We start from the raw sequence: 144,179 nt of genomic DNA, 5'->3' as shown, positions 1-144,179 counted from the left end.
GCGTGATGCAATATACCGTTATGCGTTATAACGTAATAGTTCATAACGTTATACGTCATATAGTGATGCAATATAACGTTATACCCTATTACGTAATGGTACAAAACGTTATACGTCACATGGTGATGCAATATAACGTTATGCGTTATAACGTAGTAGCATATAACGTTATACGTCATATAGTATGGCAATATAATGTTATACGTCCTATGGTGATGCAATATAACGTTTTACGTTACTACGTAATAGTACAAAACGTTATACGTCACATGGTGATGCAATATAACGTTATGCGTTATAACGTAGTACCATATAACGTTATACGTCATATAGTGATGCAATATAACGTTATACATTATAACGCAATAGTATTAGACGCTATACGTCATATAGTTTTGCAATATAACGTTATACGTCCTATAGTGATGCAATATAACGTTATACGTTACTACGTAATAGTACAAAACGTTATACGTCACATGGAGATGCATTATAACGTTATACGGTATACTGTAATAGTTCATAACGGTATACTTCATGAAGTGATGCAATATAACGTTATACGTCCTATTGTGATGCCATATAGCGTTATACGATATCACGTAATAGTACAAAACTTTATACGTCACATGGTGATGCAATATAACGTTATAGGTTATAATGTAGTAGTTCATAACGGTATACGTCATATAGTGATGCAATATAACGTTATATGTCCTATAGTGATGCAATATAACGTTATACTTCCTATGCGTGATGCAATATACCGTTATGCGTTATAACGTAATAGTTCATAACGTTATACGTCATATAGTGATGCAATATACCGTTATACATTATAACGCAATAGTATTAGACGCTATACGTCCTATAGTGATGCAATATAACGTTATACGTCCTATAGTGATGCAATATAACGTTATGCGTTACAACGTAATAGTTCATAACGTTGTACGTCATATAGTGATGCAATATACCGTTATACATTATAGCGCAATAGTATTAGACGCTATACGTCAAATAGTGATGCAATATAACATTATACGTCCTATAGTGATGCAATATAACGTTATGCGTTATAACGTAATGGTTCATAACGTTATGCGTCATATAGTGATGGAATATACCGTTATACATTATAACGCAATAGAATATGACGCTATACGTCCTATAGTGTTGCAACATAACGTTATGCGTTATAACGTAATAGTTCATAACGTTATACGTCATATAGTGATGCAATATAATGTTATACGTCCTATAGTGATGCAATATAACGTTATAGGTTATAATGTAATAGTTCATAACGTTATACGTCATATACTGATGCAATTAAAGTTCAAAACGCTAAGCATCATATAGTGAAGCAATATAACGTTATTCGTTATTACGTAATAGTACAAAACGTTATACGTCATATAGTGACGCAATATACCGTTATACATCATATAGTGGTGCAATATACCGTTATACATTATAACACAATAGTTTATAACGTTTACGTCCTATAGTAATGTAATATAACGTTATGCATCATATAGTGATGCAATATAAAGTTATTCCTTCATAGCGCAATAATATATAACGTTATACGTCATAAAGTGATGCAATATGACGTTAAACGTCCTATAGTGATGCAATATAACGTTAGGTGTTATAACGTCATAGGTCATAACGTTATACGTCATATGGTGGGGCAATATAACGTTATGCGTTATAACGTAATAGTTCATAACGTTATACGTCATATAGTAATGCAATATAACGTTATACGTTATAACGTATAGCATATAACGTTATACGTCATATAGTGATGCAATATGACGTTATACGTCCTATAGTGATGCAATATAACTTTATACGTCCTATAGTGATGCAATATAACGTTAAACGTCCTATAATGATGCAATGTAACGTTATACGTCCTATGCGTGATGCAATATACCGTTATGCGTTATAACGTAATAGTTCATAACGTTATGCGTCATATAGTGATGCAATATACCGTTATACATTATAACGCAATAGTATTAGACGCTATACGTCCTATAGTGATGCAATATAACGTTATACGTCCTATAGTCATGCAGTATAACGTTATGCGTTACAACGTAATATTTCATAACGTTGTACGTCATATAGTGATGCAATATACCGTTATACATTATAGCGCAATAGTATATGACGCTATACGTCCTATAGTGATGCAATATAACGTTATACGTCCTATGCGTGATGCAATATACCGTTATGCGTTATAACGTAATAGTTCATAACGTTATGCGTCATATGGTGATGGAATATTCCGTTATACGTTATAACGCAATAGAATATGACGCTATACGTCCTATAGTGTTGCAACATAACGTTATGCGTTATAACGTAATAGTTCATAACGTTATACGTCATATAGTAATGCAATATAACGTTATACGTCCTATAGTGATGCAATATAACGTTATACCTTATTACGTAATGGTAGAAAACGTTATACGTCACATGGTGATGCAATATAACTTTATACGTTATAATGTAGTAGTTCATAACGCTATACTTGATATAGTGATGCAATATAACGTTATACGTCCTATAGTGATGCACTATAACGTTATACGTTATTACGTAATAGAACAACACGTTATACGTCATATAGTGAGGCAATATAACGTTATGCGTTATAACGTAATAGTTCATAACGTTATACGTCATATAGTAATACAATATAACGTTATGCGTTATAACGTAGTAGCATATAACGTTATACGTCATATAGTATGGCAATATAATGTTATACGTCCTATAGTGATGCAATATAACGTTTTACGTTACTACGTAATGGTACAAAACGTTATACGTCACATGGTGATGCAATATAACGTTATGCGTTATAACGTAGTACCATATAACGTTATACGTCATATAGTGATGCAATATACCGTTATACATTATAACGCAATAGTATTAGACGCTATACGTCCTATAGTGATGCAATATAACGTTACACGTCCTATAGTGATGCAATATAACGTCACGCGTTACAACGTAATAGTTCATAACGTTGTACGTCATATAGTGATGCAATATACCGTTATACATTATAGCGCAATAGTATATGACGCTATACGTCCTATAGTGATGCAATATAACGTTATAAGACCTTTAGTGATGCAATATAACTTTAAACGTCCTATAATGATGCAATGTAACGTTATACGTCCTATGCGTGATGCAATATACCGTTATGCGTTATAACGTAATAGTTCATAACGTTATGCGTCATATAGTAATGCAATATAACGTTATGCGTTACAACGTAATAGTTCATAACGTTATACGTCATATAGTAATGCAATATAACGTTATGCGTTATAACGTAATAGTTCATAACGTTATACGTCATATAGTAATGCAATATAACGTTATGCGTTACAACGTAATAGTTCATAACGTTATACGTCATATAGTAATGCAATATAACGTTATGCGTTACAGCGTAATAGTTCATAACGTTGTACGTCATATAGTGGTGCAATATACCGTTATACATCATAACACAATAGTTTATAACGTTATACGTCATATAGTAATGCAATATAACGTTATGCGTTATAACGTAATAGTTCATAACGTTATACGTCATATAGTAATGCAATATAACGTTATGCGTTACAACGTAATAGTTCATAACGTTATACGTCATATAGTAATGCAATATAACGTTATGCGTTACAGCGTAATAGTTCATAACGTTGTACGTCATATAGTGGTGCAATATACCGTTATACATCATAACACAATAGTTTATAACGTTATACGTCATATAGTAATGCAATATAACGTTATGCGTTATAACGTAATAGTTCATAACGTTATACGTCATATAGTAATGCAATATAACGTTATGCGTTACAACGTAATAGTTCATAACGTTATACGTCATATAGTAATGCAATATAACGTTATGCATTACAGCGTAATAGTTCATAACGTTGTACGTCATATAGTGGTGCAATATACCGTTATACATCATAACACAATAGTTTATAACGTTTACGTCCTATAGTAATGTAATATACCGTTATACATCATAGAGTGGTGCAATATAAAGTTATTCCTTCATAGCGCAATAATATATAACGTTATACGTCATATAGTGATGCAATATGACGTTATACGTTCTATAGTGATGCAATATAACGTTAGGTGTTACAACGTCATAGATCATAACGTTATACGTCATATAGTGGTGCAATAAGACGTTATCCGTCCTATTGTGATGCAATATAACGTTATACGTTACTATGTAATAGTACAAAACGTTATACGTCACATGGTGATGCAATATAACGTTATACGGTATAATGTAATAGTTCATAACGGTATACTTCATGTAGTGATGCAATATAACGTTATACGTCCTATAGTGATGCAATATAACGTTATACGATATTACGTAATAGTACAAAACTTTATACGTCACATGGTGATGCAATATAACGTTATACGTTATAATGTAATAGTTCATAACGGTATACTTCATATAGTGATGCAATATAACGTTATACGTTATTACGTAATAGTACAAAACGTTATACGTCAAATAGTAATGCAATATAACATTACACGTCCTATAGTGATGCAATATAGCGTTATACGTCCTATAGTGATGCAGTATAACGTTATACGTCCTATAGTGATGCAATGTAACGTTATACGTCCTATGCGTGATGCAATATACCGTTATGCGTTATAACGTAATAGTTCATAACGTTATACGTCATATAGTGATGCAATATACCGTTATACATTATAACGCAATAGTATTAGACTCTATACGTCCTATAGTGATGCAATATAACGTTATACGTCCTATAGTGATGCAGTATAACGTTATGCGTTACAACGTAATATTTCATAATGTTGTACGTCATATAGTGATGCAATATACCGTTATACATTATAGCGCAATAGTATATGACGCTATACGTCCTATAGTGACGCAATATAACGTTATATGTCCTATGCGTGATGCAATATACCGTTATGCGTTATAACGTAATATTTCATAACGTTATGCGTCATATGGTAATGCAATATACCGTTATACGTTATAACGCAATAGAATATGACGCTATACGTCCTATAGTGTCGCAACATAACGTTATGCGTTATAACGTAATAGTTCATAACGTTATACGTCATATAGTAATGCAATATAACGTTATACGTCCTATAGTGATGCAATATAACGTTATACCCTATTACGTAATGGTACAAAACGTTATACGTCACATGGTGATGCAATATAACGTTATGCGTTATAACGTAGTAGCATATAACGTTATACGTCATATAGTATGGCAATATAATGTTATACGTCCTATAGTGATGCAATATAACTTTATACGTCCTATAGTGATGCAATATAACGTTAAACGTCCTATAATGATGCAATGTAACGTTATACGTCCTAAGCGTGATGCAATATACCGTTATGCGTTATAACGTAATAGTTCATAACGTTATGCGTCATATAGTGATGCAATATACCGTTATACATTATAACGCAATAGTATTAGACGCTATACGTCCTATAGTGATGCAATATAACGTTATACGTCCTATAGTCATGCAGTATAACGTTATGCGTTACAACGTAATATTTCATAACGTTGTACGTCATATAGTGATGCAATATACCGTTATACATTATAGCGCAATAGTATATGACGCTATACGTCCTATAGTGATGCAATATAACGTTATACGTCCTATGCGTGATGCAATATACCGTTATGCGTTATAACGTAATAGTTCATAACGTTATGCGTCATATGGTGATGGAATATTCCGTTATACGTTATAACGCAATAGAATATGACGCTATACGTCCTATAGTGTTGCAACATAACGTTATGCGTTATAACGTAATAGTTCATAACGTTATACGTCATATAGTAATGCAATATAACGTTATACGTCCTATAGTGATGCAATATAACGTTATACCTTATTACGTAATGGTAGAAAACGTTATACGTCACATGGTGATGCAATATAACTTTATACGTTATAATGTAGTAGTTCATAACGCTATACTTGATATAGTGATGCAATATAACGTTATACGTCCTATAGTGATGCACTATAACGTTATACGTTATTACGTAATAGAACAACACGTTATACGTCATATAGTGAGGCAATATAACGTTATGCGTTATAACGTAATAGTTCATAACGTTATACGTCATATAGTAATACAATATAACGTTATGCGTTATAACGTAGTAGCATATAACGTTATACGTCATATAGTATGGCAATATAATGTTATACGTCCTATAGTGATGCAATATAACGTTTTACGTTACTACGTAATGGTACAAAACGTTATACGTCACATGGTGATGCAATATAACGTTATGCGTTATAACGTAGTACCATATAACGTTATACGTCATATAGTGATGCAATATACCGTTATACATTATAACGCAATAGTATTAGACGCTATACGTCCTATAGTGATGCAATATAACGTTACACGTCCTATAGTGATGCAATATAACGTCACGCGTTACAACGTAATAGTTCATAACGTTGTACGTCATATAGTGATGCAATATACCGTTATACATTATAGCGCAATAGTATATGACGCTATACGTCCTATAGTGATGCAATATAACGTTATAAGACCTTTAGTGATGCAATATAACTTTAAACGTCCTATAATGATGCAATGTAACGTTATACGTCCTATGCGTGATGCAATATACCGTTATGCGTTATAACGTAATAGTTCATAACGTTATGCGTCATATAGTAATGCAATATAACGTTATGCGTTACAACGTAATAGTTCATAACGTTATACGTCATATAGTAATGCAATATAACGTTATGCGTTATAACGTAATAGTTCATAACGTTATACGTCATATAGTAATGCAATATAACGTTATGCGTTACAACGTAATAGTTCATAACGTTATACGTCATATAGTAATGCAATATAACGTTATGCGTTACAGCGTAATAGTTCATAACGTTGTACGTCATATAGTGGTGCAATATACCGTTATACATCATAACACAATAGTTTATAACGTTATACGTCATATAGTAATGCAATATAACGTTATGCGTTATAACGTAATAGTTCATAACGTTATACGTCATATAGTAATGCAATATAACGTTATGCGTTACAACGTAATAGTTCATAACGTTATACGTCATATAGTAATGCAATATAACGTTATGCGTTACAGCGTAATAGTTCATAACGTTGTACGTCATATAGTGGTGCAATATACCGTTATACATCATAACACAATAGTTTATAACGTTATACGTCATATAGTAATGCAATATAACGTTATGCGTTATAACGTAATAGTTCATAACGTTATACGTCATATAGTAATGCAATATAACGTTATGCGTTACAACGTAATAGTTCATAACGTTATACGTCATATAGTAATGCAATATAACGTTATGCATTACAGCGTAATAGTTCATAACGTTGTACGTCATATAGTGGTGCAATATACCGTTATACATCATAACACAATAGTTTATAACGTTTACGTCCTATAGTAATGTAATATACCGTTATACATCATAGAGTGGTGCAATATAAAGTTATTCCTTCATAGCGCAATAATATATAACGTTATACGTCATATAGTGATGCAATATGACGTTATACGTTCTATAGTGATGCAATATAACGTTAGGTGTTACAACGTCATAGATCATAACGTTATACGTCATATAGTGGTGCAATAAGACGTTATCCGTCCTATTGTGATGCAATATAACGTTATACGTTACTATGTAATAGTACAAAACGTTATACGTCACATGGTGATGCAATATAACGTTATACGGTATAATGTAATAGTTCATAACGGTATACTTCATGTAGTGATGCAATATAACGTTATACGTCCTATAGTGATGCAATATAACGTTATACGATATTACGTAATAGTACAAAACTTTATACGTCACATGGTGATGCAATATAACGTTATACGTTATAATGTAATAGTTCATAACGGTATACTTCATATAGTGATGCAATATAACGTTATACGTTATTACGTAATAGTACAAAACGTTATACGTCAAATAGTAATGCAATATAACATTACACGTCCTATAGTGATGCAATATAGCGTTATACGTCCTATAGTGATGCAGTATAACGTTATACGTCCTATAGTGATGCAATGTAACGTTATACGTCCTATGCGTGATGCAATATACCGTTATGCGTTATAACGTAATAGTTCATAACGTTATACGTCATATAGTGATGCAATATACCGTTATACATTATAACGCAATAGTATTAGACTCTATACGTCCTATAGTGATGCAATATAACGTTATACGTCCTATAGTGATGCAGTATAACGTTATGCGTTACAACGTAATATTTCATAATGTTGTACGTCATATAGTGATGCAATATACCGTTATACATTATAGCGCAATAGTATATGACGCTATACGTCCTATAGTGACGCAATATAACGTTATATGTCCTATGCGTGATGCAATATACCGTTATGCGTTATAACGTAATATTTCATAACGTTATGCGTCATATGGTAATGCAATATACCGTTATACGTTATAACGCAATAGAATATGACGCTATACGTCCTATAGTGTCGCAACATAACGTTATGCGTTATAACGTAATAGTTCATAACGTTATACGTCATATAGTAATGCAATATAACGTTATACGTCCTATAGTGATGCAATATAACGTTATACCCTATTACGTAATGGTACAAAACGTTATACGTCACATGGTGATGCAATATAACGTTATGCGTTATAACGTAGTAGCATATAACGTTATACGTCATATAGTATGGCAATATAATGTTATACGTCCTATAGTGATGCAATATAACGTTTTACGTTACTACGTAATAGTACAAAACGTTATACGTCACATGGTGATGCAATATAACGTTATGCGTTATAACGTAGTACCATATAACGTTATACGTCATATAGTGATGCAATATAACGTTATACATTATAACGCAATAGTATTAGACGCTATACGTCATATAGTTTTGCAATATAACGTTATACGTCCTATAGTGATGCAATATAACGTTATACGTTACTACGTAATAGTACAAAACGTTATACGTCACATGGAGATGCATTATAACGTTATACGGTATACTGTAATAGTTCATAACGGTATACTTCATGAAGTGATGCAATATAACGTTATACGTCCTATTGTGATGCCATAAAGCGTTATACGATATCACGTAATAGTACAAAACTTTATACGTCACATGGTGATGCAATATAACGTTATAGGTTATAATATAGTAGTTCATAACGGTATACGTCATATAGTGATGCAATATAACGCTATATGTCCTATAGTGATGCAATATAACGTTATACTTCCTATGCGTGATGCAATATACCGTTATGCGTTATAACGTAATAGTTCATAACGTTATACGTCATATAGTGATGCAATATACCGTTATACATTATAACGCAATAGTATTAGACGCTATACGTCCTATAGTGATGCAATATAACGTTATACGTCCTATAGTGATGCAATATAACGTTATGCGTTACAACGTAATAGTTCATAACGTTGTACGTCATATAGTGATGCAATATACCGTTATACATTATAGCGCAATAGTATTAGACGCTATACGTCAAATAGTGATGCAATATAACATTATACGTCCTATAGTGATGCAATATAACGTTATGCGTTATAACGTAATGGTTCATAACGTTATGCGTCATATAGTGATGGAATATACCGTTATACATTATAACGCAATAGAATATGACGCTATACGTCCTATAGTGTTGCAACATAACGTTATGCGTTATAACGTAATAGTTCATAACGTTATACGTCATATAGTGATGCAATATAATGTTATACGTCCTATAGTGATGCAATATAACGTTATAGGTTATAATGTAATAGTTCATAACGTTATACGTCATATACTGATGCAATTAAAGTTCAAAACGCTAAACATCATATAGTGAAGCAATATAACGTTATTCGTTATTACGTAATAGTACAAAACGTTATACGTCATATAGTGACGCAATATACCGTTATACATCATATAGTGGTGCAATATACCGTTATACATTATAACACAATAGTTTATAACGTTTACGTCCTATAGTAATGTAATATAACGTTATGCATCATATAGTGATGCAATATAAAGTTATTCCTTCATAGCGCAATAATATATAACGTTATACGTCATAAAGTGATGCAATATGACGTTAAACGTCCTATAGTGATGCAATATAACGTTAGGTGTTATAACGTCATAGGTCATAACGTTATACGTCATATGGTGAGGCAATATAACGTTATGCGTTATAACGTAATAGTTCATAACGTTATACGTCATATAGTAATGCAATATAACGTTATACGTTATAACGTATAGCATATAACGTTATACGTCATATAGTGATGCAATATGACGTTATACGTCCTATAGTGATGCAATATAACTTTATACGTCCTATAGTGATGCAATATAACGTTAAACGTCCTATAATGATGCAATGTAACGTTATACGTCCTAAGCGTGATGCAATATACCGTTATGCGTTATAACGTAATAGTTCATAACGTTATGCGTCATATAGTGATGCAATATACCGTTATACATTATAACGCAATAGTATTAGACGCTATACGTCCTATAGTGATGCAATATAACGTTATACGTCCTATAGTCATGCAGTATAACGTTATGCGTTACAACGTAATATTTCATAACGTTGTACGTCATATAGTGATGCAATATACCGTTATACATTATAGCGCAATAGTATATGACGCTATACGTCCTATAGTGATGCAATATAACGTTATACGTCCTATGCGTGATGCAATATACCGTTATGCGTTATAACGTAATAGTTCATAACGTTATGCGTCATATGGTGATGGAATATTCCGTTATACGTTATAACGCAATAGAATATGACGCTATACGTCCTATAGTGTTGCAACATAACGTTATGCGTTATAACGTAATAGTTCATAACGTTATACGTCATATAGTAATGCAATATAACGTTATACGTCCTATAGTGATGCACTATAACGTTATACGTTATTACGTAATAGAACAACACGTTATACGTCATATAGTGAGGCAATATAACGTTATGCGTTATAACGTAATAGTTCATAACGTTATACGTCATATAGTAATACAATATAACGTTATGCGTTATAACGTAGTAGCATATAACGTTATACGTCATATAGTATGGCAATATAATGTTATACGTAATATAGTGATGCAATATAACGTTTTACGTTACTACGTAATGGTACAAAACGTTATACGTCACATGGTGATGCAATATAACGTTATGCGTTATAACGTAGTACCATATAACGTTATACGTCATATAGTGATGCATTATACCGTTATACATTATAACGCAATAGTATTAGACGCTATACGTCCTATAGTGATGCAATATAACGTTACACGTCCTATAGTGATGCAATATAACGTCACGCGTTACAACGTAATAGTTCATAAGGTTGTACGTCATATAGTGATGCAATATACCGTTATACATTATAGCGCAATAGTATATGACGCTATACGTCCTATAGTGATGCAATATAACGTTATAAGTCCTTTAGTGATGCAATATAACTTTAAACGTCCTATAATGATGCAATGTAACGTTATACGTCCTATGCGTGATGCAATATACCGTTATGCGTTATAACGTAATAGTTCATAACGTTATGCGTCATATAGTAATGCAATATAACGTTATGCGTTACAACGTAATAGTTCATAACGTTATACGTCATATAGTAATGCAATATAACGTTATGCGTTATAACGTAATAGTTCATAACGTTATACGTCATATAGTAATGCAATATAACGTTATGCGTTACAACGTAATAGTTCATAACGTTATACGTCATATAGTAATGCAATATAACGTTATGCGTTACAGCGTAATAGTTCATAACGTTGTACGGCATATAGTGGTGCAATATACCGTTATACATCATAACACAATAGTTTATAACGTTATACGTCATATAGTAATGCAATATAACGTTATGCGTTATAACGTAATAGTTCATAACGTTATACGTCATATAGTAATGCAATATAACGTTATGCGTTACAACGTAATAGTTCATAACGTTATACGTCATATAGTAATGCAATATAACGTTATGCGTTACAGCGTAATAGTTCATAACGTTGTACGTCATATAGTGGTGCAATATACCGTTATACATCATAACACAATAGTTTATAACGTTTACGTCCTATAGTAATGTAATATACCGTTATACATCATAGAGTGGTGCAATATAAAGTTATTCCTTCGTAGCGCAATAATATATAACGTTATACGTCATATAGTGATGCAATATGACGTTATACGTTCTATAGTGATGCAATATAACGTTAGGTGTTACAACGTCATAGATCATAACGTTATACGTCATATAGTGATGCAATAAGACGTTATACGTCCTATTGTGATGCAATATAACGTTATACGTTACTATGTAATAGTACAAAACGTTATACGTCACATGGTGATGCAATATAACGTTATACGGTATAATGTAATAGTTCATAACGGTATACTTCATATAGTGATGCAATATAACGTTATACGTCCTATAGTGATGCAATGTAACGCTATACGTTATTACGTAATAGTACAAAACGTTATACGTCAAATAGTGATGCAATATAACATTATACGTCCTATAGTGATGCAATGTAACGTTATACGTCCTATGCGTGATGCAATATACCGTTATGCGTTATAACGTAATAGTTCATAACGTTATACGTCATATAGTGATGCAATATACCGTTATACATTATAACGCAATAGTATTAGACTCTATACGTCCTATAGTGATGCAATATAACGTTATACATCCTATAGTGATGCAGTATAACGTTATGCGTTACAACGTAATATTTCATAACGTTGTACGTCATATAGTGATGCAATATACCGTTATACATTATAGCGCAATAGTATATGACGCTATACGTCCTATAGTGACGCAATATAACGTTATATGTCCTATGCGTGATGCAATATACCGTTATGCGTTATAACGTAATATTTCATAACGTTATGCGTCATATGGTAATGCAATATACCGTTATACGATATAACGCAATAGAATATGACGCTATACGTCCTATAGTGTCGCAACATAACGTTATGCGTTATAACGTAATAGTTCATAACGTTATACGTCATATAGTAATGCAATATAACGTTATACGTCCTATAGTGATGCAATATAACGTTATACCCTATTACGTAATGGTACAAAACGTTATACGTCACATGGTGATGCAATATAACGTTATGCGTTATAACGTAGTAGCATATAACGTTATACGTCATATAGTATGGCAATATAATGTTATACGTCCTATAGTGATGCAGTATAACGTTTTACGTTACTACGTAATAGTACAAAACGTTATACGTCACATGGTGATGCAATATAACGTTATGCGTTATAACGTAGTACCATATAACGTTATACGTCATATAGTGATGCAATATAACGTTATACATTATAACGCAATAGTATTAGACGCTATACGTCATATAGTTTTGCAATATAACGTTATACGTCCTATAGTGATGCAATATAACGTTATACGTTACTACGTAATAGTACAAAACGTTATACGTCACATGGTGATGCATTATAACGTTATACGGTATACTGTAATAGTTCATAACTGTATACTTCATGAAGTGATGCAATATAACGTTATACGTCCTATTGTGATGCCATATAGCGTTATACGATATCACGTAATAGTACAAAACTTTATACGTCACATGGTGATGCAATATAACGTTATAGGTTATAATGTAGTAGTTCATAACGGTATACGTCATATAGTGATGCAATATAACGTTATATGTCCTATAGTGATGCAATATAACGTTATACTTCCTATGCGTGATGCAATATACCGTTATGAGTTATAACGTAATAGTTCATAACGTTATACGTCATATAGTGATGCAATATAACGTTATACGTCCTATAGTGATGCAATATAACGTTATGCGTTACAACGTAATAGTTCATAACGTTGTACGTCATATAGTGATGCAATATACCGTTATACATTATAGCGCAATAGTATGTGACGCTATACGTCCTATAGTGATGCAATATAACGTTATACGTCCTATAGTGATGCAATATAACGTTAATCGTCCTATAATGATGCAATGTAACGTTATACGTCCTATGCGTGATGCAATATACCGTTATGCGTTATAACGTAACAGTTCATAACGTTATGCGTCATATAGTGATGCAATATACCGTTATACATTATAACGCAATAGAATATGACGCTATACGTCCTATAGTGTTGCAACATAACGTTATGCGTTATAACGTAATAGTTCATAACGTTATACGTCATATAGTGATGCAATATACCGCTATACGTCCTATAGTGATGCAATATAACGTTATGCGTTATAACGTAATAGTTCATAACGTTATACGTCATATAGTAATGCAATATGACGCTATACGTCCTTTAGTGTTGCAATATAACGTTATGCGTTATAACGTAATAGATCATAACGTTATACGTCATATAGTAATGCAATATAACGTTATGCGTTACAACGTAATAGTTCATAACGTTGTACGTCATATAGTGGTGCAATATACCGTTATACATTATAACACAATAGTTTATAACGTTATACGTCATATAGTAATGCAATATAACGTTATACGTCCTATAGTGATGCAACATAACGTTATGCGTTATAACGTAATGGTTCATAACGTTATACGTCATATACTGATGCAATTAAAGTTCAAAACGCTAAACATCATATAGTGAAGCAATATAACGTTATTCGTTATTACGTAATAGTACAAAACGTTATACGTCATATAGTGACGCAATATACCGTTATACATCATATAGTGGTGCAATATACCGTTATACATTATAACACAATAGTTTATAACGTTTACGTCCTATAGTAATGTAATATAACGTTATGCATCATATAGTGATGCAATATAAAGTTATTCCTTCATAGCGCAATAATATATAACGTTATACGTCATAAAGTGATGCAATATGACGTTAAACGTCCTATAGTGATGCAATATAACGTTAGGTGTTATAACGTCATAGGTCATAACGTTATACGTCATATGGTGAGGCAATATAACGTTATGCGTTATAACGTAATAGTTCATAACGTTATACGTCATATAGTAATGCAATATAACGTTATACGTTATAACGTATAGCATATAACGTTATACGTCATATAGTGTTGCAATATAACGTTATACGTCCTATAGTGATGCAATGTAACGCTATACGTTATTACGTAATAGTACAAAACGTTATACGTCACATGCTGATGCAATATAACGTTATACGGTATACTGTAATAGTTCATAACGGTATAGTTCATGAAGTGATGCAATATAACGTTATACGTCCTATAGTGATGCCGTATAGCGTTATACGATATCACGTAATAGTACAAAACTTTATACGTCACATGGTGATGCAATATAACGTTATACGTAATAATGTAGTAGTTCATAACGGTATACTTGATATAGTGACGCAATATAACGAGATACGTCCTATAGTGATGCAATATAACGTTATACGATATTACGTAATAGTACAAAACTTTATACGTCAAATAGTGATGCAATATAACGTTATACGTTATAATGTAATAGTTCATAACGGTATACTTCATATAATGATGCAATATAACGTTATACGTCCTATAGTGATGCAATGTAACGCTATACGTTATTACGTAATAGTACAAAACGTTATACGTCAAATAGTGATGCAATATAACATTACACGTCCTATAGTGATGCAATATAACGTTATACGTCCTATAGTGATGCAATATAACGTTATACGTCCTATAGTGATGCAATGTAACGTTATACGTCCTATGCGTGATGCAATATACCGTTATGCGTTATAACGTAATAGTTCATAACGTTATACGTCATATAGTGATGCAATATACCGTTATACATTATAACGCAATAGTATTAGACGCTATACGTCCTATAGTGATGCAATATAACGTTAAACGTCCTATAGTGATGCAATGTAGCGTTATACGTCCTATACGTGACGCAATATACCGTTACGCGCTATAACGTAATAGTTCATAACGTTATGCGTCATATAGTGATGGAATATACCGTTATACATTATAACGAAATAGAATATGACGCTATACGTCCTATAGTGTTGCAACATAACGTTATGCGTTATAACGTAATAGTTCATAACGTTATACGTCATATAGTAATGCAATATAACGTTATACGTCCTATAGTGATGCAATATAACGTTATACCTTATTACGTAATGGTACAAAACGTTATACGTCACATGCTGATGCAATATAACGTTATACGTTATAATGTAGTAGTTCATAACGGTATACTTGATATAGTGATGCAATATAACGTTATATGTCGATAGTGATGCAATATAACGTTATACGTTATTACGTAATAGAACAACACGTTATACGTCATATAGTGAGGCAATATAACGTTATGCGTTATAACGTAATAGTTCATAACGTTATACGTCATATAGTAATGCAATATAACGTTATGCGTTATAACGTAGTAGCATATAACGTTATACGTCATATAGTGTTGCAATATAACGTTATACGTCCTATAGTGATGCAATATAACGTTATACGTTACTACGTAATAGTACAAAACGTTATACGTCACATGGTGGTGCAATATAACGTTATACGGTATACTGTAATAGTTCATAACGGTATAGTTCATGAAGTGATGCAATATAACGTTATACGTCCTATAGTGATGCCATATAGCGTTATACGATATCACGTAATAGTACAAAACTTTATACGTCACATGGTGATGCAATATAACGTTATAGGTTATAATGTAGTAGTTCATAACGGTATACGTCATATAGTGATGCAATATAACGTTATACGTCCTATAGTGATGCAATATAACGTTATACCCTATTACGTAATGGTACAAAACGTTATACGTCACATTGTGATGCAATATAACGTTATGCGTTATAACGTAGTAGCATATAACGTTATACGTCATATAGTATGGCAATATAATGTTATACGTCCTATAGTGATGCAATATAACGTTTTACGTTACTACGTAATAGTACAAAACGTTATACGTCACATGGTGATGCAATATAACGTTATGCGTTATAACGTAGTACCATATAACGTTATACGTCATATAGTGATGCAATATAACGTTATACATTATAACGCAATAGTATTAGACGCTATACGTCATATAGTTTTGCAATATAACGTTATACGTCCTATAGTGATGCAATATAACGTTATACGTTACTACGTAATAGTACAAAACGTTATACGTCACATGGAGATGCATTATAACGTTATACGGTATACTGTAATAGTTCATAACGGTATACTTCATGAAGTGATGCAATATAACGTTATACGTCCTATTGTGATGCCATATAGCGTTATACGATATCACGTAATAGTACAAAACTTTATACGTCACATGGTGATGCAATATAACGTTATAGGTTATAATGTAGTAGTTCATAACGGTATACGTCATATAGTGATGCAATATAACGTTATATGTCCTATAGTGATGCAATATAACGTTATACTTCCTATGCGTGATGCAATATACCGTTATGCGTTATAACGTAATAGTTCATAACGTTATACGTCATATAGTGATGCAATATACCGTTATAGATTATAACGCAATAGTATTAGACGCTATACGTCCTATAGTGATGCAATATAACGTTATACGTCCTATAGTGATGCAATATAACGTTATGCGTTACAACGTAATAGTTCATAACGTTGTACGTCATATAGTGATGCAATATACCGTTATACATTATAGCGCAATAGTATTAGACGCTATACGTCAAATAGTGATGCAATATAACATTATACGTCCTATAGTGATGCAATATAACGTTATGCGTTATAACGTAATGGTTCATAACGTTATGCGTCATATAGTGATGGAATATACCGTTATACATTATAACGCAATAGAATATGACGCTATAGGTCCTATAGTGTTGCAACATAACGTTATGCGTTATAACGTAATAGTTCATAACGTTATACGTCATATAGTGATGCAATATAATGTTATACGTCCTATAGTGATGCAATATAACGTTATAGGTTATAATGTAACAGTTCATAACGTTATACGTCATATACTGATGCAATTAAAGTTCAAAACGCTAAACATCATATAGTGAAGCAATATAACGTTATTCGTTATTACGTAATAGTACAAAACGTTATACGTCATATAGTGACGCAATATACCGTTATACATCATATAGTGGTGCAAAATACCGTTATACATTATAACACAATAGTTTATAACGTTTACGTCCTATAGTAATGTAATATAACGTTATGCATCATATAGTGATGCAATATAAAGTTATTCCTTCATAGCGCAATAATATATAACGTTATACGTCATAAAGTGATGCAATATGACGTTAAACGTCCTATAGTGATGCAATATAACGTTAGGTGTTATAACGTCATAGGTCATAACGTTATACGTCATATGGTGAGGCAATATAACGTTATGCGTTATAACGTAATAGTTCATAACGTTATACGTCATATAGTAATGCAATATAACGTTATACGTTATAACGTATAGCATATAACGTTATACGTCATATAGTGATGCAATATGACGTTATACGTCCTATAGTGATGCAATATAACTTTATACGTCCTATAGTGATGCAATATAACGTTAAACGTCCTATAATGATGCAATGTAACGTTATACGTCCTATGCGTGATGCAATATACCGTTATGCGTTATAACGTAATAGTTCATAACGTTATGCGTCATATAGTGATGCAATATACCGTTATACATTATAACGCAATAGTATTAGACGCTATACGTCCTATAGTGATGCAATATAACGTTATACGTCCTATAGTCATGCAGTATAACGTTATGCGTTACAACGTAATATTTCATAACGTTGTACGTCATATAGTGATGCAATATACCGTTATACATTATAGCGCAATAGTATATGACGCTATACGTCCTATAGTGATGCAATATAACGTTATACGTCCTATGCGTGATGCAATATACCGTTATGCGTTATAACGTAATAGTTCATAACGTTATGCGTCATATGGTGATGGATATTCCGTTATACGTTATAACGCAATAGAATATGACGCTATACGTCCTATAGTGTTGCAACATAACGTTATGCGTTATAACGTAATAGTTCATAACGTTATACGTCATATAGTAATGCAATATAACGTTATACGTCCTATAGTGATGCAATATAACGTTATACCTTATTACGTAATGGTAGAAAACGTTATACGTCACATGGTGATGCAATATAACTTTATACGTTATAATGTAGTAGTTCATAACGCTATACTTGATATAGTGATGCAATATAACGTTATACGTCCTATAGTGATGCACTATAACGTTATACGTTATTACGTAATAGAACAACACGTTATACGTCATATAGTGATGCAATATAACGTTATACCTTATTACGTAATGGAACAAAACGTTATACGTCACATGGTGATGCAATATAACGTTATGCGTTATAACGTAGTACCATATAACGTTATACGTCATATAGTGATGCAATATACCGTTATACATTATAACGCAATAGTATTAGACGCTATACGTCCTATAGTGATGCAATATAACGTTACACGTCCTATAGTGATGCAATATAACGTCACGCGTTACAACGTAATAGTTCATAACGTTGTACGTCATATAGTGATGCAATATACCGTTATACATTATAGCGCAATAGTATATGACGCTATACGTCCTATAGTGATGCAATATAACGTTATAAGTCCTTTAGTGATGCAATATAACTTTAAACGTCCTATAATGATGCAATGTAACGTTATACGTCCTATGCGTGATGCAATATACCGTTATGCGTTATAACGTAATAGTTCATAACGTTATGCGTCATATAGTAATGCAATATAACGTTATGCGTTACAACGTAATAGTTCATAACGTTATACGTCATATAGTAATGCAATATAACGTTATGCGTTATAACGTAATAGTTCATAACGTTATACGTCATATAGTAATGCAATACAACGTTATGCGTTACAACGTAATAGTTCATAACGTTATACGTCATATAGTAATGCAATATAACTTTATGCGTTACAGCGTAATAGTTCATAACGTTGTACGTCATATAGTGGTGCAATATACCGTTATACATCATAACACAATAGTTTATAACGTTATACGTCATATAGTAATGCAATATAACGTTATGCGTTATAACGTAATAGTTCATAACGTTATACGTCATATAGTAATGCAATATAACGTTATGCGTTACAACGTAATAGTTCATAACGTTATACGTCATATAGTAATGCAATATAACGTTATGCGTTACAGCGTAATAGTTCATAACGTTGTACGTCATATAGTGGTGCAATATACCGTTATACATCATAATACAATAGTTTATAACGTTATACGTCATATAGTAATGCAATATAACGTTATGCGTTATAACGTAATAGTTCATAACGTTATACGTCATATAGTAATGCAATATAACGTTATGCGTTACAACGTAATAGTTCATAACGTTATACGTCATATAGTAATGCAATATAACGTTATGCGTTACAGCGTAATAGTTCATAACGTTGTACGTCATATAGTGGTGTAATATACCGTTATACATCATAACACAATAGTTTATAACGTTTACGTCCTATAGTAATGTAATATACCGTTATACATCATAGAGTGGTGCAATATAAAGTTATTCCTTCATAGCGCAATAATATATAACGTTATACGTCATATAGTGATGCAATATGACGTTATACGTTCTATAGTGATGCAATATAACGTTAGGTGTTACAACGTCATAGATCATAACGTTATACGTCATATAGTGATGCAATAAGACGTTATACGTCCTATTGTGATGCAATATAACGTTATACGTTACTATGTAATAGTACAAAACGTTATACGTCACATGGTGATGCAATATAACGTTATACGTTATAATGTAATAGTTCATAACGGTATACTTCATATAGTGATGCAATATAACGTTATACGTTATTACGTAATAGTACAAAACGTTATACGTCAAATAGTAATGCAATATAACATTACACGTCCTATAGTGATGCAATATAGCGTTATACGTCCTATAGTGATGCAGTATAACGTTATACGTCCTATAGTGATGCAATGTAACGTTATACGTCCTATGCGTGATGCAATATGCCGTTATGCGTTATAACGTAATAGTTCAAAACGTTATACGTCACATGGTGATGCAATATAACGTTATACGTTATAATGTAGTAGTTCATAACGGTATACTTGATATAGTGATGCAATATAACGTTATACGTTATAACGTAATAGAACAACACGTTATACGTCATATAGTGAGGCAATGTAACGTTATACGTCCTATGCGTGATGCAATATGCCGTTATGCGTTATAACGTAATAGTTCAAAACGTTATACGTCACATGGTGATGCAATATACCGTTATACATTATAACGCAATAGTATTAGACGCTATACGTCCTATAGTGATGCAATATAACATTATACGTCCTATAGTGATGCGATATAACGTTATGCGTTACAATGTAATAGTTCATAACGTTGTACGTCATATAGTGATGCAATATACCGTTATACATTATAGCGCAATAGTATATGACGCTATACGTCCTATAGTGATGCAATATAACGTTATACGTCCTATAGTGATGCAATATAACGTTAAACGTCCTATAGTGATGCAATGTAACGTTATACGTCCTATGCGTGATGCAATATACCGTTATGCGTTATAACGTAATAGTTCATAACGTTATGCGTCATATAGTGATGGAATATCCCGTTATACATTATAACGCAATAGAATATGACGCTATACGTCCTATAGTGTTGCAACATAACGTTATGCGTTATAACGTAGTAGCATAGAACGTTATACGTCATATAGTGTTGCAATATAACCTTATACGTCCTATAGTGATGCAATATAACGTTATACGTTACTACGTAATAGTACAAAACGTTATACGTCACATGGTGGTGCAATATAACGTTATACGGTATACTGTAATAGTTCATAACGGTATAGTTCATGAAGTGATGCAATATAACGTTATACGTCCTATAGTGATGCCATATAGCGTCATAGGATATCACGTAATAGTACAAAACTTTATACGTCACATGGTGATGCAATATAACGTTATACGTTATAATGTAATAGTTCATAACGGTATACTTCATATAGTGATGCAATATAACGTTATACGTCCTATAGTGATGCAATGTAACGCTATACGTTATTACGTAATAGTACAAAACGTTATACGTCAAATAGTGATGCAATATAACATTATACGTCCTATAGTGATGCAATGTAACGTTATACGTCCTATGCGTGATGCAATATACGGTTATGCCTTATAACGTAATAGTTCATAACGTTATACGTCATATAGTGATGCAATATACCGTTATACATTATAACGCAATAGTATTAGACTCTATACGTCCTATAGTGACGCAATATAACGTTATACGTCCTATAGTGATGCAGTATAACGTTATGCGTTACAACGTAATATTTCATAACGTTGTACGTCATATAGTGATGCAATATACCGTTATACATTATAGCGCAATAGTATATGACGCTATACGTCCTATAGTGACGCAATATAACGTTATATGTCCTATGCGTGATGCAATATACCGTTATGCGTTATAACGTAATATTTCATAACGTTATGCGTCATATGGTAATGCAATATACCGTTATACGTTATAACGCAATAGAATATGACGCTATACGTCCTATAGTGTCGCAACATAACGTTATGCGTTATAACGTAATAGTTCATAACGTTATACGTCATATAGTAATGCAATATAACGTTATACGTCCTATAGTGATGCAATATAACGTTATACCCTATTACGTAATGGTACAAAACGTTATACGTCACATGGTGATGCAATATAACGTTATGCGTTATAACGTAGTAGCATATAACGTTATACGTCATATAGTATGGCAATATAATGTTATACGTCCTATAGTGATGCAGTATAACGTTTTACGTTACTACGTAATAGTACAAAACGTTATACGTCACATGGTGATGCAATATAACGTTATGCGTTATAACGTAGTACCATATAACGTTATACGTCATATAGTGATGCAATATAACGTTATACATTATAACGCAGTAGTATTAGACGCTATACGTCATATAGTTTTGCAATATAACGTTATACGTCCTATAGTGATGCAATATAACGTTATACGTTACTACGTAATAGTACAAAACGTTATACGTCACATGGTGATGCATTATAACATTATACGGTATACTGTAATAGTTCATAACGGTATACTTCATGAAGTGATGCAATATAACGTTATACGTCCTATTGTGATGCCATATAGCGTTATACGATATCACGTAATAGTACAAAACTTTATACGTCACATGGTGATGCAATATAACGTTATAGGTTATAATGTAGTAGTTCATAACGGTATACGTCATATAGTGATGCAATATAACGTTATATGTCCTATAGTGATGCAATATAACGTTATACTTCCTATGCGTGATGCAATATACCGTTATGCGTTATAACGTAATAGTTCATAACGTTATACGTCATATAGTGATGCAATATACCGTTATACATTATAACGCAATAGTATTAGACGCTATACGTCCTATAGTGATGCAATATAACGTTATACGTCCTATAGTGATGCAATATAACGTTATGCGTTACAACGTAATAGTTCATAACGTTGTATGTCATATAGTGATGCAATATACCGTTATACATTATAGCGCAATAGTATATGACGCTATACGTCCTATAGTGATGCAATATAACGTTATACGTCCTATAGTGATGCAATATAACGTTAATCGTCCTATAATGATGCAATGTAACGTTATACGTCCTATGCGTGATGCAATATACCGTTATGCGTTATAACGTAACAGTTCATAACGTTATGCGTCATATAGTGATGCAATATACCGTTATACATTATAACGCAATAGAATATGACGCTATACGTCCTATAGTGTTGCAACATAACGTTATGCGTTATAACGTAATAGTTCATAACGTTATACGTCATATAGTGATGCAATATACCGCTATACGTCCTATAGTGATGCAATATAACGTTATGCGTTATAACGTAATAGTTCATAACGTTATACGTCATATAGTAATGCAATATGACGCTATACGTCCTTTAGTGTTGCAATATAACGTTATACGTTATAACGTAATAGATCATAACGTTATACGTCATATAGTAATGCAATATAACGTTATGCGTTACAACGTAATAGTTCATAACGTTGTACGTCATATAGTGGTGCAATATACCGTTATACATTATAACACAATAGTTTATAACGTTATACGTCATATAGTAATGCAATATAACGTTATACGTCCTATAGTGATGCAACATAACGTTATGCGTTATAACGTAATGGTTCATAACGTTATACGTCATATACTGATGCAATTAAAGTTCAAAACGCTAAACATCATATAGTGAAGCAATATAACGTTATTCGTTATTACGTAATAGTACAAAACGTTATACGTCATATAGTGACGCAATATACCGTTATACATCATATAGTGGTGCAATATACCGTTATACATTATAACACAATAGTTTATAACGTTTACGTCCTATCGTAATGTAATATAACGTTATGCATCATATAGTGATGCAATATAAAGTTATTCCTTCATAGCGCAATAATATATAACGTTATACGTCATAAAGTGATGCAATATGACGTTAAACGTCCTATAGTGATGCAATATAACGTTAGGTGTTATAACGTCATAGGTCATAACGTTATACGTCATATGGTGAGGCAATATAACGTTATGCGTTATAACGTAATAGTTCATAACGTTATACGTCATATAGTAATGCAATATAACGTTATACGTTATAACGTATAGCATATAACGTTATACGTCATATAGTGTTGCAATATAACGTTATACGTCCTATAGTGATGCAATGTAACGCTATACGTTATTACGTAATAGTACAAAACGTTATACGTCACATGCTGATGCAATATAACGTTATACGGTATACTGTAATAGTTCATAACGGTATAGTTCATGAAGTGATGCAATATAACGTTATACGTCCTATAGTGATGCCATATAGCGTTATACGATATCACGTAATAGTACAAAACTTTATACGTCACATGGTGATGCAATATAACGTTGTACGTAATAATGTAGTAGTTCATAACGGTATACTTGATATAGTGACGCAATATAACGTTATACGTCCTATAGTGATGCAATATAACGTTATACGATATTACGTAATAGTACAAAACTTTATACGTCAAATAGTGATGCAATATAACGTTATACGTTATAATGTAATAGTTCATAACGGTATACTTCATATAGTGATGCAATATAACGTTATACGTCCTATAGTGATGCAATGTAACGCTATACGTTATTACGTAATAGTACAAAACGTTATACGTCAAATAGTGATGCAATATAACATTACACGTCCTATAGTGATGCAATATAACGTTATACGTCCTATAGTGATGCAATATAACGTTATACGTCCTATAGTGATGCAATGTAACGTTATACGTCCTATGCGTGATGCAATATACCGTTATGCGTTATAACGTAATATTTCATAACGTTGTACGTCATATAGTGATGCAATATACCGTTATACATTATAGCGCAATAGTATATGACGCTATACGTCCTATAGTGACGCAATATAACGTTATATGTCCTATGCGTGATGCAATATACCGTTATGCGTTATAACGTAATATTTCATAACGTTATGCGTCATATGGTAATGCAATATACCGTTATACGTTATAACGCAATAGAATATGACGCTATACGTCCTATAGTGTCGCAACATAACGTTATGCGTTATAACGTAATAGTTCATAACGTTATACGTCATATAGTAATGCAATATAACGTTATACGTCCTATAGTGATGCAATATAACGTTATACCCTATTACGTAATGGTACAAAACGTTATACGTCACATGGTGATGCAATATAACGTTATGCGTTATAACGTAGTAGCATATAACGTTATACGTCATATAGTATGGCAATATAATGTTATACGTCCTATAGTGATGCAGTATAAGGTTTTACGTTACTACGTAATAGTACAAAACGTTATACGTCACATGGTGATGCAATATAACGTTATGCGTTATAACGTAGTACCATATAACGTTATACGTCATATAGTGATTCAATATAACGTTATACATTATAACGCAATAGTATTAGACGCTATACGTCATATAGTTTTGCAATATAACGTTATACGTCCTATAGTGATGCAATATAACGTTATACGTTACTACGTAATAGTACAAGACGTTATACGTCACATGGTGATGCATTATAACGTTATACGGTATACTATAATAGTTCATAACGGTATACTTCATGAAGTGATGCAATATAACGTTATACGTCCTATTGTGATGCCATATAGCGTTATACGATATCACGTAATAGTACAAAACTTTATACGTCACATGGTGATGCAATATAACGTTATAGGTTATAATGTAGTAGTTCATAACGGTATACGTCATATAGTGATGCAATATAACGTTATATGTCCTATAGTGATGCAATATAACGTTATACTTCCTATGCGTGATGCAATATACCGTTATGCGTTATAACGTAATAGTTCATAACGTTATACGTCATATAGTGATGCAATATACCGTTATACATTATAACGCAATAGTATTAGACGCTATACGTCCTATAGTGATGCAATATAACGTTATACGTCCTATAGTGATGCAATATAACGTTATGCGTTGCAACGTAATAGTTCATAACGTTGTACGTCATATAGTGATGCAATATACCGTTATACATTATAGCGCAATAGTATATGACGCTATACGTCCTATAGTGATGCAATATAACGTTATGCGTCCTATAGTGATGCAATATAACGTTAATCGTCCTATAATGATGCAATGTAACGTTATACGTCCTATGCGTGATGCAATATACCGTTATGCGTTATAACGTAACAGTTCATAACGTTATGCGTCATATAGTGATGCAATATACCGTTATACATTATAACGCAATAGAATATGACGCTATACGCCCTATAGTGTTGCAACATAACGTTATGCGTTATAACGTAATAGTTCATAACGTTATACGTCATATAGTAATGCAATATAACGTTGTACGTCCTATAGTGATGCAATATAACGTTATGCGTTATAATTGTAATAGTTCATAACGGAATACTTCATATAGTGGTGCAATATAACGTTATACGTTATAACGTAAAAGTTCATAACGGTATACTTCATATAGTGATGCAATATACCGCTATACGTCCTATAGTGATGCAATATAACGTTATGCGTTATAACGTAATAGTTCATAACGTTATACGTCATATAGTAATGCAATATGACGCTATACGTCCTTTAGTGTTGCAATATAACGTTATGCGTTATAACGTAATAGATCATAACGTTATACGTCATATAGTAATGCAATATAACGTTATGCGTTAGAACGTAATAATTCATAACGTTGTACGTCATATAGTGGTGCAATATACCGTTATACATTATAACACAATAGTTTATAACGTTATACGTCATATAGTAATGCAATATAACGTTATACGTCCTATAGTGATGCAACATAACGTTATGCGTTATAACGTAATGGTTCATAACGTTATACGTCATATACTGATGCAATTAAAGTTCAAAACGCTAAACATCATATAGTGAAGCAATATAACGTTATTCGTTATTACGTAATAGTACAAAACGTTATACGTCATATAGTGACGCAATATACCGTTATACATCATATAGTGGTGCAATATACCGTTATACATTATAACACAATAGTTTATAACGGTTACGTCCTATAGTAATGTAATATAACGTTATGCATCATATAGTGATGCAATATAAAGTTATTCCTTCATAGCGCAATAATATATAACGTTATACGTCATAAAGTGATGCAATATGACGTTAAACGTCCTATAGTGATGCAATATAACGTTAGGTGTTATAACGTCATAGGTCATAACGTTATACGTCATATGGTGAGGCAATATAACGTTATGCGTTATGACGTAATAGTTCATAACGTTATACGTCATATAGTAATGCAATATAACGTTATACGTTATAACGTATAGCATATAACGTTATACGTCATATAGTGTTGCAATATAACGTTATACGTCCTATAGTGATGCAATGTAACGTTATACGATATTACGTAATAGTACAAAACTTTATACGTCAAATAGTGATGCAATATAACGTTATACGTTATAATGTAATAGTTCATAACGGTATACTTCATATAGTGATGCAATATAACGTTATACGTCCTATAGTGATGCAATGTAACGCTATACGTTATTACGTAATAGTACAAAACGTTATACGTCAAATAGTGATGCAATATAACATTACACGTCCTATAGTGATGCAATATAACGTTATACGTCCTATAGTGATGCAATATAACGTTATACGTCCTATAGTGATGCAATGTAACGTTATACGTCCTATGCGTGATGCAATATACCGTTATGCGTTATAACGTAATAGTTCATAACGTTATACGTCATATAGTGATGCAATATAACGTTAAACGTCCTATAGTGATGCAATGTAGCGTTATACGTCCTATACGTGATGCAATATACCGTTATGCGCTATAACGTAATAGTTCATAACGTTATGCGTCATATAGTGATGGAATATACCGTTATACATTATAAAGAAATAGAATATGACGCTATACGTCCTATAGTGTTGCAACATAACGTTATGCGTTATAACGTAATAGTTCATAACGTTATACGTCATATAGTAATGCAATATAACGTTATACGTCCTATAGTGATGCAATATAACGTTATACCTTATTACGTAATGGTACAAAACGTTATACGTCACATGGTGATGCAATATAACGTTATACGTTATAATGTAGTAGTTCATAACGGTATACTTGATATAGTGATGCAATATAACGTTATATGTCGATAGTGATGCAATATAACGTTATACGTTATTACGTAATAGAACAACACGTTATACGTCATATAGTGAGGCAATATAACGTTATGCGTTATAACGTAATAGTTCATAACGTTATACGTCATATAGTAATGCAATATAACGTTATGCGTTATAACGCAGTAGCATATAACGTTATACGTCATATAGTGTTGCAATATAACGTTATACGTCTTATAGTGATGCAATATAACGTTATACGTTACTACGTAATAGTACAAAACGTTATACGTCACACGCTGATGCAATATAACGTTATACGTCCTATAGTGATGCCATATAGCGTTATACGATATCACGTAATAGTACAAAACTTTATACGTCACATGGTGATGCAATATAACGTTATACGTTATAATGTAGTAGTTCATAACGGTATACTTGATATAGTGACGCAATATAACGTTATACGTCCTATAGTGATGCAATATAACGTTATACGATATTACGTAATAGTACAAAACTTTATACGTCAAATAGTGATGCAATATAACATTACACGTCCTATAGTGATGCAATATAACGTTATACCTTATTACGTAATAGTACAAAACGTTATGCGTCATATAGTGATGGAATATACCGTTATACATTATAACGCAATAGAATATGACGCTATACGTCCATTAGTGTTGCAACATAACGTTATGCGTTATAACACTAATAGTTCATAATGTTATACGGCATACAGTAATGCAATATAACGTTATGCGTTATATCGTAATATTTGATGACGTCATACGTCATATAGTAATGCAATATAACGTTATACGATATAACGTAGTAGCACATAACGTTATACGTCGTATAGTGATGCAATATAACGTTATACGTCCTATAGTGATGCAACATAACGTTATACGATATTACGTAATAGTACAAAACGTTATACGTCACATGGTGATGCAATATAACGTTATACGTCACGCTGGTGATGCAATATAACGTTATACGTTATAATATAATATTTCATAACGGTATACTTCATATAGTGGTGCAATATAACGATATACGTCCTATAGTGATGCAATATAACGTTATGCGTTATAACGTAATAGTTCATAACGTTAAACGTCAAATAGTAATGCAATATAACGTTATACGTTATAACGTAGTAGCATATAACGTTATACGTCATATAGTGATGCAATATAACGTTGTACGTCCTATAGTGATGCAATATAACGTTATACGTCACATGGTGATGCAATATAACGTTAGGTGTTATAACGTCATAGATCATAACGTTATACGTCATATAGTAATGCAATATAACGTTAAACGTTATAACGTAGTAGCATATAACGTTATACGTCATATACTGATGCAATCTAACGTTATACGTCCTATAGTGATGCAATATATCGTTATACGTCACGTGGTGATGCAATATAACGTTATACGTTATAATGTAATATTTCATAATGGTATACTTCATATAGTGGTGCAATATAACGATATACGCCCTATAGTGATGCAATATAACGTTATGCGTTATAACGTAATAATTCATAACGTTATACGTCATATAGTGATGGAATATACCGTTATAAGGTATACTGTAATAGTTCATAACGGTATACTTCATGAAGTGATGCAATATAACGTTATACGTCCTATAGTGATGCCATATAGCGTTATACGATATCACGTAATAGTACAAAACTTTATATGTCACATGGTGATGCAATATAACGTTATACGTTATAATGTAGTAGTTCATAACGCTATACGTCATATAGTGATGCAATATAACGTTATACGTCCTATAGTGATGCAATGTAACGCTATACGTTATTACGTAATAGTACAAGACGTTAAACGTCAAATAGTGATGCAATATAACATTACACGTCCTATAGTGATGCAATATAACGTTATACGTCCTATAGTGATGCAATATAACGTTATACGTCCTATAGTGATGCAATATAACGTTATACTTCCTATGCGTGATGCAATATACCGTTATGCGTTACAACGTAATAGTTCATAACGTTGTACGTCATATAGTGATGCAATATACAGTTATACATTATAGCGCAATAGTATATGACGCTATACGTCCTATAGTGATGCAATATAACGTTATATGTCCTATAGTGATGCAATATAACGTTATACGTTATAACGTCATAGATCATAACGTTATACGTCATATGGTGAGGCAATATAACGTTATGCGTTATAACGTGATAGTTCATAACGTTATACGTCATATAGTAATGCAATATAACGTTATACGTTATAACGTATAGCAGATAACGTTATACGTCATATAGTGATGCAATATGACGTTATACGTCCTATTGTGATGCAATATATCGTTATACGTCACATGGTGATGCAATATAACGTTATACGTTATAATGTAATATTTCATAACGGTATACTTCATATAGTGGTGCAATATAACGATATACGTCCTATAGTGATGCAATATAACGTTATGCGTTATAACGTAAGAGTTCATAACGTTAAACGTCATATAGTAATGCAATATAACGTTATACTAATTTAGTGATGCAATATAACGTTATGCGTTATAACGTAATAGGTCATAACGTTATACGTCCTATAGTAATGCAATATAACGTTATACGTTATAACGTATAGCATATAACGTTATACGTCATATAGTGATGCAATATGACGTTATACGTCATATTGTGATGCAATATATCGTTATACGTCACATGGTGATGCAATATAACGTTATACGTAATAATGCATTATTTCATAACGGTATACTTCATATAGTGGTGCAATATAACGATATACGTCCTATAGTGATGCAATATAACGTTATGCGTTATAACGTAAGAGTTCATAACGTTAAACGTCATATAGTAATGCAATATAACGTTATACGTTATAACGTAATAGCATATAACGTTATACGTCCTATAGTGATGCAGTATAACGTTATGCGTTATAACGTAGTAGTTCATAACGTTATACGTCATATAGTAATGCAATATAACGTTATACTAATTTAGTGATGCAATATAACGTTATGCGTTATAACGTAATAGGTCATAACGTTATGCGTCATATAGTGATGCAGTATACCGTTATACATTATAACGCAATAGTATATGACGCTATACGTCCTATAGTGATGCAATATAACGTTATGCGTTTTAACGTAATAGTTCATAACGTTATACGTCATATAGTAATGCAATATAACGTTATACGTCCTATAGTGATGCAATATAACGTTATGCGTTATAACGTAATAGTTCATAACGTTATACGTCATATAGTGATGCAAAATAACGTTATACGTTATAATGTAGTAGTTCATAACGGTATACTTGATATAGTGATGCAATATAACGTTATACGTCCTATAGTGATGCAATGTAACGCTATACGTTATTACGTAATAGTACAAAACGTTATACGTCAAATAGTGATGCAATATAACATTACACGTCCTACAGTGATGCAATATACCGTTATACGTCCTATAGTGATGCAATATAACGTTATACGTAATATAGTGATGCAATATAACGTTATACGTCCTATGCGTGATGCAATATACCGTTATGCGTTATAACGTAATAGTTCATAACGTTATACGTCATATAGTGATGCAATATACCTTTATACATTATAACGCAATAGTATTAGACGATATACGTCCTATAGTGATGCAATATAACGTTATGCTTTATAACGTAATAGTTAATAACGTTATGCGTCATATAGTGATGGAATATACCGTTATACATTATAACGCAATAGAATATGACGCTATACGTCCATTAGTGTTGCAACATAACGTCATGCGTTACAACGTAATAGTTCATAACGTTGTACGTCATATAGTGATGCAATATACCGTTATACATTATAGCGCAATAGTATATGACGCTATACGTCCTATAGTAATGTAATATAACGTTATACATCATATAGTGATGCAATATAAAGTTATTCCTTCATAGCGCAATAATATATAACGTTATACGTCATATAGTGATGCAATATGTCGTTATACGTCCTATAGTGATGCAATATAACCTTAGGTGTTAACGTCATAGATCATAACGTTATACGTCATATGGTGAGGCAATATAACGTTATGCGTTATATCGTAATAGTTCATAACGTTATACGTCGTATAGTAATGCAATATAACGTTATACGTCATATAGTGATGCAATATGACGTTATACGTCCTATTGTGATGCAATATAACGTTATACGTTACTATGTAATAGTACAAAACGTTATACGTCACATGGTGATGCAATATAACGTTATACGGTATAATGTAATAGTTCATAACGGTATACTTCATGTAGTGATGCAATATAACGTTATACGTCCTATAGTGATGCAATAAAAGCGTTATACGATGTTACGTAATAGTACAAAACATTATACGTCACATGGTGATGCAATATAACGTTATACGTTATAATGTAATAGTTCATAACGGTATACTTCATATAGTGATGCAATATAACGTTATACGTCCTATAGTGATGCAACGTAACGCTATACGTTATTACGTAATAGTACAAAACGTTATACGTCAAATAGTGATGCAATATAACATTACACGCCCTATAGTGATGCAATATAACGTTATACGTCCTATAGTGATGCAATATAACGTTATACGTCCTATAGTGATGCAATATAACGGTATGCGTTACAACGTAATAGTTCATAACGTTGTACGTTATATAGTGGTGCAATATACCGTCATACATTATAGCGCAATAGTCTATGACGCTATACGTCCTATAGTGATGAAATATAACGTTATACGTAATATAGTGATGCAATATAACGTTAAACGTCCTATAGTGATGCAATGTAACGTTATACGTCCTATGCGTGATGCAATATACCGTTATGCGTTATAACGTAATAGTTCATAACGTTATACGTCATATAGTAATGCAATATAACGTTATACGTCCTATAGTGATGCAATATAACGTTATACCTTATTACGTAATAGTACAAAACCTTATACGTCATATAGTGATGCAATATAACGTTATGCGTTATAACGTAATAGTTCATACCGTTATACGTCATATAGTAATGCTATATAACGTTATACGTCCTATAGTGATACAATATAACGTTATGCGTTATAACGTAATAGTTCATAACGGTATACTTCATATAGTGATGCAATATACCGCTATACGTCCTATAGTGATGCAATATGACGTTATACGTCCTATAGTGATGCAATATAATGTTATACGTTATATCGTAATAGTGTATAACGTTATGCTTCATATACTGAGGCAATATAATGTTATACGTCCTATAGTGATGCAATATAACGTTATACGTTATAATGTAATAGTTCATAACGTTATACGTCATATACTGATGCAATTAAAGTTATTCGTTATTACGTAGTGGTTCAAAACGCTAAACATCATATAGTGAAGCAATATAACGTTATTCGTTATTACGTAATAGTACAAAACGTTATACGTCATATAGTGATGCAATATGACGTTATACGTCCTATAGTGATGCAATATAACGTTAGGTGTTATAACGTCATAGATCATAACGTTATACGTCATATAGTGAGGCAATATAACGTTATGCGTTATAACGTAATAGTTCATAACGTTATACGTCATATAGTGATGCAATATAACGTTATGCGTTATAACGTAATAGTTCATACCGTTATACGTCATATAGTAATGCTATATAACGTTATACGTCCTATAGTGATACAATATAACGTTATGCGTTATAAAGTAATGGTTCATAACGTTATGCGTCATATAGTGATGGAATATACCGTTATACATTATAACGCAATAGAATATGACGCTATACGTCCTATAGTGTTGCAACATAACGTTATGCGTTATAACGTAATAGTTCGTAACGTTATACGTCATATAGTAATGCAACATAACGTTATACGTCCTATAGTGATGCAATATAACGTTATGCGTTACAACGTAATAGTTCATAACATTGTACGTCATATAGTGATGCAATATAACGTTATACATTATAACGCAATAGTATATGGCGCTATACGTCCTATAGTGAGGCAATATAACGTTATACGATATTATTGTAATAGTTCATAACGGAATACTTCATATAGTGGTGCAATATAACGTTATACGTTATAACGTAATAGTTCATAACGGTATACTTCATATAGTGATGCAATATACCGCTATACGTCCTATAGTGATGCAATATGACGTTATACGTCCTATAGTGATGCAATATAACGTTATACGTTATAACGTAATAGCACATAACGTTATACGTCATATAGTAATGCAATATAACGTTATACGTTATAACGTATAGCATATAACGTTATACGTCATATAGTGATGCAATATAACGTTATACGTCCTATAGTGATGCAATATAACGTTATACGTTATAACGTAATAGCATATAACGTTATACGTCCTATAGTGATGCAATATAATGTTATACGTTATATCGTAATAGTGTATAACGTTATGCTTCATATACTGAGGCAATATAATGTTATACGTCCTATAGTGATGCAATATAACGTTATACGTTATAATGTAATAGTTCATAACGTTATACGTCATATACTGATGCAATTAAAGTTATTCGTTATTACGTAGTGGTTCAAAACGCTAAACATCATATAGTGAAGCAATATAACGTTATTCGTTATTACGTAATAGTACCAAACGTTATACGTCATATAGTGATGCAATATGACGTTATACGTCCTATAGTGATGCAATATAACGTTAGGTGTTATAACGTCATAGATCATAACGTTATACGTCATATAGTGAGGCAATATAACGTTATGCGTTATAACGTAATAGTTCATAACGTTATACGTCATATAGTAATGCAATATAACGTTATACGTTATAACGTATAGCATATAACGTTATACGTCATATAGTGATGCAATATGACGTTATACGTCCTATTGTGATGCAATATATCGTTATACGTCACATGGTGATGCAATATAACGTTATACGTAATAATGTAATATTTCATAACGGTATACTTCATATAGTGGTGCAATATAACGATATACGTCCTATAGTGATGCAATATAACGTTATGCGTTATTACGTAATAGTACAAAACGTTATACGTCACATGGTGATGCAATATAACGTTATACGTTATAATGGAATATTTCAAAGCGGTATAATTCATATAGTGATGCAATATAACGATATACGTCCTATAGTGATGCAATATAACGTTATGCGTTATAACGTAATAGTTCATAACGATATGCGCCATATAGTGATGCAATATACCGTTATACATTATAACGCAATAGTATTAGACGCTATACGTTCTATAATGATGCAATATAACGATATACGTCCTATAGTGATGCAATATAACGTTATACCTTATTACGTAATAGTACAAAACGTTATACGCCCTATAGTGATGCAATATAACGTTATGCGTTATAACGTAATAGTTCATACCGTTATACGTCATATAGTAATGCAATATAACGTTATACGTTATAACGTATAGCATATAACGTTATACGTCATATAGTGATGCAATATAACGTTATACGTCCTATAGTGATGCTATATAACGTTATACGTTACTATGTAATAGTACAAAACGTTATACGTCACATGGTGATGCAAAATAACGTTATACGGTATAATGTAATAGTTCATAGCGGTATACTTCATGTAGTGATGCAATATAACGTTATACGTCCTATAGTGATGCAATGTAACGATATACGATATTACGTAATAGTACAAAACTTTATACGTCACATGGTGATGCAATATAACGTTGTACGTTATAATGTAGTAGTTTATAACGGTATACTTGATATAGTGATGCAATATAACGTTATACCTCATAGAGTGATGCAATATAACGTTATACGTCATAGAGTGATGCAATATAACGTTATGCACTATAACGTAGTAGCATATAACGTTATACGTCATATAGTGATGCAATATAATGTTATACGTCCTATAGTGATGCAATATAACGTTATGCGTTATAACATAGTAGTTCATAACGTCATACGTCATATAGTAATGCAATTTAACGTTATACTCCTTTAGTGATGCAATATAGCGTTATACGTCATAACGTAATATTATACAACGTTATACGTCATATGGTGAGGCAATATAACGTTATGCGTTATAACGTAATAGTTCATAACGATATGCGCCATATAGTGATGCAATATACCGTTATACATTATAACGCAATAGTATTAGACGCTATACGTTCTATAATGATGCATTATAACGATATACGTCCTATAGTGATGCAATATAACGTTATACCTTATTGCGTAATAGTACAAAACGTTATACGTCATATAGTGATGCAATATAACGTTATGCGTTTTAACGTAATAGTTCATAACGTTATACGTCATATAGTAATGCAATATAACGTTATACGTCCTATAGTGATGCAATATAACGTTATGCGTTATAACGTAATAGTTCATACCGTTATACGTCATATAGTAATGCAATATAACGTTATACGTTATAACGTATACCATATAACGTTATACGTCATATAGTGATGCAATATAACGTTATACGTCCTATAGTGATGCTATATAACGTTATACGTTACTATGTAATAGTACAAAACGTTATACGTCACATGGTGATGCAAAATAACGTTATACGGTATAATGTAATAGTTCATAGCGGTATACTTCATGTAGTGATGCAATATAACGTTATACGTCCTATAGTGATGCAATGTAACGTTATACGATATTACGTAATAGTACAAAACTTTATATGTCACATGGTGATGCAATATAACGTTATACGTTATAATGTAGTAGTTTATAACGGTATACTTGATATAGTGATGCAATATAACGTTATACGTCCTATAGTGATGCAATGTAACGCTATACGTTATGACGTAATAGTACAAAACGTTATACGTCATATAGTGATGCAATATAACATTACACGTCCTATACTGTTGCAATATAACGTTATACGTCCTATAGTGATGCAATGTAACGCTATACGTTATGACGTAATAGTACAAAACGTTATACGTCAAATAGTGATGCAATATAACATTACACGTCCTATAGTGATGCAATATAACGATACACGTCCTATAGTGATGCAATATAACGTTACACGTCCTATAGTGATGCAATATAACGTTATGCGTTATAACGTAATAGTTCATAAAGTTAAACGTCATATAGTAATGCAATATAACGTTATACGTTACAACGTATAGCATATAACGTTATACGTCCTATAGTGATGCAATGTAACGCTATACGTTATTACGTAATAGTACAAAACGTTATACGTCACATGGTGATGCAATATAACGTTATACGGTATAATGTAATAGTTCATTAACGGTATACTTCATGTAGTGATGCAATATAACGTTATACGTCCTATAGCGATGCAATATTTCGTTATACGATATTACGTAATAGTACAAAACTTTATACGTCATATGGTGATGCAATATAACGTTATACGTTATAATGTAGTAGTTTATAACGGTATACTTGATATAGTGATGCAATATAACGTTATACGTCCTATAGTGATGCAATGTAACGTATACGTTATTACGTAATAGTACAAAACGTTATACGTCAAATAGTGATGCAATATAACATTACACGTCCTATAGTGATGCAATATAACGTTATACGTCCTATAGTGATACAATATAACGTTATACGTCCTATAGTGGTGCAATATAACGATATACGTCCTATGCATGATGCAATATACCGTTATGCGTTATAACGTAATAGTTCTTAACGTTATACGTCATATAGTGATGCAATATACCTTTATACATTATAACGCAATAGTATTAGACGCTATACGTCCTATAGTGATGCAATATAACGTTACACGTCCTATAGTGATGCAATATAACGTTATACGTCCTATAGTGATGCAATATAACGTTATGCGTTACAACGTAATAGTTCATAACGTTGTATGTCATATAGTGATGCAATATACCGTTATACATTATAGCGCAATAGTATATGACGCTATACGTCCTATAGTGATGCAATATAACGTTATACGTCCTATAGTGATGCAATATAACGTTATACGTTATAACGTAATAGCATATAACGTTATACGTCCTATAGTGATGCAATATAATGTTATACGTTATATCGTAATAGTGTATAACGTTATACTTCATATAGTGAGGCAATATAACGTTATACGTCCTATAGTGATGCAATATAACGTTATACGTTATAATGTAATAGTTCATAACGTTATACGTCATATACTGATGCAATTAAAGTTATTCGTTATTACGTAGTGGTTCAAAACGCTAAACATCATATAGTGAGGAAATATAACGTTATTCGTTATTACGTAATAGTACGAAACGTTACACGTCATATAGTGATGCAATATGACGTTATACGTCCTATAGTGATGCAATATAACGTTAGGTGTTATAACGTCATAGATCATAACGTTATACGTCATATGGTGAGGCAATATAACGTTATGCGTTATAACGTAATAGTTCATAACGTTAAACGTCAGATAGTAATGCAATATAACGTTATACGTTACTATGTAATAGTACAAAACGTTATACGACACATGGTGATGCAATATAACGTTATACGGTATAATGTAATAGTTCATAACGGTATACTTCATGTAGTGATGCAATATAACGTTATCCGTCCTATAGCGATGCAATATTTCGTTATACGATATTACGTAATAGTACAAAACTTTATACGTCACATGGTGATGCAATATAACGTTATACGTTATAATGTAGTAGTTTATAACGGTATACTTGATATAGTGATGCAATATAACGTTATTCGTCCTATAGTGATGAAATGTAACGCTATACGTTATTACGTAATAGTACAAAACGTTATACGTGAAATAGTGATGCAATATAACATTACACGTCCTATAGTGATGCAATATAACGTTATACGTCCTATAGTGATGCAATATAACGTTATACGTCCTATAGTGATGCAATATAACGTTATACGTTATAACGTAATAGCATATAACGTTATACGTCCTATAGTGATGCAATATAACGTTATACGTTATAATGTAATAGTTCATAACGTTATACGTCATATACTGATGCAATTAAAGTTATTCGTTATTACGTAGTGGTTCAAAACGCTAAACATCATATAGTGAAGCAATATAACGTTATTCGTTATTACGTAATAGTCCGAAACGTTATACGTCATATAGTGATGCAATATGACGTTATACGTCCTATAGTGATGCAATATAACGTTAGGTGTTATAACGTCATAGATCATAACGTTATACGTCATATGGTGAGGCAATATAACGTTATGCGTTATAACGTAATAGTTCATAACGTTAAACGTCATATAGTAATGCAATATAACGTTATACGTTATAACGTATAGCATACTACGTTATACGTCATATAGTGATGCAATATGACGTTATACGTCCTATTGTGATGCAATATATCGTTATACGTCACATGGTGATGCAATATGACGTTATACGTTATAATGTAGTACTTTATAACGGTATACTTGATATAGTGATGCATTATAACGTTATACGTGCTATAGTGATGCAATGTAACGCTATACGTTATTACGTAATAGTACAAAACGTTATACGTCACATGGTGATGCAATATAACGTTATACGGTATAATGTAATAGTTCATAACGGTATACTTCATGTAGTGATGCAATATAACGTTATACGTCCTATAGCGATGCAATATTTCGTTATACGATATTACGTAATAGTACAAAACTTTATACGTCACATGGTGATGCAATATAACGTTATACGTTATAATGTAGTAGTTTATAACGGTATACTTGATATAGTGATGCAATATAACGTTATACGTCCTATAGTGATGCAATGTAACGCTATACGTTATTACGTAATAGTACAAAACGTTATACGTCAAATAGTGATGCAATATAACATTACACGTCCTATAGTGATGCAATATAACGTTATACGTCCTATAGTGATGCAATATAACGTTATACGTCCTATATTGGTGCAATATAACGATATACGTCCTATGCATGATGCAATATACCGTTATGCGTTATAACGTAATAGTTCTTAACGTTATACGTCATATAGTGATGCAATATACCTTTATACATTATAACGCAATAGTATTAGACGCTATACGTCCTATAGTGATGCAATATAACGTTACACGTCCTATAGTGATGCAATATAACGTCATGCGTTACAACGTAATAGTTCATAACGTTGTACGTCATATAGTGATGCAATATACCGTTATACATTATAGCGCAATAGTATATGACGCTATACGTCCTATAGTGATGCAATATAACGTTATACGTCCTATAGTGATGCAATATAACGTTATACGTTATAATGTAATAGTTCATAACGTTATACGTCATATACTGATGCAATTAAAGTTATTCGTTATTACGTAGTGGTTCAAAACGCTAAACATCATATAGTGAAGCAATATAACGTTATTCGTTATTACGTAATAGTACGAAACGTTACACGTCATATAGTGATGCAATATGACGTTATACGTCCTATAGTGATGCAATATAACGTTAGGTGTTGTAACGTCATAGATCATAACGTTATACGTCATATGGTGAGGCAATATAACGTTATGCGTTATAACGTAATAGTTCATAACGTTAAACGTCATATAGTAATGCAATATAACGTTATACGTTATAACCTATAGCATACTACGTTATACGTCATATAGTGATGCAATATGACGTTATACGTCCTATTGTGATGCAATATATCGTTATACGTCCTATAGTGGTGTAATATAACGATATACGTCCTATGCATGATGCAATATACCGTTATGCGTTATAACGTAATAGTTCTTAACGTTATACGTCATATAGTGATGCAATATACCTTTAAAAATTATAACGCAATAGTATTAGACGCTATACGTCCTATAGTGATGCAATATAACGTTACACGTCCTATAGTGATGCAATATAACGTCATGCGTTACAACGTAATAGTTCATAACGTTGTACGTCATATAGTGATGCAATATACCGTTATACATTATAGCGCAATAGTATATGACGCTATACGTCCTATAGTGATGCAATATAACGTTATGCGTCCTATAGTGATGCAATATAACGTTATGCGTTACAACGTAATAGTTCATAACGTTGTACGTCATATAGTGATGCAATATAACGTTATACATTATAGCGCAATAGTGTATGACGCTATACTTCATATACTGAGGCAATATAATGTTATACGTCCTATAGTGATGCAATATAACGTTATACGGTATAATGTAATAGTTCATAACGTTATACGTCATATACTGATGCAATTAAAGTTATTCGTTATTACGTAGTGGTTCAAAACGCTAAACATCATATAGTGAAGCAATATAACGTTATTCGTTATTACGTAATAGTACGAAACGTTACACGTCATATAGTGATGCAATATGACGTTATACGTCCTATAGTGATGCAATATAACGTTAGGTGTTATAACGTCATAGATCATAACGTTATACGTCATATGGTGAGCCAATATAACGTTATGCGTTATAACGTAATAGTTCATAACGTTAAACGTCATATAGTAATGCAATATAACGTTATACGGTATAATGTAATAGTTCATTAACGGTATACTTCATGTAGTGATGCAATATGACGTTATACGTCCTATTGTGATGCAATATATCGTTATACGTCACATGGTGATGCAATATAACGTTATACGTTATAACGTAAGAGTTCATAACGTTAAACGTCATATAGTAATGCAATATAACATTATACGTTAGAACGTATAGCATACTACGTTATACGTCATATAGTGATGCAATATAACGTTATACGTCCAATTGTGATGCAATATATCGTTATACGTCACATGGTGATGCAATATAACGTTATACGTTATAATGTAATATTTCATAACGGTATACTTCATATAGTGGTGCAATATAACGATACACGTCCTATAGTGATGCAATATAACGTTATGCGTTATAACGTAATAGTTCATAACGTTAAACGTCATATAGTAATGCAATATAACGTTATACGTTACAACGTATAGCATATAACGTTATACGTCATATAGTGATGCAATATAACGTTATACGTTACTATGTAATAGTACAAAACGTTATACGTCACATGGTGATGCAATATAGCGTTATACGTCATAACGTAATAATATATAACGTTATACGTCCTATAGTGATGCAATATTTCGTTATACGATATTACGTAATAGTACAAAACGTTATACGTCAAATAGTGATGCAATATAACATTACACGTCCTGTAGTGATGCAATATAACGTTATACGTCCTATAGTAATGCAATATAACGTTATACGTCCTATAGTGATGCAATATACCTTTATACATTATAACGCAATAGTATTAGACGCTATACGTCCTATAGTGATGCAATATAACGTTACACGTCCTATAGTGATGCAATATAACGTCATGCGTTACAACGTAATAGTTCATAACGTTGTACGTCATACAGTGATGCAATATACCTTTATACATTATAACGCAATAGTATTAGACGCTATACGTCCTATAGTGACGCAATATAACGTTACACGTCCTATAGTAATGCAATATAACGTCATGCGTTACAACGTAATAGTTCATAACGTTGTACGTCATATAGTGATGCAATATACCGTTATACATTATAGCGCAATAGTATATGACGCTATACGTCCTATAGTGATGCAATATAACGTTATACGTCCTATAGTGATGCAATATAACGTTATACGTTATAACGTAATAGCATATAACGTTATACGTCATATACTGATGCAATTAAAGTTATTCATTATTACGTAGTGGTTCAAAACGCTAAACATCATATAGTGAGGAAATATAACGTTATTCGTTATTACGTAATAGTACGAAACGTTACACGTCATATAGTGATGCAATATGACGTTATACGTCCTATAGTGATGCAATATAACGTTAGGTGTTATAACGTCATAGATCATAACGTTATACGTCATATGGTGAGGCAATATAACGTTATGCGTTATAACGTAATAGTTCATAACGTTAAACGTCAGATAGTAATGCAATATAACGTTATACGTTACTATGTAATAGTACAAAACGTTATACGACACATGGTGATGCAATATAACGTTATACGGTATAATGTAATAGTTCATAACGGTATACTTCATGTAGTGATGCAATATAACGTTATCCGTCCTATAGCGATGCAATATTTCGTTATACGATATTACGTAATAGTACAAAACTTTATACGTCACATGGTGATGCAATATAACGTTATACGTTATAATGTAGTAGTTTATAACGGTATACTTGATATAGTGATGCAATATAACGTTATACGTCCTATAGTGATGAAATGTAACGCTATACGTTATTACGTAATAGTACAAAACGTTATACGTGAAATAGTGATGCAATATAACATTACACGTCCTATAGTGATGCAATATAACGTTATACGTCCTATAGTGATGCAATATAACGTTATACGTCCTATAGTGATGCAATATAACGTTATACGTCCTATGCATGATGCAATATACCGTTATGCGTTATAACGTAATAGTTCATAACGTTATACGTCATATAGTGATGCAATATACCTTTATACATTATAACGCAATAGTATTAGACGCTATACGTCCTATAGTGATGCAACATAACGTTACACGTCCTATAGTGATGCAATATAACGTCATGCGTTACAACGTAATAGTTCATAACGTTGTACGTCATATAGTGATGCAATATAACGTTAGGTGTTATAACGTCATAGATCATAACGTTATACGTCATATGGTGAGGCAATATAACGTTATGCGTTATAACGTAATAGTTCATAACGTTAAACGTCAGATAGTAATGCAATATACCTTTATACATTATAACGCAATAGTATTAGACGCTATACGTCCTATAGTGATGCAATATAACGTTACACGTCCTATAGTGATGCAATATAACGTTGTACGTTATAACGTAATAGCATATAACGTTATACGTCCCATAGTGATGCAATATAATGTTATACGTTATATCGTAATAGTGTATAACGTTATACTTCATATACTGAGGCAATATAATGTTATACGTTATATCGTAATAGTGTATAACGTTATACTTCATATACTGAGGCAATATAATGTTATACGTCCTATAGTGATGCAATATAACGTTATACGTTATAATGTAATAGTTCATAACGTTATACGTCATATACTGATGCGATTAAAGTTATTCGTTATTACGTAGTGGTTCAAAACGCTAAACATCATATAGTGAAGCAATATAACGTTATTCGTTATTACGTAATAGTACGAAACGTTATACGTCATATAGTGATGCAATAAGACGTTATACGTCCTATAGTGATGCAATATAACGTTAGGTGTTATAACGTCATAGATCATAACGTTATACGTCATATGGTGAGGCAATATAACGTTATGCGTTATAACGTAATAGTTCATAACGTTAAACGTCATATAGTAATGCAATATAACGTTATACGTTATAACGTATAGCATACTACGTTGTACGTCATATAGTGATGCAATATGACGTTATACGTCCTATTGTGATGCAATATATCGTTATACGTCACATGGTGATGCAATATGACGTTATACGTTATAATGTAGTACTTTATAACGGTATACTTGATATAGTGATGCATTATAACGTTATACGTGCTATAGTGATGCAATGTAACGCTATACGTTATTACGTAATAGTACAAAACGTTATACGTCACATGGTGATGCAATATAACGTTATACGGTATAATGTAATAGTTCATAACGGTATACTTCATGTAGTGATGCAATATAACGTTATACGTCCTATAGCGATGCAATATTTCGTTATACGATATTACGTAATAGTACAAAACTTTATACGTCACATGGTGATGCAATATAACGTCATACGTTATAATGTAGTAGTTTATAACGGTATACTTGATATAGTGATGCAATATAACGTTATACGTCCTATAGTGATGCAATGTAACGCTATACGTTATTACGTAATAGTACAAAACGTTATACGTCACATAGTGATGCAATATAACATTACACGTCCTATAGTGATGCAATATAACGTTATACGTCCTATAGTGATGCAATATAACGTTATACGTCCTATATTGGTGCAATATAACGATATACGTCCTATGCATGATGCAATATACCGTTATGCGTTATAACGTAATAGTTCTTAACGTTATACGTCATATAGTGATGCAATATACCTTTATACATTATAACGCAATAGTATTAGACGCTATACGTCCTATAGTGATGCAATATAACGTTACACGTCCTATAGTGATGCAATATAACGTCATGCGTTACAACGTAATAGTTCATAACGTTTTACGTCATATAGTGATGCAATATACCGTTATACATTATAGCGCAATAGTATATGACGCTATACGTCCTATAGTGATGCAATATAACGTTATACGTCCTATAGTGATGCAATATAACGTTATACGTTATAACGTAATAGCATATAATGTTATACGTCCTATAGTGATGCAATATAATGTTATACGTTATATCGTAATAGTGTATAACGTTATACTTCATATACTGAGGCAATATAATGTTATACGTCCTATAGTGATGCAATATAACGTTATACGTTATAATGTAATAGTTCATAACGTTATACGTCATATACTGATGCAATTAAAGTTATTCGTTATTACGTAGTGGTTCAAAACGCTAAACATCATATAGTGAAGCAATATAACGTTATTCGTTATTACGTAATAGTACGAAACGTTACACGTCATATAGTGATGCAATATGACGTTATACGTCCTATAGTGATGCAATATAACGTTAGGTGTTATAACGTCATAGATCATAACGTTATACGTCATATGGTGAGGCAATATAACGTTATGCGTTATAACGTAATAGTTCATAACGTTAAACGTCATATAGTAATGCAATATAACGTTATACGTTATAACGTATAGCATACTACGTTATACGTCAAATAGTGATGCAATATGACGTTATACGTCCTATTGTGATGCAATATATCGTTATACGTCACATGGTGATGCAATATAACGTTATACGTTATAACGTAAGAGTTCATAACGTTAAACGTCACATAGTAATGCAATATAACGTTATACGTTATAACGTAATAAAATATAACGTTATACGTCTTATAGTAATGCAATATAACGTTATACTAATTTAGTGATGCAATATAACGTTATGCGTTATAACGTAATAGGTCATAACGTTATGCGTCATATAGTGATACAGTATACCGTTATACATTATAACGCAATAGTATATGACGCTATACGTCCTATAGTGATGCAATATAGCGTTATACGTCATATAGTGATGCAATATAACTTTATGCGCTATTACGTAATAGTACAAAACGTTATACGTCACATGGTGATGCAATATAGCGTTATACGTCATAACGTAATAATATATAACGTTATACGTCCTATAGTGATGCAATATTTCGTTATACGATATTACGTAATAGTACAAAACTTTATACGTCACATGGTGATGCAATATAACGTTATACGTTATAATGTAGTAGTTTATAACGGTATACTTGATATAGTGATGCAATATAACGTTATACGTCCTATAGTGATGCAATGTAACGCTATACGTTATTACGTAATAGTACAAAACGTTATACGTCACATGGTGATGCAATATAACGTTATACGGTATAATGTAATAGTTCATAACGGTATACTTCATGTAGTGATGCAATATAACGTTATACGTCCTATAGTGATGCAATGTAACGCTATACGTTATTACGTAATAGTACAAAACGTTATACGTCAAATAGTGATGCAATATAACATTACACGTCCTATAGTGATGCAATATAACGTTATACGTCCTATAGTGATGCAATATAACGTTATACGTCCTATAGTGGTGCAATATAACGATATACGTCCTATGCATGATGCAATATACCGTTATGCGTTATAACGTAATAGTTCTTAACGTTATACGTCATATAGTGATGCAATATACCTTTATACATTATAACGCAATAGTATTAGACGCTATACGTCCTATAGTGATGCAATATAACGATACACGTCCTATAGTGATGCAATATAACGTCATGCGTTACAACGTAATAGTTCATAACGTTGTACGTCATATAGTGATGCAATATACCGTTATACATTATAGCGCAATAGTATATGACGCTATACGTCCTATAGTGATGCAATATAACGTTATACGTCCTATAGTGATGCAATATAACGTTATGCGTTACAACGTAATAGTTCATAACGTTGTACGTCATATAGTGATGCAATATAACGTTATACATTATAGCGCAATAGTGTATGACGCTATACTTCATATACTGAGGCAATATAATGTTATACGTCCTATAGTGATGCAATATAACGTTATACGTTATAATGTAATAGTTCATAACGTTATACGTCATATACTGATGCAATTAAAGTTATTCGTTATTACGTAGTGGTTCAAAACGCTAAACATCATATATTGAAGCAATATAACGTTATTCGTTATTACGTAATAGTACGAAACGTTACACGTCATATAGTGATGCAATATGACGTTATACGTCCTATAGTGATGCAATATAACGTTAGGTGTTATAACGTCATAGATCATAACGTTATACGTCATATGGTGAGGCAATATAACGTTATGCGTTATAACGTAATAGTTCATAACGTTAAACGTCATATAGTAATGCAATATAACATTATACGTTAGAACGTATAGCATACTACGTTATACGTCATATAGTGATGCAATATGACGTTATACGTCCAATTGTGATGCAATATATCGTTATACGTCACATGGTGATGCAATATAACGTTATACGTTATAATGTAATATTTCATAACGGTATACTTCATATAGTGGTGCAATATAACGATACACGTCCTATAGTGATGCAATATAACGTTATGCGTTATAACGTAATAGTTCATAACGTTAAACGTCATATAGTAATGCAATATAACGTTATACGTTACAACGTATAGCATATAACGTTATACGTCATATAGTGATGCAATATAACATTATACGTTACTATGTAATAGTACAAAACGTTATACGTCACATGGTGATGCAATATAACGTTATACGGTATAATGTAATAGTTCATAACGGTATACTTCATGTAGTGATGCAATATAACGTTATACGTCCTATAGCGATGCAATATTTCGTTATACGATATTACGTAATAGTACAAAACTTTATACGTCACATGGTGATGCACTATAACGTTGTACGTTATAATGTAGTAGTTTATAACGGTATACTTGATATAGTGATGCAATATAACGTTATACGTCCTATAGTGATGCAATGTAACGCTATACGTTATTACGTAATAGTACAAAACGTTATACGTCAAATAGTGATGCAATATAACATTACACGTCCTGTAGTGATGCAATATAACGTTATACGTCCTATAGTGATGCAATATAACGTTACACGTCCTATAGTGATGCAATATAACGTCATGCGTTACAACGTAATAGTTCATAACGTTGTACGTCATATAGTGATGCAATATACCGTTATACATTATAGCGCAATAGTATATGACGCTATACGTCCTATAGTGATGCAATATAACGTTATACGTCCTATAGTGATGCAATATAACGTTATACGTTATAACGTAATAGCATATAACGTTATACGTCCTATAGTGATGCAATATAATGTTATACGTTATATCGTAATAGTGTATAACGTTATACTTCATATACTGACGCAACATAATGTTATACGTCCTATAGTGATGCAATATAACGTTATACGTTATAATGTAATAGTTCATAACGTTATACGTCATATACTGATGCAATTAAAGTTATTCGTTATTACGTAGTGGTTCAAAACGCTAAACATCATATAGTGAAGCAATATAACGTTATTCGTTATTACGTAATAGTACGAAACGTTATACGTCATATAGTGATGCAATAAGACGTTATACGTCCTATAGTGATGCAATATAACGTTAGGTGTTATAACGTCATAGATCATAACGTTATACGTCATATGGTGAGGCAATATAACGTTATGCGTTATAACGTAATAGTTCATAACGTTAAACGTCAGATAGTAATGCAATATAACGTTATACGTTACTATGTAATAGTACAAAACGTTATACGACACATGGTGATGCAATATAACGTTATACGGTATAATGTAATAGTTCATAACGGTATACTTCATGTAGTGATGCAATATAACGTTATACGTCCTATAGCCATGCAATATTTCGTTATACGATATTACGTAATAGTACAAAACTTTATACGTCACATGGTGATGCAATATAACGTTATACGTTATAATGTAGTAGTTTATAACGGTATACTTGATATAGTGATGCAATATAACGTTATACGTCCTATAGTGATGAAATGTAACGCTATACGTTATTACGTAATAGTACAAAACGTTATACGTGAAATAGTGATGCAATATAACATTACACGTCCTATAGTGATGCAATATAACGTTATACGTCCTATAGTGATGCAATATAACGTTATACGTCCTATAGTGATGCAATATAACGTTATACGTCCTATGCATGATGCAATATACCGTTATGCGTTATAACGTAATAGTTCATAACGTTATACGTCATATAGTGATGCAATATACCTTTATACATTATAACGCAATAGTATTAGACGCTATACGTCCTATAGTGATGCAACATAACGTTACACGTCCTATAGTGATGCAATATAACGTCATGCGTTACAACGTAATAGTTCATAACGTTGTACGTCATATAGTGATGCAATATACCGTTATACATTATAGCGCAATAGTATATGACGCTATACGTCCTAGAGTGATGCAATATAACGTTATACGTCCTATAGTGATGCAATATAACGTTATACGTTATAACGTAATAGCATATAACGTTATACGTCCTATAGTGATGCAATATAATGTTATACGTTATATCGTAATAGTGTATAACGTTATACTTCATATACTGAGGCAATATAATGTTATACGTTATATCGTAATAGTGTATAACGTTATACTTCATATACTGAGGCAATATAATGTTATACGTCCTATAGTGATGCAATATAACGTTATACGTTATAATGTAATAGTTCATAACGTTATACGTCATATACTGATGCAATTAAAGTTATTCGTTATTACGTAGTGGTCCAAAACGCTAAACATCATATAGTGAAGCAATATAACGTTATTCGTTATTACGTAATAGTACGAAACGTTATACGTCATATAGTGATGCAATATGACGTTATACGTCCTATAGTGATGCAATATAACGTTAGGTGTTATAACGTCATAGATCATAACGTTATACGTCATATGGTGAGGCAATATAACGTTATGCGTTATAACGTAATAGTTCATAACGTTAAACGTCATATAGAAATGCAATATACCTTTATACATTATAACGCAATAGTATTAGACGCTATACGTCCTATAGTGATGCAATATAACGTTACACGTCCTATAGTGATGCAATATAACGTTATACGTTATAACGTAATAGTTCATAACGTTATACGTCCTATAGTGATGCAATACAATGTTATACGTTATATCGTAATAGTGTATAACGTTATACTTCATATACTGAGGCAATATAATGTTATACGTTATATCGTAATAGTGTATAACGTTATACTTCATATACTGAGGCAATATAATGTTATACGTCCTATAGTGATGCAATATAACGTTATACGTTATAATGTAATAGTTCATAACGTTATACGTCATATACTGATGCAATTAAAGTTATTCGTTATTACGTAGTGGTTCAAAACGCTAAACATCATATAGTGAAGCAATATAACGTTATTCGTTATTACGTAATAGTACGAAACGTTATACGTCATATAGTGATGCAATATGACGTTATACGTCCTATAGTGATGCAATATAACGTTAGGTGTTATAACGTCATAGATCATAACGTTATACGTCATATGGTGAGGCAATATAACGTTATGCGTTATAACGTAATAGTTCATAACGTTAAACGTCATATAGTAATGCAATATAACATTATACGTTAGAACGTATAGCATACTACGTTATACGTCATATAGTGATGCAATATGACGTTATACGTCCAATTGTGATGCAATATATCGTTATACGTCACATGGTGATGCAATATAACGTTATACGTTATAATGTAATATTTCATAACGGTATACTTCATATAGTGGTGCAATATAACGATACACGTCCTATAGTGATGCAATATAACGTTATGCGTTATAACGTAATAGTTCATAACGTTAAACGTCATATAGTAATGCAATATAACGTTATACGTTACAACGTATAGCATATAACGTTATACGTCATATAGTGATGCAATATAACGTTATACGTTACTATGTAATAGTACAAAACGTTATACGTCACATGGTGATGCAATATAGCGTTATACGTCATAACGTAATAATATATAACGTTATACGTCCTATAGTGATGCAATATTTCGTTATACGATATTACGTAATAGTACAAAACGTTATACGTCAAATAGTGATGCAATATAACATTACACGTCCTGTAGTGATGCAATATAACGTTATACGTCCTATAGTAATGCAATATAACGTTATACGTCCTATAGTGATGCAATATACCTTTATACATTATAACGCAATAGTATTAGACGCTATACGTCCTATAGTGATGCAATATAACGTTACACGTCCTATAGTGATGCAATATAACGTCATGCGTTACAACGTAATAGTTCATCACGTTGTACGTCATATAGTGATGCAATATACCGTTATACATTATTGCGCAATAGTATATGACGCTATACGTCCTATAGTGATGCAATATAACGTTATACGTCCTATAGTGATGCAATATAACGTTATACGTTATAACGTAATAGCATATAACGTTATACGTCCTATAGTGATGCAATATAATGTTATACGTTATATCGTAATAGTGTATAACGTTATACTTCATATACTGAGGCAATATAATGTTATACGTCCTATAGTGATGCAATATAACGTTATACGTTATAATGTAATAGTTCATAACGTTATACGTCATATACTGATGCAATTAAAGTTATTCGTTATTACGTAGTGGTTCAAAACGCTAAACATCATATAGTGAGGAAATATAACGTTATTCGTTATTACGTAATAGTACGAAACGTTACACGTCATATAGTGATGCAATATGACGTTATACGTCCTATAGTGATGCAATATAACGTTAGGTGTTATAACGTCATAGATCATAACGTTATACGTCATATGGTGAGGCAATATAACGTTATGCGTTATAACGTAATAGTTCATAACGTTAAACGTCAGATAGTAATGCAATATAACGTTATACGTTACTATGTAATAGTACAAAACGTTATACGACACATGGTGATGCAATATAACGTTATACGGTATAATGTAATAGTTCATAACGGTATACTTCATGTAGTGATGCAATATAACGTTATCCGTCCTATAGCGATGCAATATTTCGTTATACGATATTACGTAATAGTACAAAACTTTATACGTCACATGGTGATGCAATATAACGTTATACGTTATAATGTAGTAGTTTATAACGGTATACATGATATAGTGATGCAATATAACGTTATACGTCCTATAGTGATGAAATGTAACGCTATACGTTATTACGTAATAGTACAAAACGTTATACGTGAAATAGTGATGCAATATAACATTACACGTCCTATAGTGATGCAATATAACGTTATACGTCCTATAGTGATGCAATATAACGTTATACGTCCTATAGTGATGCAATATAACGTTATACGTCCTATGCATGATGCAATATACCGTTATGCGTTATAACGTAATAGTTCATAACGTTATACGTCATATAGTGATGCAATATACCTTTATACATTATAACGCAATAGTATTAGACGCTATACGTCCTATAGTGATGCAACATAACGTTACACGTCCTATAGTGATGCAATATAACGTCATGCGTTACAACGTAATAGTTCATAACGTTGTACGTCATATAGTGATGCAATATACCGTTATACATTATAGCGCAATAGTATATGACGCTATACGTCCTATAGTGATGCAATATAACGTTATACGTCCTATAGTGATGCAATATAACGTTATACGTTATAACGTAATAGCATATAACGTTATACGTCCTATAGTGATGCAATATAATGTTATACGTTATATCGTAATATTGTATAACGTTATACTTCATATACTGAGGCAATATAATGTTATACGTTATATCGTAATAGTGTATAACGTTATACTTCATATACTGAGGCAATATAATGTTATACGTCCTATAGTGATGCAATATAACGTTATACGTTATAATGTAATAGTTCATAACGTTATACGTCATATACTGATGCAATTAAAGTTATTCGTTATTACGTAGTGGTTCAAAACGCTAAACATCATATAGTGAAGCAATATAACGTTATTCGTTATTACGTAATAGTACGAAACGTTATACGTCATATAGTGATGCAATAAGACGTTATACGTCCTATAGTGATGCAATTTAACGTTAGGCATAGATCATAACGTTATACGTCATATGGTGAGGCAATATAACGTTATGCGTTATAACGTAATAGTTCATAACGTTAAACGTCATATAGTAATGCAATATACCTTTATACATTATAACGCAATAGTATTAGACGCTATACGTCCTATAGTGATGCAATATAACGTTACACGTCCTATAGTGATGCAATATAACGTTATACGTTATAACGTAATAGCATATAACGTTATACGTCCCATAGTGATGCAATATAATGTTATACGTTATATCGTAATAGTGTATAACGTTATACTTCATATACTGAGACAATATAATGTTATACGTTATATCGTAATAGTGTATAACGTTATACTTCATATACTGAGGCAATATAATGTTATACGTCCTATAGTGATGCAATATAACGTTATACGTTATAATGTAATAGTTCATAACGTTATACGTCATATACTGATGCAATTAAAGTTATTCGTTATTACGTAGTGGTTCAAAACGCTAAACATCATATAGTGAAGCAATATAACGTTTTTCGTTATTACGTAATAGTACGAAACGTTATACGTCATATAGTGATGCAATAAGACGTTATACGTCCTATAGTGATGCAATTTAACGTTAGGTGTTATAACGTCATAGATCATAACGTTATACGTCATATGGTGAGGCAATATAACGTTATGCGTTATAACGTAATAGTTCATAACGTTAAACGTCAGATAGTAATGCAATATAACGTTATACGTTACTATGTAATAGTACAAAACGTTATACGACACATGGTGATGCAATATAACGTTATACGGTATAATGTAATAGTTCATAACGGTATACTTCATGTAGTGATGCAATATAACGTTATACGTCCTATAGCCATGCAATATTTCGTTATACGATATTACGTAATAGTACAAAACTTTATACGTCACATGGTGATGCAATATAACGTTATACGTTATAATGTAGTAGTTTATAACGGTATACTTGATATAGTGATGCAATATAACGTTATACGTCCTATAGTGATGAAATGTAACGCTATACGTTATTACGTAATAGTACAAAACGTTATACGTGAAATAGTGATGCAATATAACATTACACGTCCTATAGTGATGCAATATAACGTTATACGTCCTATAGTGATGCAATATAACGTTATACGTCCTATAGTGATGCAATATAACGTTATACGTCCTATGCATGATGCAATATACCGTTATGCGTTATAACGTAATAGTTCATAACGTTATACGTCATATAGTGATGCAATATACCTTTATACATTATAACGCAATAGTATTAGACGCTATACGTCCTATAGTGATGCAACATAACGTTACACGTCCTATAGTGATGCAATATAACGTCATGCGTTACAACGTAATAGTTCATAACGTTGTACGTCATATAGTGATGCAATATACCGTTATACATTATAGCGCAATAGTATATGACGCTATACGTCCTAGAGTGATGCAATATAACGTTATACGTCCTATAGTGATGCAATATAACGTTATACGTTATAACGTAATAGCATATAACGTTATACGTCCTATAGTGATGCAATATAATGTTATACGTTATATCGTAATAGTGTATAACGTTATACTTCATATACTGAGGCAATATAATGTTATACGTTATATCGTAATAGTGTATAACGTTATACTTCATATACTGAGGCAATATAATGTTATACGTCCTATAGTGATGCAATATAACGTTATACGTTATAATGTAATAGTTCATAACGTTATACGTCATATACTGATGCAATTAAAGTTATTCGTTATTACGTAGTGGTCCAAAACGCTAAACATCATATAGTGAAGCAATATAACGTTATTCGTTATTACGTAATAGTACGAAACGTTATACGTCATATAGTGATGCAATATGACGTTATACGTCCTATAGTGATGCAATATAACGTTAGGTGTTATAACGTCATAGATCATAACGTTATACGTCATATGGTGAGGCAATATAACGTTATGCGTTATAACGTAATAGTTCATAACGTTAAACGTCATATAGAAATGCAATATACCTTTATACATTATAACGCAATAGTATTAGACGCTATACGTCCTATAGTGATGCAATATAACGTTACACGTCCTATAGTGATGCAATATAACGTTATACGTTATAACGTAATAGCATATAACGTTATACGTCCTATAGTGATGCAATATAACGTTATACGTTATAATGTAATAGTTCATAACGTTATACGTCATATACTGATGCAATTAAAGTTATTCGTTATTACGTAGTGGTTCAAAACGCTAAACATCATATAGTGAAGCAATATAACGTTATTCGTTATTACGTAATAGTACGAAACGTTATACGTCATATAGTGATGCAATATGACGTTATACGTCCTATAGTGATGCAATATAACGTTAGGTGTTATAACGTCATAGATCATAACGTTATACGTCATATGGTGAGGCAATATAACGTTATGCGTTATAACGTAATAGTTCATAACGTTAAACGTCATATAGTAATGCAATATAACATTATACGTTAGAACGTATAGCATACTACGTTATACGTCATATAGTGATGCAATATGACGTTATACGTCCAATTGTGATGCAATATATCGTTATACGTCACATGGTGATGCAATATAACGTTATACGTTATAATGTAATATTTCATAACGGTATACTTCATATAGTGGTGCAATATAACGATACACGTCCTATAGTGATGCAATATAACGTTATGCGTTATAACGTAATAGTTCATAACGTTAAACGTCATATAGTAATGCAATATAACGTTATACGTTACAACGTATAGCATATAACGTTATACGTCATATAGTGATGCAATATAACGTTATACGTTACTATGTAATAGTACAAAACGTTATACGTCACATGGTGATGCAATATAGCGTTATACGTCATAACGTAATAATATATAACGTTATACGTCCTATAGTGATGCAATATTTCGTTATACGATATTACGTAATAGTACAAAACGTTATACGTCAAATAGTGATGCAATATAACATTACACGTCCTGTAGTGATGCAATATAACGTTATACGTCCTATAGTAATGCAATATAACGTTATACGTCCTATAGTGATGCAATATACCTTTATACATTATAACGCAATAGTATTAGACGCTATACGTCCTATAGTGATGCAATATAACGTTACACGTCCTATAGTGATGCAATATAACGTCATGCGTTACAACGTAATAGTTCATCACGTTGTACGTCATATAGTGATGCAATATACCGTTATACATTATTGCGCAATAGTATATGACGCTATACGTCCTATAGTGATGCAATATAACGTTATACGTCCTATAGTGATGCAATATAACGTTATACGTTATAACGTAATAGCATATAACGTTATACGTCCTATAGTGATGCAATATAATGTTATACGTTATATCGTAATAGTGTATAACGTTATACTTCATATACTGAGGCAATATAATGTTATACGTCCTATAGTGATGCAATATAACGTTATACGTTATAATGTAATAGTTCATAACGTTATACGTCATATACTGATGCAATTAAAGTTATTCGTTATTACGTAGTGGTTCAAAACGCTAAACATCATATAGTGAGGAAATATAACGTTATTCGTTATTACGTAATAGTACGAAACGTTACACGTCATATAGTGATGCAATATGACGTTATACGTCCTATAGTGATGCAATATAACGTTAGGTGTTATAACGTCATAGATCATAACGTTATACGTCATATGGTGAGGCAATATAACGTTATGCGTTATAACGTAATAGTTCATAACGTTAAACGTCAGATAGTAATGCAATATAACGTTATACGTTACTATGTAATAGTACAAAACGTTATACGACACATGGTGATGCAATATAACGTTATACGGTATAATGTAATAGTTCATAACGGTATACTTCATGTAGTGATGCAATATAACGTTATCCGTCCTATAGCGATGCAATATTTCGTTATACGATATTACGTAATAGTACAAAACTTTATACGTCACATGGTGATGCAATATAACGTTATACGTTATAATGTAGTAGTTTATAACGGTATACATGATATAGTGATGCAATATAACGTTATACGTCCTATAGTGATGAAATGTAACGCTATACGTTATTACGTAATAGTACAAAACGTTATACGTGAAATAGTGATGCAATATAACATTACACGTCCTATAGTGATGCAATATAACGTTATACGTCCTATAGTGATGCAATATAACGTTATACGTCCTATAGTGATGCAATATAACGTTATACGTCCTATGGATGATGCAATATACCGTTATGCGTTATAACGTAATAGTTCATAACGTTATACGTCATATAGTGATGCAATATACCTTTATACATTATAACGCAATAGTATTAGACGCTATACGTCCTATAGTGATGCAACATAACGTTACACGTCCTATAGTGATGCAATATAACGTCATGCGTTACAACGTAATAGTTCATAACGTTGTACGTCATATAGTGATGCAATATACCGTTATACATTATAGCGCAATAGTATATGACGCTATACGTCCTATAGTGATGCAATATAACGTTATACGTCCTATAGTGATGCAATATAACGTTATACGTTATAACGTAATAGCATATAACGTTATACGTCCTATAGTGATGCAATATAATGTTATACGTTATATCGTAATATTGTATAACGTTATACTTCATATACTGAGGCAATATAATGTTATACGTTATATCGTAATAGTGTATAACGTTATACTTCATATACTGAGGCAATATAATGTTATACGTCCTATAGTGATGCAATATAACGTTATACGTTATAATGTAATAGTTCATAACGTTATACGTCATATACTGATGCAATTAAAGTTATTCGTTATTACGTAGTGGTTCAAAACGCTAAACATCATATAGTGAAGCAATATAACGTTATTCGTTATTACGTAATAGTACGAAACGTTATACGTCATATAGTGATGCAATATGACGTTATACGTCCTATAGTGATGCAATATAACGTTAGGTGTTATAACGTCATAGATCATAACGTTATACGTCATATGGTGAGGCAATATAACGTTATGCGTTATAACGTAATAGTTCATAACGTTAAACGTCATATAGTAATGCAATATACCTTTATACATTATAACGCAATAGTATTAGACGCTATACGTCCTATAGTGATGCAATATAACGTTACACGTCCTATAGTGATGCAATATAACGTTATACGTTATAACGTAATAGCATATAACGTTATACGTCCCATAGTGATGCAATATAATGTTATACGTTATATCGTAATAGTGTATAACGTTATACTTCATATACTGAGACAATATAATGTTATACGTTATATCGTAATAGTGTATAACGTTATACTTCATATACTGAGGCAATATAATGTTATACGTCCTATAGTGATGCAATATAACGTTATACGTTATAATGTAATAGTTCATAACGTTATACGTCATATACTGATGCAATTAAAGTTATTCGTTATTACGTAGTGGTTCAAAACGCTAAACATCATATAGTGAAGCAATATAACGTTTTTCGTTATTACGTAATAGTACGAAACGTTATACGTCATATAGTGATGCAATAAGACGTTATACGTCCTATAGTGATGCAATTTAACGTTAGGTGTTATAACGTCATAGATCATAACGTTATACGTCATATGGTGAGGCAATATAACGTTATGCGTTATAACGTAATAGTTCATAACGTTAAACGTCATATAGTAATGCAATATAACGTTATACGTTATAACGTATAGCATACTACGTTATACGTCATATAGTGATGCAATATGACGTTATACGTCCTATTGTGATGCAATATATCGTTATACGTCACATGGTGATGCAATATGACGTTATACGTTATAATGTAGTACTTTATAACGGTATACTTGATATAGTGATGCATTATAACGTTATACGTGCTATAGTGATGCAATGTAACGCTATACGTTATTACGCAATAGTACAAAACGTTATACGTCACATGGTGATGCAATATAACGTTATACGGTATAATGTAATAGTTCATAACGGTATACTTCATGTAGTGATGCAATATAACGTTATACGTCCTATAGCGATGCAATATTTCGTTATACGATATTACGTAATAGTACAAAACTTTATACGTCACATGGTGATGCAATATAACGTCATACGTTATAATGTAGTAGTTTATAACGGTATACTTGATATAGTGATGCAATATAACGTTATACGTCCTATAGTGATGCAATGTAACGCTATACGTTATTACGTAATAGTACAAAACGTTATACGTCAAATAGTGATGCAATATAACATTACACGTCCTATAGTGATGCAATATAACGTTATACGTCCTATAGTGATGCAATATAACGTTATACGTCCTATAGTGGTGCAATATAACGATATACGTCCTATGCATGATGCAATATACCGTTATGCGTTATAACGTAATAGTTCTTAACGTTATACGTCATATAGTGATGCAATATACCTTTATACATTATAACGCAATAGTATTAGACGCTATACGTCCTATAGTGATGCAATATAACGTTACACGTCCTATAGTGATGCAATATAACGTCATGCGTTACAACGTAATAGTTCATAACGTTTTACGTCATATAGTGATGCAATATACCGTTATACATTATAGCGCAATAGTATATGACGCTATACGTCCTATAGTGATGCAATATAACGTTATACGTCCTATAGTGATGCAATATAACGTTATACGTTATAACGTAATAGCATATAACGTTATACGTCCTATAGTGATGCAATATAATGTTATACGTTATATCGTAATAGTGTATAACGTTATACTTCATATACTGAGGCAATATAATGTTATACGTCCTATAGTGATGCAATATAACGTTATACGTTATAATGTAATAGTTCATAACGTTATACGTCATATACTGATGCAATTAAAGTTATTCGTTATTACGTAGTGGTTCAAAACGCTAAACATCATATAGTGAGGAAATATAACGTTATTCGTTATTACGTAATAGTACGAAACGTTACACGTCATATAGTGATGCAATATGACGTTATACGTCCTATAGTGATGCAATATAACGTTAGGTGTTATAACGTCATAGATCATAACGTTATACGTCATATGGTGAGGCAATATAACGTTATGCGTTATAACGTAATAGTTCATAACGTTATACGTCATATAGTAATGCAATATAACGTTATACGTTACTATGTAATAGTACAAAACGTTATACGACACATGGTGATGCAATATAACGTTATACGGTATAATGTAATAGTTCATAACGGTATACTTCATGTAGTGATGCAATATAACGTTATACGTCCTATAGCCATGCAATATTTCGTTATACGATATTACGTAATAGTACAAAACTTTATACGTCACATGGTGATGCAATATAACGTTATACGTTATAATGTAGTAGTTTATAACGGTATACTTGATATAGTGATGCAATATAACGTTATACGTCCTATAGTGATGAAATGTAACGCTATACGTTATTACGTAATAGTACAAAACGTTATACGTGAAATAGTGATGCAATATAACATTACACGTCCTATAGTGATGCAATATAACGTTATACGTCCTATAGTGATGCAATATAACGTTATACGTCCTATAGTGATGCAATATAACGTTATACGTTATAACGTAATAGCATATAACGTTATACGTCCTATAGTGATGCAATATAATGTTATAGGTTATATCGTAATAGTGTATAACGTTATACTTCATATACTGAGGCAATATAATGTTATACGTTATATCGTAATAGTGTATAACGTTATACTTCATATACTGAGGCAATATAATGTTATACGTCCTATAGTGATGCAATATAACGTTATACGTTATAATGTAATAGTTCATAACGTTATACGTCATATACTGATGCAATTAAAGTTATTCGTTATTACGTAGTGGTCCAAAACGCTAAACATCATATAGTGAAGCAATATAACGTTATTCGTTATTACGTAATAGTACGAAACGTTATACGTCATATAGTGATGCAATATGACGTTATACGTCCTATAGTGATGCAATATAACGTTAGGTGTTATAACGTCATAGATCATAACGTTATACGTCATATGGTGAGGCAATATAACGTTATGCGTTATAACGTAATAGTTCATAACGTTAAACGTCATATAGAAATGCAATATACCTTTATACATTATAACGCAATAGTATTAGACGCTATACGTCCTATAGTGATGCAATATAACGTTACACGTCCTATAGTGATGCAATATAACGTTATACGTTATAACGTAATAGCATATAACGTTATACGTCCTATAGTGATGCAATATAATGTTATACGTTATATCGTAATAGTGTATAACGTTATACTTCATATACTGAGGCAATATAATGTTATACGTTATATCGTAATAGTGTATAACGTTATACTTCATATACTGAGGCAATATAATGTTATACGTCCTATAGTGATGCAATATAACGTTATACGTTATAATGTAATAGTTCATAACGTTATACGTCATATACTGATGCAATTAAAGTTATTCGTTATTACGTAGTGGTTCAAAACGCTAAACATCATATAGTGAAGCAATATAACGTTATTCGTTATTACGTAATAGTACGAAACGTTACACGTCATATAGTGATGCAATATGACGTTATACGTCCTATAGTGATGCAATATAACGTTAGGTGTTATAACGTCATAGATCATAACGTTATACGTCATATGGTGAGGCAATATAACGTTATGCGTTATAACGTAATAGTTCATAACGTTAAACGTCATATAGTAATGCAATATAACGTTATACGTTATAACGTATAGCATACTACGTTATAACGTCATATAGTGATGCAATATGACGTTATACGTCCTATTGTGATGCAATATATCGTTATACGTCACATGGTGATGCAATATAACGTTATACGTTATAATGTAATATTTCATAACGGTATACTTCATATAGTGGTGCAATATAACGATATACGTCCTATAGTGATGCAATATAACGTTATGCGTTATAACGTAATAGTACAAAACTTTATACGTCACATGGTGATGCAATATAACGTCATACGTTATAACGTAGTAGTTTATAACGGTATACTTGATATAGTGATGCAATATAACGTTATACGTCCTATAGCGATGCAATATTTCGTTATACGATATTACGTAATAGTACAAAACTTTATACGTCACATGGTGATGCAATATAACGTCATACGTTATAATGTAGTAGTTTATAACGGTATACTTGATATAGTGATGCAATATAACGTTATACGTCCTATAGTGATGCAATGTAACGCTATACGTTATTACGTAATAGTACAAAACGTTATACGTCAAATAGTGATGCAATATAACATTACACGTCCTATAGTGATGCAATATAACGTTATACGTCCTATAGTGATGCAATATAACGTTATACGTCCTATATTGGTGCAATATAACGATATACGTCCTATGCATGATGCAATATACCGTTATGCGTTATAACGTAATAGTTCTTAACGTTATACGTCATATAGTGATGCAATATACCTTTATACATTATAACGCAATAGTATTAGACGCTATACGTCCTATAGTGATGCAATATAACGTTACACGTCCTATAGTGATGCAATATAACGTCATGCGTTACAACGTAATAGTTCATAACGTTTTACGTCATATAGTGATGCAATATACCGTTATACATTATAGCGCAATAGTATATGACGCTATACGTCCTATAGTGATGCAATATAACGTTATACGTCCTATAGTGATGCAATATAACGTTATACGTTATAACGTAATAGCATATAACGTTATACGTCCTATAGTGATGCAATATAATGTTATACGTTATATCGTAATAGTGTATAACGTTATACTTCATATACTGAGGCAATATAATGTTATACGTCCTATAGTGATGCAATATAACGTTATACGTTATAATGTAATAGTTCATAACGTTATACGTCATATACTGATGCAATTAAAGTTATTCGTTATTACGTAGTGGTTCAAAACGCTAAACATCATATAGTGAAGCAATATAACGTTATTCGTTATTGAGTAATAGTACGAAACGTTACACGTCATATAGTGATGCAATATGACGTTATACGTCCTATAGTGATGCAATATAACGTTAGGTGTTATAACGTCATAGATCATAACGTTATACGTCATATGGTGAGGCAATATAACGTTATGCGTTATAACGTAATAGTTCATAACGTTAAACGTCATATAGTAATGCAATATAACGTTATACGTTATAACGTATAGCATACTACGTTATACGTCATATAGTGATGCAATATGACGTTATACGTCCTATTGTGATGCAATATATCGTTATACGTCACATGGTGATGCAATATAACGTTATACGTTATAACGTAAGAGTTCATAACGTTAAACGTCACATAGTAATGCAATATAACGTTATACGTTATAACGTAATAAAATATAACGTTATACGTCTTATAGTAATGCAATATAACGTTATACTAATTTAGTGATGCAATATAACGTTATGCGTTATAACGTAATAGGTCATAACGTTATGCGTCATATAGTGATACAGTATACCGTTATACATTATAACGCAATAGTATATGACGCTATACGTCCTATAGTGATGCAATATAGCGTTATACGTCATATAGTGATGCAATATAACTTTATGCGCTATTACGTAATAGTACAAAACGTTATACGTCACATGGTGATGCAATATAGCGTTATACGTCATAACGTAATAATATATAACGTTATACGTCCTATAGTGATGCAATATTTCGTTATACGATATTACGTAATAGTACAAAACTTTATACGTCACATGGTGATGCAATATAACGTTATACGTTATAATGTAGTAGTTTATAACGGTATACTTGATATAGTGATGCAATATAACGTTATACGTCCTATAGTGATGCAATGTAACGCTATACGTTATTACGTAATAGTACAAAACGTTATACGTCACATGGTGATGCAATATAACGTTATACGGTATAATGTAATAGTTCATTAACGGTATACTTCATGTAGTGATGCAATATAACGTTATACGTCCTATAGCGATGCAATATTTCGTTATACGATATTACGTAATAGTACAAAACTTAATACGTCATATGGTGATGCAATATAACGTTATACGTTATAATGTAGTAGTTTATAACGGTATATTTGATATAGTGATGCAATATAACGTTATACGTCCTATAGTGATGCAATGTAACGCTATACGTTATTACGTAATAGTACAAAACGTTATACGTCAAATAGTGATGCAATATAACATTACACGTCCTATAGTGATGCAATATAACGTTATACGTCCTATAGTGATGCAATATAACGTTATACGTCCTATAGTGGTGCAATATAACGATATACGTCCTATGCATGATGCAATATACCGTTATGCGTTATAACGTAATAGTTCTTAACGTTATACGTCATATAGTGATGCAATATACCTTTATACATTATAACGCAATAGTATTAGACGCTATACGTCCTATAGTGATGCAATATAACGATACACGTCCTATAGTGATGCAATATAACGTCATGCGTTACAACGTAATAGTTCATAACGTTGTACGTCATATAGTGATGCAATATACCGTTATACATTATTGCGCAATAGTATATGACACTATACGTCCTATAGTGATGCAATATAACGTTATACGTCCTATAGTGATGCAATATAACGTTATGCGTTACAACGTAATAGTTCATAACGTTGTACGTCATATAGTGATGCAATATAACGTTATACATTATAGCGCAATAGTGTATGACGCTATACTTCATATACTGAGGCAATATAATGTTATACGTCCTATAGTGATGCAATATAACGTTATACGTTATACTGTAATAGTTCATAACGTTATACGTCATATACTGATGCAATTAAAGTTATTCGTTATTACGTAGTGGTTCAAAACGCTAAACATCATATAGTGAAGCAATATAACGTTATTCCTTATTACGTAATAGTACGAAACGTTACACGTCATATAGTGATGCAATATGACGTTATACGTCCTATAGTGATGCAATATAACGTTAGGTGTTATAACGTCATAGATCATAACGTTATACGTCATATGGTGAGGCAATATAACGTTATGCGTTATAACGTAATAGTTCATAACGTTAAACGTCATATAGTAATGCAATATAACGTTATACGTTATAACCTATAGCATACTACGTTATACGTCATATAGTGATGCAATATAACGTTATACGTTATAATGTAATATTTCATAACGGTATACTTCATATAGTGGTGCAATATAACGATACACGTCCTATAGTGATGCAATATAACGTTATGCGTTATAACGTAATAGTTCATAACGTTAAACGTCATATAGTAATGCAATATAACGTTATACGTTACAACGTATAGCATATAACGTTATACGTCATATAGTGATGCAATATAACGTTATACGTTACTATGTAATAGTACAAAACGTTATACGTCACATGGTGATGCAATATAACGTTATACGGTATAATGTAATAGTTCATAACGGTATACTTCATGTAGTGATGCAATATAACGTTATACGTCCTATAGCGATGCAATATTTCGTTATACGATATTACGTAATAGTACAAAACTTTATACGTCACATGGTGATGCACTATAACGTTGTACGTTATAATGTAGTAGTTTATAACGGTATACTTGATATAGTGATGCAATATAACGTTATACGTCCTATAGTGATGCAATATAACGTTATACGTTATTACGTAATAGTACAAAACGTTATACGTCAAATAGTGATGCAATATAACATTACACGTCCTGTAGTGATGCAATATAACGTTATACGTCCTATAGTAATGCAATATAACGTTATACGTCCTATAGTGATGCAATATACCTTTATACATTATAACGCAATAGTATTAGACGCTATACGTCCTATAGTGATGCAATATAACGTTACACGTCCTATAGTGATGCAATATAACGTCATGCGTTACAACGTAATAGTTCATAACGTTGTACGTCATATAGTGATGCAATATACCGTTATACATTATAGCGCAATAGTATATGACGCTATACGTCCTATAGTGATGCAATATAACGTTATACGTCCTATAGTGATGCAATATAACGTTATACGTTATAACGTAATAGCATATAACGTTATACGTCCTATAGTGATGCAATATAATGTTATACGTTATATCGTAATAGTGTATAACGTTATACTTCATATACTGACGCAATATAATGTTATACGTCCTATAGTGATGCAATATAACATTATACGTTATAATGTAATAGTTCATAACGTTATACGTCATATACTGATGCAATTAAAGTTATTCGTTATTACGTAGTGGTTCAAAACGCTAAACATTATATAGTGAGGAAATATAACGTTATTCGTTATTACGTAATAGTACGAAACGTTACACGTCATATAGTGATGCAATATGACGTTATACGTCCTATAGTGATGCAATATAACGTTAGGTGTTATAACGTCATAGATCATAACGTTATACGTCATATGGTGAGGCAATATAACGTTATGCGTTATAACGTAATAGTTCATAACGTTAAACGTCAGATAGTAATGCAATATAACGTTATACGTTACTATGTAATAGTACAAAACGTTATACGACACATGGTGATGCAATATAACGTTATACGGTATAATGTAATAGTTCATAACGGTATACTTCATGTAGTGATGCAATATAACGTTATACGTCCTATAGCCATGCAATATTTCGTTATACGATATTACGTAATAGTACAAAACTTTATACGTCACATGGTGATGCAATATAACGTTATACGTTATAATGTAGTAGTTTATAACGGTATACTTGATATAGTGATGCAATATAACGTTATACGTCCTATAGTGATGAAATGTAACGCTATACGTTATTACGTAATAGTACAAAACGTTATACGTGAAATAGTGATGCAATATAACATTACACGTCCTATAGTGATGCAATATAACGTTATACGTCCTATCGTGATGCAATATAACGTTATACGTCCTATAGTGATGCAATATAACGTTATACGTCCTATGCATGATGCAATATACCGTTATGCGTTATAACGTAATAGTTCATAACGTTATACGTCATATAGTGATGCAATATACCTTTATACATTATAACGCAATAGTATTAGACGCTATACGTCCTATAGTGATGCAACATAACGTTACACGTCCTATAGTGATGCAATATAACGTCATGCGTTACAACGTAATAGTTCATAACGTTGTACGTCATATAGTGATGCAATATACCGTTATACATTATAGCGCAATAGTATATGACGCTATACGTCCTAGAGTGATGCAATATAACGTTATACGTCCTATAGTGATGCAATATAACGTTATACGTTATAACGTAATAGCATATAACGTTATACGTCCTATAGTGATGCAATATAATGTTATACGTTATATCGTAATAGTGTATAACGTTATACTTCATATACTGAGGCAATATAATGTTATACGTTATATCGTAATAGTGTATAACGTTATACTTCATATACTGAGGCAATATAATGTTATACGTCCTATAGTGATGCAATATAACGTTATACGTTATAATGTAATAGTTCATAACGTTATACGTCATATACTGATGCAATTAAAGTTATTCGTTATTACGTAGTGGTCCAAAACGCTAAACATCATATAGTGAAGCAATATAACGTTATTCGTTATTACGTAATAGTACGAAACGTTATACGTCATATAGTGATGCAATATGACGTTATACGTCCTATAGTGATGCAATATAACGTTAGGTGTTATAACGTCATAGATCATAACGTTATACGTCATATGGTGAGGCAATATAACGTTATGCGTTATAACGTAATAGTTCATAACGTTAAACGTCATATAGAAATGCAATATACCTTTATACATTATAACGCAATAGTATTAGACGCTATACGTCCTATAGTGATGCAATATAACGTTACACGTCCTATAGTGATGCAATATAACGTTATACGTTATAACGTAATAGCATATAACGTTATACGTCCTATAGTGATGCAATATAATGTTATACGTTTTATCGTAATAGTGTATAACGTTATACTTCATATACTGAGGCAATATAATGTTATACGTTATATCGTAATAGTGTATAACGTTATACTTCATATACTGAGGCAATATAATGTTATACGTCCTATAGTGATGCAATATAACGTTATACGTTATAATGTAATAGTTCATAACGTTATACGTCATATACTGATGCAATTAAAGTTATTCGTTATTACGTAGTGGTTCAAAACGCTAAACATCATATAGTGAAGCAATATAACGTTATTCGTTATTACGTAATAGTACGAAACGTTATACGTCATATAGTGATGCAATATGACGTTATACGTCCTATAGTGATGCAATATAACGTTAGGTGTTATAACGTCATAGATCATAACGTTATACGTCATATGGTGAGGCAATATAACGTTATGCGTTATAACGTAATAGTTCATAACGTTAAACGTCATATAGTAATGCAATATAACGTTATACGTTATAACGTATAGCATACTACGTTATAACGTCATATAGTGATGCAATATGACGTTATACGTCCTATTGTGATGCAATATATCGTTATACGTCACATGGTGATGCAATATAACGTTATACGTTATAATGTAATATTTCATAACGGTATACTTCATATAGTGGTGCAATATAACGATATACGTCCTATAGTGATGCAATATAACGTTATGCGTTATAACGTAATAGTTCATAACGTTAAACGTCATATTGTAATGCAATATAACGTTATACGTTATAACGTAATAGCATATAACGTTATACGTTATAACGTAATAGCATATAACGTTATACGTCCTATAGTAATGCAATATAACGTTATACTAATTTAGTGATGCAATATAACGTTATACGTCATATAGTGATGCAATATAACGTTATACGTTACTATGTAATAGTACAAAACGTTATACGTCTCATGGAGATGCAATATAACGTTATACGGTATAATGTAATAGTTCATAACGGTATACTTCATGTAGTGATGCAATATAACGTTATACGTCCTATAGCGATGCAATATTTCGTTATACGATATTACGTAATAGTACAAAACTTTATACGTCACATGGTGATGCAATATAACGTTATACGTTATAATGTAGTAGTTTATAACGGTATACTTGATATAGTGGTGCAGTATAACGTTATACGTCCTATAGTGATGCAATGTAACGCTATACGTTATTACGTAATAGTACAAAACGTTATACGTCAAATAGTGATGCAATATAACATTACACGTCCTATAGTGATGCAACATAACGTTATACGTCCTATAGTGATGCAATATAACGCTATACGTCCTATAGTGATGCAATATAACGTTATACGTCTTATGCATGATGCAATATACCGTTATGCGTTATAACGTAATAGTTCATAACGTTATACGTCATATAGTGATGCAATATACCGTTATACATTATAACGCAATAGTATTAGACTCTATACGTCATATAGTGATGCAATATAACGTTATACGTCCTATAGTGATGCAGTATAACGTTATGCGTTACAACGTAATATTTCATAACGTTGTACGTCATATAGTGATGCAATATAACGTTATGCGTTATAACGTAATAGTTCATAACGTTATACGTCACATAGTAATGCAATATAACGTTATACGTCCTATAGTGATGCAATATAACGTTATGCGTTATAACGTAATAGTTCATAACGTTATACGTCATATAGTAATGCAATATAACGTTATACGTTATAACGTATAGCATATAACGTTATACGTCATATAGTGATGCAATATAACGTTATACGTCCTATAGTGATGCAATATAACGTTATACGTTACTATGTAATAGTACAAAACGTTATACGTCACATGGTGATGCAATATAACGTTATGCGTTTTAACGTAATAGTTCATAACGTTATACGTCAAATAGTAATGCAATATAACGTTATACGTCCTATAGTGATGCAATATAACGTTATGCGTTATAACGTAATAGTTCATAACGTTACACGTCATATAGTAATGCAATATAACGTTATACGTTATAACGTATAGCATATAACGTTATACGTCATATAGTGATGCAATATAACGTTATACGTCCTATAGTGATGCAATATAACGTTATACGTTACTATGTAATAGCACAAAACGTTATACGTCACATGGTGATGCAATATAACGTTATACGTTATTGCGTATTAGTTCAAAACGTTATACGTAACGTGGGGATGCGTTATACGTCATTATGTTATAGTATATAACGTTATACGTCCTATAGTGATGCAACATAATGTTATACCTTATAACGTAATAGTTCATAACGGTATACTTCATATAGTGATGCAATGTAACGCTATACGTTATTACGTATTAGTTCAAAACGTTATACGTCACATGGTGATGCAATATAACATTATACGTTATAATGTAATATTTCAAAACGGTATAATTCATATAGTGATGCAATATAACGTTATACGTCATAGAGTGATGTAATATAACGTTATACGTCATAGAGTGATGCAATATAACGTTATGCGCTATAACGTAGTAGCATATAACGTTATACGTCATATAGTGATGCAATATAACGTTATACGTCCTATAGTGATGCATTATAACGTTATGCGTTATAACGTAGTAGTTCATAACGTCATGCGTCATATAGTAATGCAATTTAACGTTATACTCCTTTAGTGATGCAATATAGCGTTATACGTCATAACGTAATATTATATAAAGTTATACGTCATATGGTGAGGCAATATAACGTTATGCGTTATAACGTAATAGTTCATAACGATATGCGTCATATAGTGATGCAATATAACTTTAGACATTATAACGCAATAGTATTAGACGCTATACGTCCTATAGTGATGCAATATAACGATATACGTCCTATAGTGATGCAATATAACGTTATACCTTATTACGTAATAGTACAAAACGTTATACGTCATATAGTGATGCAATATAACGTTATGCGTTTTAACGTAATAGTTCATAACGCGTTACGTCATATACTAATGCAATTAAAGTTATTCGTTATTACGTAGTGGTTCAAAACGCTAAACATCATATAGTGAAGCAATATAACGTTATTCGTTATTACGTAATAGTACGAAACGTTATACGTCATATAGTGATGCAATATGACGTTATACGTCCTATAGTGATGCAATATAACGTTAGGTGTTATAACGTCATAGATCATAACGTTATACGTCATATGGTGAGGCAATATAACGTTATGCGTTATAACGTAATACTTCATAACGTTAAACGTCATATAGTAATGCAATATAACGTTATACGTTATAACCTATAGCATACTACGTTATACGACATATAGTGATGCAATATGACGTTATACGTCCTATTGTGATGCAATATATCGTTATACGTCACATGGTGATGCAATATAACGTTATACGTTATAATGTAATATTTCATAACGGTATACTTCATATAGTGGTGCAATATAACGATATACGTAATATAGTGATGCTATATAACGTTATGCGTTATAACGTAATAGTTCATAACGTTAAACGTCATATAGTAATGCAATATAACGTTATACGTTATAACGTAATAGCATATAACGTTATACGTCCTATAGTAATGCAATATAACGTTATACTAATTTAGTGATGCAATATAACGTTATGCGTTAGAACGTAATAGGTCATAACGTTATGCGTCATATAGTGATGCAGTATACCGTTATACATTATAACGCAATAGTATATGACGCTATACGTCCTATAGTGATGCAATATAGCGTTATACGTCATATAGTGATGGAATATAACTTTATGCGCTATTACGTAATAGTACAAAACGTTATACGTCACATGGTGATGCAATATAGCGTTATGCGTTTTAACGTAATAGTTCATAACGTTATACGTCATATAGTATTGCAATATAACGTTATACGTCCTATAGTGATGCAATATAACGTTATGCGTTATAACGTAATAGTTCATAACGTTATACGTCATATAGTAATGCAATATAACGTTATACGTTATAACGTATAGCATATAACGTTATACGTCATATAGTTATGCAATATAACGTTATACGTCCTATAGTGATGCAATATAACGTTATACGTTACTATGTAGTAGTACAAAACGTTATACGTCACATGGTGATGCAATATAACGTTATACGGTATAATGTAATAGTTCATAACGGTATACTTCATGCAGTGATGCAATATAACGTTATACGTCCTATAGCGATGCAATATTTCGTTATACGATATTACGTAATAGTACAAAACTTTATACGTCACGTGGTGATGCAATATAACGTTATACGTTATAATGTAGTAGTTTATAACGGTATACTTGATATAGTGATGCAATATAACGTTATACGTCCTATAGTGATGCAATGTAACGCTATACGTTATTACGTAATAGTACAAAACGTTATACGTCAAATAGTGATGCAATATAACATTACACGTCCTATAGTGATGCAATATAACGTTATACGTCCTATAGTGATGAAATATAACGTTATACGTCCTATAGTGATGCAATATAACGTTATACGTTACTATGTAATAGCACAAAACGTTATACGTCACATGGTGATGCAATATAACGTTATACGTCATAGAGTGATGCAATATAACGTTATACGTCATAGAGTGATGCAATATAACGTTATACGTCATAGAGTGATGCAATATAACGTTATGCGCTATAACGTAGTAGCATATAACGTTATACGTCATATAGTGATGCAATATAACGTTATACGTCCTATAGTGATGCATTATAACGTTATGCGTTATAACGTAGTAGTTCATAACGTCATACGTCATATAGTAATGCAATTTAACGTTATACTCCTTTAGTGATGCAATATAGCGTTATACGTCATAACGTAATATTATATAACGTTATACGTCATATGGTGAGGCAATATAACGTTATGCGTTATAACGTAATAGTTCATAACGATATGCGTCATATAGTGATGCAATATAACGTTATGCGTTTTAACGTAATAGTTCATAACGTTATACGTCATATAGTAGTGCAATATAACGTTATAAGTCCTATAGTGATGCACTATAACGTTATGCGTTATAACGTAATAGTTCATAACGTTATACGTCATATAGTAATGCAATATAACGTTATACGTTATAACGTATAGCATATAACGTTATACGTCATATAGTGATGCAATATAACGTTATACGTCCTATTGCGATGCAATATTTCGTTATACGATATTACGTAATAGTACAAAACTTTATACGTCACATGGTGATGCAATATGACGTTATACGTTATAATGTAGTAGTTTATAACGGTATACTTGATATAGTGATGCAATATAACGTTATACGTCCTATAGTGATGCAATGTAACGCTATACGTTATTACGTAATAGTACAAAACGTTATACGTCAAATAGTGATGCAATATAACATTACACGTCCTATAGTGATGCAACACAACGTTATACGTCCTATAGTGATGCAAAATAACGTTATACGTCCTATAGTGATGCAATATAACGTTATACGTCCTATGCATGATGCAATATACCGTTATGCGTTATAACGTAACAGTTCATAACGTTGTACGTCATATAGTGATGCAATATACCGTTATACATTATAGCGCAATAGTATATGACGCTATACGTCCTATAGTGATGCAATATAACGTTATACGTCATATAGTGATGCAATATAACGTTATGCGTTTTAACGTAATAGTTCATAACGTTATACGTCATATAGTAATGCAATATAACGTTATACGTTATAACGTAATAGTTCATAACGTTGTACGTCATATAGTGATGCAATATACCGTTATACATTATAGCGCAATAGTATATGACGCTATACGTCCTATAGTGATGCAATATAACGTTACACGTCCTATAGTGATGCAATATAACGTAATGCGTTACAACGTAATAGTTCATAACGTTGTACGTCATATAGTGATGCAATATACCGTTATACATTATAGCGCAATAGTATATGACGCTATACGTCCTATAGTGATGCAATATAACGTTACACGTCCTATAGTGATGCAATATAACGTAATGCGTTACAACGTAATAGTTCATAACGTTGTACGTCATATAGTGATGCAATATACCGTTATACATTATAGCGCAATAGTATATGACGCTATACGTCCTATAGTGATGCAATATAACGTTATACGTCATATAGTGATGCAATATAACGTTATGCGTTTTAACGTAATAGTTCATAACGTTATACGTCATATAGTAATGCAATATAACGTTATACGTCCTATAGTGATGCAATATAACGTTATGCGTTATAACGTAATAGTTCATAACGTTATACGTCATATAGTAATGCAATATAACGTTATACGTTATAACGTATAGAATATAACGTTATACGTCATATAGTGATGCAATATAACGTTATACGTCCTATAGTGATGCAATATAACGTTATACGTTACTATGTAATAGCACAAAACGTTATACGTCACATGGTGATGCAATATAACGTTATACTTTATTGCGTATTAGTTCAAAACGTTATACGTCACACGGTGACGCAATATAGCGTTATACGTCATAACGTAATAGTATATAACGTTATACGTCCTATAGTGATGCAACATAATGTTATACGTTATAACGTAATAGTTCATAACGGTATACTTCATATAGTGATGCAATGTAACGCTATACGTTATTACGTATTAGTTCAAAACGTTATTTGTCACATGGTGATGCAATATAACGTTATACGTTATAATGTAATATTTCAAAACGGTATAATTCATATAGTGATGCAATATAGCGTTATACGTCATAGAGTGATGCAATATAACGTTATACGTCATAGAGTGATGCAATATAACGTTATGCGCTATAACGTAGTAGCATATAACGTTATACGTCATATAGTGATGCAATATAACGTTATACGTCCTATAGTGATGCATTATAACGTAATGCGTTATAACGTAGTAGTTCATAACGTCATACGTCATATAGTAATGCAATTTAACGTTATACTCCTTTAGTGATGCAATATATCGTTATACGTCATAACGTAATATTATATAACGTTATACGTCATATGGTGAGGCAATATAACGTTATGCGTTATAACGTAATAATTCATAACGATATGCGTCATATAGTGATGCAATATACCGTTATACATTATAACGCAATGTTATTAGACGCTATACGTCCTATAGTGATGCAATATAACGTTATACCTTATTACGTAATAGTACAAAACGTTATACGTCATATAGTGATGCAATATAACGTTATGCGTTTTAACGTAATAGTTCATAACGTTATACGTCATATAGTAATGCAACATAACGTTATACGTCCTATAGTGATGCAATATAACGTTATGCGTTGTAACGTAATAGTTCATAACGTTATACGTCATATAGTAATGCAATATAACGTTATACGTTATAACGTATAGCATATAACGTTATACGTCATATAGTTATGCAATATAACGTTATACGTCCTATAGTGATGCAATATAACGTTATACGTTACTATGTAATAGTACAAAACGTTATACGTCACATGGTGATGCAATATAACGTTATACGGTTTAATGTAATAGTTCATAACGGTATACTTCATGTAGTGATGCAATATAACGTTATACGTCCTATAGCCATGCAATATTTCGTTATACGATATTACGTAATAGTACAAAACTTTATACGTCACATGGTGATGCAATATAACGTTATACGTTATAATGTAGTAGTTTATAACGGTATACTTGATATAGTGATGCAATATAACGTTATACGTCCTATAGTGATGAAATGTAACGCTATACGTTATTACGTAATAGTACAAAACGTTATACGTGAAATAGTGATGCAATATAACATTACACGTCCTATAGTGATGCAATATAACGTTATACGTCCTATAGTGATGCAATATAACGTTATACGTCCTATAGTGATGCAATATAACGTTATACGTCCTATGCATGATGCAATATACCGTTATGCGTTATAACGTAATAGTTCATAACGTTATACGTCATATAGTGATGCAATATACCTTTATACATTATAACGCAATAGTATTAGACGCTATACGTCCTATAGTGATGCAACATAACGTTACACGTCCTATAGTGATGCAATATAACGTCATGCGTTACAACGTAATAGTTCATAACGTTGTACGTCATATAGTGATGCAATATACCGTTATACATTATAGCGCAATAGTATATGACGCTATACGTCCTAGAGTGATGCAATATAACGTTATACGTCCTATAGTGATGCAATATAACGTTATACGTTATAACGTAATAGCATATAACGTTATACGTCCTATAGTGATGCAATATAATGTTATACGTTATATCGTAATAGTGTATAACGTTATACTTCATATACTGAGGCAATATAATGTTATACGTTATATCGTAATAGTGTATAACGTTATACTTCATATACTGAGGCAATATAATGTTATACGTCCTATAGTGATACAATATAACGTTATACGTTATAATGTAATAGTTCATAACGTTATACGTCATATACTGATGCAATTAAAGTTATTCGTTATTACGTAGTGGTCCAAAACGCTAAACATCATATAGTGAAGCAATATAACGTTATTCGTTATTACGTAATAGTACGAAACGTTATACGTCATATAGTGATGCAATATGACGTTATACGTCCTATAGTGATGCAATATAACGTTAGGTGTTATAACGTCATAGATCATAACGTTATACGTCATATGGTGAGGCAATATAACGTTATGCGTTATAACGTAATAGTTCATAACGTTAAACGTCATATAGAAATGCAATATACCTTTATACATTATAACGCAATAGTATTAGACGCTATACGTCCTATAGTGATGCAATATAACGTTACACGTCCTATAGTGATGCAATATAACGTTATACGTTATAACGTAATAGCATATAACGTTATACGTCCTATAGTGATGCAATATAATGTTATACGTTTTATCGTAATAGTGTATAACGTTATACTTCATATACTGAGGCAATATAATGTTATACGTTATATCGTAATAGTGTATAACGTTATACTTCATATACTGAGGCAATATAATGTTATACGTCCTATAGTGATGCAATATAACGTTATACGTTATAATGTAATAGTTCATAACGTTATACGTCATATACTGATGCAATTAAAGTTATTCGTTATTACGTAGTGGTTCAAAACGCTAAACATCATATAGTGAAGCAATATAACGTTATTCGTTATTACGTAATAGTACGAAACGTTATACGTCATATAGTGATGCAATATGACGTTATACGTCCTATAGTGATGCAATATAACGTTAGGTGTTATAACGTCATAGATCATAACGTTATACGTCATATGGTGAGGCAATATAACGTTATGCGTTATAACGTAATAGTTCATAACGTTAAACGTCATATAGTAATGCAATATAACGTTATACGTTATAACGTATAGCATCCTACGTATAACGTCATATAGTGATGCAATATGACGTTATACGTCCTATTGTGATGCAATATATCGTTATACGTCACATGGTGATGCAATATAACGTTATACGTTATAATGTAATATTTCATAACGGTATACTTCATATAGTGGTGCAATATAACGATATACGTCCTATAGTGATGCAATATAACGTTATGCGTTATAACGTAATAGTTCATAACGTTATACGTCAAATAGCGATGTAATATAACGTTATACGTTATAACGAAATAGTATATAACGTTATACGTCATAACGTAATAGCATATAACGTTATACGTCCTATAGTAATGCAATATAACGTTATACTAATTTAGTGATGCAATATAACGTTATACGTCATATAGTGATGCAATATAACGTTATACGTTACTATGTAATAGTACAAAACGTTATACGTCTCATGGAGATGCAATATAACGTTATACGGTATAATGTAATAGTTCATAACGGTATACTTCATGTAGTGATGCAATATAACGTTATACGTCCTATAGCGATGCAATATTTCGTTATACGATATTACGTAATAGTACAAAACTTTATACGTCACATGGTGATGCAATATAACGTTATACGTTATAATGTAGTAGTTTATAACGGTATACTTGATATAGTGGTGCAGTATAACGTTATACGTCCTATAGTGATGCAATGTAACGCTATACGTTATTACGTAATAGTACAAAACGTTATACGTCAAATAGTGATGCAATATAACATTACACGTCCTATAGTGATGCAACATAACGTTATACGTCCTATAGTGATGCAATATAACGCTATACGTCCTATAGTGATGCAATATAACGTTATACGTCTTATGCATGATGCAATATACCGTTATGCGTTATAACGTAATAGTTCATAACGTTATACGTCATATAGTGATGCAATATACCGTTATACATTATAACGCAATAGTATTAGACTCTATACGTCCTATAGTGATGCAATATAACGTTATACGTCCTATAGTGATGCAGTATAACGTTATGCGTTACAACGTAATATTTCATAACGTTGTACGTCATATAGTGATGCAATATAACGTTATGCGTTATAACGTAATAGTTCATAACGTTATACGTCACATAGTAATGCAATATAACGTTATACGTCCTATAGTGATGCAATATAACGTTATGCGTTATAACGTAATAGTTCATAACGTTATACGTCATATAGTAATGCAATATAACGTTATACGTTATAACGTATAGCATATAACGTTATACGTCATATAGTGATGCAATATAACGTTATACGTCCTATAGTGATGCAATATAACGTTATACGTTACTATGTAATAGCACAAAACGTTATACGTCACATGGTGATGCAATATAACGTTATGCGTTTTAACGTAATAGTTCATAACGTTATACGTCACATAGTAATGCAATATAACGTTATACGTCCTATAGTGATGCAATATAACGTTATGCGTTATAACGTAATAGTTCATAACGTTACACGTCATATAGTAATGCAATATAACGTTATACGTTATAACGTATAGCATATAACGTTATACGTCATATAGTGATGCAATATAACGTTATACGTCCTATAGTGATGCAATATAACGTTATACGTTACTATGTAATAGCACAAAACGTTATACGTCACATGGTGATGCAATATAACGTTATACGTTATTGCGTATTAGTTCAAAACGTTATACGTAACGTGGGGATGCGTTATACGTCATAACGTAATAGTATATAACGTTATACGTCCTATAGTGATGCAACATAATGTTATACGTTATAACGTAATAGTTCATAACGGTATACTTCATATAGTGATGCAATGTAACGCTATACGTTATTACGTATTAGTTCAAAACGTTATACGTCACATGGTGATGCAATATAACATTATACGTTATAATGTAATATTTCAAAACGGTATAATTCATATAGTGATGCAATATAACGTTATACGTCATAGAGTGATGTAATATAACGTTATACGTCATAGAGTGATGCAATATAACGTTATGCGCTATAACGTAGTAGCATATAACGTTATACGTCATATAGTGATGCAATATAACGTTATACGTCCTATAGTGATGCATTATAACGTTATGCGTTATAACGTAGTAGTTCATAACGTCATGCGTCATATAGTAATGCAATTTAACGTTATACTCCTTTAGTGATGCAATATAGCGTTATACGTCATAACGTAATATTATATAAAGTTATACGTCATATGGTGAGGCAATATAACGTTATGCGTTATAACGTAATAGTTCATAACGATATGCGTCATATAGTGATGCAATATAACTTTAGACATTATAACGCAATAGTATTAGACGCTATACGTCCTATAGTGATGCAATATAACGATATACGTCCTATAGTGATGCAATATAACGTTATACCTTATTACGTAATAGTACAAAACGTTATACGTCATATAGTGATGCAATATAACGTTATGCGTTTTAACGTAATAGTTCATAACGCGTTACGTCATATACTAATGCAATTAAAGTTATTCGTTATTACGTAGTGGTTCAAAACGCTAAACATCATATAGTGAAGCAATATAACGTTATTCGTTATTACGTAATAGTACGAAACGTTATACGTCATATAGTGATGCAATATGACGTTATACGTCCTATAGTGATGCAATATAACGTTAGGTGTTATAACGTCATAGATCATAACGTTATACGTCATATGGTGAGGCAATATAACGTTATGCGTTATAACGTAATACTTCATAACGTTAAACGTCATATAGTAATGCAATATAACGTTATACGTTATAACCTATAGCATACTACGTTATACGACATATAGTGATGCAATATGACGTTATACGTCCTATTGTGATGCAATATATCGTTATACGTCACATGGTGATGCAATATAACGTTATACGTTATAATGTAATATTTCATAACGGTATACTTCATATAGTGGTGCAATATAACGATATACGTAATATAGTGATGCTATATAACGTTATGCGTTATAACGTAATAGTTCATAACGTTAAACGTCATATAGTAATGCAATATAACGTTATACGTTATAACGTAATAGCATATAACGTTATACGTCCTATAGTAATGCAATATAACGTTATACTAATTTAGTGATGCAATATAACGTTATGCGTTAGAACGTAATAGGTCATAACGTTATGCGTCATATAGTGATGCAGTATACCGTTATACATTATAACGCAATAGTATATGACGCTATACGTCCTATAGTGATGCAATATAGCGTTATACGTCATATAGTGATGGAATATAACTTTATGCGCTATTACGTAATAGTACAAAACGTTATACGTCACATGGTGATGCAATATAGCGTTATGCGTTTTAACGTAATAGTTCATAACGTTATACGTCATATAGTATTGCAATATAACGTTATACGTCCTATAGTGATGCAATATAACGTTATGCGTTATAACGTAATACTTCATAACGTTATACGTCATATAGTAATGCAATATAACGTTATACGTTATAACGTATAGCATATAACGTTATACGTCATATAGTTATGCAATATAACGTTATACGTCCTATAGTGATGCAATATAACGTTATACGTTACTATGTAGTAGTACAAAACGTTATACGTCACATGGTGATGCAATATAACGTTATACGGTATAATGTAATAGTTCATAACGGTATACTTCATGCAGTGATGCAATATAACGTTATACATCCTATAGCGATGCAATATTTCGTTATACGATATTACGTAATAGTACAAAACTTTATACGTCACGTGGTGATGCAATATAACGTTATACGTTATAATGTAGTAGTTTATAACGGTATACTTGATATAGTGATGCAATATAACGTTATACGTCCTATAGTGATGCAATGTAACGCTATACGTTATTACGTAATAGTACAAAACGTTATACGTCAAATAGTGATGCAATATAACATTACACGTCCTATAGTGATGCAATATAACGTTATACGTCCTATAGTGATGAAATATAACGTTATACGTCCTATAGTGATGCAATATAACGTTATACGTTACTATGTAATAGCACAAAACGTTATACGTCACATGGTGATGCAATATAACGTTATACGTCATAGAGTGATGCAATATAACGTTATACGTCATAGAGTGATGCAATATAACGTTATACGTCATAGAGTGATGCAATATAACGTTATGCGCTATAACGTAGTAGCATATAACGTTATACGTCATATAGTGATGCAATATAACGTTATACGTCCTATAGTGATGCATTATAACGTTATGCGTTATAACGTAGTAGTTCATAACGTCATACGTCATATAGTAATGCAATTTAACGTTATACTCCTTTAGTGATGCAATATAGCGTTATACGTCATAACGTAATATTATATAACGTTATACGTCATATGGTGAGGCAATATAACGTTATGCGTTATAACGTAATAGTTCATAACGATATGCGTCATATAGTGATGCAATATAACGTTATGCGTTTTAACGTAATAGTTCATAACGTTATACGTCATATAGTAGTGCAATATAACGTTATAAGTCCTATAGTGATGCACTATAACGTTATGCGTTATAACGTAATAGTTCATAACGTTATACGTCATATAGTAATGCAATATAACGTTATACGTTATAACGTATAGCATATAACGTTATACGTCATATAGTGATGCAATATAACGTTATACGTCCTATTGCGATGCAATATTTCGTTATACGATATTACGTAATAGTACAAAACTTTGTACGTCACATGGTGATGCAATATGACGTTATACGTTATAATGTAGTAGTTTATAACGGTATACTTGATATAGTGATGCAATATAACGTTATACGTCCTATAGTGATGCAATGTAACGCTATACGTTATTACGTAATAGTACAAAACGTTATACGTCAAATAGTGATGCAATATAACATTACACGTCCTATAGTGATGCAACACAACGTTATACGTCCTATAGTGATGCAGAATAACGTTATACGTCCTATAGTGATGCAATATAACGTTATACGTCCTATGCATGATGCAATATACCGTTATGCGTTATAACGTAACAGTTCATAACGTTGTACGTCATATAGTGATGCAATATACCGTTATACATTATAGCGCAATAGTATATGACGCTATACGTCCTATAGTGATGCAATATAACGTTATACGTCATATAGTGATGCAATATAACGTTATGCGTTTTAACGTAATAGTTCATAACGTTATACGTCATATAGTAATGCAATATAACGTTATACGTTTTAACGTAATAGTTCATAACGTTGTACGTCATATAGTGATGCAATATACCGTTATACATTATAGCGCAATAGTATATGACGCTATACGTCCTATAGTGATGCAATATAACGTTACACGTCCTATAGTGATGCAATATAACGTAATGCGTTACAACGTAATAGTTCATAACGTTGTACGTCATATAGTGATGCAATATACCGTTATACATTATAGCGCAATAGTATATGACGCTATACGTCCTATAGTGATGCAATATAACGTTACACGTCCTATAGTGATGCAATATAACGTCATGCGTTACAACGTAATAGTTCATAACGTTGTACGTCATATAGTGATGCAATATACCGTTATACATTATAGCGCAATAGTATATGACGCTATACGTCCTATAGTGATGCAATATAACGTTATACGTCATATAGTGATGCAATATAACGTTATGCGTTTTAACGTAATAGTTCATAACGTTATACGTCATATAGTAATGCAATATAACGTTATACGTCCTATAGTGATGCAATATAACGTTATGCGTTATAACGTAATAGTTCATAACGTTATACGTCATATAGTAATGCAATATAACGTTATACGTTATAACGTATAGCATATAACGTTATACGTCATATAGTGATGCAATATAACGTTATACGTCCTATAGTGATGCAATATAACGTTATACGTTACTATGTAATAGCACAAAACGTTATACGTCACATGGTGATGCAATATAACGTTATACTTTATTGCGTATTAGTTCAAAACGTTATACGTCACACGGTGACGCAATATAGCGTTATACGTCATAACGTAATAGTATATAACGTTATACGTCCTATAGTGATGCAACATAATGTTATACGTTATAACGTAATAGTTCATAACGGTATACTTCATATAGTGATGCAATGTAACGCTATACGTTATTACGTATTAGTTCAAAACGTTATTTGTCACATGGTGATGCAATATAACGTTATACGTTATAATGTAATATTTCAAAACGGTATAATTCATATAGTGATGCAATATAGCGTTATACGTCATAGAGTGATGCAATATAACGTTATACGTCATAGAGTGATGCAATATAACGTTATACGTCATAGAGTGATGCAATATAACGTTATGCGCTATAACGTAGTAGCATATAACGTTATACGTCATATAGTGATGCAATATAACGTTATACGTCCTATAGTGATGCATTATAACGTAATGCGTTATAACGTAGTAGTTCATAACGTCATACGTCATATAGTAATGCAATTTAACGTTATACTCCTTTAGTGATGCAATATATCGTTATACGTCATAACGTAATATTATATAACGTTATACGTCATATGGTGAGGCAATATAACGTTATGCGTTATAACGTAATAATTCATAACGATATGCGTCATATAGTGATGCAATATACCGTTATACATTATAACGCAATGTTATTAGACGCTATACGTCCTATAGTGATGCAATATAACGTTATACCTTATTACGTAATAGTACAAAACGTTATACGTCATATAGTGATGCAATATAACGTTATGCGTTTTAACGTAATAGTTCATAACGTTATACGTCATATAGTAATGCAACATAACGTTATACGTCCTATAGTGATGCAATATAACGTTATGCGTTGTAACGTAATAGTTCATAACGTTATACGTCATATAGTAATGCAATATAACGTTATACGTTATAACGTATAGCATATAACGTTATACGTCATATAGTTATGCAATATAACGTTATACGTCCTATAGTGATGCAATATAACGTTATACGTTACTATGTAATAGTACAAAACGTTATACGTCACATGGTGATGCAATATAACGTTATACGGTTTAATGTAATAGTTCATAACGGTATACTTCATGTAGTGATGCAATATAACGTTATACGTCCTATAGCGATGCAATATTTCGTTATACGATATTACGTAATAGTACAAAACTTTATACGTCACATGGTGATGCAATATAACGTTATACGTTATAATGTAGTAGCTTATAACGGTATACTTGATATAGTGATGCAATATAATATTATACGTCCTATAGTGATGCAATGTAACGCTATACGTTATTACGTAACAGTACAAAACGTTATACGTCAAATAGTGATGCAATATAACATTACACGTCCTATAGTGATGCAATATAACGTCATGCGTTACAACGTAATAGTTCATAACGTTGTACGTCATATAGTGATGCAATATACCGTTATACATTATAGCGCAATAGTATATGACGCTATACGTCCTATAGTGATGCAATATAACGTTATACGTCCTATAGTGATGCAATATAACGTTATACGTTATAACGTAATAGCATATAACGTTATACGTCCTATAGTGATGCAATATAATGTTATACGTTATATCGTAATAGTGTATAACGTTATACTTCATATACTGAGGCAATATAATGTTATACGTTATATCGTAATAGTGTATAACGTTATACTTCATATACTGAGGCAATATAATGTTATACGTCCTATAGTGATGCAATATAACGTTATACGTTATAATGTAATAGTTCATAACGTTATACGTCATATACTGATGCAATTAAAGTTATTCGTTATTACGTAGTGGTTCAAAACGCTAAACATCATATAGTGAAGCAATATAACGTTATTCGTTATTACGTAATAGTACGAAACGTTATACGTCATAGAGTGATGCAATATGACGTTATACGTCATAGAGTGATGCAATATAACGTTATACGTCCTATAGTGATGCATTATAACGTTATGCGTTATAACGTAGTAGTTCATAACGTCATACGTCATATAGTAATGCAATTTAACGTTATACTCCTTTAGTGATGCAATATATCGTTATACGTCATAACGTAATATTATATAACGTTATACGTCATATGGTGAGGCAATATAACGTTATGCGTTATAACGTAATAATTCATAACGATATGCGTCATATAGTGATGCAATATACCGTTATACATTATAACGCAATATTATTAGACGCTATACGTCCTATAGTGATGCAATATAACGATATACGTCCTATAGTGATGCAATATAACGTTATACCTTATTACGTAATAGTACAAAACGTTATACGTCATATAGTGATGCAATATAACGTTATGCGTTTTAACGTAATAGTTCATAACGTTATACGTCATATAGTAATGCAACATAACGTTATACGTCCTATAGTGATGCAATATAACGTTATGCGTTGTAACGTAATAGTTCATAACGTTATACGTCATATAGTAATGCAATATAACGTTATACGTTATAACGTATAGCATATAACGTTATACGTCATATAGTGATGCAACACAACGTTATACGTCCTATAGTGATGCAAAGTAACGTTATACGTCCTATAGTGATGCAATATAACGTTATACGTCCTATGCATGATGCAATATACCGTTATGCGTTATAACGTAACAGTTCATAACGTTATACGTCATATAGTGATGCAATATACCTTTATACAATATAACGCAATAGTATTAGACGCTATACGTCCTATAGTGATGCAATATAACGTTACACGTCCTATAGTGATGCAATATAACGTAATGCGTTACAACGTAATAGTTCATAACGTTGTACGTCATATAGTGATGCAATATACCGTTATACATTATAGCGCAATAGTATATGACGCTATACGTCCTATAGTGATGCAATATAACGTTATACGTCATATAGTGATGCAATATAACGTTATGCGTTTTAACGTAATAGTTCATAACGTTATACGTAATATAGTAATGCAATATAACGTTATACGTCCTATAGTGATGCAATATAACGTTATGCGTTATAACGTAATAGTTCATAACGTTATACGTCATATAGTAATGCAATATAACGTTATACGTTATATCGTATAGCATATAACGTTATACGTCATATAGTGATGCAATATAACGTTATACGTCCTATAGTGATGCAATATAACGTTATACGTTACTATGTAATAGCACAAAACGTTATACGTCACATGGTGATGCAATATAACGTTATACTTTATTGCGTATTAGTTCAAAACGTTATACGTCACACGGTGACGCAATATAGCGTTATACGTCATAACGTAATAGTATATAACGTTATACGTCCTATAGTGATGCAACATAATGTTATACGTTATAACGTAATAGTTCATAACGGTATACTTCATATAGTGATGCAATATAGCGTTATACGTCCTATAGTGATGCAATATAACGTTATACGTTATTACGTATTAGTTCAAAACGTTATACGTCACATGGTGATGCAATATAACGTTATACGTTATAATGTAATATTTCAAAACGGTATAATTCATATAGTGATGCAATATAGCGTTATACGTCATAGAGTGATGCAATATAACGTTATACGTCATAGAGTGATGCAATATAACGTTATACGTCATAGAGTGATGCAATATAACGTTATGCGCTATAACGTAGTAGCATATAACGTTATACGTCATATAGTGATGCAATATAACGTTATACGTCCTATAGTGATGCATTATAACGTTATGCGTTATAACGTAGTAGTTCATAACGTCATACGTCATATAGTAATGCAATTTAACGTTATACTCCTTTAGTGATGCAATATATCGTTATACGTCATAACGTAATATTATATAACGTTATACGTCATATGGTGAGGCAATATAACGTTATGCGTTATAACGTAATAATTCATAACGATATGCGTCATATAGTGATGCAATATACCGTTATACATTATAACGCAATATTATTAGACGCTATACGTCCTATAGTGATGCAATATAACGATATACGTCCTATAGTGATGCAATATAACGTTATACCTTATTACGTAATAGTACAAAACGTTATACGTCCTATAGTGATGCAATATAACGTTATACGTTACTATGTAATAGTACAAAACGTTATACGTCACATGGTGATGCAATATAACGTTATACGGTTTAATGTAATAGTTCATAACGGTATACTTCATGTAGTGATGCAATATAACGTTATACGTCCTATAGCGATGCAATATTTCGTTATACGATATTACGTAATAGTACAAAACTTTATACGTCACATGGTGATGCAATATAACGTTATACGTTATAATGTAGTAGCTTATAACGGTATACTTGATATAGTGATGCAATATAATATTATACGTCCTATAGTGATGCAATGTAACGCTATACGTTATTACGTAACAGTACAAAACGTTATACGTCAAATAGTGATGCAATATAACATTACACGTCCTATAGTGATGCAATATAACGTCATGCGTTACAACGTAATAGTTCATAACGTTGTACGTCATATAGTGATGCAATATACCGTTATACATTATAGCGCAATAGTATATGACGCTATACGTCCTATAGTGATGCAATATAACGTTATACGTCCTATAGTGATGCAATATAACGTTATACGTTATAACGTAATAGCATATAACGTTATACGTCCTATAGTGATGCAATATAATGTTATACGTTATATCGTAATAGTGTATAACGTTATACTTCATATACTGAGGCAATATAATGTTATACGTTATATCGTAATAGTGTATAACGTTATACTTCATATACTGAGGCAATATAATGTTATACGTCCTATAGTGATGCAATATAACGTTATACGTTATAATGTAATAGTTCATAACGTTATACGTCATATACTGATGCAATTAAAGTTATTCGTTATTACGTAGTGGTTCAAAACGCTAAACATCATATAGTGAAGCAATATAACGTTATTCGTTATTACATAATAGTACGAAACGTTATACGTCATATAGTGATGCAATATGACGTTATACGTCCTATAGTGATGCAATATAACGTTAGGTGTTATAACGTCATAGATCATAACGTTATACGTCATATGGTGAGGCAATATAACGTTATGCGTTATAACGTAATAGTTCATAACGTTAAACGTCACATGGTGATGCAATATAACGTTATACGTTATTGCGTATTAGTTCAAAACGTTATACGTCACATGGTGACGCAATATAGCGTTATACGTCATAACGTAATAGTATATAACGTTATACGTCCTATAGTGATGCAACATAATGTTATACGTTATAACGTAATAGTTCATAACGATATACTTCATATAGTGATGCAATGTAACGCTATACGTTATTACGTATTAGTTCAAAACGTTATACGTCACATGGTGATGCAATATAACGTTATACGTCATAGAGTGATGCAATATAACGTTTTCGTCATAACGTAATAATATATAACGATATACGTCCTATAGTGATGCAATATAACGTTATACCTTATTACGTAATAGTATATAACGTTATACGTCATATAGTGATGCAATATAACGTTATGCGTTTTAACGTAATAGTTCATAACGTTATACGTCATATAGTAATGCAATATAACGTTATACGTCCTATAGTGATGCAATATAACGTTATACGTCATATAGTAATGCAATATAACGTTATACGTTATAACGTATAGCATATAACGTTATACGTCATATAGTGATGCAATATAACGTTATACGTCCTATAGTGATGCAATATAACGTTATACGTTACTATGTAATAGTACAAAACGTTATACGTCACATGGTGATGCAATATAACGTTATACGGTATAATGTAATAGTTCATAACGGTATACTTCATGTAGTGATGCAATATAACGTTATACGTCCTATAGCGATGCAATATTTCGTTATACGATATTACGTAATAGTACAAAACTTTATACGTCACATGGTGATGCAACATAACGTTATACGTTATAATGTAGTAGTTTATAACGGTATACTTGATATAGTGATGCAATATAACGTTATACGTCCTATAGTGATGCAATGTAACGCTATACGTTATTACGTAATAGTACAAAACGTTATACGTCAAATAGTGATGCAATATAACATTACACGTCCTATAGTGATGCAATATAACGTTATACGTCCTATAGTGATGCAATATAACGTTATACGTCCTATAGTGATGCAATATAACGTTATACGTCCTATAGTGATGCAATATAACGTTATACGTCCCATGCATGATGCAATATACCGTTATGCGTTATAACGTAACAGTTCATAACGTTATTCGTCATATAGTGATGCAATATACCGTTATACGTCCTATAGTGATGCAATGTAACGCTATACGTTATTACGTATTAGTTCAAAACGTTATACGTCACATGGTGATGCAATATAACGTTATGCGTTATAATGTAATATATCAAAACGGTATAATTCATATAGTGATGCAATATAACGTTATACGTCATAGAGTGATGCAATATAACGTTATACGTCATAGAGTGATGCAATATAACGTTATACGTCATAGAGTGATGCAATATAACGTTATACGTCATAGAGTGATGCAATATAACGTTATGCGCTATAACGTAGTAGCATATAACGTTATACGTCATATAGTGATGCAATATAACGTTATACGTCCTATAGTTATGCATTATAACGTTATGCGTTATAACGTAGTAGTTCATAACGTCATACGTCATATAGTAATGCAATTTAACGTTATACACCTTTAGTGATGCAATATAGCGTTATACGTCACAACGTAATATTATATAACGTTATACGTCATATGGTGAGGCAATATAACGTTATGCGTTATAACGAAATAGTTCATAACGATATGCGTCATATAGTGATGCAATATAACGTTATGCGTTTTAACGTAATAGTTCATAACGTTATACGTCATATAGTAATGCAATATAACGTTATACGTCCTATAGTGATGCGATATAACGTTATGCGTTATAACGTAATAGTTCATAACGTTATACGTCATATAGTAATGCAATATTACGTTATACGTTATAACGTATAGCATATAACGTTATACGTCATATAGTGATGCAATATAACGTTATACGTCCTATAGCGATGCAATATTTCGTTATACGATATTACGTAATAGTACAAAACTTTATACGTCACATGGTGATGCAATATAACGTTATACGTTATAATGTAGTAGTTTATAACGGTATACTTGATATAGTGATGCAATATAACGTTATACGTTATAATGTAGTAGTTTATAACGGTATACTTGATATAGTGATGCAATATAACGTTATACGTCCTATAGTGATGCAATGTAACGCTATACGTTATTACGTAATAGTACAAAACGTTATACGTCAAATAGTGGTGCAATATAACATTACACGTCCTATAGTGATGCAACACAACGTTATACGTCCTATATTGATGCAATATAACGTTATACGTCCTATAGTGATGCAATATAACGTTATACGTCCTATGCATGATGCAAAATACCGTTATGCGTTATAACGTAACAGTTCATAACGTTATACGTCATATAGTGATGCAATATACCTTTATACATTATAACGCAATAGTATTAGATGCTATACGTCCTATAGTGATGCAATATAACGTTACACGTCCTATAGTGATGCAATATAACGTCATGCGTTACAACGTAATAGTTCATAACGTTGTACGTCATATAGTGATGCAATATACCGTTATACATTATAGCGCAATAGTATATGACCCTATACGTCCTATAGTGATGCAATATAACGTTATACGTCATATAGTGATGCAATATAACGTTATGCGTTTTAACGTAATAGTTCATAACCTTATACGTCATATAGTAATGCAATATAACGTTATACGTCCTATAGTGATGCAATATAACGTTATGCGTTATAACGTAATAGTTCATAACGTTATACGTCATATAGTAATGCAATATAACGTTATACGTTATAACGTATAGCATATAACGTTATACGTCATATAGTTATGCAATATAACGTTATACGTCCTATAGTAATGCAATATACCGTTATACATTATAAAGCAATAGTATATGACGCTATACGTCCTATAGTGATGCAATATAGCGTTATGCGTCATATAGTGATGCAATATAACGTTATGCGTTTTAACGTAATAGTTCATAACGTTATACGTCACATAGTAATGCAATATAACGTTATACGTCCTATAGTAATGCAATATACCGTTATACATTATAACGCAATAGTATATGACGCTATACGTCCTATAGTGATGCAATATAGCGTTATACGTCATATAGTGATGCAATATAACTTTATGCGCTATTACGTAATAGTACAAAACGTTATACGTCACATGGTGATGCAATATAGCGTTCTGGTCATAACGTATTAATATATAACGTTATACGTCATAGAGTGATGCAATATAACGTTATACGTCATAGAGTGATGCAATATAACGTTATACGTCATAGAGTGATGCAATATAACGTTATGCGCTATAACGTAGTAGCATATAACGTTATACGTCATATAGTGATGCAATATAACATTATACGTCCTATAGTTATGTATTATAACGTTATGCGTTATAACGTAGTAGTTCATAACGTCATACGTCATATAGTAATGCAATTTAACGTTATACTCCTTTAGTGATGCAATATAGCGTTATACGTCACAACGTAATATTATATAACGTTATACGTCATATGGTGAGGCAATATAACGTTATGCGTTATAACGAAATAGTTCATAACGATATGCGTCATATAGTGATGCAATATAACGTTATGCGTTTTAACGTAATAGTTCATAACGTTATACGTCATATAGTAATGCAATATAACGTTATACGTCCTATAGTGATGCAATATAACGTTATGCGTTATAACGTAATAGTTCATAACGTTATACGTCATATAGTAATGCAATTTAACGTTATACTCCTTTAGTGATGCAATATAGCGTTATACGTCACAACGTAATATTATATAACGTTATACGTCATATGGTGAGGCAATATAACGTTATGCGTTATAACGAAATAGTTCATAACGATATGCGTCATATAGTGATGCAATATAACGTTATGCGTTTTAACGTAATAGTTCATAACGTTATACGTCATATAGTAATGCAATATAACGTTATACTTCCTATAGTGATGCAATATAACGTTATGCGTTATAACGTAATAGTTCATAACGTTATACGTCATATAGTAATGCAATATTACGTTATACGTTATAACGTATAGCATATAACGTTATACGTCATGTAGTGATGCAATATAACGTTATACGTCCTATAGCGATGCAATATTTCGTTATACATTATAAAGCAATAGTATATGACGCTATACGTCCTATAGTGATGCAATATAGCGTTATGCGTCATATAGTGATGCAATATAACGTTATGCGTTTTAACGTAATAGTACAAAACTTTATACGTCACATGGTGATGCAATATAACGTTATACGTTATAATGTAGTAGTTTATAACGGTATACTTGATATAGTGATGCAATATAACGTTATACGTTATAATGTAGTAGTTTATAACGGTATACTTGATATAGTGATGCAATATAACGTTATACGTCCTATAGTGATGCAATGTAACGCTATACGTTATTACGTAATAGTACAAAACGTTATACGTCAAATAGTGATGCAATATAACATTACACGTCCTATAGTGATGCAACACAACGTTATACGTCCTATATTGATGCAATATAACGTTATACGTCCTATAGTGATGCAATATAACGTTATACGTCCTATGCATGATGCAAAATACCGTTATGCGTTATAACGTAACAGTTCATAACGTTATACGTCATATAGTGATGCAATATACCTTTATACATTATAACGCAATAGTATTAGACGCTATACGTCCTATAGTGATGCAATATAACGTTACACGTCCTATAGTGATGCAATATAACGTCATGCGTTACAACGTAATAGTTCATAACGTTGTACGTCATATAGTGATGCAATATACCGTTATACATTATAGCGCAATAGTATATGACCCTATACGTCCTATAGTGATGCAATATAACGTTATACGTCATATAGTGATGCAATATAACGTTATGCGTTTTAACGTAATAGTTCATAACGTTATACGTCATATAGTAATGCAATATAACGTTATACGTCCTATAGTGATGCAATATAACGTTATGCGTTATAACGTAATAGTTCATAACGTTATACGTCATATAGTAATGCAATATAACGTTATACGTTATAACGTATAGCATATAACGTTATACGTCATATAGTTATGCAATATAACGTTATACGTCCTATAGTAATGCAATATACCGTTATACATTATAAAGCAATAGTATATGACGCTATACGTCCTATAGTGATGCAATATAGCGTTATGCGTCATATAGTGATGCAATATAACGTTATGCGTTTTAACGTAATAGTTCATAACGTTATACGTCACATAGTAATGCAATATAACGTTATACGTCCTATAGTAATGCAATATACCGTTATACATTATAACGCAATAGTATATGACGCTATACGTCCTATAGTGATGCAATATAGCGTTATACGTCATATAGTGATGCAATATAACTTTATGCGCTATTACGTAATAGTACAAAACGTTATACGTCACATGGTGATGCAATATAACGTTATACGTTATAATGTAGTAGTTTATAACGGTATACTTGATATAGTGATGCAATATAACGTTATGCGCTATAACGTAGTAGCATATAACGTTATACGTCATATAGTGATGCAATATAACATTATACGTCCTATAGTTATGCATTATAACGTTATGCGTTATAACGTAGTAGTTCATAACGTCATACGTCATATAGTAATGCAATTTAACGTTATACTCCTTTAGTGATGCAATATAGCGTTATACGTCACAACGTAATATTATATAACGTTATACGTCATATGGTGAGGCAATATAACGTTATGCGTTATAACGAAATAGTTCATAACGATATGCGTCATATAGTGATGCAATATAACGTTATGCGTTTTAACGTAATAGTTCATAACGTTATACGTCATATAGTAATGCAATATAACGTTATACGTCCTATAGCGATGCAATATTTCGTTATACATTATAAAGCAATAGTATATGACGCTATACGTCCTATAGTGATGCAATATAGCGTTATGCGTCATATAGTGATGCAATATAACGTTATGCGTTTTAACGTAATAGTACAAAACTTTATACGTCACATGGTGATGCAATATAACGTTATACGTTATAATGTAGTAGTTTATAACGGTATACTTGATATAGTGATGCAATATAACGTTATACGTTATAATGTAGTAGTTTATAACGGTATACTTGATATAGTGATGCAATATAACGTTATACGTCCTATAGTGATGCAATGTAACGCTATACGTTATTACGTAATAGTACAAAACGTTATACGTCAAATAGTGATGCAATATAACATTACACGTCCTATAGTGATGCAACACAACGTTATACGTCCTATATTGATGCAATATAACGTTATACGTCCTATAGTGATGCAATATAACGTTATACGTCCTATGCATGATGCAAAATACCGTTATGCGTTATAACGTAACAGTTCATAACGTTATACGTCATATAGTGATGCAATATACCTTTATACATTATAACGCAATAGTATTAGATGCTATACGTCCTATAGTGATGCAATATAACGTTACACGTCCTATAGTGATGCAATATAACGTCATGCGTTACAACGTAATAGTTCATAACGTTGTACGTCATATAGTGATGCAATATACCGTTATACATTATAGCGCAATAGTATATGACCCTATACGTCCTATAGTGATGCAATATAACGTTATACGTAATATAGTGATGCAATATAACGTTATGCGTTTTAACGTAATAGTTCATAACGTTATACGTCATATAGTAATGCAATATAACGTTATACGTCCTATAGTGATGCAATATAACGTTATGCGTTATAACGTAATAGTTCATAACGTTATACGTCATATAGTAATGCAATATAACGTTATACGTTATAACGTATAGCATATAACGTTATACGTCATATAGTTATGCAATATAACGTTATACGTCCTATAGTAATGCAATATACCGTTATACATTATAAAGCAATAGTATATGACGCTATACGTCCTATAGTGATGCAATATAGCGTTATGCGTCATATAGTGATGCAATATAACGTTATGCGTTTTAACGTAATAGTTCATAACGTTATACGTCACATAGTAATGCAATATAACGTTATACGTCCTATAGTAATGCAATATACCGTTATACATTATAACGCAATAGTATATGACGCTATACTTCCTATAGTGATGCAATATAGCGTTATACGTCATATAGTGATGCAATATAACTTTATGCGCTATTACGTAATAGTACAAAACGTTATACGTCACATGGTGATGCAATATAGCGTTCTGGTCATAACGTATTAATATATAACGTTATACGTCCTATAGTGATGCAACATAATGTTATACGTTATAACGTAATAGTTCATAGCGGTATACTTCATATAGTGATGCAATGTAACGCTATACGTTATTACGTATTAGTTCAAAACTTTATACGTCACATGGTGATGCAATATAACGTTATACGTTATAATGTAATATTTCAAAACGGTATAATTCATATAGTGATGCAATATAACGTTATACGTCATAGAGTGATGCAATATAACGTTATGCGCTATAACGTAGTAGCATATAACGTTATACGTCATACAGTTATGCAATATAACGTTATACGTCCTACAGTGATGCAATATAACGTTATACGTTACTATGTAATAGTACAAAACGTTATACGTCACATGGTGATGCAATATAACGTTATACGGTATAATGTAATAGTACATAACGGTATACTTCATGTAGTGATGCAATATAACGTTATGCGTTTTAACGTAATAGTTCATAACGTTATACGTCATATAGTAATGCAATATACCGTTATACGTTATAACGTATAGCATATAACGTTATACGTCATACAGTTATGCAATATAACGTTATACGTCCTATAGTGATGCAATATAACGTTATACGTTACTATGTAATAGTACAAAACGTTATACGTCACATGGTGATGCAATATAACGTTATACGGTATAATGTAATAGTACATAACGGTATACTTCATGTAGTGATGCAATATAACGTTATGCGTTTTAACGTAATAGTTCATAACGTTATACGTAACATAGTAATGCAATATAACGTTATACGTCCTATAGTGATGCAATATAACGTTATGCGTTATAACGTAATAGTACATAACGTTATACGTCATATAGTAATGCAATATAACGTTATACGTTATAACGTATAGCATATAACGTTATACGTCATATAGTGATGCAATATAACGTTATACGTCCTATAGTGATGCAATATAACGTTATACGTTATTGCGTATTAGTTCAAAACGTTATACGTCACATGGTGACGCAATATAGCGTTATACGTCATAACGTAATAGTATATAACGTTATACGTCCTATAGTGATGCAACATAATGTTATACGTTATAACGTAATAGTTCATAACGGTATACTTCATATAGTGATGCAATGTAACGCTATACGTTATTACGTATTAGTTCAAAACGTTATACGTCACATGGTGATGCAATATAACGTTATACGTTATAATGTAATATTTCAAAACGGTATAATTCATATAGTGATGCAATATAACGTTATACGTCATAGAGTGATGCAATATAACGTTATACGTCATAGAGTGATGCAATATAACGTTATACGTCATAGAGTGATGCAATATAACGTTATGCGCTATAACGTAGTAGCATATAACGTTATACGTCATATAGTGATGCAATATAACGTTATACGTCCTATAGTGATGCATTATAACGTTATGCGTTATAACGTAGTAGTTCATAACGTCATAGTCATATAGTAATGCAATTTAACGTTATACTCCTTTAGTGATGCAATATAGCGTTATACGTCATAACGTAATATTATATAACGTTATACGTCATATGGTGAGGCAATATAACGTTATGCGTTATAACGTAATAATTCATAACGATATGCGTCATATAGTGATGCAATATACCGTTATACATTATAACGCAATAGTATTAGACGCTATACGTCCTATAGTGATGCAATATAAGGATATACGTCCTATAGTGGTGCAATATAACGTTATACGTCATAGAGTGATGCAATATAACGTTATACGTCATAGAGTGATGCAATATAACGTTATACGACATAGAGTGATGCAATATAACGTTATACGTCATAGAGTGATGCAACATAACGTTATGCGCTATAACGTAGTAGCATATAACGTTATACGTCATATAGTGATGCAATATAACGTTATACGTCCTATAGTGATGCAATATAACGTTATGCGTTATAACGTAGTAGTTCATAACGTCATACGTCATATAGTAATGCAATTTAACGTTATACTCCTTTAGTGATGCAATATAGCGTTATACGTCATAACGTAATATTATATAACGTTATACGTCACATGGTGATGCAATATAGCGTTATACGTCATAACGTAATAGTATATAACGTTATACGTCCTATAGTGATGCAACATAATGTTATACGTTATAACCTAATAGTTCATAACGGTATACTTCATATAGTGATGCAATGTAACGCTATACGTTATTACGTATTAGTTCAAAACGTTATACGTCACATGGTGATGCAATATAACGTTATACGTTATAATGTAATATTTCAAAACGGTATAATACATATAGTGTTGCAATATAACGTTATACGTCATAGAGTGATGCAATATAACGTTATACGTCATAGAGTGATGCAATATAACGTTATACGTCATAGAGTGATGCAATATAACGTTATACGTCATAGAGTGATGCAATATAACGTTATACGTCATAGAGTGATGCAATATAACGTTATGCGCTATAACGTAGTAGCATATAACGTTATACGTCATATAGTGATGCAATATAACGTTATACGTCCTATAGTGATGCAATATAACGTTATACGTTACTATGTAATAGCACAAAGCGTTATACGTCACATGGTGATGCAATATAGCGTTATACGTCATAACGTAATATTATATAACGTTATACGTCCTATAGTGATGCAACATAATGTTATACGTTATAACGTAATAGTTCATAACGGTATACATCATATAGTGATGCAATATAACGTTGTACGTTATTGCGTATTTGTTCAAAACGTTATACGTCACATGGTGATGCAATATAGCGTTATACGTCATATAGTGATGCAATATAACTTTATACGTTATTACGTATTAGTACAAATCGTTATACGTCACATGGTGATGCAATATAGCGTTATACGTCATAACGTAATAGTATCTAACGTTATACGTCCTATAGTGATGCAACATAATGTTATACGTTATAACGTAATAGTTCATAACGGTATACTTCATATAGTGATGCAATGTAACGCTATACGTTATTACGTATTAGTTCAAAACGTTATACGTCACATGGTGATGCAATATAACGTTATACGTTATAATGTAATATTTCAAAACGGTATAATTCATATAGTGATGCAATATAACGTTATACGTCATAGAGTGATGCAATATAACGTTATGCGCTATAACGTAGTAGCATATAACGTTATACGTCATATAGTGATGCAATATAACGTTATACGTCCTATAGTGATGCAGTATAACGTTATGCGTTATAACGTAGTAGTTCATAACGTCATACGTCATATAGTAATGCAATTTAACGTTATACTCCTTTAGTGATGCAATATAGCGTTATACGTCATAACGTAATATTATATAACGTTATACGTCATATGGTGAGGCAATATAACGTTATGCGTTATAACGTAATAGTTCATAACGATATGCGTCATATAGTGATGCAATATAACGTTATGCGTTTTAACGTAATAGTTCATAACGTTATACGTCATATAGTAATGCAATATAACGTTATACGTCCTATAGTGATGCAATATAACGTTATGCGTTATAACGTAATAGTTCATAACGTTATACGTCATATAGTAATGCAATATAACGTTATACGTTATAACCTATAGCATATAACGTTATACGTCATACAGTTATGCAATATAACGTTATACGTCCTATAGTGATGCAATATAACGTTATACGTTACTATGTAATAGTACAAAACGTTATACGTCACATGGTGATGCAATATAACGTTATACGGTATAATGTAATAGTACATAACGGTATACTTCATGTAGTGATGCAATATAACGTTATGCGTTTTAACGTAATAGTTCATAACGTTATACGTCACATAGTAATGCAATATAACGTTATACGTCCTATAGTGATGCAATATAACGTTATGCGTTATAACGTAATAGTACATAACGTTATACGTCATATAGTAATGCAATATAACGTTATACGTTATAACGTATAGCATATAACGTTATACGTCATATAGTGATGCAATATAACGTTATACGTCCTATAGTGATGCAATATAACGTTATACGTTATTGCGTATTAGTTCAAAACGTAATACGTCACATGGTGACGCAATATAGCGTTATACGTCATAACGTAATAGTATATAACGTTATACGTCCTATAGTGATGCAACATAATGTTATACGTTATAACGTAATAGTTCATAACGGTATACTTCATATAGTGATGCAATGTAACGCTATACGTTATTACGTATTAGTTCAAAACGTTATACGTCACATGGTGATGCAATATAACGTTATACGTTATAATGTAATATTTCAAAACGGTATAATTCATATAGTGATGCAATATAACGTTATACGTCATAGAGTGATGCAATATAACGTTATACGTCATAGAGTGATGCAATATATCGTTATACGTCATAGAGTGATGCAATATAACGTTATGCGCTATAACGTAGTAGCATATAACGTTATACGTCATATAGTGATGCAATATAACGTTATACGTCCTATAGTGATGGATTATAACGTTATGCGTTATAACGTAGTAGTTCATAACGTCATAGTCATATAGTAATGCAATTTAACGTTATACTCCTTTAGTGATGCAATATAGCGTTATACATCATAACGTAATATTATATAACATTATACGTCATATGGTGAGGCAATATAACGTTATGCGTTATAACGTAATAATTCATAACGATATGCGTCATATAGTGATGCAATATACCGTTATACATTATAACGCAATAGTATTAGACGCTATACGTCCTATAGTGATGCAATATAACGATATACGTCCTATAGTGGTGCAATATAACGTTATACGTCACGATGTAATAGTACAAAACGTTATACGTCACATGGTGATGCAATATAACGTTATACGGTTTACTGTAATAGTTCATAACGGTATACTTCATGTAGTGATGCAATATAACGTTATACCTCCTATAGCGATGCAATATTTCGTTATACGATATTACGTAATAGTACAAAACTTTATACGTCACATGGTGATGCAATATAACGTTATACGTTATAATGTAGTCGCTTATAACGGTATACTTGATATAGTGATGCAATATAACATTATACGTCCTATAGTGATGCAATGTAACGCTATACGTTATTACGTAATAGTACAAAACGTTATAGGTCAAATAGTGTTGCAATATAACATTACACGTCCTATAGTGATGCAATATAACGTTATACGTCCTATAGTGATGCAATATAACGTTATACGTCCTATAGTGGTGCAATATAACGATATACGTCCTATGCATGATGCAATATACCGTTATGCGTTATAACGTAATAGTTCTTAACGTTATACGTCATATAGTGATGGAATATACCTTTATACATTATAACGCAATAGTATTAGACGCTATACGTCCTATAGTGATGCAATATAACGTTACACGTTCTATAGTGATGCAATATAACGTCATGCGTTACAACGTAATAGTTCATAACGTTGTACGACATATAGTGATGCAATATACCGTTATACATTATAGCGCAATAGTATATGACGCTATACGTCCTATAGTGATGCAATATAACGTTATACGTCCTATAGTGATGCAATATAACGTTATACGTTATAACGTAATAGCATATAACGTTATACGTCCTATAGTGATGCAATATAATGTTATACGTTATATCGTAATAGTGTATAACGTTATACTTCATATACTGAGGCAATATAATGTTATACGTCCTATAGTGATGCAATATAACGTTATACGTTATAATGTAATAGTTCATAACGTTATACGTCATATACTGATGCAATTAAAGTTATTCGTTATTACGTAGTGGTTCAAAACGCTAAACATCATATAGTGAAGCAATATAACGTTATTCGTTATTACGTAATAGTACGAAACGTTATACGTCATATAGTGATGCAATATGACATTATACGTCCTATAGTGATGCAATATAACGTTAGGTGTTATAACGTCATAGATCATAACGTTATACGTCATATGGTGAGGCAATATAACGTTATGCGTTATAACGTAATAGTTCATAACGTTAAACGTCATATAGTAATGCAATATAACGTTATACGTTATAACGTATAGCATACTACGTTATACGTCATATAGTGATGCAATATGACGTTATACGTCCTATTGTGATGCAATATATCGTTATACGTCACATGGTGATGCAATATAACGTTATACGTTATAATGTAATATTTCATAACGGTATACTTCATATAGTGGTGCAATATAACGATATACGTCCTATCGTGATGCAATATAACGTTATGCGTTATAACGTAATAGTTCATAACGTTAAACGTCATATAGTAATGCAATATAACGTTATACGTTATAACGTAATAGCATATAACGTTATACGTCCTATAGTAATGCAATATAACGTTATACTAATTTAGTGATGCAATATAACGTTATGCGTTAGAACGTAATAGGTCATAACGTTATGCGTCATATAGTGATGCAGTATACCGTTATACATTATAACGCAATAGTATATGACGCTATATGTCCTATAGTGATGCAATATAGCGTTATACGTCATATAGTGATGCAATATAACGTTATACGTTATAACGTATAGCATATAACGTTATACGTCATACAGTTATGCAATATAACGTTATACGTCCTATAGTGATGCAATATAACGTTATACGTTACTATGTAATAGTACAAAACGTTATACGTCACATGGTGATGCAATATAACGTTATACGGTATAATGTAATAGTACATAACGGTATACTTCATGTAGTGATGCAATATAACGTTATGCGTTTTAACGTAATAGTTCATAACGTTATACGTCACATAGTAATGCAATATAACGTTATACGTCCTATAGTGATGCAATATAACGTTATGCGTTATAACGTAATAGTACATAACGTTATACGTCATATAGTAATGCAATATAACGTTATACGTTATAACGTATAGCATATAACGTTATACGTCATATAGTGATGCAATATAACGTTATACGTCCTATAGTGATGCAATATAACGTTATACGTTATTGCGTATTAGTTCAAAACGTTATACGTCACATGGTGACGCAATATAGCGTTATACGTCATAACGTAATAGTATATAACGTTATACGTCCTATAGTGATGCAACATAATGTTATACGTTATAACGTAATAGTTCATAACGGTATACTTCATATAGTGATGCAATGTAACGCTATACGTTATTACGTATTAGTTCAAAACGTTATACGTCACATGGTGATGCAATATAACGTTATACGTTATAATGTAATATTTCAAAACGGTATAATTCATATAGTGATGCAATATAACGTTATACGTCATAGAGTGATGCAATATAACGTTATACGTCATAGAGTGATGCAATATAACGTTATACGTCATAGAGTGATGCAATATAACGTTATGCGCTATAACGTAGTAGCATATAACGTTATACGTCATATAGTGATGCAATATAACGTTATACGTCCTATAGTGATGCATTATAACGTTATGCGTTATAACGTAGTAGTTCATAACGTCATAGTCATATAGTAATGCAATTTAACGTTATACTCCTTTAGTGATGCAATATAGCGTTATACATCATAACGTAATATTATATAACGTTATACGTCATATGGTGAGGCAATATAACGTTATGCGTTATAACGTAATAATTCATAACGATATGCGTCATATAGTGATGCAATATACCGTTATACATTATAACGCAATAGTATTAGACGCTATACGTCCTATAGTGATGCAATATAACGATATACGTCCTATAGTGGTGCAATATAACGTTATACGTTACGATGTAATAGTACAAAACGTTATACGGCACATGGTGATGCAATATAACGTTATACGGTTTACTGTAATAGTTCATAACGGTATACTTCATGTAGTGATGCAATATAACGTTATACGTCCTATAGCGATGCAATATTTCGTTATACGATATTACGTAATAGTACAAAACTTTATACGTCACATGGTGATGCAATATAACGTTATACGTCCTATAGTGATGCAATGTAACGCTATACGTTATTACGTAATAGTACAAAACGTTATAGGTCAAATAGTGATGCAATATAACATTACACGTCCTATAGTGATGCAATATAACATTATACGTCCTATAGTGATGCAATATAACGTTATACGTCCTATAGTGGTGCAATATAACGATATACGTCCTATGCATGATGCAATATACCGTTATGCGTTATAACGTAATAGTTCATAACGTTGTACGTCATATAGTGATGCAATATACCGTTATACATTATAGCGCAATAGTATATGACGCTATACGTCCTATAGTGATGCAATATAACGTTATACGTCCTATAGTGATGCAATATAACGTTATACGTTATAACGTAATAGCATATAACGTTATACGTCCTATAGTGATGCAATATAATGTTATACGTTATATCGTAATAGTGTATAACGTTATACTTCATATACTGAGGCAATATAATGTTATACGTCCTATAGTGATGCAATATAACGTTATACGTTATAATGTAATAGTTCATAACGTTATACGTCATATACTGATGCAATTAAAGTTATTCGTTATTACGTAGTGGTTCAAAACGCTAAACATCATATAGTGAAGCAATATAACGTTATTCGTTATTACGTAATAGTACGAAACGTTATACGTCATATAGTGATGCAATATGACATTATACGTCCTATAGTGATGCAATATAACGTTAGGTGTTATAACGTCATAGATCATAACGTTATACGTCATATGGTGAGGCAATATAACGTTATGCGTTATAACGTAATAGTTCATAACGTTAAACGTCATATAGTAATGCAATATAACGTTATACGTTATAACGTATAGCATACTACGTTATACGTCATATAGTGATGCAATATGACGTTATACGTCCTATTGTGATGCAATATATCGTTATACGTCACATGGTGATGCAATATAACGTTATACGTTATAATGTAATATTTCATAACGGTATACTCCATATAGTGGTGCAATATAACGATATACGTCCTATCGTGATGCAATATAACGTTATGCGTTATATCGTAATAGTTCATAACGTTAAACGTCATATAGTAATGCAATATAACGTTATACGTTATAACGTAATAGCATATAACGTTATACGTCCTATAGTAATGCAATATAACGTTATACTAATTTAGTGATGCAATATAACGTTATGCGTTAGGACGTAATAGGTCATAACGTTATGCGTCATATAGTGATGCAGTATACCGTTATACATTATAACGCAATAGTATATGACGCTATATGTCCTATAGTGATGCAATATAGCGTTATACGTCATATAGTGATGCAATATAACTTTATGCGCTATTACGTATTAGTTCAAAACGTTATACGTCACATGGTGATGCAATATAACGTTATACGTTATAATGTAATATTTCAAAACGGTATAATTCATATAGTGATGCAATATAACGTTATACGTCATAGAGTGATGCAATATAACGTTATACGTCATAGAGTGATGCAATATAACGTTATACGACATAGAGTGATGCAATATAACGTTATACGTCATAGAGTGATGCAATATAACGTTATGCGCTATAACGTAGTAGCATATAACGTTATACGTCATATAGTGATGCAATATAACGTTATACGTCCTATAGTGATGCAATATAACGTTATGCGTTATAACGTAGTAGTTCATAACGTCATACGTCATATAGTAATGCAATTTAACGTTATACTCCTTTAGTGATGCAATATAGCGTTATACGTAATAACATAATAGTATAGAACGTTATACGTCCTATAGTGATGCAATATAATGTTATACGTTATATCGTAATAGTGTATAACGTTATACTTCATATACTGAGGCAATATAACGTTATACGACCTATAGTCATGCAATATAACGTTATACGTTGTAATGTAATAGTTCATAGCGGTATACTTCATATAGTGATGCAATATAACGTTGTACGTTATTGCGTATTAGTTCAAAACGTTATACGTCACATGGTGATGCAATATAGCGTTATACGTCATATAGTGATGCAATATAACTTTATACGTTATTACGTAATAGTACAAAACGTTATACGTCACATGGTGATGCAATATAGCGTTATACGTCATAACGTAATATTATATAACGTTATACGTCCTATAGTGATGCAACATAATGTTATACGTTATAACGTAATAGTTCATAACGGTATACTTCATATAGTGATGCAATGTAATGCTATACGTTATTACGTATGAGTTCAAAACGTTATACGTCACATGGTGATGCAATATAACGTTATACGTTATAATGTAATATTTCAAAACGGTATAATTCATATAGTGATGCAATATAACGTTATACGTCATAGAGTGATGCAATATAACGTTATACGTCATAGAGTGATGCAATATAACGTTATACGTCATAGAGTGATGCAATATAACGTTATACGTCATAGAGTGATGCAATATAACGTCATGCGCTATAACGTAGTAGCATATAACGTTATACGTCATATAGTGATGCAATATAACGTTATACGTCCTATAGTGATGCATTATAACGTTATGCGTTATAACGTAGTAGTTCATAACGTCATAGTCATATAGTAATGCAATTTAACGTTATACTCCTTTAGTGATGCAATATAGCGTTATACGTCATAACGTAATATTATATAACGTTATACGTCATATGGTGAGGCAATATAACGTTATGCGTTATAACGTAATAGTTCATAACGATATGCGTCATATAGTGATGCAATATAACGTTATGCGTTTTAACGTAATAGTTCATAACGTTATACGTCATATAGTAATGCAATATAACGTTATACGTCCTATAGTGACGCAGTATAACGTTATGCCTTATAACGTAATAGTTCATAACGTTATACGTCATATAGTAATGCAATATAACGTTATACGTTATAACGTATAGCATATAACGTTATACGTCATACAGTTATGCAATATAACGTTATACGTCCTATAGTGATGCAATATAACGTTATACGTTACTATGTAATAGTACAAAACGTTATACGTCACATGGTGATGCAATATAACGTTATACGGTATAATGTAATAGTTCATAACGGTATACTTCATGTAGTGATGCAATATAACGTTATACGTCCTATAGCGATGCAATATTTCGTTATACGATATTACGTAATAGTACAAAACTTGATACGTCACATGGTGATGCAATATAACGTTATACGTTATAATGTAGTAGTTTATAACGGTATACTTGATATAGTGATGCAATATAACGTTATACGTTATTGCGTATTAGTTCAAAACGTTATACGTCACATGGTGATGCAATATAGCGTTATACGTCATAACGTAATAGTATATAACGTTATACGTCCTATAGTGATGCAACATAATGTTATACGTTATAACGTAATAGTTCATAACGGTATACTTCATATAGTGATGCAATGTAACGCTATACGTTATTACGTATTAGTTCAAAACGTTATACGTCACATGGTGATGCAATATAACGTTATACGTTATAATGTAATATTTCAAAACGGTATAATTCATATAGTGATGCAATATAACGTTATACGTCATAGAGTGATGCAATATAACGTTATACGTCATAGAGTGATGCAATATAACGTTATACGTCATAGAGTGATGCAATATAACGTTATGCGCTATAACGTAGTAGCATATAACGTTATACGTCATATAGTGATGCAATATAACGTTATACGTCCTATAGTGATGCATTATAACGTTATGCGTTATAACGTAGTAGTTCATAACGTCATAGTCATATAGTAATGCAATTTAACGTTATACTCCTTTAGTGATGCAATATAGCGTTATACATCATAACGTAATATTATATAACGTTATACGTCATATGGTGAGGCAATATAACGTTATGCGTTATAACGAAATAGTTCATAACGATATGCGTCATATAGTGATGCAATATAACGTTATGCGTTTTAACGTAATAGTTCATAACGTTATACGTCATATAGTAATGCAATATAACGTTATACGTCCTATAGTGATGCAATATAACGTTATGCGTTATAACGTAATAGTTCATAACGTTATACGTCATATAGTAATGCAATATTACGTTATACGTTATAACGTATAGCATATAACGTTATACGTCATATAGTGATGCAATATAACGTTATACGTCCTATAGCGATGCAATATTTCGTTATACGATATTACGTAATAGTACAAAACTTTATACGTCACATGGTGATGCAATATAACGTTATACGTTATAATGTAGTAGTTTATAACGGTATACTTGATATAGTGATGCAATATAACGTTATACGTTATAATGTAGTAGTTTATAACGGTATACTTGATATAGTGATGCAATATAACGTTATACGTCCTATAGTGATGCAATGTAACGCTATACGTTATTACGTAATAGTACAAAATGTTATACGTCAAATAGTGATGCAATATAACATTACACGTCCTATAGTGATGCAACACAACGTTATACGTCCTATATTGATGCAATATAACGTTATACGTCCTATAGTGATGCAATATAACGTTATACGTCCTATGCATGATGCAAAATACCGTTATGCGTTATAACGTAACAGTTCATAACGTTATACGTCATATAGTGATGCAATATACCTTTATACATTATAACGCAATAGTATTAGATGCTATACGTCCTATAGTGATGCAATATAACGTTACACGTCCTATAGTGATGCAATATAACGTCATGCGTTACAACGTAATAGTTCATAACGTTGTACGTCATATAGTGATGCAATATACCGTTATACATTATAGCGCAATAGTATATGACCCTATACGTCCTATAGTGATCCAATATAACGTTATACGTCATATAGTGATGCAATATAACGTTATGCGTTTTAACGTAATAGTTCATAACGTTATACGTCATATAGTAATGCAATATAACGTTATACGTCCTATAGTGATGCAATATAACGTTATGCGTTATAACGTAATAGTTCATAACGTTATACGTCATATAGTAATGCAATATAACGTTATACGTTATAACGTATAGCATATAACGTTATACGTCATATAGTTATGCAATATAACGTTATACGTCCTATAGTAATGCAATATACCGTTATACATTATAAAGCAATAGTATATGACGCTATACGTCCTATAGTGATGCAATATAGCGTTATGCGTCATATAGTGATGCAATATAACGTTATGCGTTTTAACGTAATAGTTCATAACGTTATACGTCACATAGTAATGCAATATAACGTTATACGTCCTATAGTAATGCAATATACCGTTATACATTATAACGCAATAGTATATGACGCTATACTTCCTATAGTGATGCAATATAGCGTTATACGTCATATAGTGATGCAATATAACTTTATGCGCTATTACGTAATAGTACAAAACGTTATACGTCACATGGTGATGCAATATAGCGTTCTGGTCATAACGTATTAATATATAACGTTATACGTCCTATAGTGATGCAACATAATGTTATACGTTATAACGTAATAGTTCATAGCGGTATACTTCATATAGTGATGCAATGTAACGCTATACGTTATTACGTATTAGTTCAAAACTTTATACGTCACATGGTGATGCAATATAACGTTATACGTTATAATGTAATATTTCAAAACGGTATAATTCATATAGTGATGCAATATAACGTTATACGTCATAGAGTGATGCAATATAACGTTATGCGTTATAACGTAGTAGGTCATAACGTCATAGTCATATAGTAATGCAATTTAACGTTATACTCCTTTAGTGATGCAATATAGCGTTATACGTCATAACGTAATATTATATAACGTTATACGTCCTATAGTGATGCAATATAACGATATACGTCCTATAGTGATGCAATATAACATTATACCTTATTACGTAATAGTACAAAACGTTATACGTCATATAGTGATGCAATATAACGTTATGCGTTTTAACGTAATAGTTCATAACGTTATACGTCATATAGTAATGCAATATAACGTTATACGTCCTATAGTGATGCAATATAACGTTATGCGTTATAACGTAATAGTTCATAACGTTATACGTCATATAGTAATGCAATATAACGTTATACGTTATAACGTATAGCATATAAAGTTATACGTCATATAGTTATGCAATATAACGTTATACGTCCTATAGTGGTGCAATATAACGTTATACGTTACGATGTAATAGTACAAAACGTTATACGTCACATGGTGATGCAATATAACGTTATACGGTTTACTGTAATAGTTCATAACGGTATACTTCATGTAGTGATGCAATATAGCGTTATACGTCCTATAGCGATGCAATATTTCGTAATACGATATTACGTCATAGTACAACACTTTATACGTCACATGGTGATGCAATATAACGTTATACGTTATAATGTAGTAGCTTCTAACGGTATACTTGATATAGTGATGCAATATAACATTATACGTCCTATAGTGATGCAATGTAACGCTATACGTTATTACGTAATAGTACAAAACGTTATACGTCAAATAGTGATGCAATATAACATTACACGTCCTATAGAGATGCAATATAACGTTATACGTCCTATAGTGATGCAATATAACGTTATACGTCCTATAGTGGTGCAATATAACGATATACGTCCTATGCATGATGCAATATACCGTTATGCGTTATAACGTAATAGTTCTTAACGTTATACGTCATATAGTGATGCAATATACCTTTGTACATTATAACGCAATAGTATTAGACGCTATACGTCCTATAGTGATGCAATATAACGTTACACGTCCTATAGTGATGCAATATAACGTCATGCGTTATAACGTAATACCATATAACGTTATACGTCCTATAGTGATGCAATATAATGTTATACGTTATATCGTAATAGTGTATAACGTTATACTTCATATACTGAGGCAATATAATGTTATACGTCCTATAGTGATGCAATATAACGTTATACGCTTTAATGTAATTTTTCATAACGTTATACGTCATATACTGATGCAATTAAAGTTATTCGTTATTACCTAGTGGTTCAAAACGCTAAACATCATATAGTGAAGCAATATAACGTTATTCGTTATTACGTAATAGTACGAAACGTTATACGTCATATAGTGATGCAATATGACGTTATACGTCCTATAGTGATGCAATATAACGTTAGGTGTTATAACGTCATAGATCATAACGTTATACGTCATATGGTGACGCAATATAACGGTATGCGTTATAACGTAATAGTTCATAACGTTAAACGTCATATAGTAATGCAATATAACGTTATACGTTATAACGTATAGCATACTACGTTATACGTCATATAGTGATGCAATATGACGTTATACGTCCTATTGTGATGCAATATATCGTTATACTAATTTAGTGATGCAATATAACGTTATGCGTTAGAACGTAATAGGTCATAACGTTATGCGTCATATAGTGATGCAGTATACCGTTATACATTATAACGCAATAGTATATGACGCTATACGTCCTATAGTGATGCAATATAGCGTTATACGTCATATAGTGATGCAATATAACTTTATGCGCTATTACGTATTAGTTCAAAACGTTATACGTCACATGGTCATGCAATATAACGTTATACGTTATAATGTAATATTTCAAAACGGTATAATTCATATAGTGATGCAATATAACGTTATACGTCATAGAGTGATGCAATATAACGTTATACGTCATAGAGTGATGCAATATAACGTTATACGACATAGAGTGATGCAATATAACGTTATGCGTTATAACGTAATAGTGTATAACGTTATACGTCATATAGTGATGCAATATAACGTTATACGTCATATAGTGATGCAATATAACGTTATACGTTATAATGTAATAGTTCATAACGTTATACGTCATATACTGATGCAATTAAAGTTATTCGTTATTACGTAGTGGTTCAAAACGCTAAACATCATGTAGTGATGCAATATAACGTTATTCGTTATTACGTAACAGTACAAAACGTTATACGTCATATAGTGACGCAATATAACGTTATACATCATATAGTGGTGCAATATACCGTTATACATTATAACACAATAGTTTATAACGTTTACGTCCTATAGTAATGTAATATAACGTTATACAACATGTAGTGATGCAATATAAAGTTATTCCTTCATAGCGCAATAATATATAACGGTATACGTCATATAGGGATGCAATAAGACGTTATATGCCCTATAGTGATGCAATATAACGTTAGGTGTTATAACGTCATAGATCATAACGTTATACGTCATATGGTGAGGCAATATAACGTTATACATTATAACGCAATAGTATATGACGCTATACGTCCTATAGTGATGCAATATAACGTTATGCGTCATAACGTAATGGTTCATAACGTTACACGTCCTATAGTGATGCAATATAACGTTATATGTCCTATAGTGATGCAATATAACGTTATACGTTACTATGTAATAGTACAAAACGTTATACGTCACATGGTGATGCAATATAACGTTATACGCCCTATAGTGACGCAATGTAACGCTATACGTTATTACGTAATAGTACAAAACGTTATACGTCAAATAGTGATGCAATATAACATTACACGTCCTATAGTGATGCAATATAACGTTATACGTCCTATAGTGATGCAATATAACGTTATAGGTCCTATAGTGATGCAATATAACGTTATACGTCCTATAGTGATGCAATACAACGTTATGCGTTACAACGTAATAGTTCATAACGTTGTACGTCATATAGTGATGCAATATACTGTTATACATTATAGCGCAATAGTATATGACGCTATACGTCCTATAGTGATGCAATATAACGTTATACGTCCGATAGTGATGCAATACAACGTTAAACGTCCTATAATGATGCAATGTAACGTTATACGTCCTATGCGTGATGCAATATACCGTTATGCGTTATAACGTAATAGTTCATAACGATATGCGTCATATAGTGATGCAATATAACGATATACGTCCTGTAGTGATGCAATATAACGTTACACGTTATAATGTAATAGTTCATAACGTTATACATCATATACTGATGCAATTAAAGTTATTCGTTATTGCGTAGTGGTTCAAAACGCTAAACATCATATAGTGAAGCAATATAACGTTATACCTTATTACGTAATTGTACAAAACGTTATACGTCATATAGTAATGCAATATAACGTTATACGTTATAACCTATAGCATATAACGTTATACGTCATATAGTGATGCAATATGCCGTTATACGTCCTATAGTGATGCAATATAACGTTAGGTGTTATAACGTCATAGACCAAAACGTTATACGTCATATGGTGAGGCAATATAACGTTATCCGTTATAACGTAATAGTTCATAACGTTATACGTCATATAGTAATGCAATATAATGTTATACGTTATATCGTAATAGTGTATAACGTTATACTTCATATACTGAGGCAATATAACGTTATACGACCTATAGTCATGCAATATAACGTTATACGTTGTAATGTAATAGTTCATAGCGGTATACCTCATATAGTGATGCAATATAACGTTGTACGTTATTGCGTATTAGTTCAAAACGTTATATGTCACATGGTGATGCAATATAGCGTTATACGTCATATAGTGATGCAATATAACTTTATACGTTATTACGTAATAGTACAAAACGTTATACGTCACATGGTGATGCAATATAGCGTTATACGTCATAACGTAATATTATATAACGTTATACGTACTATAGTGATGAAACATAATGTTATACGTTATAACGTAATAGTTCATAACGGTATACTTCATATAGTGATGCAATGTAACGCTATACGTTATTACGTATTAGTTCAAAACGTTATACGTCACGTGGTGATGCAATATAACGTTATACGTTATAATGTAATATTTCAAAACGGTATAATTCATATAGTGATGCAATATAACGTTATACGTCATAGAGTGATGCAATATAACGTTATACGTCATAGAGTGATGCAATATAACGTTACACGTCATAGAGTGATGCAATATAACGTTATACGTCATAGAGTGATGCAATATAACGTTATGCGCTATAACGTAGTAGCATATAACGTTATACGTCATATAGTGATGCAATATAACGTTATACGTCCTATAGTGATGCAATATAACGTTATGCGTTATAACGTAATATTATATAACGTTATACGTCATATGGTGAGGCAATATAACATTATGCGTTATAACGTAATAGTTCATAACGATATGCGTCATATAGTGATGCAATATACCGTTATACATTATAACGCAATAGTATTAGACGATATACGTCCTATAGTGATGCAATATAACGATAGACGTCCTATAGTGATGCAATATAACGTTATACCTTATTACGTAGTAGTACAAAACGTTATACGTCATATAGTGATGCAATATAACGTTATGCGTTTTAACGTAATAGTTCATAACGTTATACGTCATATAGTAATGCAATATAACGTTATACGTCCTATAGTGATGCAATATAACGTTATGCGTTATAACGTAATAGTTCATAATGTTATACGTCATATAGTAATGCAATATAACGTTATACGTTATAACGTATAGCATATAACGTTATACGTCATATAGTGATGCAATATGACGTTATACGTCCTATAGTGATGCAATATGACGTTATACGTCCTATAGTGATGCAATATAACCTTAGGTGTTATAACGTCATAGATCATAACGTTATACGTCATATGGTGAGGCAATATAACGTTATGCGTTATATCGTAATAGTTCATAACGTTATACGTCATATAGTAATGCAATATAACGTTATACGTTATAACGTATAGCATATAACGTTATACGTCATATAGTGATGCAAAATGACGTTATACGTCCTATAGTGATGCAATGTAACGCTATACGTTATTACGTAATAGTACAAAACGTTATACGTCAAATAGTGATGCAATATAACATTACACGTCCTATAGTGATGCAATATAACGTTATACGTCCTATAGTGATGCAATATAACGTTATGCGTCCTATAGTGATGCAATACAACGTTATGCGTCACAACGTAATAGTTCATAACGTTGTACGTCATATAGTGATACAATATACTGTTAAACATTATAGCGCATTAGTATATGACGCTATACGTCCTATAGTGATGCAATATAACGTTATACGTCCTATAGTGATGCAATACAACGTTAAACGTCCTATAATGATGCAATGTAACGTTATACGTCCTATGCGTGATGCAATATACCGTTATGCGTTATAACGTAATAGTTCATAACGATATGCGTCATATAGTGATGCAATATAACGATATACGTCCTATAGTGATGCAATACAACGTTATACGTTATAACGTATAGCATATAACGTTATACGTCATATAGTGATGCAATATGACGTTATACGTCCTATAGTGATGCAATATAACGTTAGGTGTTATAACGTCATAGATCATAACGTTATATGTCATATGGTGAGGCAATATAACGTTATGCGTTATAACGTAATAGTTCATAACGTTATACGTCATATAGTAATGCAATATAACGTTATACATTATAACGCAATAGTATTAGACGCTATACGTCCTATAGTGATGCAATATAACGTTATACGTCCTATAGTGATGCAATATAACGTTAAACGTCCTATAATGATGCAATGTAACGTTATACGTCCTATGCGTGATGCAATATACCGTTATGCGTTATAACGTAATAGTTCATAACGATATGCGTCATATAGTGATGCAATATAACGATATACGTTATAACGTATAGCATATAACGTTATACGTCATATAGTGATGCAATATAAAGTTATACGTCCTATAGTGATGCAATATAAGGTTATGCGTTTCTATGTAATAGTACAAAACGTTATACGTCACATGGTGATGCAATATAACGTTATACGGTATAATGTAATAGTTCATAACGGTATACTTCATGTAGTGATGCAATATAACGTTATACGTCCTATAGTGATGCAATATAACGTTATACGATATTACGTAATAGTACAAAACATTATACGTCACATGGTGATGCAATATAACATTACACGTCATATAGTGATGCAATATAACGTTATACGTCCTATAGTGATGCAATATAACGTTATACGTCCTATAGTGAGGCAATATAACGTTATACGTCCTATAGTGATGCAATACAACGTTATGCGTTACAACGTAATAGTTCATAACGTTGTACGTCATATAGTGATGCAATATACTGTTATACATTATAGCGCAATAGTTTATGACGCTATACGTCCTATAGTGATGCAATATAACGTTATACGTCCTATAGTGATGCAATATAACGTTAAACGTCCTATAATGATGCAATGTAACGTTATACGTCCTATGCGTGATGCAATATACCGTTATGCGTTATAACGTAATAGTTCATAACGATATGCGTCATATAGTGATGCAATATAACGATATACGTCCTATAGTGATGCAATATAACTATATACGTCCTATAGTGATGCAACATAATGTTATACGTTATAACGTAATAGTGTATAACGTTATACGTCATATAGTGATGCAATATAACGATATGCGTTATAACGTGATAGTTCATAACGTTATGCGTTATATAGTGATGCAATATACCGTTATACATTATAACGCAATAGTATATGACGCTATACGTCCTATAGTGATGCAATATAACGTTATGCGTCATAACGTAATGGTTCATAACGTTACACGTCCTATAGTGATGCAATATAACGTTATGCGTTATAACGTAATAGTTCATAGCGTTATACGTCATATGGTAATGCAATATAACGTTATACGTCCTATAGTGATGCAATATAACGTTATGCGTTATAACGTAATAGTTCATAACGGTATAATTCATATAGTGATGCAATATAACGCTATACGTCATAGAGTGATGCAATATAACGTTATACGTCATAGAGTGATGCAATATAACGTTATACGTTATAAGGTAGTAGCATATAACGTTATACGTCATATAGTGATGCAATATAACTATATACGTCCTATAGTGATGCAATATAACGTTATACCTTATTACGTAATTGTACAAAACGTTATACGTCATATAGTGATGCAATATAACGTTATGCGTTATAACGTAATAGTTCATAACGTTATACGTCATATAGTAATGCAATATAACGTTATACGTCCTATAGTGATGCAATATAACGTTATGCGTTATAACGTAATAGTTCATAACGGTATAATCCATATAGTGATGCAATATAACGCTATACGTCATAGAGTGATGCAATATAACGTTATACGTCATAGAGTGATGCAATATAACGTTATACGTTATAACGTAGTAGCATATAACGTTATACGTCATATAGTGATGCAATATAACGTTATACGTCCTATAGTGATGCAATATAACGTTATACGTTATAATGTAATAGTTCATAACGTTATACGTCATATACTGATGCAATTAATGTTATTCGTTATTACGTAGTGGTTCAAAACGCTAAACATCATGTAGTGATGCAATATAACGTTATTCGTTATTAGGTAATAGTACAAAACGTTATACGTCATATAGTGACGCAATATACCGTTATACATCATATAGTGGTGCAATATACCGTTATACATTATAACACAATAGTTTATAACGTTTACATCCTATAGTAATGTAATATAACGTTATACATCATGTAGTGATGCAATATAGTTATTCCTTCATAGCGCAATAATATATAACGGTATACGTCATATAGTGATGCAATAAGACGTTATACGTCCTATAGTGATGCAATATAACGTTAGGTGCTATAACGTCATAGATCATAACGTTATACGTCATATGGTGAGGCAATATAACGTTATGCGTTATAACGTAATAGTTCATAACGTTATACGCCATATAGTAATGCAATATAACGTTATACGTTATAACGTTTAGCATATAACGTTATACGTCATATAGTGATGCAATATAAAGTTATACGTAATATAGTGATGCAATATAAGGTTATACGTTACTATGTAATAGTACAAAACGTTATACGTCACATGGTGATGCAATATAACGTTATACGGTATAATGTAATGGTTCATAACGGTATACTTCATGTAGTGATGCAATATAACGTTATACGTCCTATAGTGATGCAATATAACGTTATACGATATTACGTAATAGTACAAAACGTTATACGTCAAATAGTGATGCAATATAACATTACACGTCCTATAGTGATGCAATATAACGTTATACGTCCTATAGTGATGCAATATAACGTTATACGTCCTATAGTGATGCAATATAACGTTAAACGTCCTATAGTGATGCAATATAACGTTATACGATATTACGTAATAGTACAAAACTTTATACGTCACATGGTGATGCAATATACCGTTATGCGTTATAACGTAATAGTTCATAACGATATGCGTCATATAGTGATGCAATATAACGATATACGTCCTATAGTGATGCAATATAACGTTAGGTGTTATAACGTCATAGACCATAACGTTATACGTCATATGGTGAGGCAACATAACGTTATGCGTTATAACGTAATAGCTCATAACGTTATACGTCATATAGTATTGCAATATAACGTTATACGTTATAACGTATAGCATATAACGTTATAAGTCATATAGTGATGCAATATAACGTTATACGTCCTATAGTGATGCAATGTAACGCTATACGTTATTACGTAATAGTACAAAACGTTATACGTCAAATAGTGATGCAATATAACATTACACGTCATATAGTGATGCAATATAACGTTATACGTCCTATAGTGATGCAATATAACGTTATACGTCCTATAGTGAGGCAATATAACGTTATACGTCCTATAGTGATGCAATACAACGTTATGCGTTACAACGTAATAGTTCATAACGTTGTACGTCATATAGTGATGCAATATACTGTTATACATTATAGCGCAATAGTATATGACGCTATACGTCCTATAGTGATGCCATATAACGTTATACGTCCTATAGTGATGCAATATAACGTTAAACGTCCTATAATGATGCAATGTAACGTTATACGTCCTATGCGTGATGCAATATACCGTTATGCATTATAACGTAATAGTTCATAACGATATGCGTCATATAGTGATGCAATATAACGATATACGTCCTATAGTGATGCAATATAACGTTATACGTTATAATGTAATAGTTCATAACGTTATACATCATATACTGATGCAATTAAAGTTATTCGTTATTACGTAGTGGTTCAAAACGCTAAACATCATATAGTGAAGCAATATAACGATATACCTTATTAAGTAATTGTACAAAACGTTATACGTCCTATAGTGATGCAATATAACGTTAGGTGTTATAACGTCATAGATCATAACGTTATACGTCCTATAGAGTTGCAAAATAACGGTAAACGTCCTATAATGATGCAATGTAACGTTATACGTCCTATGCGTGATGCAATATACCGGTATGCGTTACAACGTAATAGTTCATAACGATATGCGTCATATAGTGATGCAATATAACGATATACGTCCTATAGTGATGCAATATAACTATATACGTCCTATAGTGATGCAACATAATGTTATACGTTATAACGTAATAGTGTATAACGTTATACGTCATATAGTGATGCAATATAACGATATGCGTTATAACGTGATAGTTCATAACGTTATGCGTCATATAGTGATGCAATATACCGTTATACATTATAACGCAATAGTATATGACGCTATACGTCCTATAGTGATGCAATATAACGTTATGCGTCATAACGTAATGGTTCATAACGTTACACGTCCTATAGTGATGCAATATAACGTTATGCGTTATAACGTAATAGTTCATAACGTTATACGTCATATAGTAATGCAATATAACGTTATACGTTATAACGTACAGCATATAACGTTATACGTCATATAGTGATGCAATATAACGTTATACGTCCTATAGTGATGCAATATAACGTTATACGTTACTATGTAATAATACAAAACGTTATACGTCACATGGTGATGCATTATAACGTTATACGGTATAATGTAATGGTTCATAACGGTATACTTCATGTAGTGATGCAATATAACGTTATACGTCCTATAGTGATGCAATATAACGTTATACGATATTACGTAATAGTACAAAACTTTATACGTCACATGGTGATGCAATATAACGTTATACGTTATAATGTAGTAGTTCATAACGGTATACATCATATAGTGATGCAATATAACGTTATACGTCCTATAGTGATGCAATGTAACGCTACACGTCCTATAGTGATGCAATAAAACGTCATGCGTTACAACGTAATAGTTCATAACGTTGTACGTCATATAGTGATGCAATATACCGTTATACATTATAGCGCAATAGTATATGACGCTATACGTCCTATAGTGATGCAATATAACGTTATACGTCCTATAGTGATGCAATATAACGTTATACGTCATAGAGTGATGCAATATAACGTTATGCGTTATAAGGTAGTAGCATATAACGTTATACGTCATATAGTGATGCAATATAACTATATACGTCCTATAGTGATGCAATATAACGTTATACCTTATTACGTAATTGTACAAAACGTTATACGTCATATAGTGATGCAATATAACGTTATGCGTTATAACGTAATAGTTCATAACGTTATACGTCATATAGTAATGCAATATAACGTTATACGTCCTATAGTGATGCAATATAACGTTATGCGTTATAACGTAATAGTTCATAACGGTATAATCCATATAGTGATGCAATATAACGCTATACGTCATAGAGTGATGCAATATAACGTTATACGTCATAGAGTGATGCAATATAACGTTATACGTTATAACGTAGTAGCATATAACGTTATACGTCATATAGTGATGCAATATAACGTTATTCGTTATTACGTAATAGTACAAAACGTTATACGTCATATAGTGACGCAATATACCGTTATACATCATATAGTGGTGCAATATACCGTTATAAATTATAACACAATAGTTTATAACGTTTACGTCCTATAGTAATGTAATATAACGTTATACATCATGTAGTGATGCAATATAGTTATTCCTTCATAGCGCAATAATATATAACGGTATACGTCATATAGTGATGCAATAAGACGTTATACGTCCTATAGTGATGCAATATAACGCTATACGTCATAGAGTGATGCAATATAACGTTATACTCCATATAGTAATGCAATATAACGTTATACGTTATAACGTTTAGCATATAACGTTATACGTCATATAGTGATGCAATATAAAGTTATACGTCCTATAGTGATGCAATATAAGGTTATACGTTACTATGTAATAGTACAAAACGTTATACGTCACATGGTGATGCAATATAACGTTATACGGTATAATGTAATGGTTCATAACGGTATACTTCATGTAGTGATGCAATATAACGTTATACGTCCTATAGTGATGCAATATAACGTTATACGATATTACGTAATAGTACAAAACGTTATACGTCAAATAGTGATGCAATATAACATTACACGTCCTATAGTGATGCAATATAACGTTATACGTCCTATAGTGATGCAATATAACGTTATACGTCCTATAGTGATGCAATATAACGTTAAACGTCCTATAGTGATGCAATATAACGTTATACGATATTACGTAATAGTACAAAACTTTATACGTCACATCGTGATGCAATATACCGTTATGCGTTATAACGTAATAGTTCATAACGTTATACGTCCTATAGTGATGCAATATAACGTTATACGTCCTATAGTGATGCAATATAACGTTATACGTCCTATAGTGATGCAATACAACGTTATGCGTTACAACGTAATAGTTCATAACGTTGTACGTCATATAGTGATGCAATACAACGTTATGCGTTACAACGTAATAGTTCATAACGTTGTACGTCATATAGTGATGCAATATACTGTTATACATTATAGCGCAATAGTATATGACGCTATACGTCCTATGGTGATGCAATATAACGTTATACGTCCTATAGTGATGCAATACAACGTTAAACGTCCAATAATGATGCAATGTAACGTTATACGTCCTATGCGTGATGCAATATACCGTTATGCGTTATAACGTAATAGTTCATAACAATATGCGTCATATAGTGATGCAATATAACGATATACGTCCTATAGTGATGCAATATAACGTTATACGTTATAATGTAATAGTTCACAACGTTATACATCATATACTGATGCAATTAAAGTTATTCGTTATTGCGTAGTGGTTCAAAACGCTAAACATCATATAGTGAAGCAATATGACGTTGTACCTTATTACGTAATTGTACAAAACGTTATACGTCATATAGTAATGCAATATAACGTTATACGTTATAACGTATAGCATATAACGTTATACGTCATATAGTGATGCAATATGACGTTATACGTCCTATAGTGATGCAATATAACGTTAGGTGTTATAACGTCATAGATCATAATGTTATACGTCATATGGTGAGGCAATATAACGTTATGCGTTATAACGTAATAGTTCTTAACGTTATACGTCATATAGTAATGCAATATAACTTTATACGTTATAACGTACAGCATATAACGTTATACGTCATATAGTGATGCAATATAACGTTATACGTCCTATAGTGATGCAATATAACGTTATACGTTACTATGTAATAGTACAAAGCGTTATACGTCACATGGTGATGCAATATAACGTTATACGGTATAATGTAATGGTTCATAACGGTATACTTCATGTAGTGATGCAATATAACGTTATACGTCCTATAGTGATGCAATATAACGTTATACGATATTACGTAATAGTACAAAACTTTATACGTCGCATGGTGATGCAATATAACGTTATACGTTATAATGTAGTAGTTCATAACGGTATACATCATATAGTGATGCAATATAACGTTATACGTCCTATAGTGATGCAATGTAACGCTATACGTTATTACGTAATAGTACAAAACGTTGTACGTCATATAGTGATGCAATATACTGTTATACATTATAGCGCAATAGTATATGACGCTATACGTCCTATAGTGATGCAATATAACGTTATACGTCCTATAGAGATGCAATATAACGTTATACGTCCTATAGTGAGGCAATATAACGTTATACGGCCTATAGTGATGCAATACAACGTTATGCGTTACAACGTAATAGTTCATAACGTTGTACGTCATATAGTGATGCAATATACTGTTATACATTATAGCGCAATAGTATATGACGCTATACGTCCTATAGTGATGCAATATAACGTTATACGTCCTATAGTGATGCAATATAACGTTAAACGTCCTATAATGATGCAATGTAACGTTATACGTCCTATGCGTGATGCAATATACCGTTATGCGTTATAACGTAATAGTTCATAACGATATGCGTCATATTATGATGCAATATAACGATATACGTCCTATGGTGATGCAATATAACGTTATACGTTATAATGTAATAGTTCATAACGTTATACATCATATACTGATGCAACTAAAGTTATTCGTTATTACGTAGTGGTTCAAAACGCTAAACATCATATAGTGAAGCAATATAACGATATAACTTATTAAGTAATTGTACAAAACGTTATACGTCCTATAGTGATGCAATATAACGTTAGGTGTTATAACGTCATAGATCATAACGTTATACGTCCTATAGTGTTGCAAAATAACGGTAAACGTCCTATAATGATGCAATGTAACGTTATACGTCCTATGCGTGATGCAATATACCGGTATGCGTTATAACGTAATAGTTCATAACGATATGCGTCATATAGTGATGCAATATAACGATATACGTCCTATAGTGATGCAATATAACTATATACGTCCTATAGTGATGCAACATAATGTTATACGTTATAACGTAATAGTGTATAACGTTATACGTCATATAGTGATGCAATATAACGATATGCGTTATAACGTGATAGTTCATAACGTTATGCGTCATATAGTGATGCAATATACCGTTATACATTATAACGCAATAGTATATGACGCTATACGTCCTATAGTGATGCAATATAACGTTATGCGTCATAACGTAATGGTTCATAACGTTACACGTCCTATAGTGATGCAATATAACGTTATGCGTTATAACGTAATAGTTCATAACGTTATACGTCATATAGTAATGCAATATAACGTTATACGTTATAACGTACAGCATATAACGTTATACGTCATATAGTGATGCAATATAACGTTATACGTCCTATAGTGATGCAATATAACGTTATACGTTACTATGTAATAGTACAAAACGTTATACGTCACATGGTGATGCATTATAACGTTATACGGTATAATGTAATGGTTCATAACGGTATACTTCATGTAGTGATGCAATATAACGTTATACGTCCTATAGTGATGCAATATAACGTTATACGTCCTATAGTGATGCAATATAACGTTATACGATATTACGTAATAGTACAAAACTTTATACGTCACATGGTGATGCAATATAACGTTATACGTTATAATGTAGTAGTTCATAACGGTATACATCATATAGTGATGCAATATACCGTTATACATTATAACGCAATAGTATTAGACGCTATACGTTCTATAATGATGCAATGTAACGATATACGTCCTATAGTGATGCAATATACCGTTACACCTTATTACGTAATAGTACAAAACGTTATACGTCATATAGTGATGCAATATAATGTTATGCGTTTTAACGTAATAGTTCATAACGTTATACGTCATATAGTAATGCAATATAACGTTATACGTCCTATAGTGATGCAATATAACGTTATGCGTTATAACGTAATAGTTCATACCGTTATACGTCATATAGTAATGCAATATAACGTTATACGTTATAACGTATAGCATATAACGTTATACGTCCTATAGTGATGCAATATAACGTTATACGTCCTATAGTGATGCAATATAAGGTTATACGTTACTATGTAATAGTACAAAACGTTATACGTCACATGGTGATGCAATATAACGTTATACGGTATAATGTAATGGTTCATAACGGTATACTTCATGTAGTGATTTAATATAACGTTATACGTCCTATAGTGATGCAATATAACGTTATACGATATTACGTAATAGTACAAAACGTTATACGTCAAATAGTGATGCAATATAACATTACACGTCCTATAGTGATGCAATATAACGTTATACGTCCTATAGTGATGCAATATAACGTTATACGTCCTATAGTGATGCAATATAACGTTAAACGTCCTATAGTGATGCAATATAACGTTATACGATATTACGTAATAGTACAAAACTTTATACTTCACATGGTGATGCAATATAACGTTATACGGTATAATGTAATGGTTCATAACGGTATACTTCATGTAGTGATGCAATATAACGTTATACGTCCTATAGTGATGCAATATAACGATATACGATATTACGTAATAGTACAAAACGTTATACGTCAAATAGTGATGCAATATAACATTACACGTCCTATAGTGATGCAATATAACGTTATACGTCCTATAGTGATGCAATATAACGTTATACGTCCTATAGTGATGCAATATAACGTTAAACGTCCTATAGTGATGCAATATAACGTTATACGGTATTACGTAATAGTACAAAACTTTATACGTCAAATAGTGATGCAATATAACATTACACGTCCTATAGTGATGCTATATAACGTTATACGTCCTATAGTGATGCAATATAACGTTATACGTCCCATAGTGATGCAATATAACGTTATACCGTCCTATGCGTGATGCAATATACCGTTATGCGTTATAACGTAATAGTTCATGACGTTATACGTTATATAGTGATGCAATATACCGTTATACATTATAACGCAATAGTATTAGACGCTATACGTCCTATAGTGATGCAATATAACGCTACCCGTCCTGTAGTGATGCAATATAACGTCATGCGTTACAACGTAATAGTTCATAGCGTTATACGTCATATAGTGATGCAATATACCGTTATACATTATAACGCAATAGTATTAGACGCTATACGTCCTATAGAGATGCAATATAACGTTACACGTCCTATAGTGATGCAATATAACGTCATGCGTTACAACGTAATAGTTCATAACGTTGTACGTCATATAGTGATGCAATATAACGTTATACATTATAGCGCAATAGTATATGACGCTATACGTCCTATAGTGATGCAATATAACGTTATACGTCCTATAGTGATGCAATATAACGTTAAACGTCCTATAATGATGCAATGTAACGTTATACGTCCGATGCGTGATGCAATATACCGTTATGCGTTATAACGTAATAGTTCATAACGTTATACGTCATATAGTGGTGCAATATAACGGTATACATTATAACGCAATAGTATTAGACGCTATACGTCCTATAGTGATGCAATATAACGTTATACGTCCTATGCGTGATGCAATATAACGCTATACGTTATTACGTAATAGTACAAAACGTTATACGTCAAATAGTGATGCAATATAACATTACACGTCCTATAGTGATGCAATATAACGTTATACGGCCTATAGTGATGCAATATAACGTTATACGTCCTATAGTGATGCAATATAACGTTATACGTCCTATGCGTGATGCAATATACCGTTATGCGTTATAACGTAATAGTTCATAACGTTATACGTCATATAGTGGTGCAATATAACGGTATACATTATAACGCAATAGTATTAGACGCTATACGTCCTATAGTGATGCAATATAACGTTATACGTCCTATGCGTGATGCAATATACCGTTATGCGTTATAACGTAATAGTTCATAACGTTATACGTCATATAGTGATGCAATATAACGGTATACATTATAACGCAATAGTATATGATGCTATACGTCCTATAGTGATGCAATATAACGATAAACGTCCTATAGTGATGCAATATAACTATATACGTCCTATAGTGATGCAATATAACGTTATACGTTATAATGTAATAGTTCATAACGTTATACATCATATACTGATGCAATTAAAGTTATGCGTTATTACGTAGTGGTTCAAAACGCTAAACATCATATAGTGAAGCAATATAACGTTATACCTTATTACGTAATTGTACAAAACGTTATACGTCATATAGTAATGCAATATAACGTTATACGATATAACGTATAGCATATAACGTTATACGTCATATACTGATGCAATATAACGTTATACGTCCTATAGTGATGCAATATAACGTTATACGTTACTATGTAATAGTACAAAACGTTATACGTCATATAGTGATGCAATATAACGTTATACGTCCTATAGTGATACAATATAACGTTATGCGTTATAACGTAATGGTTCATAACGTTATGCGTCATATAGTGATGGAATATACCGTTATGCGTTTTAACGTAATAGTTCATAACGTTATACGTCATATAGTAATGCAATATAACGTTATACGTCCTATAGTGATGCAATATAACGTTATACGTCATATAGTAATGCAACATAACGTTATACGTTATAACGGATAGCATATAACGTTATACGTCATATAGTAATGCAATATAACGTTATACGTCTTATAGTGATGCAATATAACGTTATGCGTTATAACGTAATAGTTCATAACGGTATACATCATATAGTGATGCAATGTAACGCTATACGTTATTACGTATTAGTTCAAAACGTTATACGTCACATGGTGATGCAATATAACGTTATACGTTATAATGTAATATTTCAAAACGGTATAATTCATATAGTGATGCAATATAACGTTATACGTCATAGAGTGATGCAATATAACGTTATACGTCATAGAGTGATGCAATATAACGTTATACGTCATAGAGTGATGCAATATAACGTTATACGTTATAACGTAGTAGCATATAACATTATACGTCATATAGTGATGCAATATAACGTTATACGTCCTATAGTGATGCAATATAACGTTATGCGTTATAACGTAATAGTGTATAACGTTATACGTCATATAGTGATGCAATATAACGTTATACGTCCTATTGTGATGCAATATAACGTTAAACGTCCTATAATGATACAATGTAACGTTATACGTCCTATGCGTGATGCAATATACCGTTATGCGTTATAACGTAATAGTTCATAACGATATGCGTCATATAGTGATGCAATATAACGATATACGTCCTATAGTGATGCAATATAACGTTATACGTTATAATGTAATAGTTCATAACGTTATACGTCATATACTGATGCAATTAACGTTATTCGTTATTACGTAGTGGTTCAAAACGCTAAACATCATGTAGTGATGCAATATAACGTTATTCGTTATTACGTAATAGTACAAAACGTTATACGTCATATAGTGACGCAATATACCGTTATACATCATATAGTGGTGCAATATACCGTTATACATTATAACACAATAGTTTATAACGTTTACGTCCTATAGTAATGTAATATAACATGACACGTCCTATAGTGATGCTATATAACGTTATACGTCCTATAGTGATGCAATATAACATTATACGTCCTATAGTGATGCAATATAACGTTATACGTCCTATGCGTGATGCAATATACCGTTATGCGTTATAACGTAATAGTTCATAACGTTATACGTCATATAGTGATGCAATATACCGTTATACATTATAACGCAATAGTATTAGAGGCCATACGTAATATAGTGATGCAATATAACGTTACACGTCCTATAGTGATGCAATATAACGTCATGCGTTACAACGTAATAGTTCATAACGTTATACGTCATAGAATGATGCAATATAACGTTATACGTTATAACGTAGTAGCATATAACGTTATACGTCATATAGTGATGCAATATAACGTTATACGTCCTATAGTGATGCAATATAACGTTATGCGTTATAACGTAGTAGTTCATAACGTCATACGTCATATAGTAATGCAATTTAACGTTATACTCCTTTAGTGATGCAATATAACGTTATGCGTTATAACGTAATAATTCATAACGTTATACGTCATATAGTAATGCAATATAACGTTATACGTCCTATAGTGATGCAATATAACGTTATGCGTTACAACGTAATAGTTCATAACGTTGTATGTCATATAGTGGTGCAATATACCGTTATACATTATAACACAATAGTTTATAACGTTTACGTCCTATAGTAATGTAATATAACGTTATACATCATATAGTGATGCAATATAAAGTTATTCCTTCCTAGCGCAATAATATATAACGTTATACGTCATATAGTGATGCAATATGACGTTATACGTCCTATAGTGATGCAATATAACGTGAGGTGTCATAACGTCATAGATCATAACGTTATACGTCATATGGTGATGCAATATGATGTTATACGTCCTATAGTGATGCAATATAACGTTATACGTCCTATGCGTGATGCAGTATACCGTTATGCGTTATAACGTAATAGTACATAACGTTATACGTCCTATAGTGATGCAATATAACGTTATACCTTATGACGTAATTGTACAAAACGTTATATGTCATATAGTGATGCAATATAGCGTTATGCGTTATAACGTAATAGTTCATAACGTTATACGTCATATAGTAATGCAATATAACGTTATACGTCTTATAGTGATGCAATATAACGTTATGCGTTATAACGTAATAGTTCATAACGGTATACTGCATATAGTGATGCAATGTAACGCTATACGTTATTACGTATTAGTTCAAAACGTTATACGTCACATGGTGATGCAATATAACGTTATACGTTATAATGTAATATTTCAAAACGGTATTATTCATATAGTGATGCAATATAACGTTATACGTCATAGAGTGATGCAATATAACGTTATACGTCATAGAGTGATGAAATATAACGTTATGCGTTATAACGTAATAGTTCATAACGGTATACTGCATATAGTGATGCAATGTAACGCTATACGTTATTACGTATTAGTTCAAAACGTTATACGTCACATGGTAATGCAATATAACGTTATACGTCCTATAGTGATGCAATATAACGTTATGCGTTATAACGTAATAGTTCATAACGGTATAATTCATATAGTGATGCAATATAACGCTATACGTCATAGAGTGATGCAATATAACGTTATACGTCATAGAGTGATGCAATATAACGTTATACGTTATAAGGTAGTAGCATATAACGTTATACGTCATATAGTGATGCAATATAACTATATACGTCCTATAGTGATGCAATATAACGTTATACCTTATTACGTAATTGTACAAAACGTTATACGTCATATAGTGATGCAATATAACGTTATGCGTTATAACGTAATAGTTCATAACGTTATACGTCATATAGTAATGCAATATAACGTTATACGTCCTATAGTGATGCAATATAACGTTATGCGTTATAACGTAATAGTTCATAACGGTATAATCCATATAGTGATGCAATATAACGCTATACGTCATAGAGTGATGCAATATAACGTTATACGTCATAGAGTGATGCAATATAACGTTATACGTTATAACGTAGTAGCATATAACGTTATACGTCATATAGTGATGCAATATAACGTTATACGTCCTATAGTGATGCAATATAACGTTATACGTTATAATGTAATAGTTCATAACGTTATACGTCATATACTGATGCAATTAATGTTATTCGTTATTACGTAGTGGTTCAAAACGCTAAACATCATGTAGTGATGCAATATAACGTTATTCGTTATTAGGTAATAGTACAAAACGTTATACGTCATATAGTGACGCAATATACCGTTATACATCATATAGTGGTGCAATATACCGTTATACATTATAACACAATAGTTTATAACGTTTACATCCTATAGTAATGTAATATAACGTTATACATCATGTAGTGATGCAATATAGTTATTCCTTCATAGCGCAATAATATATAACGGTATACGTCATATAGTGATGCAATAAGACGTTATACGTCCTATAGTGATGCAATATAACGTTAGGTGCTATAACGTCATAGATCATAACGTCATACGTCATATGGTGAGGCAATATAACGTTATGCGTTATAACGTAATAGTTCATAACGTTATACGCCATATAGTAATGCAATATAACGTTATACGTTATAACGTTTAGCATATAACGTTATACGTCATATAGTGATGCAATATAAAGTTATACGTCCTATAGTGATGCAATATAAGGTTATACGTTACTATGTAATAGTACAAAACGTTATACGTCACATGGTGATGCAATATAACGTTATACGGTATAATGTAATGGTTCATAACGGTATACTTCATGTAGTGATGCAATATAACGTTATACGTCCTATAGTGATGCAATATAACGTTATACGATATTACGTAATAGTACAAAACGTTATACGTCAAATAGTGATGCAATATAACATTACACGTCCTATAGTGATGCAATATAACGTTATACGTCCTATAGTGATGCAATATAACGTTATACGTCCTATAGTGATGCAATATAACGTTAAACGTCCTATAGTGATGCAATATAACGTTATACGATATTACGTAATAGTACAAAACTTTATACGTCACATGGTGATGCAATATACCGTTATGCGTTATAACGTAATAGTTCATAACGATATGCGTCATATAGTGATGCAATATAACGATATACGTCCTATAGTGATGCAATATAACGTTAGGTGTTATAACGTCATAGACCATAACGTTATACGTCATATGGTGAGGCAATATAACGTTATGCGTTATAACGTAATAGCTCATAACGTTATACGTCATATAGTATTGCAATATAACGTTATACGTTATAACGTATAGCATATAACGTTATAAGTCATATAGTGATGCAATATAACGTTATACGTCCTATAGTGATGCAATGTAACGCTATACGTTATTACGTAATAGTACAAAACGTTATACGTCAAATAGTGATGCAATATAACATTACACGTCATATAGTGATGCAATATAACGTTATACGTCCTATAGTGATGCAATATAACGTTATACGTCCTATAGTGAGGCAATATAACGTTATACGTCCTATAGTGATGCAATACAACGTTATGCGTTACAACGTAATAGTTCATAACGTTGTACGTCATATAGTGATGCAATATACTGTTATACATTATAGCGCAATAGTATATGACGCTATACGTCCTATAGTGATGCCATATAACGTTATACGTCCTATAGTGATGCAATATAACGTTAAACGTCCTATAATGATGCAATGTAACGTTATACGTCCTATGCGTGATGCAATATACCGTTATGCATTATAACGTAATAGTTCATAACGATATGCGTCATATAGTGATGCAATATAACGATATACGTCCTATAGTGATGCAATATAACGTTATACGTTATAATGTAATAGTTCATAACGTTATACATCATATACTGATGCAATTAAAGTTATTCGTTATTACGTAGTGGTTCAAAACGCTAAACATCATATAGTGAAGCAATATAACGATATACCTTATTAAGTAATTGTACAAAACGTTATACGTCCTATAGTGATGCAATATAACGTTAGGTGTTATAACGTCATAGATCATAACGTTATACGTCCTATAGAGTTGCAAAATAACGGTAAACGTCCTATAATGATGCAATGTAACGTTATACGTCCTATGCGTGATGCAATATACCGGTATGCGTTACAACGTAATAGTTCATAACGATATGCGTCATATAGTGATGCAATATAACGATATACGTCCTATAGTGATGCAATATAACTATATACGTCCTATGGTGATGCAACATAATGTTATACGTTATAACGTAATAGTGTATAACGTTATACGTCATATAGTGATGCAATATAACGATATGCGTTATAACGTGATAGTTCATAACGTTATGCGTCATATAGTGATGCAATATACCGTTATACATTATAACGCAATAGTATATGAAGCTATACGTCCTATAGTGATGCAATATAACGTTATGCGTCATAACGTAATGGTTCATAACGTTACACGTCCTATAGTGATGCAATATAACGTTATGCGTTATAACGTAATAGTTCATAACGTTATACGTCATATAGTAATGCAATATAACGTTATACGTTATAACGTACAGCATATAACGTTATACGTCATATAGTGATGCAATATAACGTTATACGTCCTATAGTGATGCAATATAACGTTATACGTTACTATGTAATAATACAAAACGTTATACGTCACATGGTGATGCATTATAACGTTATACGGTATAATGTAATGGTTCATAACGGTATACTTCATGTAGTGATGCAATATAACGTTATACGTCCTATAGTGATGCAATATAACGTTATACGATATTACGTAATAGTACAAAACTTTATACGTCACATGGTGATGCAATATAACGTTATACGTTATAATGTAGTAGTTCATAACGGTATACATCATATAGTGATGCAATATAACGTTATACGTCCTATAGTGATGCAATGTAACGCTACACGTCCTATAGTGATGCAATAAAACGTCATGCGTTACAACGTAATAGTTCATAACGTTGTACGTCATATAGTGATGCAATATACCGTTATACATTATAGCGCAATAGTATATGACGCTATACGTCCTATAGTGATGCAATATAACGTTATACGTCCTATAGTGATGCAATATAACGTTATACGTCATAGAGTGATGCAATATAACGTTATACGTTATAAGGTAGTAGCATATAACGTTATACGTCATATAGTGATGCAATATAACTATATACGTCCTATAGTGATGCAATATAACGTTATACCTTATTACGTAATTGTACAAAACGTTATACGTCATATAGTGATGCAATATAACGTTATGCGTTATAACGTAATAGTTCATAACGTTATACGTCATATAGTAATGCAATATAACGTTATACGTCCTATAGTGATGCAATATAACGTTATGCGTTATAACGTAATAGTTCATAACGGTATAATCCATATAGTGATGCAATATAACGCTATACGTCATAGAGTGATGCAATATAACGTTATACGTCATAGAGTGATGCAATATAACGTTATACGTTATAACGTAGTAGCATATAACGTTATACGTCATATAGTGATGCAATATAACGTTATTCGTTATTACGTAATAGTACAAAACGTTATACGTCATATAGTGACGCAATATACCGTTATACATCATATAGTGGTGCAATATACCGTTATAAATTATAACACAATAGTTTATAACGTTTACGTCCTATAGTAATGTAATATAACGTTATACATCATGTAGTGATGCAATATAGTTATTCCTTCATAGCGCAATAATATATAACGGTATACGTCATATAGTGATGCAATAAGACGTTATACGTCCTATAGTGATGCAATATAACGCTATACGTCATAGAGTGATGCAATATAACGTTATACTCCATATAGTAATGCAATATAACGTTATACGTTATAACGTTTAGCATATAACGTTATACGTCATATAGTGATGCAATATAAAGTTATACGTCCTATAGTGATGCAATATAAGGTTATACGTCACTATGTAATAGTACAAAACGTTATACGTCACATGGTGATGCAATATAACGTTATACGGTATAATGTAATGGTTCATAACGGTATACTTCATGTAGTGATGCAATATAACGTTATACGTCCTATAGTGATGCAATATAACGTTATACGATATTACGTAATAGTACAAAACGTTATACGTCAAATAGTGATGCAATATAACATTACACGTCCTATAGTGATGCAATATAACGTTATACGTCCTATAGTGATGCAATATAACGTTATACGTCCTATAGTGATGCAATATAACGTTAAACGTCCTATAGTGATGCAATATAACGCTATACGTCATAGAGTGATGCAATATAACGTTATACTCCATATAGTAATGCAATATAACGTTATACGTTATAACGTTTAGCATATAACGTTATACGTCATATAGTGATGCAATATAAAGTTATACGTCCTATAGTGATGCAATATAAGGTTATACGTCACTATGTAATAGTACAAAACGTTATACGTCACATGGTGATGCAATATAACGTTATACGGTATAACGTAATAGTTCATAACGTTATACGTCCTATAGTGATGCAATATAACGTTATACGTCCTATAGTGATGCAATATAACGTTATACGTCCTATAGTGATGCAATACAACGTTATGCGTTACAACGTAATAGTTCATAACGTTGTACGTCATATAGTGATGCAATACAACGTTATGCGTTACAACGTAATAGTTCATAACGTTGTACGTCATATAGTGATGCAATATACTGTTATACATTATAGCGCAATAGTATATGACGCTATACGTCCTATGGTGATGCAATATAACGTTATACGTCCTATAGTGATGCAATACAACGTTAAACGTCCAATAATGATGCAATGTAACGTTATACGTCCTATGCGTGATGCAATATACCGTTATGCGTTATAACGTAATAGTTCATAACAATATGCGTCATATAGTGATGCAATATAACGATATACGTCCTATAGTGATGCAATATAACGTTATACGTTATAATGTAATAGTTCACAACGTTATACATCATATACTGATGCAATTAAAGTTATTCGTTATTGCGTAGTGGTTCAAAACGCTAAACATCATATAGTGAAGCAATATGACGTTGTACCTTATTACGTAATTGTACAAAACGTTATACGTCATATAGTAATGCAATATAACGTTATACGTTATAACGTATAGCATATAACGTTATACGTCATATAGTGATGCAATATGACGTTATACGTCCTATAGTGATGCAATATAACGTTAGGTGTTATAACGTCATAGATCATAATGTTATACGTCACATGGTGATGCAATATAACGTTATACGGTATAATGTAATGGTTCATAACGGTATACTTCATGTAGTGATGCAATATAACGTTATACGTCCTATAGTGATGCAATATAACGTTATACGATATTACGTAATAGTACAAAACGTTATACGTCAAATAGTGATGCAATATAACATTACACGTCCTATAGTGATGCAATATAACGTTATACGTCCTATAGTGATGCAATATAACGTTATACGTCCTATAGTGATGCAATATAACGTTAAACGTCCTATAGTGATGCAATATAACGCTATACGTCATAGAGTGATGCAATATAACGTTATACTCCATATAGTAATGCAATATAACGTTATACGTTATAACGTTTAGCATATAACGTTATACGTCATATAGTGATGCAATATAAAGTTATACGTCCTATAGTGATGCAATATAAGGTTATACGTCACTATGTAATAGTACAAAACGTTATACGTCACATGGTGATGCAATATAACGTTATACGGTATAACGTAATAGTTCATAACGTTATACGTCCTATAGTGATGCAATATAACGTTATACGTCCTATAGTGATGCAATATAACGTTATACGTCCTATAGTGATGCAATACAACGTTATGCGTTACAACGTAATAGTTCATAACGTTGTACGTCATATAGTGATGCAATACAACGTTATGCGTTACAACGTAATAGTTCATAACGTTGTACGTCATATAGTGATGCAATATACTGTTATACATTATAGCGCAATAGTATATGACGCTATACGTCCTATGGTGATGCAATATAACGTTATACGTCCTATAGTGATGCAATACAACGTTAAACGTCCAATAATGATGCAATGTAACGTTATACGTCCTATGCGTGATGCAATATACCGTTATGCGTTATAACGTAATAGTTCATAACAATATGCGTCATATAGTGATGCAATATAACGATATACGTCCTATAGTGATGCAATATAACGTTATACGTTATAATGTAATAGTTCACAACGTTATACATCATATACTGATGCAATTAAAGTTATTCGTTATTGCGTAGTGGTTCAAAACGCTAAACATCATATAGTGAAGCAATATGACGTTGTACCTTATTACGTAATTGTACAAAACGTTATACGTCATATAGTAATGCAATATAACGTTATACGTTATAACGTATAGCATATAACGTTATACGTCATATAGTGATGCAATATGACGTTATACGTCCTATAGTGATGCAATATAACGTTAGGTGTTATAACGTCATAGATCATAATGTTATACGTCATATGGTGAGGCAATATAACGTTATGCGTTATAACGTAATAGTTCTTAACGTTATACGTCATATAGTAATGCAATATAACGTTATACGTTATAACGTACAGCATATAACGTTATACGTCATATAGTGATGCAATATAACGTTATACGTCCTATAGTGATGCAATATAACGTTATACGTTACTATGTAATAGTACAAAGCGTTATACGTCACATGGTGATGCAATATAACGTTATACGGTATAATGTAATGGTTCATAACGGTATACTTCATGTAGTGATGCAATATAACGTTATACGTCCTATAGTGATGCAATATAACGTTATACGATATTACGTAATAGTACAAAACTTTATACGTCGCATGGTGATGCAATATAACGTTATACGTTATAATGTAGTCGTTCATAACGGTATACATCATATAGTGATGCAATATAACGTTATACGTCCTATAGTGATGCAATGTAACGCTATACGTTATTACGTAATAGTACAAAACGTTGTACGTCATATAGTGATGCAATATACTGTTATACATTATAGCGCAATAGTATATGACGCTATACGTCCTATAGTGATGCAATATAACGTTATACGTCCTATAGAGATGCAATATAACGTTATACGTCCTATAGTGAGGCAATATAACGTTATACGGCCTATAGTGATGCAATACAACGTTATGCGTTACAACGTAATAGTTCATAACGTTGTACGTCATATAGTGATGCAATATACTGTTATACATTATAGCGCAATAGTATATGACGCTATACGTCCTATAGTGATGCAATATAACGTTATACGTCCTATAGTGATGCAATATAACGTTAAACGTCCTATAATGATGCAATGTAACGTTATACGTCCTATGCGTGATGCAATATACCGTTATGCGTTATAACGTAATAGTTCATAACGATATGCGTCATATTATGATGCAATATAACGATATACGTCCTATGGTGATGCAATATAACGTTATACGTTATAATGTAATAGTTCATAACGTTATACATCATATACTGATGCAACTAAAGTTATTCGTTATTACGTAGTGGTTCAAAACGCTAAACATCATATAGTGAAGCAATATAACGATATAACTTATTAAGTAATTGTACAAAACGTTATACGTCCTATAGTGATGCAATATAACGTTAGGTGTTATAACGTCATAGATCATAACGTTATACGTCCTATAGTGTTGCAAAATAACGGTAAACGTCCTATAATGATGCAATGTAACGTTATACGTCCTATGCGTGATGCAATATACCGGTATGCGTTATAACGTAATAGTTCATAACGATATGCGTCATATAGTGATGCAATATAACGATATACGTCCTATAGTGATGCAATATAACTATATACGTCCTATAGTGATGCAACATAATGTTATACGTTATAACGTAATAGTGTATAACGTTATACGTCATATAGTGATGCAATATAACGATATGCGTTATAACGTGATAGTTCATAACGTTATGCGTCATATAGTGATGCAATATACCGTTATACATTATAACGCAATAGTATATGACGCTATACGTCCTATAGTGATGCAATATAACGTTATGCGTCATAACGTAATGGTTCATAACGTTACACGTCCTATAGTGATGCAATATAACGTTATGCGTTATAACGTAATAGTTCATAACGTTATACGTCATATAGTAATGCAATATAACGTTATACGTTATAACGTACAGCATATAACGTTATACGTCATATAGTGATGCAATATAACGTTATACGTCCTATAGTGATGCAATATAACGTTATACGTTACTATGTAATAGTACAAAACGTTATACGTCACATGGTGATGCATTATAACGTTATACGGTATAATGTAATGGTTCATAACGGTATACTTCATGTAGTGATGCAATATAACGTTATACGTCCTATAGTGATGCAATATAACGTTATACGTCCTATAGTGATGCAATATAACGTTATACGATATTACGTAATAGTACAAAACTTTATACGTCACATGGTGATGCAATATAACGTTATACGTTATAATGTAGTAGTTCATAACGGTATACATCATATAGTGATGCAATATACCGTTATACATTATAACGCAATAGTATTAGACGCTATACGTTCTATAATGATGCAATGTAACGATATACGTCCTATAGTGATGCAATATACCGTTACACCTTATTACGTAATAGTACAAAACGTTATACGTCATATAGTGATGCAATATAATGTTATGCGTTTTAACGTAATAGTTCATAACGTTATACGTCATATAGTAATGCAATATAACGTTATACGTCCTATAGTGATGCAATATAACGTTATGCGTTATAACGTAATAGTTCATACCGTTATACGTCATATAGTAATGCAATATAACGTTATACGTTATAACGTATAGCATATAACGTTATACGTCCTATAGTGATGCAATATAACGTTATACGTCCTATAGTGATGCAATATAAGGTTATACGTTACTATGTAATAGTACAAAACGTTATACGTCACATGGTGATGCAATATAACGTTATACGGTATAATGTAATGGTTCATAACGGTATACTTCATGTAGTGATTTAATATAACGTTATACGTCCTATAGTGATGCAATATAACGTTATACGATATTACGTAATAGTACAAAACGTTATACGTCAAATAGTGATGCAATATAACATTACACGTCCTATAGTGATGCAATATAACGTTATACGTCCTATAGTGATGCAATATAACGTTATACGTCCTATAGTGATGCAATATAACGTTAAACGTCCTATAGTGATGCAATATAACGTTATACGATATTACGTAATAGTACAAAACTTTATACTTCACATGGTGATGCAATATAACGTTATACGGTATAATGTAATGGTTCATAACGGTATACTTCATGTAGTGATGCAATATAACGTTATACGTCCTATAGTGATGCAATATAACGATATACGATATTACGTAATAGTACAAAACGTTATACGTCAAATAGTGATGCAATATAACATTACACGTCCTATAGTGATGCAATATAACGTTATACGTCCTATAGTGATGCAATATAACGTTATACGTCCTATAGTGATGCAATATAACGTTAAACGTCCTATAGTGATGCAATATAACGTTATACGGTATTACGTAATAGTACAAAACTTTATACGTCAAATAGTGATGCAATATAACATTACACGTCCTATAGTGATGCTATATAACGTTATACGTCCTATAGTGATGCAATATAACGTTATACGTCCCATAGTGATGCAATATAACGTTATACCGTCCTATGCGTGATGCAATATACCGTTATGCGTTATAACGTAATAGTTCATGACGTTATACGTTATATAGTGATGCAATATACCGTTATACATTATAACGCAATAGTATTAGACGCTATACGTCCTATAGTGATGCAATATAACGCTACCCGTCCTGTAGTGATGCAATATAACGTCATGCGTTACAACGTAATAGTTCATAGCGTTATACGTCATATAGTGATGCAATATACCGTTATACATTATAACGCAATAGTATTAGACGCTATACGTCCTATAGAGATGCAATATAACGTTACACGTCCTATAGTGATGCAATATAACGTCATGCGTTACAACGTAATAGTTCATAACGTTGTACGTCATATAGTGATGCAATATAACGTTATACATTATAGCGCAATAGTATATGACGCTATACGTCCTATAGTGATGCAATATAACGTTATACGTCCTATAGTGATGCAATATAACGTTAAACGTCCTATAATGATGCAATGTAACGTTATACGTCCGATGCGTGATGCAATATACCGTTATGCGTTATAACGTAATAGTTCATAACGTTATGCGTCATATAGTGATGCAATATACCGTTATACATTATAACGCAATAGTATTAGACGCTATACGTCCTATAGTGATGCAATATAACGATATACGTCCTATAGTGATGCAATATAACGCTATACGTTATTACGTAATAGTACAAAACGTTATACGTCAAATAGTGATGCAATATAACATTACACGTCCTATAGTGATGCAATATAACGTTATACGGCCTATAGTGATGCAATATAACGTTATACGTCCTATAGTGATGCAATATAACGTTATACGTCCTATGCGTGATGCAATATACCGTTATGCGTTATAACGTAATAGTTCATAACGTTATACGTCATATAGTGGTGCAATA

Source organism: Bombus terrestris, unplaced genomic scaffold, assembly GCF_910591885.1.
Source record: "Bombus terrestris unplaced genomic scaffold, iyBomTerr1.2, whole genome shotgun sequence".
Taxonomy (NCBI): domain Eukaryota; kingdom Metazoa; phylum Arthropoda; class Insecta; order Hymenoptera; family Apidae; genus Bombus; species Bombus terrestris.
The sequence above is the reverse complement of the archived record's forward strand: the minus strand, read 5'-3'. Positions refer to the sequence as shown.